At 34.2% G+C, this 107527-nt stretch overlaps 4 protein-coding genes across 7 annotated transcripts; 2 read left to right on the top strand and 2 right to left on the bottom strand.

Moving 5' to 3' along the window:
• Nucleotides 1-16985: 16985 nt before the first annotated feature.
• Nucleotides 16986-20717, top strand: LOC115950514 (vicilin-like seed storage protein At2g18540). The gene is made up of 5 exons (XM_031067703.1): nucleotides 16986-17298; nucleotides 17908-18086; nucleotides 18250-18330; nucleotides 19143-19427; nucleotides 19519-20717. The coding sequence occupies exons 1-5, from the start codon at nucleotides 17019-17021 to the stop codon at nucleotides 20506-20508; spliced, it is 1815 nt and encodes a 604-aa protein (XP_030923563.1). The 5' UTR covers nucleotides 16986-17018; the 3' UTR covers nucleotides 20509-20717.
• Nucleotides 20718-25912: 5195 nt separating this feature from the next.
• On the bottom strand, nucleotides 25913-30739 carry LOC115994804 (probable protein phosphatase 2C 80). 4 transcript variants are annotated; one of them, XM_031119076.1, is made up of 5 exons: nucleotides 30523-30739; nucleotides 29274-29926; nucleotides 28334-28658; nucleotides 27431-27583; nucleotides 25913-26406 (listed from the first exon to the last, which is right to left on the bottom strand). In XM_031119076.1, the coding sequence occupies exons 2-5, from the start codon at nucleotides 29897-29899 to the stop codon at nucleotides 26110-26112; spliced, it is 1401 nt and encodes a 466-aa protein (XP_030974936.1). In that variant the 5' UTR covers nucleotides 29900-29926; nucleotides 30523-30739; the 3' UTR covers nucleotides 25913-26109. The 4 variants fall into 4 exon arrangements, with proteins under 4 accessions (XP_030974936.1, XP_030974935.1, XP_030974934.1 ...); XM_031119075.1 differs by having other exon boundaries at nucleotides 29274-29968; XM_031119074.1 differs by having other exon boundaries at nucleotides 29274-30038.
• Nucleotides 30740-41439: 10700 nt separating this feature from the next.
• On the bottom strand, nucleotides 41440-45183 carry LOC115994762 (zinc finger protein ENHYDROUS-like). Its single transcript, XM_031119012.1, has 4 exons — nucleotides 44270-45183; nucleotides 43784-44180; nucleotides 43334-43671; nucleotides 41440-42841 (listed from the first exon to the last, which is right to left on the bottom strand). The coding sequence occupies exons 1-4, from the start codon at nucleotides 44391-44393 to the stop codon at nucleotides 42066-42068; spliced, it is 1635 nt and encodes a 544-aa protein (XP_030974872.1). The 5' UTR covers nucleotides 44394-45183; the 3' UTR covers nucleotides 41440-42065.
• Nucleotides 45184-72654: 27471 nt separating this feature from the next.
• Nucleotides 72655-97990, top strand: LOC115994907 (DNA-directed RNA polymerase III subunit RPC5). Its single transcript, XM_031119247.1, has 15 exons — nucleotides 72655-73224; nucleotides 73315-73383; nucleotides 73460-73567; nucleotides 74222-74290; nucleotides 78110-78274; nucleotides 78725-78772; nucleotides 83458-83564; nucleotides 84116-84184; nucleotides 86905-86956; nucleotides 87992-88605; nucleotides 90329-90535; nucleotides 91847-91967; nucleotides 96577-96693; nucleotides 97112-97286; nucleotides 97462-97990. Exons 1-13 carry the CDS (start codon nucleotides 72811-72813, stop codon nucleotides 96646-96648), a joined length of 2115 nt encoding a protein of 704 aa, XP_030975107.1. The 5' UTR covers nucleotides 72655-72810; the 3' UTR covers nucleotides 96649-96693; nucleotides 97112-97286; nucleotides 97462-97990.
• The last annotated feature ends 9537 nt before the right edge of the window (nucleotides 97991-107527 follow it).

The following is a 107527-nucleotide window of genomic DNA, read 5'->3' on the forward strand; positions in this document are numbered from 1 at the left end:
TCCAAGAAATGCGCCGGTCTATGAGACAGCTTTTTGATTTCGCGCTTGATGCGCTCTTATCGTTTGGGCATCCCAAAACGTGCTTTTAATGACCACTATTTACGAGACTACTTTAATTCGGCGGTTTGTTTTGATGGGGTGGAGAAACGGAACCGGCATGTTTGTGTTGGCAGATTCCTTTGGATATCTGAACCTATTAAATGTCTCCCGCTCCACCCTCAGTATAAGAAGGAAGGGCGGAGGTTATTATTTTTGTAAAAAATTCCTTCTCATCTTTCTGAGATTTGAAATATTTGGCCTCCCCTAGGGTTCATTTTACCCACTGGTTCACAAACTAAATCGTGATACACTTTATCATAACAACGAGTGATGCAGGAGCCAAACCCCTCCCATAAACGCCATGTTCCAATAAAGCTCATTATGGCTCGATCGGGACAGGGATGGCGAAGACTCAAAATCAACCTCACCCTTCTTTCAGTCAAAATCCGAAGCAGGGACTTGTCACGTCAAACTTTCGGCATGACTGAGTCGAGAACACCCATCATCAGTACCAACCGCTCTCCTATGGGCATACCTAGTATGGCTCCAGTGTGTTGGGAGTCAGGATCGAGGCAGGGACTAAGTGTCTCTACTTCTTCCTCTCTTCCTTCACTGGGGCTATTCTCCGTCTCCCTTTCTTAGTCTTCCCAGCACCAGTTCCATCCTAGTGCTTTCACTTCTCCCTCTTTTGCTCCTTTTTCTTTCTTTTCATCTCTTCTCTCTTCTTCTCCTCCTTCTTTACTCATGTCCTCCATCCTCTTCATTCATCTCCTCCATCTTCTTCATTGATTTCTTCCTTACTATTTCCTTCTCCGCCATTTCTTCCCAAAGAAGGTTCTTATCATAATATGAGCAGTATTGAGGCAAAGATTGGAGAGACTTTGAAGACGAGTTTAAAAGACGCCTGGCAGTCTACTTATCCCATGCTAGCCGAGGAGAAAAACGAAGGCTTGATGTCATGTAAGGAATAACCATTTGAAGATATATCACCCACCAAATGAGCGACCTTCTTATATGACTAAGTGCTGGGGCGTTCCACCCCCTTCCTTACACCTTTATTGGCCTCAACCTTTTATGGTGTTTAAGCCGTGGATGAAGTGACCTGACATTTTTATCAAGTATCCCATCTTACGAGATTCAAACCTTTTCTTATCCAAGTATTTGGTTTCCCCATTGGCTTGGGTCCGAGGACCATACAAGGCCTTGGTTCTGTCCAAAACTTGTAATTTTTATAATCTTTTGTACTTGGTTTCCCCATAGGCTTGAGTCCGAGGACCATACAAGGCCTTGGTTCTGTCCAAAACTTGTAATTTTTATAATTTTTTGTACTTAGTTTCCCCATAGGCTTGAGTCCGAGGACCATACAAGGCCTTGGTTCTGTCCAAAACTTGTAATTTTTATAATTTTTTGTACTTGGTTTCCCCATAGGCTTGAGTCCGAGGACCATACAAGACCATGGTTCTGTCCAAAACTTGTAATTTTTATAATCTTTTTGTAGTTGGTTTCCCCATAGGCCTGAGTCTGAGGACCATACAAGGCATTGGTTCTGTCCCTGGGCCCATATGCTGAACGGGCCTGGGCCGCGAATTTACTGGGCCCACAAATTGAGAGGTATTTCCGTAGTCTTTGATCACGCGGTACTTCTTGGCGTCCCAGTGTTCGAGGTGCGCCTTCTCGAGACTCCTTTAACCTCAGGGTTGCAGACGACGTTGGAAATCGAGCCAGAGACGTTTTGTCTGTAGCGTTCCTTGGGACGCTGCGCGAATTAAATGCCACCGGTTTACTTCTGGGTATAAATGGGATAGGGGATCACTTCACTTGCACATGAACTCTCATGTTCCCTTCGGAACTATATTTCTTCCATATCCGCGATCTTTCTTTCTAGTGCCACTGCCTCAATGCAAGATGTTTGAGGCTTGGATAGGGATGAAAGGTCTCCGCACGCTTCAGAGGCACTGAATCCTCAAGGTGGTATGGTGCGGACAAGGATGGCACAGATTCAAGCCAGTCCTCCGTCTTGACATGAGGAAGATGATATTCCTCCTTCTTTTAATCAAAATCCGAAGCAGGTTCTGGTCATGCCAGATTTCTGGTATGTCAGAAAAAGGAATTTCCGCCATCAGCGCCGTCTGCCTTGTAGCAGGCAAATTTCTGCGGGGGCTTCCCAACTTCCGGCTCCCTGCACCCTTTTTGTAGATGGTGTTAGCCTGAGGTCAGGTTCCCTGCACCTTTTCTTTACCGGTGCAGGCCCCAAGTTGGGTTCTTTTGCTGCCTGAGTTATGGGCGTGCAAAAGCACTGAGGAGGAACAAGGTCTCGAGGCAGTAGCCAACTTCTCCTCTGTGCTACCTCCTCGGCTTTATCTTCACTCTCTTGTATTCTTCGTTACTTACGTAGTTAGCTTCAATGTAGGCTTTGTTTCAGCTTTCCATTGTACACTGTACTGTTCCCTTGTCTTAATAAAATATGTGTCTATTTCTCTATACATATCTTTCTTCTCCGTAACCACTACTTTATGCATGAATATTAAATATGAGCTTGCCCTTAATGATATTCTAGGCAGAGAAATGCCTTAACACAGATTCCTATTAGTTTAGACTTACAAATATTATCAAGCATAACAAGGTTAATCATCAATAAATTAAACTCTTGGAACTAACCGGGATAACGGCTAAGTGTTGCGCGATGCATGCTAGAGCGATGTCCGAGTACGATAAACTCTAAGTAATTCGTCCGAGAGGGTAGCCGAGTAGCGAGGGGCTTTGGTTGTGCTTTTGGATAATATGTTGCGCCGTATCGCATCAACCCCTTTGATATTGGGGGATCAGAGGGTAGACCGAGGAATCCGCGCAATCAAGGTATTAACCCATCTGTTAACGCGGAGCTCTCTTCGGATGGATTTTGAGGTTTATGTGCCCATATTCCAGGTTGGTTTTTAAGGACTATGCAATGCCTTGGTTCTGTCCAAAACCTAGTTTTCCACATCCAGGTAGTTGGTTTCCCCAGAGGCTTGAGTCCGTGGACTATGCAATGCCTTGGTTCTGTCCAAAACCTAGTTTTCCACATCCAGGTAGTTGGTTTCCCCAGAGGCTTGAGTCCGTGGACTATGCAATGCCTTGGTTCTGTCCAAAACCTAGTTTTCCACATCCAGGTAGTTGGTTTCCCCAGAGGCTTGAGTCCGTGGACTATGCAATGCCTTGGTTCTGTCCAAAACCTAGTTTTCCCCATCCAGGTAGTTGGTTTCCCCAGAGGCTTGAGTCCGAGGACTATGCAATGCCTTGGTTCTGTCCAAAACCTAGTTTTCCCCATCCAGGTAGTTGGTTTCCCCAGAGGCTTGAGTCCGGACCATGCAATGCCTTGGTTCTGTCCAAAACCTAGTTTTCCCCATCAGGTAGTTGGTTTCCCCAGAGGCTTGAGTCCGTGGACCATGCAATGCCTTGGTTCTGTCCAAAACCTAGTTTTCCACATCCAGGTAGTTGGTTTCCCCAGAGGCTTGAGTCCGTGGACTATGCAATGCCTTGGTTCTGTCCAAAACCTAGTTTTCACATCCAGGTAGTTGGTTTCCCTAGAGGCTTGATTCCGTGGACTATGCAATGCCTTGGTTCTGTCCAAAACCTAGTTTTCCCCATCCAGGTAGTTGGTTTCCCCAGAGGCTTGAGTCCGAGGACTATGCAATGCCTTGGTTCTGTCCAAAACCTAGTTTTCTCTTTGTGTGGGATCTTGGCTTTAGGGGAGTTAGCTCCTCAGCCAAGCCCCTAGAGTTTATCCATACGGTTAACGTTACCAAGTGCCTAGTTTGCTCTTTACGGGGGACCTTGGCTTTAAGGGAGTTAGCTCCTCAACCAAGCCCCTGGTCAAGAAACGTAGTCCCTAACAGAACTTTATACTAGAACTCTATAACCAACGGTTAGATATAACGAAGAAACTCTATCGACCCACTTCCTATACCAACACACAAGCCTTTCCCACAGACGGCGCCAATTGTAAGGACGCGATTCGTAGCGGACCGTAACAGTGTCGGGTTCGCACGTGAAAAGGCCCCTAACAATATCATTTGTAGAGCGTGGGTTTGGAAGGCTAGGCCTTGATCGACAGGCGGTGGGTTTTTCGCGGTGTTCGTACAAGTTTAAGTTTTCCTTCACCCTTAGAGTCTTTCTCCTGGAGGTGGGCTGGGAGGCTCTGGTTTTTGGCCATTTTTCCCAACCCCCTTTTTTAGGTTACTTGTTTTTCCTTTTTATATTCGCCTGCGTTCATTGTCCTTCGTCCACGTATAGGGTCAACCCTTCCAAAATTGATACTTGTCCCATCAGCCCATATTCAAAGTCGTTGGGGGTGGTTGTAAAAGCCAAAAAATGCGGCTCTGTCAGGTTCAGAGCATTGAATGGCAGTAAGGGCAGCTTTCCCTGGATATTTTAGATCTTTCGTCCTGGTTTCGGTCCTATACCGTTTTTACCCTTCTTTAAGGGGGGGGGGGACTTTGGGGTCTGTCGAGGACTGAGCCGTCCTCGGCGATATCCACAGGCTATTTTGTCGAGCTTGGGCCATAGCCCTCCTCGGCTTGGGCCTTTGGATTTTCCCCGGGTTGATGGGCCTGGCCCATAAATCATTTGGGCCCCACAAGTATAAAAGGGGATAAATAGAAGTTTGTACTCAGTTTTGGATGCATAATAAGAATTACATTCTCATTCCTATCTTCTCTATAATCTCCTCTCTAATTCTTATCTATCTCCTTTATCTTCTTAATTTCCCTTCTCTAATGTTCTATCTCTCTTCTTTGTTACTCTACTCAATCCATTTCTTCACAGGTTACTAAGATCTTACAAAATTGGTATCAGAGCCCATTCTGCTACTATGGCAGAAACTCGATCTTCTTCTTTCTTTAATGAAAAAGTCAATGCTCTGTCATCGACGATCGAGCAACATGATCAAGAATTCTGTATAGTCCATCAGAAATTGGATGCAGTCACAAGTTTGTTGCAAGCTCTATTAGAAACAGTGTAGGGTATTACAGAAGTTGGTAGTGGTTGGCAACAGAGACCTTCGTCATCTCCTCCAAGAACCTCATCTCCAATAGTGACAAACCCACAACAAGATTTTGCTATGATTCCTAAAGCTGTGAGATTGGAGTTTCCGAGGTTTAAGGGTGAGAATCCATCAAGTTGGGTGTACAAAGACAACCAATTTTTTCATTTGTATAATACCTCATTCAACCAAAAGATATTATTAGCATCATATCATATGGAAGATAAGGCCTTGATTTGGTTTCAAGATGCAGAGGAAGCTGGTCTTTTTACTAGTTGGGAGGCTTTTGTTAGAGCATTGCACGTGAGGTTTGGTTCTTCTTCCTATGATGATCCTATGGAAACTCTAACAAAATTGAAGCAAGTGGGGTCTGTATCTGCTTACAAGGGACAGTTTGAAGCTTTGTCCAATCGAATTAACTATCTGAGAAGCATAGACTCAGCTGTTTCCTGAATGGACTGAAGGATGAAATTAGATTACCAATTAGGATGCTGAATCCCCAGAATTTGAATGCAGCTTTTGGTCTTGCCAAAGTACAAGAAGAATATCTTCTTGCGTGCAAGAAGAATGTCAGATCATGGGGTGAAGTGTCTAAGCCTTCAATTTTGGGACCCCCACCAATCAAGAATGATTTAAAGACTACCAAACTACCTGTGTAGAAGCTTACTGCTATGTAGGTTGAAGATCGAAAGAAGAAGGGATTATGCTTCTATTGTGAGAATAAATGGCATGTGGGACATCAATGCAAGACACCAAATATTTTCCTTATGGAAGGGTTTCAACAGCACAACCTAGGAAGTGAGCAAGAGGTTCTTGAGGAAGAAAGAACAGTGGTGAATGATGTTTCCACAGAATTGCAGCAATAGATGGCAGGGTGTGCAGAAATCACTCTCTATGCCTTATTAGGAAGTCCTTCTTCAGGTACAATGAGAGTATGGGGTAGAATTAATCATCAAGATGTGCTTATCTTGATTGACAGTGGTAGTACTCATAATTTCTTGGATGTTTCTTCATGGTCATCCTTGAAATTGCCATTGTCAACTCAAGAAAGCTTCACATTTGAGGTAGATAATGAGGAAGTACTTAGAACACAAGGTGCTTGCCATGAGGTTAATCTCATAATTCAGGGTCAGGAATTGCAGGTTGATTTGAATGTTTTTATCTTTGGGTGACTGTGATGTGGTTCTTGGTACTCAATGGTTATGTACTCTTGGACCTATTAAATGGAATTTCAAGAAATTGGCCATGGAGTTTAGTCTTGGGGGTAAGGAAATTCTGTTTACAGGATTACAACCATCCGGCCTCACTCTTCAAGAAGTTGACCAATTCTTTAAACCAGTCATCAAGAAAGGACTACTGCTGCAAATCATATCCTGTCCTATTCCCTCCACACCAATGCAACAACATGGGGCCATTATTGAGTTGCTAAATGATTTCAACAAGGTCTTTGAAATACCTACTGCATTGCCTCCTATCCGAGGACATGAGCACCAGATAGTCTTGAAGGAGGGCACTGAACCTGTTTGTGAGAGACCCTACAGGTATCCCTTCTATCAAAAAACTGAAATTGAAAAAATTGTTCATGATTTACTGGAAGCAGGCTATATTAGGATTAGTCATAGTCCTTTTTCATCACCTGTGTTGTTAGTAAGGAAGGCTGATGGAAGTTGGAGAATGTGTATTGATTATAGGTCTTTGAATAAGGCTATAGTTAAGGATAAGTATCCTATACCTATTGTAGATGAGCTGCTTGATGAGTTGAGTGGTGCTATGATCTTTTCTAAGCTAGACCTTAGGTCTGGTTACCATCAAATTAGGATGAAAGAGGGGGATATTCATAAGACTGCCTTTAGAACTCATGAAGGCCATTATGAATTCCTAGTTATGGTTAAGGATGTCAAGCTTCATGTCCAATGCTGTGAGGTTTGTCAATGGGTGAAGGTGAGCACTTCCAAGCCTGCTAGTTTATTATAGCCCCTTCCCGTTCCTGACAAACCCTAGCTTGATATAGTATGGATTTTATTGAGGGGTTACCTAAGTCTCATGGTTATGAAGTGATCTTTGTGGTAGTTGACAGATTGACTAAATTTGTCCATTTCATTCCCCTCTCTGATCCTTACACAGCTGCAAAGGTGGTTGCAGTTTTTATGAAAAATGTGTTTAAACTCCATGGTATGCCTAAGACTATTGTGAGTGACAGAGGTTCAGTTTTCACAGCTCATTTTTGGCAAGAGTTATTCAAGTTGCAGGGTACTGAGTTAGCTATGTCTTCAGCTTACCATCCTCAATCTGATGGCCAAACTGAAGTGGTGAATAGAAGCCTAGAACAATACTTAAGGGCCTTTGTTGGTGACAAACCCAGTGCTTGGGTTGATTGACTTCACTTGGCTGAGTATTGGTTTAACACCAATTTCCATACTTCAACTAAGCTGACCCTATTTGAGGCTCTTTATGGCATCCCACCTCCTAGTTTGTTGGATTATATTCCTGGTGCTACCCAAGTGGCTGTTGTGGATCAATTACTGCAGAACAAACAGGACCTCATCTCCTTGCTTAAACAGAATCTACTTTCTGCTCAAGCTAGGATGAAATCTCAGGCTAATTTGCATAGAACTGATACAAGTTTTACTATTGGTGATTGGGTTTATTTGAAGCTCCAGCCTTATAGGCGGCACTCATTGAGGCTAAAAGGTTTCAATAAGCTTTCTCCTAGGTTCTATGGACCCTTCCAAGTTGTGCAGAAGGTTTGTTTAGTGGCATATAAACTTGACTTGCCTACTGATTGTTCTATCCACCCGGTTTTTCATGTATCATGCTTGAAACTTAAGTTGGGATCAAATGTAGTTCCAGTTCCAACTCTTCCTCCTGTTACTTCTGTTGGTGTACTTAATCTTGAACCTGTTGCCATCCTTCAACACAGGACTAAACAGCTTAGGTCTAGAACTATCTCTGAAGTCTTGGTCCAGTGGCATGGTCATTCTCCAGAAGATGCTACTTGGGAGTCACTCTACAACTTGTAGCAGCAGTTCCCTCACCTTGTGGGCAAGGTTTTGTGACCCTTGGGGGGAGGTGGACCTTAGGGCAAGGTCTTTTTAAGGGGAAGGGAATTGATAAGAATTGTAATTAGGAGAATTGTACTAATTGTAATTAGAGGATGAGTGGTGAGTAGTGACAGTTAGTTAGTTGCTGTGTTAGTTACTGTGTGTTGTCATTGGCTATTGTGTTGATGTCATGGAAGTTAGTTAGTTTAGCTGGGAGTTAGTTAAGAATGTGGAACTGTAATAGTATAAAAGGGGATAAACAGAAGGTTGTACTCAGTTTTGGATGCATAATAAGAATTACATTCTCATTCCTATCTTCTCTATAATCTCCTCTCTAATTCTCATCTATCTCCTTTATCTTCTTAATTTCCCTTCTCTAATGTTCTATCTCTCTTCTTTGTTACTCTACTCAATCCATTTCTTCACGGGTTACTAAGATCTTATCATAATCTCACATTGAAAAATGAGTGTGAGTTATAGAGATTTAAAGTCTATGCTGTGTATCTAAGAATTAGGTCTTTTTGAATATACATCACTGTAAGTTTATTTAAAAAATATTCCCCCTCTTCCTGTGTGTGTGTTAAAATACTTAGTATTCTCAAAATATTTTAAATTAATGAGTGTTTGTACAATCATTTAAATATGAGTGGGTCATTAAGTAAATATATATATAGGGGGAGAGGATTTTTTCTTAAAGCCAAGGGTCCGGCACCCTTCCTTTGCTACAGCTACTAACTTTACATGTTGTCTCGTTACTTCGTGTAATATCACTATATCAGATCCATCCATTATGAAATTGTGTCCCCACTCATTTTAAAATCCATGAATTCGATATTTTTTTATTATTAATATTTTTTTTAAAATATTAAAATAATAATAGTTATTATTTTTTAAAATATTAATAAAATATAATTCATGCTTTTCAAAATTAATGACAACAAATGGGTTCCAGTTACCTTAATAGATAAAGTCTATAATGATTGAATGAGCACAATTATAAAAAAATGGACACCATAAATTGAAACTTTATTAAAAAAATTAGTTAAAACAATTTTAATAATTGAACTAACATAAAAATTTCAAGAAACCTAATCTAAAAGGGAAAAACCCCAAAAAAATATTTTTCAAAAAGATAGATATATTGATTTGAGATTTTGATCATGACAAAAATCATTGTTTTGATATATTAGAAAATCCCATATATGTTTTTCCTTTTTTATAAAAAAAAAAAAATAAAGATAAAGAACTATGTTTTTCTCAATAAGAAGAAGGAAGATGCTAAAAGACTTAGGTTATGTTTGGTAATAGTTTTTTTTTTTTTTTTTTTTTTTTTTTCTATTTTCAAAAACTTGTTTTTGGAAATATAAAGAAAAAACAATTTTCTTGTATTTTTGAAATTAAAAAAATTTTTGGTTAGTTAAAATTAAAAAGATAGTTTTTTGAAGAAAAAAATAGAAAATATTAAAATATGTTGTTACTAGGATTTGAACTTTAATGTTAACTCATTAAATAAGACAGATTCATTAAATTAAATGCGTATTTTCATTGACTTTTAAAAATTAGAAATTGAAAACAGCATTTTGCATGTTTTCAGTTTCCTTTACAAATTGAGTTTTGAAAACAGTTTTTGTTTTTTGTCTATTTTGGATTGCCAAACAAGTTTTTCAGTCTCAAAAATAAAAATAAAAATTTTGGAAACAAAAAATAAGGGAAAAAAAATTACCAAACATACCCTTAAAACTTTTCTCCTCTTTCTTTTCTTTACCTTAAAAGAAATGCAAATTCAACACTTTATGTTATCAAACAACCCCTTTAACCAAAATCTAACCCAAGAAACACCACTATCCGTCTATATCCTCATTGGGAAATTATTGTGTACTCTTGGAGTACCATAAATGAATACTCTTTCCTCTCACATAAATGGTGGGTCCCACAAATTAAATTCATGATGGGACTCACCATTCATATGAGATGAGGAAGTACATATTTATAATACTCCGGGAGTTCCTAATAATTTTCCATCCTCATTGACAACAAAAACACCTCATTGATTTGTAAATTCCTACGAATAAAATTGGCTTACTAACAAACAAGCAACATCAATTCTATAAAGATTTAAGCAACATCATTATATATTCACTAAACCAATGATTTAATTATTGTAATTAAGAATTTATTGTAGCGTAAAAGATATTTAATCAATAATAATGCTCAATAGTAAAGTCATCTGGCTGATGCCAAAAAAGAAAAAAATAATATTAGACCATATGGTAGCAATAAGACCCAAATCTCGAAGTTCCAAACTTTTAATTTGAGTTCCAAGCCAACTATCAAGATTTCATACGAAACATATAATTGTAATGCATTTGTCTTCTGAATTTTTTTTCCCGAGCAAAGATTTTTTATGTGATTTGTTTTTGTTCTGTTAGTAAAAAGTTATTTTCATTTTTATTTTGTTTTGGAAGGGGCTATCAACCTCATATATGAGCAATGTGGTCACTTTAAATTTGGGAGGTTTACTTTTCAAGTAGAGGGGGAAGGTAGGGCATGTATGAATTTTTTAATAAAAACTTCCAAAATAATAAATTATTGTATACTAGTAAAAAATAAAATTAAAAATTAAAAAAAAAAAAAAAAAAAGGACCGTGGTCCCCTTGTCTCTACATGATTCCGTCATTGTATATTATTATATATAATTATAAATATATTACGTATATATCAAAGTCTAAAATTCTAATCTCTTTAAGTCGAAAAAAAAATTATTTCTAATCTCTTTATGAAGCCAATGTCCCATCAATTGTAAGCCCATGATTTGGCCTATTTGTCGATTAAAAAAAAAAAAAGTTAAGAATTGAATATATTAATCATAAACTTGATGTCGAAAGAGTTCATTCACACAATCAATCCGAAACTGCTTAGAGTATCATATTAACAACTTTAATTTTTTAGTTGCCATACATTTTAATAGGTACACGTGTCTAGTTTAGAGGTGAACCTTTTATTGTTGGGTTTATGATTTGAACTTTGAAGAGAAAGTTGGGCCAACTACAAAAAGCTGTCTTAGGTCCTCTTATTTACAAGCGGCACTCACGTCTAAATCAAAGCATATACAAGAGTTTCATTTTACCATTTTTTTTTTTTTTTTTTTTTTGGGGTAGTCTTTGCATTATGGTTCACACTGATTCAGCCAAAACAGAAAGGCTCTTTTATAAGGGATCCAATGCAGCTACCTTTTGCGACCTTGCTTTAATCTTATAATAAAGCAAAGGCAATTTGATGTAACGAAATATGGGACCTATTATGCCTAAGTAAAAAACGATGGTTAAGGGGGTAAAATAATGAAAAAGGAAAAAGAAAAAAGATAATAATAAAATTTAATACCTTAAACATGCCCCCCCCAAAAAAAAGAAAAACCTAGATCGACCTTAATGAGTTTTGTTGTACCAGCATTTTTGAGGGACTAGGAAATGACATTAAGTGATTGTTTGGGCTTTAAAAAAAATATTAAGTAAAAGTACACATGAAGTATCTATACAAAGTAAAATTTTAAAAAATTGTAATTAAGCTAAATAAACAAGTACAAGAGCATTCACATCAATTTCCTCAAATATTTAACTAAACTAATCCAAAAAACTCTACTTTTACTAGTTTAGCTATCTATTATTTTCATACATATATATCAATCTCAATACTTTATTAACATTGAAATTTAATATAATGAGGATAGAGGCTTACTATATGTAGAGATGAGACTATGATCTTTAAAAACTTTAGTTAATTTAGTGATGTTGATGCATGCTTGTTTTGGTTGAGTTTAGATAAATTTTTGCTGAAATATTAAATTGGTGAGTTGATGTAAATGCTATAATAAGTAAGAACACTGGTCCATGTTTTCGCAAAATAAAAAAAATAATTAAAATTTAAAAAGAAGAGGAAGAAGAAAGGAACACTGGGCCATGTTTGGATAGATTTGTTGGAGGCTTAAGGGTCATTGTGGGGTACGGTACTCATATAATTTTGGAAAGGGATGCATCAAATGTGTTGGACAATGGACATGTATCCGTTCATCCATGTTAGGTCCATGTATTGTTCCTGTTCGCAAACAGTGTCAAATTGTAATAATTTATTGAGTCAAACTGCAAGTCTTGTGTATCTAGGTGATAAGAAGATTAATACAAAGACTTGAGAATTGCTAGGAAATTGTAGTTTTTGTTAGCTCGTGTGCTCGACTACACTCGACAAATCGAGGTTCACTTAAGCTCTACTACAAGCTTAATACTCAACAGCAGTCAACTGACTGAGCCTCAAGATTTATGAATTCTTGATTTAGGTCGATGATCAAATTTTGGAATTAGCGCCTTACAGGTCTAAAATATAAAAGATAACACTTAAATTGACCACAACAAGAAAAATGAATACAAGGTGTGCTACGATATTGATATATGCCTAGGATTTTGTACCAAGAAATCTTTCTATCACCGAGAAAACCAAAGAATTCTGAAGGATTGGTGATCAGTTTTAAGATGCAACATCTACACAAATATGTGTTATTGTGAGAACCTTCAAGTTAGTACTTGAAATCACGAATTGGGTTGTTTGTGTAAAGAGATCCATAGTAAAAGAGTTAAAGATAGTTGAAATTTCACGGGATCATAATTGTAAGTTTTACTGGATGTGACAAATTAGAATTAGGGTTGACATATTTGTATAACTTCAATTTCACAAGTAGATTCTTTCATTTTAGATAAACAATAAACTCTTTTATAGTTTTTCATGTCAAGGTTTCCCTTCATAATAATATATTCTTGTCTTATTTTTTTGCAATATAAATAGTAAATACTACAATATAGCTATGTGGCTTGTTTAAGCAAATCTAAATCAGAAAGCATAACTGATTAATTAATTGGTTTAGCTTAATTTGGTTATAATCTATCAATCGAGAAATAAATTTCCAACAATCCTCACATTACATCCATAATATATAGCTAATATTCTCTTAGTAAAACTATCCTTCTCATTTTGGAAGGCATCTCATGTGTTGATATTTGCAAACTTCGATCCTTAGCTCATTTTGTAGCTAGTTATATAGTCCTCTTTTTTGTAATTTGAAAGAGAAAATTCTAATCTTCTTAGTCGTATTCAATATTGAAACCTGGGAAGGAGAAAAATAGCTCTCTCTCTCTCTCTCTCTCTCTCTAATATATTTTACCATTACTTCTTTTTTTTAATATAATAAAAAGTACTCGTGAAACACAAAAGAATAGCATGAATATATCAATCATTGGGCGCGAATTGAATCAAGCTCGACGGTGTCATGGCATCTTAGCATCCAAGATCATGTCTCACATATTACATATTACCATTTTTTTTATTGTTCTCTCAAAATATTATTTAATTAATGTAGAAAGGATAAAATAAATATATGTTATAAGAGTAGGAATCCTAACGTGGTTTTCTTTATTATGCTTAACAATATATAATAAATATAACTGCCGTTTGGAATAGAAAAAAAAACAACAACAATATATAATATGTGTGCTAAATACAGGCTAATAAGCATAAAAAAAACGCCGGCGAATACATTACATATATAGATCTTTTGTACCAACTTTTCAAATAATTAGATTCAATATTACATCATACCTTCAATTGTTGATAGTGATTGATATTTGCACTGCTATGAAGCTTGTAATTTAGATTTAATTCCCTCTTCTCCCAATTATTGAATTATCAACAAAGAAAAAAAGGAAGGGGAAAGAGTCGGAAGACTACTATCTGCAACATATATAACAATCAATTAATGGATATCCATTATAGAGCAGCACTAGCTAGAAATTCAAATTCAATCATAATTAACTAAAAAAATGGTATTAAAAAAAAAAAACGAAAAATATGGTTTTCATCAAATCAAATGGTAAATAATAGATATTATCAATTTAAGTATCCCAAAACACGGGATCATTTTAGTAACTCTATGGTAGTTCCTTATTCTACAATATTTTCAAAATTTGCATATTCATAATCATAAACCATTATGTAACATCTTATTATGTTTGAGTTTGGAATATAGTTATCAATACCACTTTTAATTATGTTGTCATGTTCTATTACATTGTGTAAGATATACTAGAGAAAACAAAACGAATAACCAAATTATTCTATTTCAAAGATCTTGTAGGAGTACATGGCTAAAACATTTAATAATGGAATTTCATTTTTAAACTAAGTTTTCTTAATCGCGTGTTTAACGTACCTAACTTTCTTATTTTTTGGAAAAGAATGAACGTACCTAGCTTTGTACAAGTATTAATTCCATTAGGATTTAGGATACCTTGTCAAATACTTAAGAACTAAGTCTCTCTTCTATAGCAAATAGTACACGGGACACACGCGGTGACAAAAAGATCGAGAGGCTTGTAACACACAAAAGATAGACAGAGGGGTTGAGATTCTACTCGCTTTATATCATTCAAATAAAGTTATGGTCTTCATGATCAATTCATTCACCCACTTCTCCTAAAAGAAAAATAGTGGGAACAGTGGAGGTGATTTGGGCATGATGGTGCGGATCTTCTATCCTCTATTTATTGTACAAATAAACCTTAGGGGTCCTTTTACATGAAAGAGGATCTTAAGGATATGTTGGAGTTCCTTTTTTTTTTTTTTTTTTTTAAAAGAAAGAAAAAAAGAAATACCCTTTGATTCAATTATTAGTTCTCTTTAGTCTTTACTACCACCACTTATTTAATACGTGTGATTCCTTCACATGCATTTTTTACGTGGCCTCTCTGTTTGCCTACCTCTCTCTGACTTTTTTTTTTTTTTTTTTTGAGAATCCTCTCTGACCAGTTAACATCACATTTTATGTGGTATTATTGTGAATGATATTTGGTATTTTTGGTGCCCACTTGAACTAATGACACGACCAACTCAGATTTCCCACTTGAATGCAGAATTGTTCAGTGCCAGTCAGAAGTAGATGGATTTTGATCGATGATAGAACAATAAAATTAAAGCTGCTTCATTAAAAGTTAATTTCTCTTAGAGGCAAATAAACCAAAGAAGAAACTTTGATTACTCTTACCACCTTTCAACATGGATATCTTGTGATATGCATAATGGTAGCGTTCTTCTGAGTTTTATTGGAATTTAATTTATGTATTTTTTTCAATGTTTTTCCACAGAAAATAAAAGAATTTGGAGGTCTGAAATCTATACTATCATTGAATCTCTTCATTTTATACAGCATCACTAATAAAATTTAAGCTACCGTCAAATGAAGACATCTATAACAATCTTTCGAACCTTGAATCACCTGATTTAGTGTTGAACTGGATTTGTTTATTTGTTAAAAATAGACCATAGTACAGTTATATTTAGAAAATGTAAGATTTTAAAAATATTATACATAAGTAAATAAATTAAATAAGTTTTGTAAATAAATAAATTTATGATATTCACTCCATGATAATTATTTTTTTTTATTATAAGAGTAAGACGCGGATTGAATTTAGTATAGGTGGGTTGGGTTCGAAGCTAGATCCTTTATTGAAAAAAAAAATCCTTTATGAACTTTTTTTTTTTTAATTACTAAACAAAACCTTTATGAACTTGAACCTACAAAAAAGTGCAAACTATTATTATTATTATTTGGTGTGGACTACAAATCACCTCTACTTGGGCCTTGGGCCTTGGGCCTTGGGCATTGGGCAGATTTTAGCCCAAAATCTCAGCCTGAGATTGATTAAGATAATATGCTACAGCCCATGTATACCATTTCTCACTATGCTCAATTTAATTAAAGGCAACCCAGCCCAGTTCAGATTTGATCACAGACCATGCATGCATCTTCCAAAGCCCATTTCGTGTTGTCAAGAGTCAAACAGGAACATCCCGTAATCCTTGCGAAATTTAAGATCTTGTAATCAGTTAACTTAGAGTGATTTTAGGAATACTACAAATATTATTACTACATATTATTTACAAATTTATGTGTCAAACGGAGTAATGGTATGAACACAAACTATTTTACAATATTTTTACAAAATGTTGATGTGACCAATATCTTATTAGTTTTCATCTAGACTCACAATTAATATCACATTTTTATTTACTAATAATCATTCACTACATTAGCAGTTTGTAAATTTTTTTGTAAAATAATTTGTATCTCTAGCATTATTCGTGTCAAACGAGCTAGTTTTGAGTAATATTAGGGATATTACAAATTTTATTACTACATAATATTTACAAATTGATATGTCAGACTAGTTAAGAGTGATATTAGGATTATAACAACTTTTTTTTTAATAACGGGGATATTACAAATTTTATTACTATATAATATTTACAAATTGATTTTTTATTTAGAGTGATATTAGGGATATAACAAATTTTTTTTTGATAATAGGGATATTACAAATTTTATTACCACATAATATTTACAAGTTGATTTGTCACCAATCATAAAAATAAAATAAAAAAATTAAATTTATTTTTTATATTTTTTAAATGTACCAATTTTATTCATTATGATATGAGTTTGTAAAGATTATATAGTAAAATCTTTAAAGAAATGCTATGTTCATAACATTTTTAAAACATTTTCACAACAAATCTTAACTGAGAAATTGTTATTGGTTGTTATTGTTGAAGTAAAAAAATAATCTTAGTTTTAGATTTAGCATTTTTCGGTAAATAAGACCATGGACCCCCCCATTTCGGATCAACCCTAACTACTTGAACTTATGCGGGAAAGACCTAGACCCAATCACCAGCCACCTGTTCCATGCAAATGTACGTGTCCATAGAGAAAGACACGTACCTCTTTAGCTCCTCATCATCTTCATCTATATTTATAGACCCAGCTCGATCACTCTGAAGCTAAGAGAATTGAACTCTCTCTCTGAAAGGAAATAATGTCTAACAAAGCTTCATTTCTCTCACTCTTTTTTCTTTCTCTTTCTCTATTTTTGCATGTGAATAAGGCTTTTAAGGAGGATGCCTCAGGTTTGGAGCCTGTAGTGAGGAAAGATGAAAGGAGACAACTTGTTGTGACAGAATACGGAGAGGTCTCAGCCATTGAGATCGGTGATGGAGCACGAGGGCAATACCACCTCCAGTTCATCACGTTGGATCCATACTCGCTATTTCTTCCTGTACTCCTCCATGCAGACATGGTCTTTTATGTCCACACAGGTGCTGTGACTTTTAGTTTGCATATATATATATATATAGATTAATTTTATTTTATTTGAAAGTTTGTGCTTGTTTACTTCAAATTGACCCCAAAAAAAGTATAATTATACTTGACAGAACCATTAAAAATTACACAATTTGTTATAACTCGTCATGATTATAAGTTGTGAGTGATGAAGAAAAGTGATGGGAACATATGGGTCAACACTTCCATAATTCATAACTTGTCATGCAGTAAGCTGTAACCACATATACCAACCTTTTTTTTTATCACTCACAATTTTTTAACAAGTTTTGACAAATATTTTGTAATTTTTTTTAATCCAAGCATTTTTATTTATACTTAGAAAATTCAAGCTTTTAAAATGTTGTACATAAACAGTTAATAAACAAATAAGGTCAGAGACTCTAAAAGAAATAGCTAATGCAAACTCACTTAAAATAAACCATTTAATTGCTTCTACTATAAATTGTAATTCACTAATGCCTAAGCGTTGGGGTTTAATTTTCTAATCACAAGTACCATATTCATTATTGTTTTTTATTTCTAAATATTCCCATGTATATATGCATTATATTTTTTGTGGGTGTATATATATATATATATAGGAAGTGGGAGGTTGACTTGGACTGATACTCTTGATGAAATGAGGAGAGTGGATTTACGTCGAGGAGATATCTACAGGCTCAAGTCAGGCTCTATCTTCTATGTGCATAGCAGCTTACAACCGGAGCGACAGAAGCTTAAGATATATGCAATCTTCACCAATACAGATGATGACTTATATGTATGAGCTTCTTTTAATTTGTAATAAGTACCCTGTTATTTTCTATTTAAAAAAAAATTTCTTTCATTCGACTATATCTAGTAGATTTGCTAGAATATAAATAGGATATTTAAGTTGCTTAGTTTTGCTATTTAAAAGTTAGTACTAATTAAAACCAATGCAGGAGCCAACAACTGGGGCATACTCAACTATTGGCAACTTGTTGCGAGGCTTTAATAAGGAAGTCCTCAAAGCAGCTTTCAAGGTATATACTTACGAAGTTCCAATCAGTTTCATTTTTCATTCTAGTACCTGCTCGATGTATAATTAAATACCAAGAATATTCTATTGTCCCTATTATAATTTATAGTAATCTTTAAATTTTCTTATGTAGAAGCATTTCATATTCTTTTAAGAAAAATTATAGAGACGCACCTAAAACGTACCAAATCCACATCATATGTTTGTCACCTTATGATTGGTGCATCTAAATTTACTTTTTGATCATGTATCTATGAGATATACAATATGCTTCAATGTCACCTTGTGATTGGTGGCGCACTTAAATTTACTTTTTCAACAAGTACATATGATGGTCTTCTTTGAAAAGTATTGCAATCCAATCACAAAATCGACACACAGGAACGTTGTGAAAATGGGTATAAATTTGGGTGTCTACGGAGATGGACTGCTTCTTTTAATGCAATAATAATCCTAAAGTTCTTGAGTTTTTCCAAGTAGTTGAATCTCTTTAGGCTAATAGTTTTCGTGTATATATATGTGAGTATTTGGAGACAAGAAAGATCTTATAAACATTGGTTTTATGTCCCAAGTACTAAGTTTTAGTTGCATTTGAAATGAAATGACAGTATCTGCCTTTTACTTTTATCTGAAATAAATTCTTTATTTTGTGATAGTTGTGGGTGACATGAATCTTGGACCCAATGATCCACTTCATCATCATATCTTTCTAGAAAATATGGCTGAAAGATTTTCATGTTGATTACATATATGTGCTTAGTATGTGTAATAGTCTAAGATCTATAATAAATAATGAAAATATTACTATATCTCTAGGTCTCGGAGGATTTGATAAGAGAAATAACAAAAGAAACTCAGCCACCAGGCATAGTGCATGCAGAGCCAACAAAGGAAACAGAATTAGACGCTCTCCTCCTCCAAGTCTTCCGAAGAGGAAGAGGTGGCATGTTACTCAGCGACAATAAGAAGAAACCCTATAATATTTTTAATGAAAAGCCAGATTTTGAGAATAGTAACGGGTGGAGCCTAACAGTAACCAAGAAAAAATTGCATTTGTTGAAGGGTTCCAATATTGGACTTTTCATGGTGAATCTAACAGAGGTTAGTGAATTTTGTTTTTAACAGCTTGCTTCTTGGTCCATTGGAAATCCAACACCTAATTCTAACACTATTTTAACTTGTTTTTTTGAAGGGCTCAATGATGGGGCCACATTGGAATCCATTGGCACCTGAGATATCAGTAGTGTTACGAGGGGAAGGGATGGTTCGGCTGGTTTGTTCTAGCAATGCAAAGAAATCAGAATGCAACAATATGAGGTTCAGGGTGGAGGAAGGAGATGTTTTTGCTGTGCCTAGGTTCCATCCCATGGCCCAGATATCTTTCAACAATGAGTCATTTGTTTTCATGGGATTTAGCACAACAGCAAGGAAAAATAATCCTCAATTTCTGGCAGGAAAGAGTTCAGTTTTTCAAACTTTGGACAAGCGCGTGTTGGCCTTGTCCTTAAATGTCACTAACAGTACTGTGATTGATCAGCTTATGAATCAACAGCCTGAGTCAGTCATAATAGAGTGTTGCAATTGTGCTAAGGAAGAGCAGAGGCTAATGGAGGAAGAGGAAGCTAAGAAGATAGAGGAAGAGATAGAAAGAGAGGAAGAAGAAGCTAGAAAGAGAGAGGAAGAGGAAGCAAAAAAGGAGGAGGAAGAAGAGAAAGAGAGAGAAAAGGAAGCTAGAAAGAAAGAGGAGGAGGAGGGTGGGAAGAGAGAAGAGGAGGAAGCTAGAAAGAGAGAGGAAGATGCAAAGTGGGAACAAGAAGAAGCCAGGAGGGAAGAAGAAGAGGGGAGGAGAAGGGAAGAGGAAAGGGAAGAGAAAGCAAGAGAAGAACCAATGAGGGAAAAAAGGGAAAGAGAGCACAAAGAGGAAGAGACTTGGAGACGAGAACATACTGGAGAGAGAGAAGAGGAAGCAAAAAGAGAACAAGAAGAAGCTAGGAGGAAAGAAGAAGGGAGAAAAGGACAAGAAGAACCAGAAAGAGAGACCACGAGAAAAGAGAGGGAAGAAGTAGAGGAAAAGAAACGGAGACAAGAAGCAGCAGAATGGGAGGAAGAAGAAGCAAGGAGAGAAGAAGAAGAAAGGAGAGAGGCATGGGGAAAGGGAGAAGAACAAGCAATGATGATTTGATTTAATGCCTAGCTAGTTGTCACATCCACTTTGGATTGTGTAGTTTTCATCATCTTAAATATATGCATGTTAATAAGAAAAACAAACATGCATTTTGCTCTATGCAAAATGACGTCCCACTTCGACAATGTTTGTCATTTGGTGCTTTTTGGTATAATAAGTTTTGTGATCCATGCTTATTGTAAAGTTATGAGTGCATTGGTTAAAAAGGTTGAATGATTCCTGCTTAATTAGGTGTAAGGTGGTACTTAATCAAATTATAAGTCATGTTTGTAATTTTTATCAAATAACATGTCATGTTTCAAAGTCAAAATTTAAAAATTGTAGATGTTTAGCAATTTCTAAAATCTAAATCTTGGAATAGGTAAGAAAGCAAATGGTTTATTTTAAATTCTTATCCAGTATAGCAGTGTTTTCCTATCTTAATCAGCTCAGACAATCTCAAAATAGTGTTTATTAGAATGCTTGCTTGAAGGGTTTGCTTCATTCAATTTCGGATCAATTTGGGCAAGAATATTCAGGTATCTCAAATCACTTTCAAACTCTAGGCACACATTTGTTATGGCCAATTTCAGCTGAGGGTACTTCTTGTTCACTGCTACTTTTTTCTTAACTTGGAGGCAGGATTTGCAACTCCGAAGTGGGATTGACTATTGAGTATGTTTTCAACTATTGTTTTGGGTTGAAAGGTTGTAGCTCCATTGTCTCCCATTTAACTATACATGTCTTTTGGGGGAAACAAATTTAGTGGAATGCAGAAAACTTAGAGATCTTTATATCAAGAAGGATGAAGGATGAATGCATAAACAAGTGTTGAGTAATGCAGCTTCCTGCTAGATATTAGAAATGCAACTATGTGACCTCAAATATCTTTGATCTTTTTAGTTTTCTCACGTTAATTATTGAAAAAAGGATTGCATTTAAATTTAAACTAAATGTTATTTATTTGCCAAAAAAAAAAAGTCTCATATAAAGTGTCAATATACACATATTGAAAAGTATCTGGATGAGTGGATGGTACAAATGATAAATACACCAATTTTCTCCCTGCCATGAGGAGATATGTGTACATCCAAGTTGGATGAACTTAAAAAAATTACAGCAACAAGATTTTTATAATGCAATGTTGCTGGTTGTTGTAGATGAAGAATCTTGGAAGCCTGAAGTTTTGATGTTTAGTTTGATTTTATTAGAATTTTTTTTTTAAATACAGGAATAAGATTGTTAGAATAATAATTACTATGATTATTATTGTAATCAGGATTATTGTTATAGCTACTGCACAGTTTGTCTTGGTTTAGTACTATACTTGCAAGATTGGCAGTTGAAGTAGATAAAATTGTAGATGAGGAGGAATCTCGTATTGCACTATGATAGATATGCGTGAAAGTTTGAATGCATTGTTTGATTTGATTAGAGTTAAATTTTAAATTTTCATCTACAACAGCATGGCGTTGGAGGTGCTCCACGGCCGCCTTTAAAATTTGGCAGCTCCAGTGCTCCATGGCTGTCTTCCACCAGGTTCGGGCACAAGAAAAACCCGCCCCAATACCCGAATCCCCTAACTGATGAGGGTAAAACACATATCCGTACTCATTGAGTCAGATCGGAAACTCATCCCAAGCGGGTTTTTGCCATCTCTACATTTAGTGTATGTGTCATTGATCATATAGTTGTTAAAGAGATGATAAGCCTGTTTGGTTTGCCTTATTTCCATCATCCATCACCTATTACTCACTTTTGTTGGGTCTCACACCAATTGCATCTATTTAGCCAAGTTTTCATCCCTAATTCTCATCGCTCATAACTCAAAATATTGAAAATGAATAATGTGAACGAGAACAACTTTTTGGTATTAGTTATAAATTAAGTGACATTTTGGTAATAACACATGATGAGTAGGATCCACACTATATACCAACGGCTCTTTCTTTCTTCTTTCTTTTTTTTTTTTGGCAAAAATGCACTTTTGGTCCCTACATTTTGGGCCTATTCACAATTTGGTCCCTAAATTGATTTAGCTCTTAGGTCAGTCCTTGATTTTTAAAAATCGTTTTTAAAATAGTCCATGCCGTCAACCCAATGACAGAAAATGCTGAGGTAGCAAACGGAATGTACTGTTTGCTGACGTAGCTAATAAAATAATAATAAAAAATATATTTAAAATTTTTTAAATGCTATGTCAGCATTTTCTGAATTTAAAAAAGCCACGACAGTTTAATTAAAAAAATAAAAATAATTTATATTTTTCAATTTCAATTTAATTCAAACTAAATTAAAAAAAAAAAAACTTTTAAATTTGATTTTATTATTATTATTATTGCTTTCATTATTTTTTAGCTAAGAACACAATAACTTGTTCTTCAAAATCCAAGAACAATCAAACCCAGAACAATGCAATATTTCATACAAAATCCCTATCCTCCACCAAAACCTCCAGAACATGAAAAATTTATCAAACCCAAACCAAAACCAACATGAGAAAACCAACCCAAAAAAATCATCAAACCTCCAACCTAGAAACCTCCAACCCAGAACTTCATCAAACAACACTCTGCTGATCAACAACACCAAATCCGCCATCAACAACACCAAATCCGCCGTCAACAAACCCAAATCCACCATCAACTCGCCATCAACAGCACCAAATCCACCTAGTCGAAGCCCAGTCCGAGTCACGGTCCACTAAACAGTACAAAAACGACCACCGATCTCCACCCCGATCAAACCTAGAAAAACCCAGCCCTCTCCAACAAAAACGACCACCCCGACCATCGATCTCCACCCCGACCAAACCCAAAAAAACCCAGACCTCTCCAACAAAAACGACCACCCCGACCACCAATCTCCACCCCGACGAAACCTAGAAAAACCCAGCCCTCTCCAACAAAAACGACCACCCCGACCAAACCCAGAAAAACCCAGCCCTCTCCAACCAAACCCAGCCATCTCCATCTCCAACCAAACCCATAATCCAAGACCCATGGATTACCGATCTCCACCTCCATTACCGACCACTCCACAGAAAACTAGAAAAACTCAAAGATTAGAGAGTCAGGTTTAGAGAGAGAGAGAGAGAGAGAGAGGGATTGAAAGCTTGAACAAAGAAAGATACAAACAAATATACGCACCAAGAGATAGAGAAAGAGAGGATCCGGAAAAAAAAAAAAAAAAAAAAAAAAAAAAAAAAAAAAACACAATCACACAAACACTCACCATATTTATTTATTAAGTTATTTTTATTTTGATTTTTCTTTTTTTAGTTTATCATAAAAGAAAGAAGAAAATGAAATAGATACAAACACAAATACAGACACGCCAGCCTAGAATGAGAATTGAGAAGGGGTGTTAACTTAATGTTTGTTTGTTAAGAAAGTTCAAGAAAAATTGAAACTATAAATTGTTTTCTCAATATTTAAAATTGAAAAAAGGTTTTTTTTTTTTTTTTTGAATTTTTTCAGTTTAATTATTTTTTTTTATTAATTAAAATGCTGACTTGTCATTTTTAAAAGCAAAATAAATTTTTTTAATATTATTTTATTTGCCACGTCAGCGATTAACATGCCACCTCAGCATTTTCTATCACATTTTCTATCACTAGGTTGACGGCAGGAACTATTTTAAAAACGATTTTTAAAAATCAGGAACTGACCTAGGAGCTAAATCAATTTAGGGACTAAATTGTGAATAGACCCAAAATGTAAGAAGAAAAGTGCATTTTCGCCTTTTTTTTTTTTTTTTTCTTAACACCATTTTTTTCTCTCAGCTTCTTTCTTCTCATTCATTTTCTCTTTCTTTCTTTCTCTTTCTTTCTTTCTTCTTCACGCCCATTTCCTTTTCTCTAGGTTCTTCTTCTTTCTTTCTTTTCATTTTTTCTTTCTTTGCCTATTTCTTCTCTTAGCTTCTTTCTTTCTCTTCTTTCTTCCTCTATTTCTTCAAAACGGTGCTTTTCTTCTTCGATCTGAACACAGCAAACACCGGTGCTTTCTCTTCTTCGATCTCACAAATTTCTCATGGCTGTATTTCGAAAATTAGGCCTGAGTTTTCTATTATCTATGGGTTTTGTTTGGTTTATTTGGTTGTGATTTTCGGAATAAATGAGTTGTAATTTATGGGTTTTTATGAGTTATTGAGAATAGAAGAGCTGTGGGTTTTTCTGGGTTCTTATAGTCTTTGATGGGTTTCTTTAGCATGTAATTTTCTGGTGGGTGTGGACTACGGTTTTGGATTGCTGATCTAGGGATTTGTATGTTGATGTGTTCGGATTTTGATGCCTGTATCAGTGTGGTTGTGGTTTGAGGCTTGGATTGTAATGGAGGTGAATTTGTGTGGCCGTTAGTAGCTTTTTCTTTTTGTAGGTGTGGCTGATCATGTGGGTGTTGCTGATCAATGCTTTTTTCTTCTTCGGTTCATGTGGGTGCTGTGTTTGTTTGCAATTTGTGCTCTTTAGGTTTCGTTGCTATGGCAGGTAGCAGTTTCCGATAAAGATCCCACCCCACCAACTGAGTTAAAATCTGTTTTTTGCAAACCAAAAACCTGGGGGATTTCGGGTGCCAAATAGGATGCAGAATGAATTAAGAAAAAAATTGGGAATTATGAGTTATGAGAATGAGTCATGAGTTGTGGGTAATGAGTTACGAGAATTGATATATGAATTATGAGATAGATGAGAACCAAACATGATACCTGAGATAATTATTGTTCTCCACAGTTGGAACCGATTTCAGTATTTAGATAAATAAAAAATAAAAACTGGCTTTTGTTGATCATAGGAAAATAAGCTGAAACACTAGAAAGAAAAACTGCTAGCATACAGACAAGCAAGCATTTCACCTATTATTTATGTAACCTCCTTGAATTATGCCTAACCCAAGGAACAAGGGGTAATTATACAATATTCCAAGAGTATGATAATATCATACTTCCTAATCTCACATAACATTAGGTTCCGCTATTCTTGTAAGAGAAAAGCGAGTGACATTTTTGTACAATCGAGTTATTGTACAATAGTCCAGTAACAAGGGCATATAACCTCCCACATAATCGACTTCAATCAATTAGTTCAAACTTTTAGAAGGCTAAAAAATCATAACAAAACTTTTGGTCCATTAGTTCAAAATTAAAATAGTTAAAAAATCATAACAAGTTCATACAATAGCTCACATATTGAACCAAGATGAAAAAGAAGAAAATTGCATTCACCTTATCACTTGGGCCAGACATTCAAGGAGGTTACATTAATTATACGTGAACTCCTTTGCTCAAGCATCTCATACTTAGTGTTTGTTTATCAACAATTTTTTCTTTTAGTTTTTTAACCATATAAGGGTTTTTAAAGCCTTACTTTTCTATTAAATATAACTATACTTTGCACGAGAATTGAAAGCATATCGAAATGCACAGCTTTCTAATGCTAATGTAGTTCAAATTTCAGATCTTCAAAGGACTAAATGTAACCAATATCAAGTACAACTTCCGCGGTGTTTCATGGCCAAAAATGGAATTAATGGGCTTATCAGCCCACACTGCCCAGTCCACCACCACAACTAAACACGTGACTATACAAGCAAAGTAAGTATATCTATACTAGAAATGAGAAACTCACACATCGGAAGAACTAGTTATATATGACACCACAACTGTGATATCATCAAGCTTGCCTCCATAATAACGGAAACCAGCATCTTGAGCAGCCGTAGAAAATGGTGTCTGTCGGTTCCTATCTTGTGCTCGCTGGCGTGCCAAAGCTGCTATTTTCTGAGCAGTTACTTGTGGTTCCAAGCCAGCTCTTATCGCATGAACAACAACAGCTGTGACCTCATTATTATATAAGTTGTCAAATAACCCATCTGTTCCAGCAATAATGACATCTCCAGCAGTGACAGGAATTGTAAATACCTGGATGCATTTATCCCAAAAAGATAACTGAGTCTAACACACTTGATTACATCTTGTACTGATTAAGCTGCTGATTTAGTTGATAAAACTACCAGTGGGAAAAAAACATAAAATATTCAGGACTCCTTTCTAATCGTACTTGAGAAGTTACTCCTTTCTCATCATTGTAGTAACCTAAGCTGATTTAGTTAACTGTATCTTAGCTCTCAAGGGTTCCAGGATCATGGAAGCCTAAAGCTAAGAAGCATTTCAGACCTCATGAAAGTCCCCACAATGACTTCATTAGGGAGATGCATCCAGCACATGTTTGATGTCTGCGTTGTCATAATACATATTTTCTTATTTAATAAAATTATAAACTCATTACTATTAATCCCTAATTAACAATTTTATATTCCATCACATACGTGGACAGAACAAAGCCAAAACTCTTCCATATGCTAGAAAGATATACAAACTACAGAGTCCCCTCTATTAGCTGTGTTTTTGGGCCCTCTAGTTTGGAGAGAAACCCTTCAAATTTATCATATACTTTTTTATTGAGTGTGAATTTTGAAAATCTAACTGTTGGATTACATGTTCTTATTATATCCTTCATACTTGCAAAATTTCAAGAAAATCAAAAATCAATTGCTATGTCATCAAACAAATGTAAAAATTTCAAGTTTTTGTGATCTAAAATTGTGTATAAAAAATAAGTTTATTAATCAAATAGTATATAACATCTAATTTGAACGAAATTTGATATGCATGTTAAGAACATAAGGAACATGAAATTCAACGGTTAAATTTTCAAAATTCACACCCAAAAAAGAGATATATGATAAGTTTGAAGGGTTTACTTTGTTCCTCTAGGGCTCACGTTGTTTCTCGTCCTGTTTGTATAAAATTCTTTACTGATTCATTAGGGGGGAGGGAAGAACAAGAAGAAGACACATGATTCAAATATGACGACTGAAGCTAATAATTATGTCACAAACATTAACAAATCATACATGATGGTGAGGTATAAGTGCTAACTGACCTGACCAGAACTGGGTAGATCACCCCCACGGCCACTCTCAAGCTGATATGTAAAATTGAAGCCATGCTGCTGCACTGGGGATCGGAAGACAGTGCATCCATCTCTGACCACTATAAATCCACTGTCTCCTAGATTAATAGCATGTAATCCCTGCTGAAAGAAGCAAACATTTGAAACCATATAACAACGGATGGCAAATATTTCTAGTCTTTTTCTCTCTATAAAGCAAATTGTTCGAAGTGGACACAAATGGAGGACCAGAGTGTAAAGGTTTATGGCTGGAAACCTGCATCATGCATTCTGTCCAAGTTTTAATTGTGCTAGTGCATGCTGTCTTCAACCTAAGTTCAAATCTCAAGTATTCCAAACCCATCCATGATTATTTCATATTGTTAGTAGTTGTAATTCGGCAGCCTTCTGTCTTAAAAGGCTTGCAATTTACAGAATGAAATCAAATAGCATTTGGGAGTGTGCAATAATCCCAGGTGTAGAAATTAAGAAACAAAGAAAGTCAGCCCCTACAAATAAAGATAAAAATTTCCACTACACCCAAGAGAAAGGGTTGCCACTTTTTGAAAAAAAAAATTTGTTGAAGGAGAAAATGGCATCAAATCTGCAAATCCAGCAGAGAGCAGCAATATAAAGAAAAGCCTCTATTCAGCCAACTGCTAGGTCATCTTGTGGAGTTCCTTAATTTGTTCTTGTATGAATAAGGTCAAGATGAGGTCTAGAGAAATTGTGTGTATAAGCAGAAAGCAAACATATATTCCTGCTGTCAGACAGAGTGGACAAAATTCCATTTTTTATCATCTAGTTTTACTGTTTAATGTAAACATTCCAAGTTCCAAAATTTTTATACAAGGTACAGGCATTAGGGGCTTGTGAAAATGAAAAACAACAAACCTTGTCCGTAAGGGCAATGATGCATGCTGTTGAGGATCCCTTGGCCTTTATACTCGAGTGGGCCTTCTCTAACACCCTGGCTGGGTCAATGGAACCCTTAGGCTCCTCTTGAATTGCATTCACCGAATAAGACATGAGCTCACGGGCAAATTGTCCTGCATCAACACCAACATCTGCCCAGCCACCTACACCGTCTGCAACACCAATTACTCGTTCATCTTCGCAAATAAAATGAGCATCCTCTCCACCTGTCTCTTCCTTGTCAGGATGTGGCAGGTAACATGATCCAGAAATAAGCTTCAGGGTTCTTTCACCCAGAACAGTTCTGAACACAAACAAGTTATACAATATAAGCAGTGAGAAACGATGAACCCCAATTCATAAGCAAACTTCCTTATAGTATGACAAAAACCCTCCTCTCTGGTGCTGCTAAGCCCATTTTATTAATTTGTAAACAACTAGCAAGAAATGTTTGTTTACTCTTTTGGGGGAGGGCGTCTCCAAAATAACAGTGTGAATGACAATTCATGTGATTAGTGAAGTTTGGTCCAAAGCTACAATCCTAAATTTTATTAGAAATAGTGGGTACATACTATAAAGGACAAATTCAAATTGCAGCATCAACAAATCAACTAAACTAGCCAATAAGTACGACGCTCATGAAAGACACAACATTGACTAGATTTCTTTTATTTAAAAAAAGAGGGTCATGCCTAGTGCACAAAGCTCCCACTTTTGTGGGGTTTGGGAGAGGACATGGTAGGAAACCCTACCACTAATTTTGTTTAGGAAGGCTGATTCTCAGACTTGAACCCATGACCTACTGCTATCGGTGGAAGGCATTTGCCATCACACCAAGGCCTGACCTCCATTGACTATATTAATTAATTCATTAAAATGACTAGGGAAAACAGAGAATGAAGAAAATCAGAGCACATACTCGCCGGACAAAATGGTGGACTCTGCAAGCTGTTCATCACGAGAATTGCCGTCAAATGAAACATCATGAGCAGCCCCACTAGAGTGGCACACAGAAGATGAAGAATGGAAATTCTTCAACCATGGCCCAATAAGTGAATTGGGGTTACAATTCCGCCTCAATCCATCGAAAATAAAATACCCACAAATCAGATGACTGTTGGACCATTCTTTCCTTCTCAAACTCAGGCTAGCATTTTGGTATCTGCCACAACTTCTGTCATTGTAAAAAACGCCAGTAGGTTTTGTGAAGTCTAATGCATTCCCACAACTTGAAATCAAGTCGTCGACATAGACATCTGCTAATACAGCTTTGGAAGTAGAAGCAGCCATAAATTTCCTCTTATTCTCCCGACCTTTAGAAAACTGAAAGGCCTCTGATATCAAAGAAGTTGAATAGGGCAGGGAACGTGACAGTGCTGAATACCGAAACAACAAATTCCCTGGTCGAAGTACCAAATTTAGTGAACTTTGCCACCCACCTTGTCGCTGAACTATTGCACGTCTAAAACCAGAATAGATAGTAGTATTCAGCTTCGATAGAATGCCAGATGGCATCTTAGCCCCGTATATAGAATGCCCTTGCATCAATTACACTCTTGGAGGCTATCCAACCTTGGACATAAAATGTCATTACTCCCAATACATCTATATATTCTATACACACCAATTAAGCTATGAGCAATTCGCACTAAGCCTTCTGAAGTGAAATGTAAGACTTTGAAACCTAATATGGGAAGAGAAATTAAGATGTATTTCAAGGAGTTCACTCCTAAATAAAACACAATCTCAAAGAGAATAAATGGCTGAAATTCCACACTGAAATTCCATTGAATTTGAGAAAATCTAGTAGCAAACAGACATCTTGAAAGTCCTTTTTCTTTTTTCTTCTCATTGGATCCCTCAATAAATAGATATCCACAATGAATATAAATACACTTTAGAAACATAAATATACTTGTGAGTTGGAACCATGTTTGCAAAGAAACAAAAGAAGCCATTTTTCACTCTCTCTCTTCAAAAAATCAGAGAGAAAAAGAGAACCCATTTCAACAAACTACAAAAAATCACCACCCAAACTAATTAAAAACAAAAACCCATATTTCAAAACGATAAAAAAATAAAATAAAATAAGGTTGGAGTTTGACACCCATATCAGAATGAACAAAAAAAGCAAGCAATGAATGTAAAAAAGAAGTAGAAAGTCGCACCTGTCTGTTTCAAATGGATTCACAGGAAAGTCGGCGCTTGAGAAAACTATTGGAAAGCGATCTTTCCCACACAGAAAAGAAAGAAAAGAAAAGAAAAAAGCGAAGAGAAGCTCCGAAGAGTAGAGACTCGATTCTGACCTTTGGAGCTTCCCTCTCTTCTTCACTACTCCAAAAATTCTAAAACCTTCTTTCTCTTCTTTCTTTTGCGTAAGGTCCACAACAACCTAAGCCTAAAAAAAATACCCATGTGGGACCCAAGGTTTTTTTGGACTTAAAAGCCCCTGTGAATGCAGACAGAAACCAGTGTACAGCTACGAACAGAGCCAATATTGGAATCCGGGGTACTTTGGTAATTTTGCATATTTTGTCGAAGTAGCAAGCAAGTGTTATGAGTATGAGGCTCTACGAAAGTGAACTGCTTGGTTGTGAATGAACCAATTAGGTAAGGCCAGCTTTCTGACAGGACTGGGGAGTGTGACGTGTTAAGAGGTGATAGGTCTGTGGTCCATAGAATATGAGGGAGGAATGCATTGTGAAGCACATGTGTACAGTAATGTCTTCTTTGGGATCGACGCTTAGCAATCGGCGGCCCACACACAACTAGGGAAAGGGCTGTTTTACCAAGTTGGGGAGAGAAGTCAGTTTGAGAATCAATTACGAATATCCATAACTATGATCTTTGCAAGGGACAGAAGGGCGAAGGCCCAGTGGGCCTATGGGCCTACAACCCTTTGCACATGATTTTTTTAGAGAAGACAAAGTGTGTGTTTTAAAGTCGTTTGGATACAACTTATTTTACTGAAAACTGAAAATACTGTAGTAAAATAATTTTTAAATGTGTAAATAGTACCTTGAAACCCATTTTTAATATTTTTTTTCCGAATAAAGTGGTTATGGGTCCCGTAAATAGTATGTGAACAATGCATAAACAATTCTCAACAATGTACTTTGTTAGGTAAAAGTTGAAATACTTGTATAAAAATAAATAAATAAATAAAAAATGCAAAACGCCATATTTTGAAACGCAAAACGCCGAATTCAAACACATACTAAAAATAAGCAAAAATATAATTAGTGACTTTGTTCTATCTTTGGGCCTAAGCTAACAATTAATCTATATATATGAGTTATATTCAAGTTATACCTTGTATAATTTTAAGCAACATTACACTACCCAATAACTTGTTATAGAATTCATATTTTGAAAATCTTACCGTTAAAGTCCAATTTTGCGCTGTGTTCTAAATTTTTTATTTTTAGAGAGTTTTATTTCTTAATTTTTGAGCCAAATGTAGGACTACATCATAAATATTCATCCAAGTGAGTTATTGAATACAAAAATCAAAGAGTCTATAATTAATTAACTGAAAAAAATAAAAAAAGAGGAAAAAAAGTGCTTCATAATATCAAAAATTAAGAATTAATAAAAAAATTAAAAAAATATGGAAAATTTACATTTTCTACCTAATAATATTCTTAGAAGATTTTTTAAAGAGTTAACAAAATATAAGAATGAATATATAATAATAGTATTTAAATTATATATATAAATTATAATATGCTTCTTAATGTATATCTTTTAAGTATATCTATGCATATACATGGGATTACAAGCAACTATTTATATAGTTTTTGTTTCATGCTTGAAAGATATTTAGAAATTAGAATCACATAATTTTTACCCTTTTTACAAATTCCTTTTTCTACCTTTACTAATATTTTTTTTTAAAAAAATCATAATTTTTGTCACACCTTTCTTTTTAATGAAAGAAGCAAAAGTGTGAATATTCAAAGTTTGAAAACTAACTTGAAATAAAAGCTTCACTTTTTTTTTTTTTTAATAATCAAAAGATCGACTTGAATATACTTACGAAGAACGTTACGCTTGAAGAATTATCGAGGACAGAATACAATTGGAATTAGGAAGGATTACAATTGAAAGTTTGGAAGAAAAACAAATGAAGATACGTGAAAGTAGGCAAACAAAAGAGTAGGATTGTTCTTGAGCCTTACCGTTTTTCCCTTGGGTCTAAGGTTCCTTTTATATATAGACTTAAAAGTTCACTCGACACTTATGCTGAAAATATTTTCAGTTGAAAAATAATTTCAAGAAAATTTTTCGGGAGTTTGTTTGTGATCCGAAAAACATTTTCATGTATTTGGCTCTACAAAAAAAAATTACCTCTTGAGGATATTACTCAATATTTATCAAATACAAAACACAACTAAAAAATATTTACATGTGTTTTTAGCACTAGCAGTCGGATGATAAATATTTTAAGTGCATTAGTTTTTGATAGGCTCATTTTATAGTGGATTAAGTTAATTTATTTATGTAGCCAACTTGGTATGTTTCTATTTGAATACAACTATAATAAATTTTATACAACAAAAATATCCTATAAAATTATAAATCTCAATAAACTTAGGTTAGAGGACCTCGTTAGAGTGTTTTTTTTAGTAGAGTTACAACACTAGCAAGACCAGAGTATAGGAGTAGAGGGTGGGTGAGGGACATATTTTTTGGGAATACATTATTAAAGTCCTCCATCGAATAATAATGAGGAAAAAAAGTAGTTAATTTAAAATAGTTGGAGCTCAAACTCATAAGCTTAAGCCTTTTGGGTTAGTATTGTCAATCTGTCATTGTATAATATATTAACTACTTAACTAGTCACTATCTCGTATGTTGCACTAGATATTAAAAAAAATGAGTAACTATCCTAAAAATTACATTTATATATTCATAAATTTCATATTTAAAAAAAAAACTTTCACTTAAATTTAGTCAGACTGAAGTAGACTAAAATGTTACATTAATGTGGCTCAATAGGATTATAGTAATAATAAATGTTATGTTTAAGATTTTTGGGATTACAAGTTTGAGGATCTATACACACACACACACACACATATATATATATATATATATATATATATATATAGAATAAGTGCTCTCAAGTCTCAACCCAAACTATATTTTCCCATTATGTAAGTGCACAAAATGGACCGAATTGGACCGAATGAACTGCAATAGACCGAATGACTGAAGTAGATAAAATAGGACCAAATGGAGTAAATAGGAGCAAAGTTGACCGAATATGACCAAATAAGACCAAATTGGACCAAATAGGACCAAATTGGACTGAATAAGATGGAATGGACTGAAGTAGATTTATTTGGACTGAATAAGACCAAAGTGGACAGAATGGACCAAATAAGACCGAATGGACTAAAGTGGACCGAATATGACCGAAGTGGAATGACTAGGACTGAATAAGACCAAAGTGGACAGAATAGGACCAAAGCGGACTGATGGACTGAATAGGACTAAAGTGGACCGAAGTTGATTGAATAAGACCGAATGAGACCAAAATGGGCATAATGGACCTAAGTGGATCGAATAGAACCAAATTTGATTGAATAGGACCATAGTGGACAAAATGGACTATATAGGAGTGACGTGGATCGAAAATACCAAAGTGGACTGAGTAGGACCAATGTGGACCGCATATGACCAAATAGACCAAGGTGAACAGAATAAGACCAAATACGACCGAATGGCTGCCATGGTGTCCCTTAATGTATCCGTCAAGTCTCTTGCTTTTAAGGGTAAATGGTTGCAAGTTTCCTGGCTAGTTCAATTCCCATGGTTAAACTTAAACCATGATTAAGTGATTCACCCAACCAAAATCTAATTTTTTATAAGGACCAGTCAATTTCACAATTTAACCAATTCAAAGCACGTTTGTTCATCATGCATGAATCTTTTAAGTTTTCCTAATTAAATTCAAATTGACAGTACACCTACCTTAATTAGTCCGCAAATGAAGTGCAAGAAATCTGCTACAAAGGCCTCTATCCAAGTTTCCATCACTCTGAACTACCGACCAAGAGCCAAGACCTCAAAATTTTGTACACTTTTGTTTCAATTTCATTACTTTAGTGAAAAAAGATTTTCTTTAATCTTCTAATGAAATGTGAAAAAAGAATATTTTGCTGTGGGCTGGAGTAGAGGGTGGGTGAGGGACATATTTATTGGGAATACACTTGAATAATAATGAAAAGAAAATTGTTAATATAAAATAGTTGTTTTGGGTTAGTGTTGTGCTTTTAATATTATATTAACTATTCAACTAGCCACTATCTTGTGCGTTATAGTGGATATTAAAACAAATGAGTAACTGTCCTAAAAATTAAATTTGTATATTCATAGCCTTTATGTTTAGAAAATCATTTACTTAAATTTAGCCGGACCAAAGTGACTGAAAATTACATTAATATGGCTCAACAGGATTGTAACAATAATAAAGGTTATGCTTAAGATTTTTGAGATTACGAGTTTAAGATGTATATATATATATATATATATATATATGGATTTAGAATAGGTGCTTTCAACCCAAACCAATCTTTTTCATTATATAAGTGCACAAAATGGACCGGATTGAACCAAATGGATCACAATGGACCAACTAACTGAAGTAGACAAAATAGGACCGAATGGAATGAATAGGACCAAAGTTGACCGAATAAGACCAAAGTGGACTGAATAAGACCAAATGAGTAGGATTGAATAAGACCAAAGTGGACAGAATGGACAAAATAAGACCGAATTGACCAAAGTATACCAAATATGACCAAAGTAGAGCGAATAAGACCAAATAATGATAAAAGAAAATTGTTAATATAAAATAGCTGTTTTGGGTTAGTGTTGTCCTTGTATGTTATATTAACTACTCAACTAGTCACCATCTTGTGTGTTGCAGTGGATATTAAAACAAATGAATAACTACCCTAAAGATTAAATTTATATATTCATAGCCTTTATGTTTAGAAAATCTTTTACTTAAATTTAGCTAACCAAAGTTGGCTAAAATGTTGTATTAATATGGCTCAATAGGATTGTAGAAATAATAAAGGCTATGCTTAAGATTTTTGAGATTACGAATTTGAGATCTCTATATATACATACATATATATGTGTGTGTGTGTTTGTGTGGATTTAGAATAGGTGCTTTCAACCCAAACCAATCTTTTCCCATTATATAAGTGCACAAAATGGACCAGATTGAACAAAATGGATCGCAGTAAACCAACTAACCAAAGTAGACAGAATAGGACCAAATGGAGTGAATAGGACCAAAGGTGACTAAATATGACCAAATTTGACCATATAAGACCAAAGTGGATTGAATAAGACCGAATGAACCAAACTAGATTGAGTAGGATTGAATAAGACCAAAGTAGATAGAATGGACCAAATAAAACCGAATGGACCAAAGAAGACCAAATATGACCAAATTAGAGTGAATAGGACCGAATAAGACTAAAGTGGACATAATGGACCGAATAGGACAGAATAGGACCGAATAGGACTAAAGTGGACCGAAGTTGATTGAATAAGACCAAAGTAGACCTAATGGACTAGATAAGACTGAAGTGGATTGAATAGACCGAATAAGACCAAAGTTTATTCAATAGGACCATAGTGGACAGAATAGACCAAATATGACCGAAGTGGACTGATTAGGACCAATGTGGACCGAATAGGACCAAAATGGACCGAGATAGACTGAATAAGACCAAAGTGAACCAAATAGGACCGAATGGCTGCCATGGTGTCCCTTAATTAATCCGTCAAGTCTCTTGCTTTTAAGGGTAAATGGTTGCACACTTCCTGGCTAGTTCAATTTCCATGGTTAAACTTAAACCACGATTAAATGATTCACCCAACCAAAATCTAATTTTTTTTTTTAAAAGGACCAGTCATTTTCACAATTAACCAATCCAAAGCACGTTTGTTCACCATGCATGAATCATTTGAGTTTTGCTAATTAAATTCAAATCGACAGTACACCTACCTTAATTAGTCCGCAAATGAAGTGCAAGAAATCTGCAACAGAGGCCTCTTTCCAAATTTCCATCACTCTGAACTATTGACCAAGAGCCAAGACCTCAAGATTTTGTACACTTTTGTTTCAATTTTATTGCTTTAGTGAAAAAATATTTTCATTTATCTTTTAATGAATCGAAATGTGAAAAAAGAATATTTTGCTGTGTGCACTGTACCAGGTTGACAATTTAGACAAGAAGTGTGAATATTCATTAATCATGAAACTGGTGCTACTAAATTAGTTTATCTAAAAAATCTATCCACAGAGAGAGATGGAGTCCAAGTATGAAGCCATTGACACAGCGACCTGCCAACCGAATAACAATTCGAGAATTTTTTTTTTTTTTAATTTTTAATTTCGATATTCATCCAAAATTTCAATAGTCAACCCATAAATATACTATATACTATTTGCAGATCATATCAATATTCATCCATCTGCTACTCGATGGCGGGTCCACGTCAAATTTCAACTTCGGCACCTTAAAATTACCACCACAATACCTTCTATGCCAAAGCTACCTACAACTGAAACGTTGGAATTCATCAAATGCATGCACTTATCGCTAATCTTCAGCTTTATATATATATATATATATATATATATATATATTTAATCTTTAGCTTGATAAACCTAACACAGTAACACCACAAAACGTAGACTTATCGTATATATACTCCTGGAAGCTCAATAAATAAATATAAATATATATATATATATATACATATATTTATGGACAAAACTCAGGTACAGTGCTTCACCTCTTAAAATTCAGCCATGTGTCTACTAAACTAAAAAATACAATTTCATCCCATGAAAAAAAAATTCACATGGCAAAATTTTAAAATGAGAACCTAAGAAATATAACTTAAGTACTATTCCTAAGTCTTGCACTATATATATGGATCCGGTTAATGTATGCCCTTAGGGGCATATATTAACAAATCCATTTTTTGAAAAGTTTTATTGGGAATTGAAAAAATTGTCAATACTTTTTCAATTCCCGAAATTTTTTTTTTTAAAAAACGATTAATTATTGTGTGCCCTTAGAACATATATTAGCAAAATCCTATATATATATATATATATATATATTGATACAAGATATAAATTCTGCTCTAACCTAATCTAAGTGTATATGTGTATGAAATTCTCTCTTGGAGACTTGAACCCTGGCTTTAATAATAATACCCTTCCACACTTTACAAGAATTTTGTACTTATGGAATGACCATTGTGCCAAGATGGAATGACCGTCGCGCCTAGGGACGGAGCTAGGATTTCAAGTAAGGGGGGGGGGGGTGAGATAAACTCAAACCCAAATGCTTAAAAAATTTGTTATAGCCTAAACCTTCATATCGTAGCTATAGATTAACCCAAAGACAACCATGTTTTTTTTTATTTTTTATTATCCAAGCTACTTATAAAAGAATATATATAAATAAATAAATAAATAAATAAAAAAAATATATATATATATATATAGTGTGTGTGTGTGTTTATTCCAAGCTTCTTTGGGGAACTTCATTAAACACTTAAGCTGCAATTATCCTATGCTAATACTTTAAGATAAATTTCATAAATCATTTAGAACCCAGATAGAAACTCACAAAAAGAATCAAAATTTAATGAAAATTTGAATAAAGAAAGTGTATTTTTTGTGAAAACAGGGAAGTATTGAACAAAAATAGAGCATGAAAATTCAAAACCACATTTTATATATTTTATATTTTGATTTTTTTCATTGGGCCAGGGGGGCCATTGCCCACCCTAGTCCAAGCATAGCTACGTCCTTGGTCGCGCCAAGAGTATGTGCATGGTGGTATAAATTAATTGTACTCCAATTTTGTGTCTAAGTGTCATTTTAATTACACTCCAATTTTATACCAAGTTTCCTTCCAAATTTTCATTTATACTTTAACATTTTTGTGTCAATTAATATATTTATATATAAATTTATGCATCTGAAATTCTAAACTTAGAAAAAAAAATACTAATTTAAATTTATTACTTTTACAATATTATGAATGTATACATTCTTTACTTATTGGGTAGGAACACACACTATATATATTATGTGAGTATGTTTGTATTGTATATGTAATTCGGATTATTCAATTTATTCTAAATTGGATCTGTACATATGCTGATATGCAAGGGTTATAAGTGAATTTATTTTATGGAAAAATGTAGTACATTAGGTTTTTTTATAATTAATTTTAAATACATAATTGCATTGAATTTAATTATCCTTTGTAAGGATAATATTATTTATGCTTTATTGAGCAATACAATCATGTATTTGAATTTAATTGAAAAACTTGATATACAACACCTAAAAAACTGGATCTAAACTTTACCCATAGTTTATTACAAGTTGGGTTCAAGTTACACCTGATGTAACGCTAAGCAATATTATATCACTTAGAATTTTGTTATAGATGCAAATTTTGACAAATCTACAATTGTATTACATTTTTTTCTTGCACTCTCCATATTTAAAAAATTTTATGATGACCAAATATCAATAACTATATCACCTATAAAATATTTGAATTTCAAGTTTTTATATTTTAAAACTATGCATAATAGATGAATTTATGGAATGAATAGTAAACAACATTTGATTAACACGAAATTTGCATGAGTATTAAGATAATAGAGAACATGTAATCAACAATGTTATTTTCAAAATATTAATCCAATAAAAAGTTATATTAAGTGAGTAATATTACTTAGATTTATATCAAATATAACTTGAATCCAACTTTTTCATTCTCTTACATGAATGATGCATCCTATTATAAATTTAATTAACAAGACTCACTAAGTAATAAAAAGAAATATTTACTTCTGATGTACTAAATATTTATGTAAATATTAAGTAAATAGCCTAAAACAAAATTGAAGTGCCCTCTATTATTTTCTGTCACATTTTTTCTTTTTTGATAATTCCATAGTTGAAGGAAAAGGAATTTGAATCCTAGATATCTTCATTAAAAACACTAAGAGGTGCTACAATAAATAGCTGCTGTTAAAATGCATAGTCCGTTGGGCTCTAGGCCCAATCTTATTTTCTTGCATTACGCATATACTTATATTATACACATACTTGTATTGTACTCGTATGTTTTGTGCTATTCTCACATGCTTCTCTTATATATAGGCACTCGTTTATTCTTGTACGGTTTATTATTCAAGAAATACAATTAAGCCTTTTGTATTTCTGACAGTGGCAATATAAGGGAGTTTTAGAAATCCAAGTCCAACGGCATATTCGGAAATTCCCATTTTCCTATTTCGGTCCACTCAAGCCCTTCATCAGACTGATAAAAGAAAGAAATTCCCATTTTTTTTCCAAATCGAGAACAAAATCTTAAAAGAAAGAAAAAAGTAGCAGATGAATCTCAACAAAATAAATAAAAAGAAGAAGTAATAGATATATTAAAGGCATTCATACGTACAAAAGAGATTTTAATTGATAAAGATAGTGTTTGAACCATAAATTTATTATAAAAGTACGAACTCAAAAAATAAATAATAAAAAGGCTGATAATAAAAAATCATGCCAAAGAGTAAAACAAGTACAAAAATACGAAATTCCCATTTTCCTCTTGCGGTCCACTCCAAGCCCTTCATGAGACTGATAAAAGAAAGAAATTCCTTTTTTTTTTTTTCAAATCGAGAACAAAATCTTAAAAGAAAGAAAAAAGTAGTAGCTGAATCTCAAAAAAATAAATAAAAAGAAGAAGAAGTAATAGATGTATTAAAGGCATTCATACGTACAAAAGAGATTTTAATTGATAAAGATAGTGTTTGAACCATAAATTTATTATAAAAGTACGAACTCAAAAAATAAATAATAAAAAGGCTGATAATAAAAAATCATGCCAAAGAGTAAAACAAGTACAAAAATACGAAATATAGTGGGGTATATTGAAGAAAAAAATTGTCCTTGAGAATAATAATCCTATTCCTATCAAGGTTCTCCCATTTTATTGTTTTCTTTCTTTTTTTGGGGGTTACAAATATTTCATAAGTGACACTGTTATTTAACAGGAAAAAATGGAGACAATAAAATCCAATGAAATATTTCTGAAACAAAAGGTTTGGCAGAATATCATTTATGCTAGGATGTCCCAAATTTTAAGCCACATATTATTATTAGGATTGACTAAAAAATCCCATGGTTTTTTTCCTTGCTTTCTTGGTAATTAAAGGCCTTATCTTTCATGATCTTATCATGGTTAACGCAATTTTCTACGAAAGATTCATTATACGAAAGACGGATAGTATTTATGTGAAAGATGTCAAAAGATGTGATGCATGTTCATTATGACTATTAAGACCCCCAAGTTGAAATTTTAATTTATAAACACAATATAAAAATAAAACAGGAATCAAGGAATCAATCAATGGTTTGCTTATGTCCGCAAACTAGGGGCAAGAATCCACTGTAAAAAGACTATCTTAAACTTCAAAAATCTCACCTCAGTTTTTTAATCCGAAAGATTAGTTGACAATTTTTCTTCTTCTTTAATTTTTTTTTTATTTTATTTTATATTATATAAATTTAAGTTAAAAAAGAAGCAGCACATGGTTGAAAACTTCAATATGCAGATAGGCATAGCATCAATGTCAAAGTAACATACTGCCAATTAAGCATTCAAGTGTGAATATTCATAAAAACAGTGCTACAACATGAATAATTTAATCTAGTACAAGACAAACAAAGACTTAAATCAGCTACCATATCCCTATTAATTTATTTTGGTGTTCACCAAAAACCAATCAGCCAACCAATTAACACTTCCTCATCCAAAGTTAGCCACCTTGTCTTCAATAATTTATTAGCCGCTTATTACTACCAATCTGCCAACCAAATAAAAAATCTACTCATCAACAGTGTCTTGAACTGATAATAGAGTACAAGCCTACCAGACAACCATAATGGAAAAGACCGATTGAGATCAAATCCTATGTAAGATAAAAACAGAAAAGGAAAGAAAATTTTCCTCAAATAAGAAAAACATTAACTTCAATTCAATTTTAAAAATAATTACAGGTGATAGAAAGTTGATTAAAGTCCATGAGCCCTAAACTAAACCCAACCCATCATTTACAAGATCACTCCAAAGTCATTGATCTACTGCACAATGGCAGTCTCCCATAATTTCTTCAATTGCTCTGGTTTTTCCAAGCTCTAGCTTGATGAAGCTAACACAATAAATGATGGTTTAGACTTTTGTTCTTCTTTATCTTTTTTTTTTCTTTATCTTTTTCTTTTTTGCTAACCTGCTCTATGTTGTTTTAGCTTGAGAAACCTCAACACATTTCAGTACTTCAAATCAAATATACTGAATCACATATGACCCCATTACACACTGAAGGAAAAAGAAGGGTCCCTGTCTTAGCTCACTAAAAGAGTCTACACCATGCGACAAGATCCTCATTGCCCTGGTCATCAAGGACGGCAGAACAATCAAAAAGTACACAACTGCCTGCGGCCTAATGCTTAACTTCACAAGGGCACTATTTATATATAAAATTATAGCTTATGATGGTTCATCCTGCAACATCAATTGCCCAACATGTGCATCTTTATCCACATCAAACACAGAAATATTTTCTTTTTCTAATAAATGTGTCATGAACTCCTTCCTATGTCTTTCCCAGTGAATTCTCCACCTCCAAAGGATGCAGCTGCTGCGGCTGCCACATCAAGACCACCACCAATTGATGTGATTAGAGCCGATAGGCCACTATTTGTGCTGCCACCAGCAGCCATTCCCAGACCTAGAAAATCAAGGGTGGTTTGCTTTGGACCAAACACAGAAGGAGTTCCCATCATTAATTCCTTCAATCCTGAGCCACCATCACAATGAAGCCCAAGTCCAAGCCCTGCAGGAACTGAAGCATTGTCCGGCTCTACTTGCCGCTGACTCCAATGCAAACCATCTTGCTGCCCAGATGAAGATGAAGATGAAACTATGCCGAATCCACGAAGCAACGATGCATTTGTAGCTGCTGCACCCATTTGTGCAGCTTTCTGCAGTAGTGCAGTGGCAGACATGGCTGGTTGCGGTGGCGGTGCATACTGCCGACGCTCTTGCCCTGCAGTCCCAAAAATTGATGACCCATGATTGGTGGAGAGGCAGAGAGAAATAGGTTCTGTAGAGGGAGGCCGTGCAAGGTCTGTTGGGGGATCAGGACGTGCCGCCATAGCACGGATTAGGTCGCTAAATCCATGAGTTTGAGGAGTTTGCAAGCTTGCTGATGCAGTTGAGGAAGCAAATAAGTTTGCAAATACACTGCAGCTTGTACTGCCATTGCTGCTTGAGCTGGTCGTGCTGCTACAGCTCCCATTTAAGCCAGTTGTGACCGGTGTTTCTTCTACTATTTGTGCTTGATTTTCTGGTAACTCTGTAACAAAAGCCAAAAGAGAAAGAAGGAAAACAATAGTGGTTGATTAAAACACAAAGCGATATGGAAAGTTAGGCTTTTCTTTATGAAGAACTTTAGAAGAAAAAGGAGAAACAATAATGGTTTCCTTTCTCTAAAACCACTTCTCCCCCTTTCTTTTTCCTTTTCCTTTAACTTTTGAATCACTTGGGTTTCTTTATCAAAGATTGTATAAATTGAATCTCTGTAGTTTGGAGGAAATCCCTCAAAAGAAGCCTGTTGTTTTTATTTAGTATTTTATTAGCTACCCAAATCTCAGATGACTTATTCTTCTACTGTGATACATATCCAGATGACAACAAATATCAGTAACAGACAAAAACTACTAAACTCCAAGATCTAAACAGAAAAAGAGACACAACATAGATTTGTTGTTGGTTTAGACAAAATACACATCCGACAAAACCCAAGACATAAAAGATTCAAAATTTTCCAAATTCGTGTTCTATTTACCTGGACTCTTGATTGGCAAAACCGATGATATTACACCACTTGACTGTGGCTGTGGAAGAGCTGGTGGAGCTTGAGCTTGAGCGTGAGCTTGAGCTTGAGCGTGAGCTTGAGCTTGAGCTTGAGCTGGAGCTGGAGCTGGAGCTGTTGCTGGTGCTGGTGCTGGTGCCGGTGCTGTTGCGGGTGCTGGTGCTGGTGCTTGTGTTGGTGGAGATGAATCAACCGCTTGAATTTTGGTGTCTGACTCCGAATTTGGATTCGCTACTGGCTGAGTCTGAGCTCTAGCGCTCTCTTCTGCCAAAGCATCACAGAACGCCCGGTGCGTGATAAAGCTATCCCTCCTTCAAACAACAATCAAAAAAACCCAGAACAACTTCAACAATCCCAAAACCCCACAACAATTGCATTAACGAACGGGAATTTAAATCAAACATCAAAAGCAAAATAAAAAACCTGGAGAACAAAGTCCCACAGTCGCATTTGTACTCCCTAGTGCCACAAATCTTGGAATGGGCTTTCCAATCGGACTGTACCGCGTACTTCTTCGAACACTTGTCACATTTCCACTTCTTCTCACCATGTTTTCTACAGAAATGCTTCTTTATCCCCGTGAGATCGCCCAGAGCTCTTGATGGGTCGTGGTGCACACAAGATTGCTCTGGACACACATACACCCTCTTCTTCACCTCCTTGCTCGACCTCTGCCTTAGCTTCCATGGAAGATTGTGACCTCGCCGATGGAGCTGCAGATTCTGATCCCTCTGAAACCCTTTGTTGCAAATTTCACAAACAAATCGATTCGTCGCCATTAGGGTCTTCGGAGACAGAGCAATCACTTCCGCATCTGGATCTGCCACAACCCCAAAAACAAGTCAAAAACCAAAAAAAACAGTACTAAAACTCATATGGGTGTGTATATATTTTTTTTATTAATTTTACCTGGCATTCCAGGAAGGCTTCGCTTTTTCTTAGCGGTGGGCTTTGGAGGTTGACTCTGATTGCCAGAGGAAGAGACACTAGCTTCCCCTGAAGCTGTAGAGGAATTATCTAAGTCTACCGGCATGGATGCTGAGAAATCTTTGATAGGGTTTGCTTTGGAACTGTAATCTAATATGCAAAAAAGCAAAATCTATCTAGGACATTTATCATAGAATTCCAAAGATAGCTTTTTTTTAACACAATGTTTAGGGTTTCCGTCTCTGCTCTGTCTTGCTTTCTTATCTACCAGTCAATCAAACCCTTTTTTATTTCTTTTCTTTTCTCGCTTCTTTACCCACCTACCAGCTCTGACTGGTCTCTGACCAAAAAACACAGTACCCAAAGGAACCTCAATGATTAACCCCAAAGACTGAAAATAAAAAGGCTTTTCTCTCAGCTCTCAGATGAAATTAAAATGAAACACACACGCACAGAGAAAGAGAGAGAGAACCCCACAACCATCACCGGAAAATTTTTGATCACCGGCAAGTGGAACTGTGATCCAACGGTCAAAAACTGAATAAAAATATTTCAACTTTCTGGTCTAAAAAAACCAAAGAAAGTGAAAAAAAAAAAAAAAAAACGTTTAGGCAAGAATATATATATATTTTTTTGGGTCTTCAACTTTTCGGATCAATCTCAGTAAACAAATCCTAAATTCCAGCGAAACAGAGTTAAGGATCAGACAAGACTCTGTTTTATAAGGCGGCTTAAGGAGAGAGAAACAGAAATAAAAAAGAAGGAGAGAGATCTTGTCTTAAGGCTTGGGAGAGAGAGAGAGAGAGAGAAAGATTTTGCTAAAGCCTTCGTTGGTCTGGGCGCTTCTATCTAACTTTTCAGGGTAAGGAAAATGATTAAAATAATGGAATTAGATTCAGATGAAGTTTTTTTTTTTTTTTTTTTTTTCAAAACTAGTAAAGTGAGTTTTAATTAGTGTTAATAAGAAGGGTTTAGAAGAGAAGCTTCTTCACTAAGTTTCTATTTACGACAGTGGATTTTAATTTTACTACCTTAATGTATTTCCTTATCTTATCTATCTAGTTGACGAGGCCATGGTACTTTGTCGGAGGGTAGAAAGTCTTAGGATACTGTATTTTTTACAACTTCTTATTATAATTATAACATGTTAAATAAAATAAAAAAATCATATAAAAATAATAAATTTATCATATAAAAAAATTATGGTAAAAATAATAGATCCATCTAAAAGTGGTCAACATCTACAGTTTACCTAGTAATATAATTAGTGTAAAAATTGTAACTTGCGGTTGCGGTACGAGAATCCTTTGTCGGAGGCCATTAACTGGTTGGACTTTACTGTTAGGTGTTTTGTCGTGTGGCGGAAGTGTTTTCAGATAGGGGTTCCAAGCCGGTGCCTTAAAGTCATAAAAGTCAAACAACTTTTTTCTTTGATTTAAACTTTTTAGAGTTTTTGGCCATTCTGATTTCGACACGTTTTTTTGCTTCTGCGGTCGAGCATCTTTTATTGGAACTCTCCTTAATTTTCTTGCACTCTTCCTGAACAGTGGTATTGCTACAGATAAAGTTCATGCACACCAAATTTTACTTCTTGTACCACAATTTTTGTCAACAATTTTGACATTTTGAATTGTAAAGAAAGACGTGTGAATATATGCATAAAAGGGTGAATAAAAAATGACTACTATATGATGTATGGTTTACAAGTTGGATCCATCGAAAGCCATGTGACATAATTAACTTTACTCGTTGAGAAAGTCTAAAGGCATAACTTTTTGTATTATAATTTTTATCACAATTCTAATATTATCGATTGTATGTAGTGAGTGTCTATGAAAGCAATTATCCATTGTTTACCTAATCAAATTATGACAAATGTTATAGTCTTACTATGTGTTTGAGTTTTGATTATAATTCAGCTTATTATCTTTTTTCACATGAGTTCTCTACTTATTTCATTTAACTTTTACCTTTGATTTATAGTATTTTTAGCAAAAAACTAAATAAGCAATTCCTAAATAGAAACTAATGTGAATTTGGCAACTGATTGTAAGCTAGGTTTTTGTTTAAATTATCTACTATTTATGTGTCTTATACTACTTTTTGTTTCAACTTTATTTCAAATAATCTAACTTTCAACATTTAGAAATAAACTAGTTTTTAAGTTTTTGTCTTATATTATACAAATAAACTACCAAAAATAAGCAATTCTCAAATGGTAAAAAACCAGCTTATTACTTTTTTTTTCCTATTATTTGCGAGTCTCGTGTAAATTACTTACTTATTTTATTTAGCTTTTAACTTTTATTTTTAGTAGTTTCAATAAAAAATTTCAGTAAAAAATCAAATATAAGTTATTTCTTGTTTCTAAACAAACACTAAAATAACTGTTACCCATAAGCTCCACATATTTTCAGCATGACTTTTGTTAGGGTACCTAAAATTTCACCAAAACTTTCACACCTAACCCCTATAAATTGTCACTCACCCATTTTTCAAAACACAAAATAATAAAGAAATATTGTGAAAATTTTTGTAAACTTTTCGGTGGCTATAGAGTTATTGTTTCAACTTTCAAGGTCCATGAGATAAGATCAATGAAGCCTAACATGAAAGAGATGTTGCTAAAATATAAAGTACTTGGACTTTTAGGCCATATGGCCCAAGAGTATTCTCAGCAACTCTTTTTTTTGCCCCAGGTAAACTTGAGGTGCATCGAGAACCAAATAACAAGTTAAAGATGAAAGAAATCAGGCCCTTCTCTATCATGTGCAATAAGATTTTTTTTTTTTTCTTTAAATGGTAAGAAAGAGATGGGGATCATTCCCTCGTAACTACACAAAATGGCACAACTAGCTACATTATGGACAACAAATTAGCGTCCTTAGTTGTGTGATTTACAAACCACTCAAAGAATGAATTCAAAATTAATAGAAGTGTTACGTCTATAACAATTTTATAATACCTTTATAATAAATCATAAGTGGTTTGTTATTATTGGTTCAAATTTGAATTTACCACTGAGATTATTTTTTTGCCCTAACAATAACAACCAATAAAAACCTATCACTTAGGAATTGTTGTGAAAATGTTGTAAAAATATTGTGAACATAGTATTTCTCCAAAATTAATTTAGTCTCATCAATAAAATGTTTGATCCACCAATAAGAAGAAGATGATTATTTACCTAGTGGAATAATCACATTTAAGGCATCTCCTTTGTTGAGTACTTGTGTCCGTGTTAAAATGGATCAATTCACCTTGCAAAAATAACGAACTCAGTCATTTCATGAGGGCTTGACCGTCTTCTCAAGAGGTAGATCCTCGCATTACAAATTCTATATCATGATACTATCAATTAAAGTACTAATAACATAGAATCTTCTTTCTTTTCTTTTCTTTTTTATGAGGAAAAATATAGCATACAATCTAAATGTTCTTATCTCAACCAAATAAGTATTGTCCAAATTTAGAAATACAAAATTTAAGAAAAATATAAATAAAATGTGACTTTGTTTTTAAGGGGGAAAGTATAATAAATAAATTAATAAAACCTATAGTTTTATCCACGTGACAAATTAAATCTTATACTTTTAAATGTGCAACTTTAATCCCATACTTTCATTATTGTGCCAAACAAAACCCCTCCTATGGTCTTAAGTGTTTCACAATTTTCAAGTGTTTTGCATAATAGTGAAATTTTAAGTGGCAAGTTTGAAAGTATGAGGTTTAATTTATCACAAGGATAAGCCTATAAGTTTTATTTATAGGCAAGATTTAGGTACAGTACTTAAGTGTTGTTCCTTAAATTCCTCTCTTAAAATTTTGTCATGTGACTACTTAACTAAAAAATACACTTCCATCCATGAAAAAAAAAAGCCACATGGCAGAATTTTAACAGGAGAATCTGAGGAACAATACCTAAAGTACTATACATAAATTTTATCCTTTATTTATTTATTTTTGGACTTTCCTATCTTCTTTATTTTGAGAAAAGGGTTGAGGATTTTAGAGTTTTAATGAAGAATTTACTAATAAAACTAATAAAATTAGTTTATTTACTAAATTCTATATTAAACTATTTATACGGTTAAATGCATTCGCATTAAAAATGGGTCAATCCACCTTGCAAAAATAACGAACTCAGTCATTTTGAGTCGATCATGAGTTATATAGGTCAATATGAAATTGACCCATATATTAATCATGATGCTAAGTGGGGCATTTTGCGAATTCGGTGGTGTGAGTTTAGGGGTTGCTTGTGGTTGGTTGTGTTGCAAGGAGAGAGAAAAAAAGAGGGAACGAGAAGAATAACTAAACAAGGGGGAAAAACCAATTTAACTTCTAAGTAACTTTAGTAAAAATTACATTTCTTCTAGTCACGTTTAATTTACAAAAGTGAGATAGAGGGTCAATTTTGTCATTTTTGATAACTCATAGGTCAAACAATAAAAAAAATGGAAGTATCAAAAGTATTTTTGCATTCCCCAATAACTAAACAAGGGGAAAAAATCAATTTAACTTCTAAGTAACTTTAGTAAAAATTATTAAAAATTTCATTTCTTTTAGTCATGTTTAATTTACAAAAGTAAGACAGAGGGTCAATTTTGTCATTTTCGATAACTCATAGGTCAAACAATAAAAAAAAAATGGAAGTATCAAAAGTATTTTGCATTCTTACCCCCCCCCCCCTCCCCCCTCCCCCCTAAAAACTGAGTAAGTCATTGTTAACGCCATGTCATTGCCAACTTATAACAACTTACTTCACTTTCTATATTTTTTTTTAGTTACAATGGAGGGGGGATTTAAACTCTAAATATATTGAAAACATTAAAAGGTATCGACCAATTAAGATATAAGACTTTTGGCACTCATATCACTTTTAAGTTGCAAAGAAGTGAAGCTTTAAAAAATTATATATTTAGGGTACAGGTTAGTGAACTCTTAATATAAATAGAAGACTTTTCTTACACACAAAGTAAGAACAGCTTTGACTTATTACATTGGGCTAATATATATCTGACATATCTTTAACAAACCCGCTTAAAAATAAGTTGGCTAATAAGTGGAACTCTAAATTTTGATAGGTGCGTGCAGCCATACAGTAATCTCGCTTCATTTTTAGAGCACATGATCAAGTACTATAGAAATTCTTCAACATTTTGTAAGCAGTCTAAATAATGATCAAAACACTTTTTTTGGGTTGTAAGAATGATCAAAGCACTTTTACTAACTTAAAAAACTAGCTCTCTTCTTGAAAAAGTCATAACTTTTTTCTTTTTTTTTTTAGAAAGGAAAAAGTCATAACTTATCACGGAAGACATAATTTTTTTTAAAAAAAGATATATATATATATTTTTAAAGCAAAAGTGAAAAAGTAACAATTTAGTATTTACTGATAATAAATTAATTGACTAAAAGCGTGCATGATGGCCTCTTTACCGTTAAATCTTACTTAGTAAATTCATAAGAAAAAAAAGAAAAAAGAAAACGAAAGATTTATGGCATTCGTGAATTGGTACTTCGGCTGTCAATTTGGTGATAATTATATGCAATTACGCAAGAAATAATTTCTGTGTTTGTATAAGAGAAAGATGCAGTTAGACTCAAGTATGACTAGTTTTCTATGAGCAAATAAATAATAATAACAATAAAATAAAATTGTATACTAGTTTTCAAAATAACAAGTTGACTTGAAAAACTTTGCAATCCTATTGTCTACATGCATGTTGTAAGGAAAATTAATTAATAGGTGTTTTTAGTGTAAAATAGTATTTTCTCCTCTCACATTCTTAATAAGTTAATTGTAAATATGCAAGAAAAGAATATTACATCATGGATTCACCGTATTTGAAATACTTAATAATTATTTATCGTGGAATTATGTAATCAGACCACTTGTAAAGGGATTTCCAAACCAAATTCTAATGTTTCCACTTTTTATTTATTTATTTATTATTGAAATCGATGCTATGTACACATTGTGACTTAAAAAAAATAATCCCGATCGCTTTGTTTTGCCAAATGGCGAGTTCTTATACTTCCTGGGTATAGTGCACACATCCTTTAAATAAGAGCTGACCAGAGCATACGTTGAGGTGCACACATCCTTTCCTTTTAGATGGATATAGTGCTTCTTTTAAATGTACTTGAGCAAAATTGTATAGAGTTATTTATAGTAGCTTGTTTAAAATTCAACTAAAAGACGATTAGGTTGAGTTAAAAAAGCAATGGGAATTTGGTATACAACCAAAAAGCCGGCAAGTTATTCTACATATTCCATCATCACTTGCATTGACTTGAGTCCGTTTCTTTTTGTAGTTCAAACTATGCATTATTTTAGGCATGATATGGGACCTTGAAAACTTTATTGCACCTAGTTTAAAGACGGCAAGGACCAATCACTACTATGGTATCAAAATTTTTAGAATAATTAGGTTTGAAGATGGACAGGCTTCTGTGAGCCTACATTTTACAGATTTTCAAACTCATTGCCTAATGAATCAAAGGATAAGCATCATAGATTCACACAGGCATATTAATTTAGTATGAGAATTTAGTTTCGAGCATGGACTTTTATGGCCAAACAACTAGGAGTCTAGGACATCTATTTGATTCACATATGGTCTTAGGGATATTTATACCTCCGGAGCTCTATGGTTATTCATCATCCTCAAGGGGTATTTTCTCAAAATAATATCCAATTTTAAAGGGGTATCTTCGTAAAATCATATCCATTTTTTAATATGTCATCCAAAATGTTAGGGTTGCCCAAAAAATCAACCGATCGCTTTTTAAATGGATCGATTTTTAAACACATTATAGAATAATTGCCAAGCAAACAACAAGATAAGACTAAATAATAATAGCCTAATAAAAATGTTCTTACAAATTTCAATTAATTGCAATTGTCAAGAGTCTTGTATCTTAACTTGTTAATACTTCTTAGTGGGTTCATAACATTTAGGTTCAAATCTCTCATCTCCCATTATAATTATCAAATTATTAAAAAAAATTGTGATATTACAATTATGACGGCAATGTTCCCACATAATGACTCGTGCCCATGCTTTTTTTTTTTTGAGGGAGTAAATGCGAACATATTTGATCACTAATTTAATACCAAATTTGAAGAGTTGAACTTGTGGACATTCGGCTGCATGTGAATCTTGCCCTTTTGATAAACGAAAAAACAAAATTCTGCTACAAATCATATCAAGTAACACTGAGGTGGAATAAAATCATATCAAATAGTAGAAGATCTAAAAGGGATTTTTGCAAAAGGTAAAAAATGTGGAAAGACTCCTCTAACTTTGGGGTCGAAGCCAAACCGACCTATTGTAGTTTTAATTTATATTTTAAAATACTTGAAATATAATTAGGAAAATTAACAAATTGGTAATTCCAAATGTGATTTTGTGTAATTGTAAGACTAAAGATCCAATCAAATACATGATGAGAACCTTTAAGTTTTAATGATCAAAGATTCAAAGGTGGCTTCAAGCGTAAAGATCAAAGCATCGGATTGAGATTTGAGAGGTCATGCAAAATCAAATTTTTGTCGTTGATAGACATCTTTACTATCGAAGTGAATAATTGAATAATGAGAAGTTAGTTATGATTGGCTCTAAAAAGATCCTATTTGTTCAATAAAAATTTAATTTAGGGCACAATAAAATCTCACAATATTTTCACAACAACTTTATTTTGAGTTGGTAGGTCCATCTATAATCTTATTTTATTTTATTCATAACATTTAGGTCCAAATCTCCCATCTCCCGTTATAATTATCAAATTATTAAAAAAAATTGTGATGTTACAATTATGACAGCAATGTTCCCACATAATGACTTGTGCCCATGCAGTTTTTTTTTTTTTTTTGGAGGGAGTAAATGCGAACATATTTGATCACTAATTTAATGCCAAATTTGGAGAGTTGAACTTGTGGACATTCGGCTGCATGTGAATCTTGCCCTTTTGATAAACGAAGAAACAAAATTCTGCTACAAATCATATCAAGTAACACTGAGGTGGAATAAAATCATATCAAGTAGTAGAAGATCTGAAAGGGATTTTTGCAAAAGGTAAAAAATGTGGAAAGACTCCTCTAACTTTGGGGTCGAAGCCAAACCGACCTATTGTAGTTTTAATTTAAATTTTAAAATACTTGAAATATAATTATGAAAATTACCAAATTGGTAATTCCAAATGTGATTTTGTGTCATTGTAAGACTAAAGATCCAATCAAATACATGATGAGAACCTTTAAGTTTTAATGATCAAAGATTCAAAGGTGGCTTCAAGCGTAAAGATCAAAGCATCGGATTGAGAGATCATGCAAAATCGGATTTTTGTAGTTGATAGATATCTTTACAATCAATGTGAATAATAGAATAATGAGAAGTTAATTATGACTGGCTCTAAAAAAATCCTATACGTTCAATAGAAATTCTAGAGCATAAAAAAATCTTACAACATTTTCACAATAATTTTGTTTTGAGTTGTGGTAGGTCCATCTATAATCTTATTTTATTTTATTCATGGGGGATATACATCTTAGTTTGTTGTAAAAATGCTATTAGATTTTGTTGTAATTATAGAAGAACTCTTGATTCAAATCTAAAGAATGAATTATTTTTTATGCATGGAATAAAATTTAATATATAATTGAATATTTTAATTTTCCTAATTAATTAATTATTATTATTTTAAATGGTTTATAAATTGATAACTAGAAAACCTAATCAATCCTATGAAAGATCTACCTTGAAAATGGCTTAAATATGATGATGAACTCACAAGTCATAATTATCCCCTAAAAATATGGTTAAAAAAAATCTTAACTATATCAAAAGATTGAAAAATAAAATAATTGGATAAAAATGAAATAGGCATTATAAGTGTGTGTGTGTTTTGGGGGGGGGGGGGGTTGGGGGGGAGGGAGAGCCCGAACAGAAGGAACCCTTGACAAGATCAACCCAAGAAGTAATTAAGGCCCAGTTGTCTATCAGACCAAGCTTGGTCCAATCAAGACAACCTAAATACTTGACGAACTAGAAAAACTGAGGGTTACGACCTGCCCAAGAAGGCCAAGGAACAATTGCCCCTCGGGAGACAAGAGGAAGGCCGTAAGAACTGTGAGATTGAAAAGCCAAGGAGGACCATGATGACGTACAGACAAAGAGGGAGGAAACTTCCAGATAAAGCATTCATCACCTCCACATTAAATGCTCTCCAACAACTCAATTTGCCACATTAATGGCAGAATGATCCCTGAACAATGTTTTCAAGGCCCGTATCCTACTCTACCATCACCAGCAAGCCAGTAATCGGACAAGCATCCAAAGAAAGATTAGCAGCCTTCCAAGTGGAAGGCTATGATGCAAATTCAAATGGCTATAAAAGGAAGGAATGTCCCACTTAAAAAGGGATCGGAAAAAGTTTAGAGAGAGATAGAGAAAGAAAGAGAGAAAGAGACTAGAGTCATACTAAAAGCTGTATTTTTTCAAGGGCAAGTGATCCTCGGCTAGCCCGAGGAGAGAATTAAATAAGAATCTTTCTCTTCTTGTTTAATTTTTGTCAAGTGTTATCTCTATAGTTAATCCCACTTCTTTAGTCATTAAACAACAGTTTTAAGGAATCAAAGGGTTGGCCTGCACTCTCATCCAAGGGAGTCAATTTCGTATAGGAGGCTGTACTGATTTGACCGGTGGAACAATATATTTCGGTATCGGTCAATATCGGTATACCGTTTCGGGTTTACCGCTATTTTATATATATATATATATATATATATTATAATAAATATAAAAGTTTACCATAAAACATTACCTCAATTCAGAATAAATTATTCATGATTTTAGACTTTAGCAGCAAAAAAAAAAAAAAAAAAAAAAAAAACAGAAAGCCATTGCATACTAAGAAAACAAATAATACTAATAAGTTAATGTAAATAACTTACCATTCTGCCCTTACACAAATTTAAAAATTACAAATTAAAAAAAAAAAACTTTTTTTTTCTTCTGTACCAACCGGTACTCCTGGTACATGGCCGGTTTACTTATAAATGCAATATCCAACTAGTAAACATCTATTGTGGAACTCAACATACGCCCACACTACATACACTTAACAATCCAAACCACTCAAATTTGGGATATCACATTAATATGAGGCCTAAACCCTACATTTAGGTTGATTACTCATTTTTATTTTTATTTTTAATGTTTCCTTGCATCCTATCGCGTGAATTTGCTAACATTAAAAGGGGGATTCCTAATAGGATTCTATCTCCAAGAAATACCCCTCCTCGTTAAAAGGAGAAGAAGTCTACTCGTTTAATGCAATAATGCATCATTTTGGCTAAAAGTTCATGAGAAAACTCATTAGCAAGAACTCTCACTCAAAAGCCACCAAATTTAGAGAGTGAATCCTCATTTCCCCTCATCAAAACACCTTACAAGCCCCATAAAATAATTCTTCATCCATTAATTGCAAACCCTTACCCAAATTTAAACCTAGAAACACTCAACTCCATCAACCCTTATGCGTTTGTTTCACCATGGTTTAATATAAGGACCTCATCACCTAGCATTTGAGCTTAAATTAAGGGTTTTTTTTTAAAGATTATTTATTACTTATCCAATGTAATTTCCCTTTTTTATTTTGTAACTAGGAATTAAGGCGACATAATTTTTCTCTAGTTTGTAACTGTGAAAAGCCATGTAATTTCCATGTTTCATCTTTTATTTAAACTAGTCGCTAACCCGTGCTATGCACGAGAACCTACCTATTTGTGAAGTAAACTAAAATAATTTTATAAAATCTTAAATTGATTAAGAAATTACACAATTGCATGATTTGCTCTTGTATGACTTCAATTTGTGGTACAATTTGATGAAGAAGCTATTGCTTCAACTTTCAATAGCTTACAAAAAATTTGTCAGTTTCAAAAATTCAAATATTAAAACTTCTGAAAGACCAAAAAATATTAAAGGATTAGATGATTCATTGCTTAGAAATTATTGAAACAAAACAAAATATATATTACTGAATAATAGAAAAATATAAGAGAAAGATGGGTTACATTTGAAAGATAATCCATGGCTATAACTATTGAAAGGAATCAAAAGATTTAGAGCCTACAAATTGTAGATAATATACATATGACTACACAAATATAGATGTTAAAACTTTCAAAATGCCAAAAAGTTATATAATTAAAGAAAAAGTTATTGAAACAATTCAAAATATATATGACTATTCAAAAGAGAAATATAAAAAAAGAAAAAAATACATGAACCCATAAAATAATAAGTTTTAAATTTTAACTGGTCTAAACTTTAAACAATGATTCACGCTAAAAAAATGTTGAAATTAACGTACTTACACCATGTTCTCTCCACGTCACAATGATTCTAATTATCATCCAAACAATTTTATATAGCAATCATTAGGTGGAAGGCATCGGAGCTTATCTACTTGGTTGAGTGCCTATACATAGATCATATACATTGCAGATAGGGGCGGAGCCACGTTGCCCCTTGGGGGGGCCGTGGCCCCTAAAAAAAAAAAAAAAAAAAAAAAAAAAGGTCCACCAGCCTATATAGAAATTTTAATTGGGCCCCCCCAATGATGTACATCCGACCCCCCCTCCCATTTCTGTTCAATTCACTCCCAGGCCCCAGCATGCTCTAGCTTCAATTGTAGACCTCTTTTATCTTCTAATAAAACAAAACATGGCCCTCTTATATTTAAATACCCAAAGGCACTACTCAACAAAATAACATTTTATCACCCATTCTCAATCTCAAAATCAAAACCCTTTCTTTTGCTATTCTTTTTAGAGAGGTGCTACGTCTACAAAATTTTTATTGTATTTTTACAAATCATAAGTGGTTAGTTGTTATTGGTTTAAATTTGAATCTAACACTAAGATTACTTTTTTGCTCCAACAATAACAATCAGTAACAACTTGCCACTTAGGATTTGTTTTAAAAATGTTGTGAAAATATTGTAGACATATCATTTCTCTTCTTTTTATTCTCTTATTGTCTTCTGTGTACACGCCACCGCCCACTCCATTGGTACCAGCAACCCCCAAACAAAACGAAACCTCAGCTTAGCCCTCCTTTCAAACTCAGTCCTCACGATCCCAAAAAAAGAAAAAAAAAAACTGACCATTATTTTCTTTTTTCTTGCTTTCTTAAAATAAATCATTCCGAGGGTGAGTTTTCAATTTTCTTTTCTTTCTTCAGCACTACACCTTCATCTCTTTTTTTAGTGTTTTTTTTTTTTTTCCTTCTTCTCAACTATATACGCTTACTTAAATATTTACATGCACTTTAATTTTTCATAAATTTTTAGAGAAATATATGATTGAAGGCATGGGGAGATATGAATAACATCCATATAATTAATAATAGGAATGATGATAGGTTGACTGTTTAAATTACAGTGGAAAATTTTTTTTTTTCTTAAGTACGAATAACATCCATATAATTAAGTAAAAATTTCTAATTAAGAGTTTATTTTTTAAGTTCTTTTCAGGTTAATTTTTGAGTCATATTCTTAAAGCTTAAAGAATTATGAGCAAACGAAAAACAATTGATGCATTCTTTAAGAAAAAAGATGTTAGCAATTCAGAATTTAGGACACCTATGGTTGTAGAAACAAATGTGGCTGTAGAAATAAATGTTGATACTTCAATGCCTAATGAACACCCTTCCAAATGTTCAAGAATTCAATCTGAAGAGATAGATCGTGACCCAGGATCACGTAAACAAATATGTGAATTTCCTATCAACAAACAAGATGAATCTGACAAGTTTATCTCAAAGAAGGTCCATATCAATCTAAAAATATAGACTGTCCATACAACAATGATAATCATCGTCGTCGAAAATCGGCCCCCCCATGTAAAAAATCCTGGCTACGCCCCTGATTGTAGACAATCAATTCTTGTCATGTAATGTGGCCTTTTTCTTTGTCATATTATGAGGGGAAGGGGGGAGACAACACCATTGTTTAAAAACTAAAAATTGGATGCTTCAGTTGAGGGAGGATATCAGATATGTGTAGTTACGTACTCGCAAGCACATTAAACAAACAAAATTGTTATCTTCTCCCTTTATAACTCATAAATTTGGAGATAAATCATATCAACGTTTGAGTTTGAGTTTAAGTTGGACTAATTAAAGAGATAGAGTTTCACTTATTGTTAAGTTTGGACTAAACAAAAATAATTTAGTTAAAAAAAGTAATAATGATGAGTTTGAGTTTAAGTTTGACTTGTCAGAGAGATAGATTGAGTTTCACTCCTTATTAAGTTTGGACTAAACAAAAATAATTTTATTTTAAAAAAATAATAATTATGAGTTTGAGTTTAAGTTGGACTTGTTAGAGAGATAGTGTTTCACTCCTTGTTAAGTTTAGACTAAACAAAAATAATTTTATTTAAATAAAATGATAATTTTATTTAAATATTGTGCCGATCTGAAAAATTGTGAGAATTTCATAAGTTTCGGTTTTATATATATATATATATATATAGATTAAAATATTGTGTTGACGTGGAAAATTGTGAGAACTTCAGAGGCTTCGGTTTTATATAAATACTAGTATTATGCCCGTGCGATGCACGGCTTAATCAAGAATCATGTGTAATCTAAAGAAAATAATAAATATTTTTTTTAATTTAATTAAATTTAAATAATAACATATATTTAAGTAGTAAACTCAATTTAATAGTTAAGAATTATAAACAACCCAAATTACTAAACAAAATAAATAAAAGTAGTGAGATTTACATAAGAATTGAATTTTTGTATTTGAAAGCGATGGAGGAGGCACCAAATTTCAACCTATCAAAACAAATGTGTAAATATAAACTTCAAGAAATATTTTTGAGAAATACTAAGAGTTAAGACCTTGGCAATAAGTTTGCATTGATAATTGAAAATAGCTTCATTAGCATTGAGATATCATAAGAATTAAAAAGTAATACCTTTTTGTGAGGTCTGCACATCCTCCTAGGTTATAACTTCAAGATGTTTAAAACTTTAACGGATCATGCCATATCTTGACCAATACCCTTTCTTAACCCTATACCTTCAATAAATCTCATTTTAGCAATTATTTTCTTATCCAATTCCAGTGTATATTTCAATTGACCCAAACTTTCTAAGCCAACTACACCTTAATTTTTGAGATTTTTATCTCTCTTGAGAATCCTTTGTTGTCATCATATCCCGATAGATTATGGTTGATGAAGATCTAGTTAATTAAGTTCCAAAAATTCAAGCTTATTGTAAATAATCACTTTCAAAATTCTAATAACATGAATACTTCCATTTTTTTTCTCCTTAGAAAATTTAGGTGAAAGAATAAAGAATAAATACCAAAAGCAAAGAGGATTGATCATACTTACCAATTATGGAATAAAAATCTTTATGATACATGAAAATAGCATCCATGACTCCACAAATGAGTACGTGCCTCCCTCCATGGCCAAATAGAGATGGTCAAAATAACTAAGCTTTTCAAAGTTCCCTTCAGCTTTAAAGAGTTCCAATATAGTTAGTTGTAGTATAAATAATATGATGTATTTTATGAACATAATGAAACAAAAAAGGAGAAAAAAAATTACAAGATAGAGTTAAATAACCTTGGAGAGGAAATAGAACCTGTAGCTTTAATTGTAGGCATCCTTAAAATATATACCAAAAAAAAAAAAAACTAACAATACAAAAAATATAACCTTCATGAACAGTCCGAATGAGAAGTTTGAGGGAGGCAGAGCAAAAATATTTATAATTTTTTTTTTCCTAATTGATTTTTATTCCCTATGATCTAATCGCAAGTTTTAGATATACTTGAAGGTAAGCAAAAATTGCAGCAATTTTTTTAGATAGACACAAAATCTTAATTGTTCTTATCAACTTTTCCTCTACTAATCTTTGGATAAATACAAAATTTTACTTTTTCTTATCAACTTTCCTCTATTTAGCTTAATATTGATATCAACATTTTTTTTCCTTAACTTTATGAATAATTGTAACACGGTGGGAAAGATTAATTATTAAGGGTTTGAGTTTGAGACAAAGAGTTTAATTAGAATTAAGGATTTCAATCTTGGTATATCTCCATATAAACCACAACATATAAAGCACTTCAATTATAACATACGGATTCAATGAAACAACACATGTTCATAATTCAAGATTGAAATCTATTCAATCACACGTATACGTCCAGCCAAAAACAAAAACAACTGGCAATGTTATAATAAAGCTTTAATAAAACATCAATTTTACACATCCCTTGATTGGCAATGTTATAGATTTCAATCTATTCTATAATTATGGTTTGACAATGTTGGATTTTTATACACTTAGAAATTATAGTTGAAGAAAACTTATATATATTTTTTCCTTAAAATCTAAAAATCTAAGAAAATTTCTGCAATTTGGTGTCGCCACTTGGCGCAATCACGGCATCTAAACTCAACTTTTATTATATATATAATATAATATGATATATATATATATATATATATTTATATATAGATGATATGATATTTGCATTAATTTAATAAAAGATGGATTTTATTGGGTTTATGGATTTTGTCCCAATAATAATTAAGTAATGACTCTATTGTACATTTAGTGATAAGTATTATAACTTTTTTTTTTTTTTTGGATGGGATAGGCATTATCACTTGTGCATTCATTATGGGACTCATAAATCTAGGAGGGTACCCAAAAATCTTCTCACACCCATTACATGGGAGTGTATTATAACAAATATTTAATAGATAGGTCTTAATATATTTGATTAATTGATAAACAGCAAAACCAGAGAAATAGTAAGAAAATTTGTAATTCAATTAATAATAAAAAAATATATTAGAAAGGTACCTATTGGTCACAATCACATCTTCTAAAATCTGACCATAATATGTGGCATGATAGATGACATGACAACACACGGGTCATGCAATTTTTTTTAATACTTTTTATGTTATGTGACTTTAGTTGAATAATATTGGATAAATAATGGTAGATAAATGTTTTATTTATTTAAATAAATTATTTTAAATTAGATTAGTTTGGTTAGGAACTTAGGATTAGTTAATTTTATCGTTAGATTATCTATTAGTTTGTTTATATAAATTTAGATGTTGACAATAAATAAAGCATAATTATGAATTATTAAGATATAAACTGTTCTCTAATCTAACATGGAGGTTTGGACTCTTTCAAAGTATTATATTTATAAAATTTTGGAAGCCTTGGTTACCTTGAAGCAACCAACAAAAAATTAGGTACATAGCAATTGGTACGAGGGACAAGTTATGGATTAACAAATGAAACAATTGGAGCAAAGAGTTGGCTTCAGGCCAGTTCAACAATTTCGGGGGCCTTAAGCGAAAATTTTAAGTGGATTTTTAAAAAAAACTTTAAAGTTTAAACTTGCATATATAAAAATTAATTTATTAGATGATTCAATAAATTAGTACTATAATACAAATAAGTTGATATACATCAAATGGTTAATTGGTGTGATAATTTATAATAATTGATAAAATAAAAGTTTGTATTAAAAAAAAAAATGTGATAACTTATTCATTGTGGGGTCGGTAGGGGCCAACTTAGCTAAGGTCAATAGCCCTTGTAATGTGTTGGGCCTTGTGGACAAGACTGCACAATGCACCTAATACTGTGCAGTCTTGTCCTATGATGTTATGTGCAGTATTCTGTACTGTGCACGGCTATTGTGTAGTATTTTACATTTTATGATACAATGTGACCTTTTTAATGCATTTTATTTACCAATAAAAGTACTTTTTTTTTGTAATTAAAATATATAGATAAATATTATATTTATAATTTTTTTTATTTACAAATGGGGGCCTTTTTTTATTTGGAGCCTTAGACAATTGTATCAATTGCATCTATAATTCAGCCGGCCCTGGTTGACTTCCTCCTCTATTGTCACCAACAAATGCATTATTTAATACTGTGCAGTCTTGTCCTATCATGTTATGTGCAGTATTCTGTACTGTGCACGACTATTGTGTAGTATTTTACATTTTATGATACAATGTGGCATTTTTAATGCATTTTATTTACCAATAAAAGTACTTTTTTTTTTGTAATTAAAATATATAGATAAATATTATATTTATAATTTTTTTTTATTTACAAATGGGGGCCTTTTTTTATTTGGAGCCTTTGACGATTGTATCAATTGCATCTCTGATTCAGCCGGCCCTGGTTGACTTCCTCCTCTATTGTCACCAACAAATGCATTATTTATTTTTTTGCTGGGTAATTTATTAAGGGGGATCGAACCCCCGAGCTTAACAAGGCTACAAGGCCCGGGTACCACTTAGGCATAAGGCCCGGTGGTACCAACAAATGCATTAGATGATGGAGAAAATGATCCAAGTTATTGAACAAGCTCAACATGTCTATATCACACAAAGGAGAGAACTTACAAGCTCATGCAAGCCAGCAAGGGCTAACCATGAAAGGTACCGGGGCAATGACAATGGAGGCTCACAAAATGCTGGCAACTGGCAATAATTGTTGACCCAAGGAAAAATTTTAGGACCACAAAATTTTTCACAACTTCTTGTTACAGTTGTGACGTGACAAAGTATGATTGGTAAAGAAAAAATAATAAGCTCATATGTAAAAGATGATTAACTACTCATAATTTGTCATATCAGAGTTGTGACAAAAAAATTATGAAAGAATTTGTAGTCATAAAATTACTCATCAGTCTTCACCAAAAGAGTAGTAAAGGTCTAGAAGCCTACGTCATTCACCTGGGACAGCTAAATGCATGTCCATGCAAAAAATAAAAAAGTTCATAGAACACAGGAATGGGAAGCAGATTAAATCCCAGCAAGCAATGTTTAAGACACCAAAATAGAAGAACTTTATGGCTGAAGAAAAAGAATAATAAAGACCCTTAAAAACAATGGTGTTTTTTTAAAGGACCCTGTTAATGAATGCCTTTAAAGTATTTGTTAATAAATCATTTAAAGAAAAGTTTAATACCAATTTTATAATAAATATAAAAAATTGTTAAAAAAATTAATTACTTTTTTCTTTTCTTATAATTTTTTTTTTAACTAATGTTTTTAGGATATCTGTTAATATTTTCATTTTCTAAAAAAGAAGAATGCTAACTATGTGCCTAATTTAATGAATAATAATGGATAAAATTGAGAACACAGCATTTTATTTTATTACAATTCCGTTGGATGCTAAAAGAATACCAATGTGGTAGTAGGATATGTGCATTTGAGTGATCATGGACAAACATGATTACCTTTTTTTCGCTTTTCCTCTACGTGATAAAGTCCCCGATCAGCAAAAGGGAACCCTTTTTTTTCCCTTCTTGCTGAAGTATTTTCAAAAGATAACAATTTAGAAAAAGTCCATCAGGGATATATAATAAATTCCAAGTTTCCAACTATCTGACAATTACCCATTTCTTTCTTTCTTTTATTGGTCCCCTCTCCTGTTCCTTTCATGAACTAGTTTGCCGGGTCAGACGTGTTGTCTAATGTGAACCTATATATCAACCATTCGATCACTGTCCACTCAAATTTTTTTTTTTTTTCTCACTTCAACAGAGATGGGAATGAAGTATCCACTCAACCCAAAATTAACATGAGAAGGGATAATGTTGATCTTCTTTTCCTTTTTAAATAAGCCAGATATCAACCTAGGACTAGGGAGAGAAGTGACATGCCAATAGATCAAAAACTCACTCAAAAATTATGGTAACTTTGAAGAGATAGTAAGATGTCAAGTTAAAAAATGCAAACCAGTGTCTTCGTCAATTTAGTTAAAAGTTATCTAAATTTTGTGTTTGGGACCTTATGTGCATGTCTTTGTTTGAAGCCAGTGTCTTCGTCAATTAAACCTCGTGGTGGTGACTAAAGATCAACAGCAGAGACAAAAAAATGGAATGGTTAAGAAAACTTGAATAACATCTAGAATGTCAATCATGGTTGACAAAACATCCAATAGAAAAGGTTTCCAGTTAACCACGCAATGCGCCGAGGACACCAGCCAGAAAATCCTCACGATTGAATGGTTCAAATTCTTCTCTATACTTATCAATCATGTTAAAATATCGTATCAATAATATAGGAAATTAGTGATTCAGAGTCATGTAGTACTCCGGAAATTTTCACTTTACACCTCAACCAGAACAGCGATTTGAGAGGAATATATAGGTGCATTCATCTGGCCAAAGCACAAAGGGTCAAGCTTGTTATGATTATGCAATTGACTTCATTGCTACAAGGCATTTGGTTCCAAGAGTGAACTTGAATTTAATACTCAAATATGCATATTTCTGATCTCGTGATTAGCTTTTTTCGGTAAATAATTATCTTTCTTTGATTTTCTAAAGTCAAATTTACATGGTTTTCCATAAGCAACTAGCTCAAGAGTTGTGAGTAAATGGTGGCGTGTGCACAAGTCCTTGGAAGGGGGCAATTCTTACATGGTCTTGGAGGCTAGAGTAGTGCTCTAGGCTTAGGATTGCAATTTTGCCTCAACCCACTTGACCTGCCCCTCCCCATTTCGCCCCAAGCAAGTTTTTCCTACCCCACAAAGGTGATGGGGTAAGGATGAGGCAAGATTTTAGCCCCGCACCACGGGGCGGGATGGGATGGGTTTAGACTTTTTAGACCCAACCCACCCGCCTCGCCCCACATTAATAAGAGTTAAATTGTAAAATTTTCATACCTTAAAACCATACTATTTAAACAAACATATCATCAGCTTATTTTATTCTACCCAACAAGGATTTCTACCATTTTTTTTTTCTAACAAAGTTGAAAATAAGGTACCAATTTTAACATTTTCTTTCGTCTTTGTTATAAATAAATTTATATACTATTGAATCATTGGTTTTGTATTATGAGATTTTTGTTTTTGTTGCGATATTGTCTTATTAAACACTTTAATAATATTATTCAATTTTTGCTAAAAATTAGTTTGATTTGATTTGATAAATTTATTTTTAATTTCAAGTATATTTTTATTAACGAAATAGGTTTTATTAAAAACAATTGCAATAGTTGTGGGCAGATTAACAAGTAGAGTTTTACAAGATGGCACGGGGTCCCAAGGGACGGGGATGGGGTAAGAAAATTTTCCACGTCATGTGGGACGGAGATGAAGTGAGAAAAAACCGTGCGGGGTAGAGGCGAAGACCCCATCTTTCAGACCTGTCCCATCCCATTATCATCCCTCGCCTCTCACAAAAAGGACGGACACTACTCTGGGACAATGTAAGTTTTTTACCTCTTTTTTTTTTTTTTTTTTTTTTGGGAAGGACCTTGATCATGAACCACCAAAAGGTTTTGATAATGTTTTCTTAGTACGAGTATCAATGTTGATATTTTATTCTCCCTTTTTACCCTTTCATGAATAAAATAAAGGCATTTTAATAACATGCAATGCTCAAAGAAACAGATACCTTGTACTCTCCTAGGGGGGTTCACGTGGGTGTGTGTGATGGAAAGATAGTAGTGCGTATGAGTCGCACGATAAAAGCAATATTGCTAAACTACATTTCAGTGACACTATTAAATTCAATGACAAAGAGATTATAGTTAATTTTGGCAGCAACAATGAGTCATTATTTCATACTTTTGCAGGTCTATTCACCACAAGTTTCTAATTGGCTACATATGATTCAGCCAATTATGCTACACTGGTCACATTGCTAGGCAACGTGCCCATTCCAGAATTTTCTTCCAGAGAAATTGCATTAGACAATTGATTATGGCAAAGCTTGTACTGTAGTTGTACAGGTGATTTAAGAAATGATCTTCAAACTGACCCTAGTAGTCTAGAGTTGGCCAGGCATTTTGACAAAATTCCTCATTTATCAAAGTAAAGTCCTATGCCCACGGTTCTCTCAGCCAAGCATAAGCACCTAACCTCTTAGCAAAGAAAATAGCATTTGTTACCTACAAGTTGCATAATTTTTTATTATAAACATCTGGTTTTATGTTAATAGGTGAAACAATAGGAGGATTTGTGTCATAGTAATTAATAAGATGATTGTTTGTGTCACAGTGCCAGTGTCGGCCTGTTTGGTAAGCATACTCAAACACATGTTTTCAGTTTTTAAATAACATTACACGTATTTTCATACACTTTTTTATCCACATGTATATCAAAAAAATATAAACAACATTACTCAAACTCCTCTACCAAACAGGTAAACATAACATGTCCAATTACAGGTAGAACCAACATCCTCTTCAGTTGCTTCACTCTTTTACAAAAAAAGGACCCCCCCCCCCAAAAAAAAAAAATTAAGAAAAAAGGTACGCTTAGTTAAGTTCAGTTTTGTGAAGAATTCAATACGATGCTTTAAAATTTGGAAAAATACTAGTAAACACACTATTCTACACATTCTTAGTTTCTTACACACTCATAAAATGCACAAAAATTTGTGACTTCACACTCTTAAAGTCATGATTTATGTGCATTTTAAGAATGTGTAGAATGGGTGTGTATAATAAACACTACCCAATCTATAATAGAATTGGACGCTTGTACAAAGTAATTTAGTAATTTAGCCTTTCTCAAATTCATTATATTATAAATATAAATGTACTTAAAAATTCGTTCTCAGATATACAAAACTCCAATATAAGATTGTGCTCGAAGTATTAGCCAAAAAAACAAAACAAAACAAAAGTGTTCATGATATTGTAAATGATATTTATTTAACTTTCTATATTATTGTAGGGTTAAGATAACTTGAACTCAATTAATTAATTCAATTACCCAAGTTGATTAATTAGGTTAAATTGCATGCAAATCGTGAAAGCACCAACAAATCACCAATTAAACTAAATGCAGTGAAAATTAAATTGACACGATGATTTGTTGACAAATGAGAAAAACCTCTCGCAAGGCAAAAACCTCATCGAGTGATTTTAAAATCATCACTCCCAAGAATTCACTAATCAATAATCAAGCGGTTACAAGTATAAAGAATTTTACCATCATCCTAGCCTATCCCAAAATATCAACCTATAGTTGAACCTTTACTTTAATACCCAATTGAACTTAATCTTGTAGTAGTTTTCTTTCCCTTGATGCACAAATCTCCAATTTGTGATTAACCCTCTTGCACAAATCCCAGTACGTGGCTAACTCCAGCAACTTGAATGAATGTTGTTAGCTGCAAAGTTATTCACTTCATCAATAATGAAAATCAGGAAGCACTTTGTTACAAAACCCTATAGCATACAAACGTAGTAGCTTTTCACAGAGAAATAAAACTCTTGGTCTCTGTATCCATGTGTGACGGCTCTTAAAGTAAGCCTTATATGTATCTATAGTTATGAGAAAATGAACCCTAAACAAATACATAAACTTGGGCCGAATTTCAGATATGGAAAACTAAAAATCGTTATTCTCGATAGATCGAGCTTCTCATTTAGTCTCGATAGCAGTATCTGTTGAGACTTAATGAAACAGTTTTTCTTCATTTGTTTCTTGGATCAATTTTCATGTCTTTAATACAAACACTTGATATGCTTGAACAATATGTTTCTTGATGTATTAAAACCAACTTAGATCTACCCAATCACAAGTAAAATGTATTTTGTCAAAGGATTAACCAATTACATAAAATTATAACCTTAACAATTATTATCTGTTTGTTGAGGGGAAAATTTTGATGTTCCCAAATAGAATATGGGGTAGCCAAGCCGAAACTTAACGATGGGCTCTTGAAATAAAGTCCAAAGGCTATCGATGTGGTGTAAGTCCGCCGAAGCAAGAGATAGAGGCTACACCCTAACAAGAAGACAACAATAAAGCATAATAAACACGTTAGCGTTGTTAGTTTGTTATATTATTAATCTTTTTATAGCATCATAGTTCAAATCAGTCCTCCAATGGTAAGGGTAAAATTACACTTAGTCCAGAAAAAACAGATCAGTCCAATGGTCAATGATTAAATAAGTTTAGGAATGTGTTAACTCCTGGGGGTCCTTGCATGTCTCGGTTAAGGGAGTTCATTATACTTTCAGCCATCATTACATCAATGTGAGGGAAAAGTTCAATCGTTACATATACATTATATCCTTCAACCGTAAAATAAAAAGTAAAAATTAAAGGTTCCATGGGAAGAGATAATTTCCAAAACATTATGACTTTCATCATAATAATACTAAACAATGATTAAAGGCTTCATAGTTACAAATAAAAGAGGAAAAAAATGATGGAATGAAGGGAGAGAAAGATCTCCAGCTCAGTACAGCAAGTATTAAGCTAAGATTTTGGTTGGTATGTGTTTATAAGACGTGAACGAGGTGAATGTGGACTGTTTTGAGTGAGTGGGATAAAATTAATACTGAGATTGAAGTTTTTTGTGAGTAATAGGCTGTTTGTGTCTAGTTGGAGGACATTTTTGAGTTGTGGTTGTGTAAAGGGGTGAAAAGAATATCTGGGATTAGATGAGTGTAGGCTGAAGATGATAAGTGGTGAGTTTAAGGAAAGCTAAACCACGAGCAAAATAGTAAACAAACCAAGGGTTTCAGAGGGAATGACTGTCTTGGTTAGTTATGGGAAGTTTATGGAGTAGGAAGGTGTAAGTAAGGTGGTGACTATTGGTGTTATGGTGACTATAGGTTGAGAAAGGTTGTGAGTGAGCTCAAGAGAGCTTAGGGAAGCTTAAAGAAAGCAAATAGGGATTGAATTTCTGCGGAGTGTAGTCAATGACAGAAATTTTTAGAGAGGCCTCTTCCCCCTTGTGAGTTGAGGTGTGTATATTTTTATAATGGAGCTTGAGGGAAGCATTAATTGACAAGAATCCAAAAAACGTATGACTACTCAAAGGTGATGAATCAAGGTTAAGCTTCTTGAGAATTTTTGGTTAGAAGCAAGAGATTCACTTTAGGGGCTGCCTTGCTTTTTTGGGAAATGATGGGATTTTAGAGTGCTTTGCATTTAATGCCATGATTTCTGGGGCTGAGCTGAATCAATATGATTATGGCGTATATCAAGAACGAATTCTAATGCTGTAAACTGAGATTTGGTCCCCCAAGAAGTAAGATTCAACACCCCAAGCCAGGTGTCAAACTCTAAGTCCACTTCAGGGGATTCCGCTGAAGATCCTATTATGCCCTCCAAACCACATGTTCCCAACTTTTCCCCTTTAGGATTCATGGGCTTGGTACATGAATCATGTCTTGAGCGTTTTTAACATTTATAGCATCAATTTGTTGAAATTTGGATAATTTGGTTTTAGCTCCTCTTTCGCTGGAGGTGCAATCTTGAGGAAGATGATGGAGTTTCATCACTCTTTAGACTTCAGCTGATATGACAGCCCTTGGGCATTGTTCACGTCAGGCAGAGGGTGGCAGAAAGCTGACGGGATAGCTCCTAGTTCATTCTCAAAGACTTCGTTCTCTTGTAGGAGTTTCTAGTTGTTTTTTGGTTAGGAATGAACAAGGGCTGGTTGCCCACTTTCAAGCCTCTTGCTAAGGACCTTTTTGGGCTCGAACTCTTCTCCATTTCAATACTTTTAGTTGGGTCACATGGCCCTTTCTTTGCTTGGGCTTATTTCCTACTTCATGAGATTCTTGGGCCTACCAAATGGGCATTAAAGACATGCTTTGCCATGAGTTTTTTACTTCTCGTGGGTTTTAGTTGTTAGTAGAAATAAAATGAATCCATGAGCTTTTATGAAATATTTATGATAGATTTTGGGTATTAATTTTCATGGGTTTTAAATAACAACTTGTATAGTTTCTCATAATTTTTGCCATGGATAATTTTGTAAATGATATTTTCTTTGGGGCCTTTTGAATAATGACCTCGGTCCTCCGATATTTTTTTTGAGAATAATATTTACCATGAGTTTTAAATAAATATGTTAACAAACACTATAATGGAATAATGTGATGTTCTCATGAGTTACTCTATAGATAATCATAATGGACATATAGAATGAATAATTACCATGAGTTTTGGTAATAAATATTATGAATGTTGTGATGTAAGATAGATAGTGAACATGAGTTTATAATATGAAATAAATGTCATGGGTCTAATAATCATAACTTTTCATGAGCTTTTATAAGATGATTGTCATGGGTTTTGAGAATAAATTCCATGAGCTTGTAATATTATAGTAATAGGTTTAAGAATCTAAAGTATTGTTCATTATTGGACTTTTAAGTGAAATAACTATGATATAGTATTTTGCCAAGTATTAATAATCTTGGGCTTTTGATAAAATAGTGTCAAGTCGTTAGCTTGGGCTTTTAATAGTGCCAACATAAGTTGGGCTTTTGATATTGCCATTGAGAATTGGGCTTTAATATGAATTGGGCTTTAAATATTACCAGTGAGAACTAGGCTTTAATATTGCCAATGAAAATTGAGTTTTGATGTTGCCAATGAGAGATTGGGCTTTGGATAAATAAATTGCCATGGGTTTAAATCATGGGTTTTGATTATGAATTTGAATTCCATTGATAAAATTGTTTTGCCATGAACTTGAATCATGGGCTTTTCAACTATTGCCAAGCATAAGTATTTTTGGGCTTTAACTATAATAGAATGTGTTTATTGGGTTCATAGGGCCGATTTTGGGCTTAGCTAAATAATGATAATAAAATTGGATAAAATATGAGTTTTTGGGCTTTTTTGTGATATTTTATATCATAACCCAATTTAAATGATGAGATATGAAACATTTGTAATTAACATAATAATAGAGCAAAAAATATTTGAGAAAACCCAATAACTTATTAGCGGTATAAATAGGTGGTACTCAAATAAAATTAGGTGTAAAAAAAGTACCCTAATAATGTTTAAAGCCCAATCTCTTTTACAAATTACAATTTATTATAACTAATCCACTTAATCACTACACTCATAACAATTTTCTTTTGGTGAAACAATTTAGGTGTTTTAATTTGATTGGATTTTTATTGGCCCAATATTTTGGGAGAAAAAAAAAATGCAAAATCCACTTACATTCTTTTCTTTCAAAACATATTAATTATCATCATACAACAAACATTTTATATAATTTTAAGTGATTTTTTAATAGGGTGTCTTTGGGAGCATTTTATAAAAATTTTGGGACAAATCGAGCTTTAGGCCTAGACCAACCGCTGCATTGAGTAAGAAGATTGTCATTATTATGTAACACAAGTATGCATAAAAATTAAAATGTTATAGCATATATGAAAGTGCATATATCATAAACAAAAAACTAATCAAAAGTCCATATAAAAAAAAAAAAAAAATCAAAAGTCTTGAAATTCAATAGTATTATTATCTTATTCTCCCAATAAGAAAAATTTGAATTCAAATGCCCTCTCCTCCCACTTGATATACCACTTGGAAGTGCTTGAAACCAAAAATCTTCCATATTGTAGGCACAAAAAAAAAAAAATTCATATTAAAACACAATTAAACATCCTAACAAAATGTGAGTTCCAGATAGTTCAACTGATAAAGTCTTTGATGGTTGTATAAGAAATCTGGGATTCAATCCCTGCCTACACTAAAAACCGATTGATCTCTTGATCTGATAATAAATAGTCATCTCATCAAGAGTGGACATTCTCAAATTAATCGGTGTGCATGAATTTAAAATAAATAAATAAATAACCCGAGCTCCATCACATCTCCTTATCATTCCAATAAATTAAGACTTGTGATACAACCAAATGGCATAAGATTTCTGTTTATTACTATGCAAACTTGGGAATATAATCCAATCAAATAAAAATTATCATTTTATAGAAGATTTATTGAGAAGACGATGATGGTTATTGATTTTCTAAAAGCACATCAAACAAATTGTGATTTTCTAGAAGATAGTGATTAACATAGATTTGGTAGGGGGAATATTTTGTGATTGTTAACTTCATAAGATATTTTACACTCAAATCTCACATTTGTTTTGGGACACAAACAAATACACACACAAGGTAGAGAGAAAATGGTTCTAATATAAAAACACACTACAAACTCTACTCAAAAGCCATGATCAGTCGAATCTCACATGATTTAAAGGATTTGAGAAGCCATAATTGTTTCTCTAAAACGAGAAGAAGTCAAAATTATTCTTAGAAAATAGGCCAAAATTAATTTTTCTAACAATAAATTTTAAGCATGTCGAGAAATAAAAATCTGGTATGGCCATTCAATAATGATTTAAAATATCCTTTAAAATATAATGATTTAAAATAACTCATAAAATGAATTCCATTTGTTATTAATAAATATAAATATTAAATAGATAACTAATGGAAATTTTGATATTAATTTGTGCATCCATTCATTTGATAGAGAAGTCTACATCTAATGAATAATTTTAAGGGTCTTGGTGAATTGTGTGTATCAAAACACATTTAGATCATAATCTAATGAATAATTTCTTTAAGACATTCTCTCATTTTCCCGTGTGTGTTTTAAAAATATTTAGTATTCTAAAAAAAAATAAAAAAAAATCTGAATCAAGTTTGGGATAGTAAATTCCAATTAATTCAATTGGTAGAATATCCTTAAATAATGAGCTTGAAATTGAATCTCACTCTTATAGTTTCATGGCTTGACCATAAAGAACAAACAGAATCAAACCAATGTCATAAATTCAAAATTTATCATATATACTAAAAAATAAGAAGATAGTTTTGTATATATTTTTATTTTTATTTCTATTTCATTTTCATTTTCTTTGTTCTTGAATGATTGAATTCGTTTACATTAAAAAAGAAAGAAAGAAAGTTTAATTATTTAAATTGGGAGTGTTTTGAAATTATTTGGGGATTTAGTGTTTTTTTTATTTATTAGATGGTGTTTTATTTGAATGGTTAAAATTGTGTCTTCTTCCAAATAAGATTTTAATTATTAAAATTCTAACACAAATTTTTTTTTTGAGAGAGTTTCAATTTATAGTGTCTGCTTTTGATAATTGCTTTTTATTATCAGACCAAGATACTAATCAGTTTTTGGTATTGGTGGAGATTGAACCCTAACTTTTTTATACAACCATCCAAGACTTTACTAGTTGAGCTAACTGGAACCTACAAAACTTAAGTCCATTTAATAATGTTGTTTATATTTTTTTAAAATACGTGTGAGTAAAAAAATATATAAAAATACGTGTAATATTATTTAAAAATTGAAAAATATTGATTAAAATGCTATACCGAATGACTCTTAAATATCGTAATAACTAAAAAAAGAGAGAGAAAGAAAAAAAAAGAAAAGAAAGCGCCGATATATATATATATATATATATATATATATATATCAGCTGTGTGAGAGGTGAGCAGAAAAAGGAAAAAGTAGAGCAAAATCAGGGTCCCCTTAGTTATAGTAAAACCCCAGCGCGCAAAACCTTGCAGCCCTTTCTTTCCTTACTCTTTTTTTCGCTTTTGAACCTCACCAGTTACCGTAGCGACTGTTTCACGTACATAGAGATTTCGAGCGAGCATGGACCTGGACGACATAGACGGACCGAGCCAAGTTCCGTCTCGGACCTCAAGATTTGCGCCGAAATCCTCCAAGCTGAAACCGAAACCGAAATCCGAACCCATATCGAAACCGGAGCCCCAAGAATCCGTGCCAAAACCAGAACCACAGGAACTCGATGCCACCGCTCCGAATAAAAAAGAAGAACAAGAAGCGATTGCGGCAAATGCAAATGCAAACGCAAAGGCCGAGGCATCGACTTCGGATGGCGCTGTGAAAATGGACATCGACGGCAAGTCGGGCGGCGGCGGAGAATCAAAGGAAAACGATGCAATGGATGATGAAGACGGGGACGGTGGCGACGACGGCGGCGAAGACGTAGTTGTTCGCGAAATTGACGTCTTCTTCAATCCTGCCATGGATGACGGCACTAAGGTCTGTGTAGTAGTATTTCAATTTTCTCCTAAATCTTAGCTCCTTTTATATTTGAGAATACCTTATTTATGTGTTTGATATTTATCTCAGCTATATGTTATGCAATATCCATTGCGGCCGTGTTGGAGGCCCTATGAATTGGATGATCGATGTGAAGAGGTGCGTAATTTCATATAATTTCTATCACATTGGTGCTTAATGTTATGTATTTTCAATTTTGCGCTTGTTTTTGTAGGTTAGGGTGAAACCTGTGAGTGCACAAATGGAAGTAGATTTGAAAATTGATGTTGATTCCAAGAATTACGACAAAGATTTTGGCGAACGGCTGGATATGACCAAGCAGGTCTGTTTCTACTTGTACTTTTCAAATGAGGATCTATTTTGCTTACATAGTAGAAAAGAAAGCAGGGTTTCTTGTAGTCTTAACATTTCAATTGATAGTGTGTGATTAATTTGTGAATTTGGTTTGTTTGTATGTGTAATAAATTGTGGAAGATTATGGAAACTAACAACCTTGGTATGAGTGCATCGCACAAAAATTAACGAGTAGTCGAGTACTATTACTATTGAATAATACTAGTCGAGGTAGCATAGTCTTTTTATTTTTCCTGGAGGATGGATTGAGTTTGGCTAGCCTCCCTTATTATTATTTTTTGATAAGTAGCTACTAGCAGGGTCCCTCACAGTGTTCCGCTTTTGCAATGAAGTTCTCATTTAGTTAGTGGTATCCCAAGTATTTAGGTAATCACCAATCATGAAATAGTCCGTGGCCTCTTTTAACTTTGACCAGTAGTCCACTACTTTTTAGTTCAATTGGGACTTCTGTTAGGTCATAATTCTCATTATTTCTTGATTTTTGCCGTTGGGTTTTATGAATTTTTTATTTATGGAAAACCACATTTATTGAGGCTGTTATGTCCTTGTAACCTGGCTTTTTTGCTGTCAAACTTTTTTTTTTTGTGCACACTGTAATATATATTTTCTGGTTTCTTTTTAGACTTTGTTGTCATCGTGGAAGGTGCCACTCAATACTGGCTATGCTGTTGGTGTCCTGATGGGTAATAAGGTACGTATTTATTGTTTTGTGATGTTTATCCTACTATATTTATGCTCTTGAGTGTTGCTGAAATTACATGAACTATGATTGGTAGATATTCTGGTATGTTTCAGAAGGCAGTCATTTGTGTGTTTTTAGGCTAATCAGCTGCTTTCCAAGATTTGCATGACTAGCAATGGTGCCATGTCATTTAGGTGCTTTCTCATGGAATATTAATCTTAGAAGGTCTAGTCAGCTTGCAGGCTTATTTTTTTGTTTAAATTGATTAGGGTAAATTATACCAACCTTTCTTTAGGTTCAAGGAAATGACACTCCTCAAACCTTTGCAGAAATTTAGCAAAGCACATGTATTTTTTATCACATGAAAGTAAATTCTTTGATTTGCAGCACATATAATAGTTTCTTAGTTCCCTATTTATCACAGAGTTGAGTTATTATCTAGCTTCAGCATCTCCTATTTATTCCACTCAATGTTAGTTCGGGGATTAGGGGTTTGATGATCTTCAATCAAGTACTGTTAGGGAAATGGTTGTGGTGTTTTGTGGTGGGGACACTTTATGTGGGATGGGCTGATTGCCACTAAGTATGGGCTTTCATTGGGTGGATGGTGCACTGCTCTTGTGAGAGAGCCTTAAAGGTGTGAGTCTGTGGAAAGTGGAAACATATTAGTAAGGGATGGGCCATGTTTACAAACTTTGTGAAATATGACATTGGAACAGGGGACTGAGTTCAGTTTTGGGGAATGAGCTTTTTAAGGATCGTTATCTGGAAAATTTTCAAATTGATAGAGATTAAGAGGTAAAGGTGGCTGATTGTTTGACTGTGTCAGGTGGTATCCCTTATTGGCACCCAGTTTTTATTCATGCTGTGCATGTTTAGGAGTTGAAATCATTGGATTCATTTTCGGATGACTTGTACTCTGTTCAGTTATGCCAGCATTAGGAGGGTAGGATGATTTGGAGTTTGTATAAGGCTCAGGCTTTAATGTTAGAACTTTTTACCCTGCTTTGCGAACAGTTGGGGGTTCCTCCTTTTTATTTGGAGACTTAAATCTCCACCTTGGGTTGGCTTTTTTATTCAGGTGATGGTGAAAGCAAGTTCTTAACAACATATAATTTAAAGAGATGGGGCATGGTTATTCTTGATTGGTGTAGCATGTGTATGTTGGACGGGGAGACAATTGATAATTTATTTCACATTGTTAGGTGGCTAGAGATCTATGGGGTTTCATGTGGTGTCTACTGGGTGATGCCTAGACGAGTGCAGTATTTGCTGCAGTGCTAGGCTAGTCTTCCTGTTAAAAAGGACAAATTGGCAATTTGGGTGTGATTCCATCTTGTTTGATGTTGACTCTTTGGAGAGAAGGAATTCTTGTGTTTTTCAAGACAAAGCTTGCAATTAATGAGCAACTTATTTGCACAGAACCAGGTTTTCTCTCCTTCCCTTCCCTGTGGTTTTGATTTGTAGTCTTGTCTAGTTTCTATGTTGACCTTCTCTCTCCTCTTTTTTTTTTTTTTTTTTTTTTCTTCTCCCTGTTTGAGTCCTCCGTACTATACTTCGTGTACTTTGGCCTCACTTTTTTTAACTTCCGTTTAATGAAGTTTTTACTTCTTTACTAATAAAAAAGAAATGTTAGTTTGGTTTATTTATATCCTAGGATGCATAGATATGCCAAAAATGGCAAAGTACCTGTGTCCAACACTGTACGGGTTGGATATGGGAACAAATACTATACGTACGCAGCCAAGATTTTTATTTTTTTTATTATGGGTACAGCTAGCACAAGGCAGCAACATGGTCTCGGTGGAAAAAAAAAAAAAAATGAAAAAAGAAAAGAAAAGAAGGGGATTTTGGCCAGAAAATAAAAAATAAAAAATAAAAATCGCACCAATGTGTTCCATGTTGTAGATTGCAGCCACCACGCCAGAAGCCCACTTGTCGCCACATTGTCATCATCCTTTTGCTCCTTCTTCTTCTTCTCTCTCTCTCTCTCTCTGGTTTGTCCGCCATTGCCACCTAGCATTTTTATCATTTCTTAGGTTACTTTGGGGCTGTTTGGTAACGTTGTTTGTATTTTTTGGAAATACGTGTGAGTGAAAAAGTGTGTGAAAATGCGTGTAATGTTGTTTAAAAAATGAAAACATGTGTTTAAACACATGTACCTAACGGGCCCTTTATTTCTTGTGCATCAACCACGTGAACTCTTCAGTTCACTTTATTTAAATGTCATTACTTAAAAAAAATCTTAATACTTTCTCATGCCTGTCAATTGTTTTATTTCTTTCTTTTTTTGTTTTTTATGAACATAATGAACTTTTTTTTTCTTAGAATATGATGGGCTTTTATCTAAGTAGGTGCTGCTCTGCTATTATTTTTTGATAAGCTAATTATGTTTATCAATGTGTTTATAAATTGGGTTAGGAACTAGCATATAAAGTTATTGTTGTTACTGAAAAATCTAAAATAAATATAAGTTATATCTATTGCCTTGATTTGATGAGGAGTTATGGAAAAAGAAAGGACAAGTGGAAAGGAAAGTTCCCACTTCTTGTTTGGATATGGAAAGGAAGCAGAGACGGGAGAGCTCCTCTCCTTCATTGGCCCACTTTTATAATTCTCCTAAAAGTGGAAGGGATTCGGAGTGGCAAGTAAAGTGATTTGAATTTTATTGTATTGACCAACTTACCCTGGCATTTTTTATATTGGTTAGTTTCACGCATTTTTAATAGGTCTTTAACTTATGATCTCATCCTCTATCTCCCTTTTAGAAGGAAGGGAGATGCCATTTGAGCTAAAAAGTATCTAGTGAATCATGAGTTCAATACATCCTGTTTAGTAGAAAGACAAATATTTCCTACTCATTATCAAATAATTACTTATTCACAAACCTCATGTGAGGCTAATAGTTTTCATCTCCCATCTTGTGGAAAACCTTTTTTTCGCTTTGCTTAGCCCTATCCCTCCTCTAGGGGTATTTTTGTGATTGGTTCTATAGGAACTAGGCAATCCTATTTGGTCAAATACCCTAGGATGCATGGACACGAGTACAGGTATAGGTATGGGTACGATACAGCGACACACAATTTTTAAAAAATTATAACATGATACAGCAAATTGGACACCATTACAACATAGGTACGACATGGGTACGGCACCTCAAATGAAATGTCCCTGCATCCTAGCAAATACCTAGCGGAAAACTCCTATATTCCTTTCATTATTATATTTTTGAACAAGTTCTTGGATAACAAGCCTAAGGGGTTTCTTATTGATGATAGTGATGATATTGACCATGACCTTTGAAAGCTCGGATTTGTGCTAAAACACAAGAGCTTGTTCAGACCCTAAAAAAAAAAAATTACGGCTAGATTTTTTACTCTACTTAGACTAAGTGCAGAACAATAGTAAATAAGCGCAATGAACCGATAACACTACCTTAAGCCATATTCATCCATCATCAACAATAAAATGAAAGCTTACACAACTTTACAACCTTGATACAGAGTTGGAGCTTCTAACTGTGAAAAATGCACTAACTATGGATATGATGCCAAAAATAGACCGATTTTATATCATCCTTCAATTCGAATTAGCAAAAGCAATGTCTCTTTGCATAATATGGAGTCCAACCAATTGACCCTTTCATTGATTAAAGAAGAGATAATGGTATCATTTGTTTTAAGTTTCTAATGATAGAGAAAATCCCTAACCATTCCTCTTCTCTCCCTTCTATAACAATGGAATTTTGCTATTTTTCCCTTTCTCTGCACAGCTCCCAATAGTAGTATAACCATTTTCAGAAGTTTTGTCTTCTTTGTCTTCATGCAGTTACACCTGAATTCAATTCATGCGGTTGTGCAGTTCCGACCGTCATTGAAACATCCAAGGGCTGGTGGCTCAAAAAGGAAGAACAATGTTGCAGGTGATGCAGAAGTTTCTGTTGAATTGGAAGAATCTGCTGAAGAAAAATCTGTTGGTCCATCTAAGAAGCAGGTATATATATTTATTCGATGCAGCCATCTAGTGCAGAAGAATATCTTTGCACGGATTTGGTGTTCATATTAGTTTTGAATGAAATATGTAATGACATCATATAGTCCATTATTCATCAAAAGTTTCAGGTTTTTCCCCTTCTAGTTAGAGATGAAATGTAAATTATTTTAGCCTACAGTCGTTGATATGGGATTAGAATTAGCATTAAGCATCAGTGCTTTAGAATATTCTAGCCCCCAGTAGTTGTATTGCTGTATAATGTATTATTAAGATCTTTTTTTCTTGGGAGGTGGGGGGGGGGGGGGTTCGTACTTGATGCTCTGAAGTCTGAATCCATTTCATTGAAGCCAATTTTGTTGCCTATTGGGTTCTATTTATGCATATTTACCCCTTTCTCTTGATATTTAACTATTTTTCAGTTCATTTATCAATTTGTTTTCATTGGCTTAGAACAAGCGGATGGAGCCTTCAACTGAGAAGAAAACTGATGATGAAGAGGTATGTTGATTGAACAAGAAATATCACAATTAATTTTTGATGCATTATATTCAGCTTAGAATAAAAATTATTTATCTAGTTATTTTTCTCCCCTTTTTTTGTGTGTTTTTTTTTGGGGGGGGGGGGTGTTAACTTTAGCGTGTTTTTTTTTTTTTTTTTTTCCCTTCTTTTGAAACCTTTAACAAAAAGAAAATGTGTCCATGTTTAGTATGAACAGCCAAAGTTTTCTAATTACTTGCATGAAAGAATATGTATGCAGTGTTTTAGGAATAGGGTAGACCTTTTTCTTTGAATGTTATTCTCACTCTTCTCCCCCCTCTCCCCTAAATCAAATGATAACTTGAAAAATCAATGCATGTATAAGTTGATCAAAAGTTTGTATGGATCGTGGACCAGTGATAGTGTTGGTAAAAGTGTCTAGTGCACTTAACCGCATAGACCTCTTGGAGCCTAGGCTTGAAGTGCAATGTGTAAGTCTGTCCCTTATTGAAGTAAATCACACATTTTTTAAATACAATATATAATAACTTTAAATAAATATGTAAAAAAATTAATTAATTAATATAGTAATATATTTTGCCTATTAGATAAAATAAATAGTACAATTACACAAAGTTTATAAGTTCAAATTTTACAAAGTTTTTTCAATTTTATAAAATTTTATATAGTAATTTGAAAAATAATTACCAATGGACAATAAGATGATAATCTAGTTATAGAAAATTTAAATATAACATTTTATATAGTGAACGTTTGGATAGCGCAAACGTCCAGTGTTTTGCACGTGGGTCCCGTGCACTATTCACGGGACCCACAAACCTCTTTTTTCAGCCAAACTTTCATTAAAAATGAGTCTCACGGCACTATTCATACCTTTAAAAATTATTTTGCTACAGTATTTTCAGTTTTCAGTTTTCAACAATAAGTGGTATCCAAATAGACCCATAATCCTATTGTGCTTATAAAAATCATATTTGTGATAGCTATGATCAAAAGAAATATATTCAATCAAAATATATCCAAAAGCAAGGTAGGGCCAGGGGGGCAATATTAGTTATTAGTTATTACAATTTGCAAGTCTTCCCTACATATAAATGTTATTAGATATTTTTCTTTGGTGAATATTCTTTATGCCTTCCTTTTTGGTATAACTAATAAACTATTCTCATTTATGTGTCTGTGAATGTTTAAAATTTATAAAAGGAATACATTGGTAGGAAAAAAATAAAGAAGCAAAGTTTTAATCAAAGAGAAAAAAATATAAGAACATTAGTGTTATCTTTTCAAAGGTGATAAGAAATAACGATAATAAGATATCAAATTATTTGTGTAATAATTATCATGGTTTGTGTCAATTGATATGTAATATATTTTTTTGGGGTGTAATATAGCACCTTAAGAATAGTGCTTTTATAAGAAATCAATCGTCCATGTTATTTCCTTCAAGATCGAGCAATAAATTTTAATGATTTATATATTTTTAACAAAAAAGAAAAAAAGAAAAGAAAAGAAAGCACGCCTTAGTGTGCTTTGTGCTTTGTCAAAAAGTGCCAAAATAGCATGCTTGAGACATACTTCATTAAATGAGTTTTGCTTCAACCAAGTGAAGCACTTTGACCTCGGGGCTTTGAGCTTTGAGCTTTAAGTGCAATTAAGCACTCCTTTAACAATACTGTTGTGGACCAAATCTGGGCTTTAGTTATACACGAGATTACTAAAGCACATAGTGGCAATTTGATAAGTGCTGAGAGCCTAAGATTTAGGTCCAAACTTTGACTCATAAAAAAATGTATTGTGTACTGGTTGGCACCTCCTGGTGTATGCAATGGGGACATCCATGGTTCGAATCCCCCCACCCCTAACTATTGATTATCAAAAAGGAGAATGTATCTCATGAGACCTCTTTCTCAGAACATGTGAGACCCACACATGTGAGCGAGATATCATAAGACAATCTCACAAGATAATTTTCTCTTATCAAGAGTTCATTTGTCATGAACATTTGGCTGTATGTGGATACTAGTTGATTGTATTTGGTTGTGCTGATATCTAGCAGTTACCGGCTTTCCAAAGTCTGTCAAGTAATTTTTAGCAGTTGATGGGTTTATTAATATATTGATAATGTATTTATATGGACACTCACAATAGTAATTTAAGATGTGCTATTGAGGTTTTGAAGTCGGGCAAATTTGTTTACGGTTTCTAGGGATGTGCTATACTAATAGTACATTGGCTTATTTTGGTTTTTTTTTTAGTTATTTATTTTGGGCTTAGTGGTAAAAGCCCCAAGAGTTCAACTCTTATTAAATTTTCAAACCACTAGGTTTAGGTATTAGTTTTCTATCTATATAAAGCTAATGATTTTTATTCAAGAGGAAAAGATTAAATTATCTAAATTTTCAGAAGCTACGAAGTTTTAATAACATTCTTGAGGTGTGATGCCTTTATTTTTTTCCCATCTTTGTTCTTAAAGTTCCAGCAGCTTGAAATCTAGTAACCACTCATCGATTTGTCACATTTAAAACTCTTAAATTCAAAACTTCAAATCCTTCAACCCATCAAATAGCCCTAGATAACCCACAAACAGCCAGAGTACTGTTCACGGGTTATTGTTCACAATCTTGGAAAAACAACCCAATTCTTTAGATTTTCCCTTTTGTTTCATTCCCAAATTCTACTACTCCTTTTCACCTTTGAAAACCCTTTATTGCATAATATTTACTGGCCTTTTTCCACCAAACCCTAACCCAAATTCTTCAAAATCCTAACTCATCTGTCCAGGAATTCCAAATCTAATTTGATTTCTTTTCCTGTTCTATGTGAACTTGGACTCTTATTGCTCTCTCTCTCTCTCTCTCTCACTCTCTCTCTCTCTCATGTACTAGGTAAGGTTAATGAATTTCTAGTTCAAGTCCTGCAACAACTCAATGGAATTGGCAGTTTTCCTACGTGACAAAAGTACTCCTTACTCTTTACAAACATTTTAGGGAAATGAATAATGTCCTCTGTAAGCACAAACAAATCATAAGATTGACCTGCCTGGCAGTGAGCATTTTTGTCAGTTTATGTCAATTGCTTAAATGTGTATGTATTCTGCCTCTCCTACTTGGAGCTTCATATTTGTTCTTGAAAAGCTGGAAGAAGCTGTACCTATCAAATTGAGGTAGATTAACACTAATGAAGAGCACTCTCTCCAGCTTGCCAACGTATGTTCTCTCCTTATTTCCTATTCCCCCCATCTATTGCAGCTTGAATTGAAAAATTGCAAAAGGACTTTTTGTGGGGTGGGATGGGAGATGATTTTAAATTCCATCTTGTTAAGTGGCAGCAGTTCTGTAACCAATTCAGGTAGGTGGTCTTGGCGTGCGGAATTTAGTGCTCTTTAATTAGTCTTTGCTGCGTAAATGGCTTTGGGGGTTTGCCATTGAGAAGGATGCTCTTTGGAGGAGAGTGGTGGCTATAAGGTATGGTAGTGATTGGGGAGGGGGCTGGTGCTCTAAAATTGTGACAGGAGCTCATGGTTCTTGCCTCTGGAAGCTTATCATGAAGGGCTGGGAGTAATTTTCTGGTTTCATCAGATATGAGGTTGGTTTTGGAACTACGGTTTGATATTGGCATGATTGGTGGAGTGGAGAGCGAGCCCTGAAAGAGAAATTTTCTAGATTATATAGGCTGGCTGACAAGAAAGATGCTGCTGTAGCTGATTTGTTGAGTTGGAGGGGGGCTCAGTTTCAATGGAATATCCCTTAAAGTATATGTCCTGTGTACTGTTTGGTGTTTTTTCGCATTCAAGTTTAATAAAAAGATTTAGTTATTTATAAAAAAAAATAATTAAAAAAAATCTTATGTGCTTATCTGCCTGAAAATAAAGCTTTTGTAGGAACAATCCCTGTCTGGATGTTTATACATTGTGTTCTGAGTAGCCATTTTATGTGGTTTGATCTGTTGATCCAATGGAAGTTAAAATGATTTAAAGGGTCTGAATAGTAGAGTAATATTGTAATCGATTCTGTATGTATAATGGATACATGTTATATTTGAGACAGGAGCACAGGTAACATAATAGATCAATGTTATATTATGTTTGAGACTGTTTATGTTAGAATGTTGATAGCCTAAATTTCCATCAAATTGTTTTTGCTTTGACCTTATAAGTTATCTTTTTGACATGTGAATAGAAGTATTTCCGGCTGGATTATATTTTTATTTAGTTTCTTGCTTATCACATGATACAATTTTATTTTCTGATTTGTTTATTGTGACTAATATGTTTTATTCTAGATATTGAAATTTGATTACGTATGTGTGTTGGATGGAATCAGATGTTTGTTTTGTCGTGTAGTAGAACTCTGACAACTTATTTTATTTTTGTTAATACTTGTTGCACATCAGTGTGTACGGGTGCACAGGTGTGCAACAACTTGAAATCGTGTCTTCAACTCATGTTTTCAGTTGTTTGCACACCTGTGTGTCCATACACACTGATGTGCAACAATCACTGCTCTTTTATTTTATTCCATCAGTCTGGGATATTTCAAGGACTTGTCATCTTTCCCTTGATATATTTATGGTCATACAGCTGCCTACATTATTGGATGCTTTTATTCTTATGGTTACGTCTTTGCGGCAAATTGAGAACTAATTAGTCACCACTTGAATATTTTGTTCTTTCTTTTGTTTTTCAGCCTTGGGTTGCTCTCAAGTACCATGGCTCAAAGACTGATTTCTCTGCCAGATATTTACAAAGAATGGTAGCACAAGAAGGCTCTCCTATACAATTTACAATGAACCCGTATGGCTTTTATTTAGTTATTGATACATATTATCTTTTCTTTTTCTTTTTCTTTTTTGGGTCCATTGTGCATATGGGTTACATAACGAGAGGCAGTCCTCTCATTTCCTCTAAACCCGTATTCTTTCTCAATGGGATTTGAACTTTACTAATGGAATTTGAGCTAGCTAACATCCACAATATATACTCCCTATGTCCCATATAAGTGATATGCTTTTCTCTTTGGGCTGTTTCAAAATAAATAACACTTTTCAAAAGTAGAAATTCAATTCCTTATATTACCCTTGACTTTTTTTCCCAAAAACAAAAGATGATTCTTATTAAGGCTGTGCCACCTCTAATATAAAGCAAAGGTTATTTTAGGAAGATCAGTATATCTTTACCTTTTCATTAATAGTTGTGCTGCTTCAAATGTTGCACTTATATAGGGATAGAAAGAACATCATCTTTGTCGCAATTACTTCACCCAATGTCTTGCAAGTGTTTTAAACTTATTCTATTTAAAGCAATTATGCCAATCATATTGTCTAAATTTTAATCGTTGATTGAAGGTCTGACTATGTTGACTCCTTGTGTCCTGGGGCAGGCAACAACATTAAGCCCAAAGGTCCTTCAACAAGGTATAGTTGTCCTTATCGTTCAGTTCCTGGATACTATTAGTAATGTTAAGAGCATTGTAGGCGTATGTATCATAATTTTGATATGTTAGCTCTTTTTTTTATGTTCTGCTAAATGTTGCAGCTATTAAATGCAAGTGTATATCTTACAAATTTCTATATATTGAGTTCCTCTTGAGTGGGCTTTAGTGAATATTGCAGAATGCAATTATATATTGCTTGATGAATGGTTTTGATGCTGGAAAATTAAGAGAAAATTAAAAGATAAACCCTAAGAATTAGCACCTCGGGTTGCCTAGAATTAGCACCAAGCAAGAAACTTAGGCAACAACACCTAAGGTGTTAGGAATCAGCGCCTAACTTATTGGAAAATCTCCAATTTGAATTTCATTAATCAATTGTCTATCCTAATACAAATAAACCGAGAGCTTATATAGAGCTAGAGCTTCCAAGAAATAAAGAGATAAGATAACAACTAATCCTATTTGAACTCAAGTACTAATCCCTATTTAATCTCAAATCTAATCCCTACATGAATAAGTCTCCTATGAGATAAATACAAAAATTTGAAATTATAAGTTCTAAAATAATTTTGGTCTTGCTACAGCATCAGATATGGTAGCTTTTATGATCTATATATTCATGCAAGTATTTTTTTTTTTTTTATAAGTAATAAGGATTTATTGAAATAAAAAAGAGAGAGACACCTAAGTACACAAGGAGTATACAGGGGTGAACATATCAAAAGCAAACATTACATAAATCAAGTAAATCCAAAATAGAAGAAAAAGGTTGGTTTCTCCACATAGAGAACTAGTCCAATAAGGTTCTGAAGAATAGAAGCTTGAGATCAGGCATGGAACGCTCATTGTCTTCAAAACATCTACTATTTCTCTCCTTCCAAATACACCACATCAAACAATGAGGAACAACCTTCCATATATCTCCATTACGATGGCGACCAAATCGACCTTGCCAGCAAGCAAATAGCCCAACAACAGACATTGGCATAACCCAATAAACTACAAATAAACCAAAAACCATATCCCACAACTCCAAAGCAACCGGGCAATGAAAGAATTGATGGTCAACAGATTCGCTATTACTCTTGCACATATAACACCAATCCAAAATGCAAACCTTTCTTTTCCTTAAATTGTCAATTGTCAGACATTTCCCTAAGGCAGCGGTCCATACAAAGAAAGCCACTCTAGAGGGGATCTTCTGCTTTCAAATGCTTTTTCAAGGGAAAAACTGCTCACCATGGCCAACTAGAAGATGGTAGTACGCACTAACTGTGAACCCCTTACTCTTACAAAGCAGCCAACATCTCTTATCCTTCCCAATCCCCCTTACAGGAGTGTTATAAATGGTATTTATGAAACTCTTGAAAGCTTCCAATTCCCGATTATGCACATCCCTACAAAAAAGAATCTCCCAATGGAGGACTCCATTGGTTTACCTCATTAGATCCGCCACACTTGCCTCTTTGATACGACAAATCCTATATAATTTAGGACAACAATTTGCAAGGGAAGATGTTCCACACCAGTGATCTAGCCAAAATTGCACTTTTGATCCATCTCCAATTTCATACAGAATAAACCTAGATAAAGAGGGCCACCCCCTTCTAATATTTTTCTACAAATTTACTCCATATGAACCAGAGACAGAGCTAGAACACCAACCACCCCAATCACAACCATACTTCACCTCTATCACTTAATGCCATAGAGCATTCCTTTCTTGCCCAAATCTCTATAACCACTTCCCTAATAAAGCTACATTGAAAGTTCTCAGGTTCCTAATCCCCAAACCACCTAAAGAAAGCGGAGTACACACTGTAGACCAATCAACCAGATGAAATTTGGGCTCATCCCCTAGGCCATCCCACAGAAAGTCCCGCTGAAGTCTTGCAATTCGGTTGGCCACAGAAATAGGAATAGGGAATAAAGAAAGAAAATAAGTAGGAAGATTTGAGAGAGTGCTTTTAATTAAAGTGACTCTACCTCCCTTGGGTAAATATAATTTTTTCCAACCTGCTAATTTTCTTTCCATCTTCTCTAGAATTGGATTCCATATTGACTTGTCCTTAAATTTTGCCCCCAAAGGAAGACCCAAATATTTCATTGGGAGAGACCCTTGCTTACAGCCTAAGACAGCCACCAAAAGATCAATGTTATGAACTGCCCCCACAGCCACCAATTCAGACTTACCCAAATTTACCTTCATACCCGACACAACCTCAAACCAAATGAGCACCATACGGAGAATCAGCATTTGATCAATATTAGCATCACAAAAAATTAGAGTATCATCAGCAAAAAGGAGATGGGAAACCACCAAAGATATTAATGGATAAGCTAGCATACAGTCAAATAAAGTTATAGTACCTTCACCTCATTCTGTTCTTGTGAAGTTCAGCATTTTCCGTTCAGTTACATTTCTGACATGTAACCGCTACTACATTAATTATATCAATTCTATTGAGCATTTGAGCTACTTTCCAAAAAAAAAGAAAAACAATTTTGTTGAGGTACCTGCTGTTTGTTGATAAGAATTTTATGAGCCCTTTGGTCTTTGCTGCCCCCAGCCTCTGTAATTATAATACAGAAACTGTTTATTTATGTGCTTATTGCCTAGCTATGTGAATGGAGACTGAAACACTTCAAGTAGCCGCTTTGCATGTTGAATTTAAAATTTTTTAATGGATAATATTTCAGGCTTTTGCTTTCACTTCCTCTGGGAGAACGTATCAAGAAACTGCTCTGTGAGGTTTGTTGCTACTACTTAACACTACTAGCATGAATTTTGTAATGATAATGTATTGGTACTTGAAAAGGAATGGGCACTTGTGTGTGTGTAATGATAATGTTGGACCTTTCAAGTAAGTCAGTATTCAAAATAAAATTTTGAATCTTTTTATCTTTCAAAATCCTTGGTTTAGCTATCCAATAAATGGTTATGTAACCAAATTTAAGATTATATGTCATCTGCTATATAAGACCAAATTTAACTGTGCAATAGATACGGTCAGCCAGATTTAAGCTTTTATGATCTTGACCGGAATAACTAATGCTATCAAATCAAGTATGATGTTCTTGGTCCCTTTATAAATAATTGCCTTGTCTGTGATGTAAGGGTTTTTGCTTTTCTTACTGACGTTTGGTTCACAATATATAGTTCATTCCTGGGATACAAATATGTAAAGCAAGAGGAAGTGCAAGAGAGTAATGGTTTTGAAATTATCTTAGGGTTGAGAGCATGGAAAGCATCTATATGTTTATATTATAAGTAGTTTTTCACTTTATTTTTTTACAATAGAATGAAATAAATAAATCTATGTATCTAACTTATCAAAAGAAATAAAGTAGCTCAATGGCAATAAGTCCAATTCTCTAGTCCATTAGTTTGTATTCCAACCCTGATACCGCATTGTAGAATCTTTTTATTGCTTTTTAAATGTAAGATGACTAAGTAATCAAATTTGCTGTTTAAGTTGGTCGAAATTCATGAATTGGACTGCATTCCGTGTGAATGCTGTGCACATTCCAGAGCAATTTGCCACCTATGTGAGCAAATTCTGCATCCTAGGTTCACACAGCACAGGGTACATTTTTTATGTAGTCATTAATCTAAACTTCAGATCATTTTCTTATTTCATCAGTGTTACTTTCAAATGAAATTTTTAACCTTTTTTTTTATTCACACATTCTATATAAAGAATCTTGACTGTGCTTTCAAACCCGTTTTTCAAAAAAAAAAATTCTTGATTTTCTGTATTATTAATTTATCTGCTTTTCTTAATAGGGGCCTCCAGTTCAACGATTCAAATTTCTGAAACACTTTGCTCCAGATTACTCCAATGAAGAATTTTTGCTAGTCCTTCAGGAGCATGCTCTACTAATCCATGGAGTTTGGACTCCAAAAAGTATATTGCTAAACCAAGAGGGCAGTGAATCATACATTTTTAGGAATTACACCCTTCTGTTATTTAGGGAAAAATTAACAATTTCAGAATCAGATTTCCCATTGAGATTTATAAAAAAACTTCAACCCTTCCTGGAAGCTTTCGCTGTCAATAGATCTTCCTTTAAATCTAATGATTGGAAATTCAAAAGGCCTACTGATGATGCATCTATAAAACCCTCCCCAGAAATTCTTAAGGCCCAAAATGATTTTTGGGCCCAAATGGAGAAAGATGTTTATAATGCTATTGGAATAAAAAAAGATAGGGCTCATGAAAATAATGCTGTCTCAAAGCCTATCATGACTCGTCTGCCACGAAAAACTGTGAACTCTGATGAAGATTTGGCCAAAAATGCAAGTGTAGTATCCAGTGGGAGGAAGACTATGTCAGAAGAAGCCCGAGTAGCTCTCCCAAAGGTCCTCCCAAAAGTTTTTCAAACTCACAAGGTTTGCAGGTAGGGTTTTGGACCTTATATTTTTTTTCACATTTTACTGTAGTATAAACCCTTGATTGTCCATGGGCAAAAAAGAAAAAGCCTTGGTTGTCATTTTTAATTACCTCTATATTGATTTTTAACACCAAGCAGTCTTTATACTGTAAAAAATCCATGATAGTTGTCTGGTATGTGTATATAATGAACTTAATCTTGAATGAACAACCAAAGATTAGACAAATCCTTTCCATATATGCATACTGCTTTTTGCTTGCATCTATCTGGATTCAATTAATTGTTTGACACAGCCAGAAGAACGTATCAGTGTTGGCAAGTAAAGTATCTTAGAAGAGCGTATCAGTTTTGGCAAGTAAAGTAGGTTATAATTATTTTGTTTCTCTAAGGATCACGTGTGATTTTATTTAAGGCAAGACACTCATATGGCTCTGAAGGTCCTCTTACAAGTATTTTAGGGTGGAAAAATAAAAGATAACCAATGGTTTTAATGCTTTACAATTTTTGAAAATTCTGTTTAGTGTTAGAACTGTTTTCTTGAATTTTATGTGTGTTGGGTTTTACTAGGACAGGAAGGATATTGTGGCAGTTTTGGTGTTAGGTCTATTGTAGTGGCATTTTAAGTGTTCTTCTTGTAGGTAATTTGGTGCTGGTGGTATATTCATTCTATTGTAGATTTCTTTGATTCTCTCTCTTTTCATTTGTAGTTTCCATTATCTTTATTTCTTTAGGCTACCTCATGCATGCTTCCTGTGTACATGATCTAGTTCCCCTTCATCGATAAAATGATTACTTATCAAAAAATATATTTTAATAGTTTCAAAACAGAATGTAAATTCCGCTTTTGAGACTGGTAAACTCACGAAGGTTGGAGTCCTTCAGATTTTTTTTCCCACTTGGTTATTATTATTTATCATGTTTTAGGTCATGTTATCATTCAATGTTACCCATGTAGCATTTTCTTCCATTCATATTTATATCATTCTGCAACTAGAGTTGAGAATTTCCCATGGAAAAGCATTTGGAAGCCTAAAGTCTTAAAAAAGTGGCATTATTTATCTGGGTTGGTTCTTTGGGGAAAATCCTTACAGTGGATAACGTAAGGAAGTGAAATGTTGTTTTGATGAGCTAGTGTTGTATGTGCAAGGGGGATGGGCGGATAGTGGATTACTTGTTGTTGCATTGTCTCATTGCAAGGGAGTTGTGGGATATGTTTTTGCTCTTTTTGGGGTTCAGTTGGTGATACTTGGAAGAGTTGTCAACATACTAGCTTGCTGGCAAGGCCGTAGCGGGAGACATTGGAACAGTGAGATATGGAATGCCACCCATGATTGCATGATGTAATGCATCTGGATGGAAAGGAATGCAAGAAACTTTGAAGGGTGTGAGAGGAAAAATATATATCTAAAACTACACTTTCTAAGAACTTTGTTCGAATGGGTGTTGGCATCAGCAACTTTCTCCTTCTCAAACTTATTAATGTTTATTGATAATCCTACTTTTAGAGCTTAGCTGCGATGTACATCTAGTATAATTCCTGTGTAGTTGGTGCATTCTAGCATTTTCTAAACAAACTTATTACTAATAAAACAAAAGGTAAGCATTCTGCATGTTATGCAATTTTTTAACCTATTAATTTCCTAATCATTGATTAAAGAATGTCAATTTTTTTTTCTTGAAACTTGCTGCAATAATGGATTGTAGAATGATATTGTTAATTGCCTGGCAGCTTTCAACAGATATGCCAAGGTCTGCGTGATTTGGCACTTTCCCAATCTACACTTCCAAAGGCAGATGCTAGAAGGGTAGTTGATGCTGCATCTGGCGTTGATGCTCCAGAAGAGTTGAAGGAATTCATAAACCAAGTTGCAACAGAGATTCATGGTCGTTATGTCTTAAAGTCATCTGCAGAACACCCAGAATATGATCCATTGAGGTTATTTTAAATTCAAAGAATTGAGTTTCCTTTCATCTAAACTATAACTTAAAAAGAAATTTAGTTACGTCCTTGACTGCCCAATTTTAATGTCTAAATGAAGTTTTAATTTGAACAATCAAGTTCTTGAATTTTAATGCACCAATATAACAGCTATTTGATGGACCTTGATGATGTGTTGTGTACTTGTATTCTTTCTCATATGGGTTGATAAATATATAACATGGCATGCATATGAGAGAGATGAATACTTCATTGGCAATCCAGATGTTCAACTCAATGGGCCAATGGACTCGGCCATTGTTGGTTTTCCAAATCTAAAGGGGACATTTCTATATGCTTTTTATAGGCAACTGCCTTTCTAATTCTTTATTTTTTTTCTTGGGTCAAGTAAAAAAGATATTATGAGAAATAAAAAGAACAAATACAAAAGGGGCAAACAAGTAAATGTGTTTCTAAATGTAATTTTAGATATTCAAATGATTTAAGCAGCTATCAACCAATTCCATCACAGCATCACTAATGAAATTGTCTAGTTGAAACTAACTGATAGTTGAAAGGGTTGGTTAGCTATGTATGATGGAGGGCAGAAAGCTGATTAGTTTCAAGTTGGTGCAGTGGTGTGTCATCACTTATCAGTAGTTTCATGATGGCCTCAAGGTTGCCATGGTGTGAGATGAAGGCTGTAGTGGTGGTCAGGGTTTGTTTCTTGTGACTCTGAGCTTTGAGTTGACTATGGGTTGTGCACCTGTTGCAAAACATATTTTTGGGTGGTTTGAGGTAGTTTATAGATGTCAATTTGGGTTGTCAGATTAATAGTAAAGATAAGATATCTATTTATCTTTTTTTTTTTTTTTTTTTTATGATAATGGTTTGCCTTTCTCCAAATTTTCCCAAATATCATATTAAAGAATGGTTGCATGTGCAAATCATGTGGTCAACCTCTCCATCTCCATCTCATATCCTGGCCATTGTTGATGGGCCCACATGGCTGAGAATTTGAAACATAATCAAATTATGCCACATAGCACTAAGCCACTAAGGTCTGTCAAATTTATAATAATTACTTGCTTAATAAAATTTAAGGATTTGATTGTTTGAATGGGAACCTTAGGGACATGATTGAAATGTTTGTGAAACTGAAAGCAATGGTGTTGATGCTCCTCTAATGGAGCCTTATTAATTTGAAAAAAAGTTTGTGGTATTATTTCATGCTCCTCTAAGAGAGCCTTATAGTATGTTCGTATGAAATGTGGTGCATTGAGGTTATTTGAAATTTTCCTTCTTCTCAATTATGTGTTTCTCTTGCAGGAAAGTTGTAATTAACCTTCTACGTGGAGGAGGACCTGATGTGAAGCTTAGAAGGGCTGAGGTCTCTGAAGCTGCCAAGATGGCTCTTAAGAGGGATATCACTAATATTGAATATACTAAGGTCATTCATTTTTGCTTTTGATCTTCTTCCACATAAAAATAAACAATGATCCCTCTGTCCCAATTTAATTGTCATGTTTTTTTTCCAAAAGAAAGTGCAAGTTGTTACTTCTCTGATTTCCTTTTCTACACTCACCTTTTTTTTTCAAAAAAAGAAAAAAAAAAATCTTATTAAAAATCATGCCACTTATAATATTAATTAAAGGGAATTTTCAGTAAAACCAATACATTTTTAAGTTTTTAATAATAATCATGCTATTTCAAACTAGAACATCTATTACAAAATAAAGAGTGTAGTAGTTGTGGTAGTAATAATAACAACGTAAAGAAGAAAAGGAATTTGTTGTCTTTATAAGTAGTTGGTATCACAAAATTCTAGAGAATAGTTCTTTGATAGGATGGATCTGGATCCTCTCATGATCATGTGTACAACATATGAATCATGTTTGCAGCATTTTGGCTATATGTGATTTAATGAATGGCCATCTTGCTATACCACAACAGGATTCGTTTGCCTACATGATGGGGACTTATTTATATTTGTATGATCACTTTACTGATATAACATTGTATGGTTGAGAGTTCACCAATAAAAATCATGCTTCTTGTCATGAACATAAGAGGATTTTGATCCTTAAAGAGTATTACACTTCCAAATTTAACAAAAGTGATCTTCAAGGTGTGTAATGAGTAATGACCCAAAGATTTGGAAAATTTTGGCACACAAGGTGATTTCATCAGTTATTTGGTAGAAGAAAGTGTTTAGGGTTTTGATAGATAAAATAAATGTCTCGATTTTGGATTGTAGGGAAGAAAGAAAATAGAGAATTTATGGTGTTTGGGGACTATGAATAGTTCCCATGAATGGTACCACATGAAAGAGAAGAAGAAAATGGGGAAGAGAGTGGGAGAAAAGAACACATGAAGGTCAACATTCTTTAATACTCAATGTTAAAGATATTGATATAATGGCCCAAGAGGCCTGAATATGTTGTATGCCCATATAGGGCTAACCCTAGCTTCTAGTCTCTATATATACGCTATTAAGGGTTCACTGTAATAGTTGACTTTATTATATAGTAAAGATATAGCTGTTAGGGCTTTCTCTTGTGGATGTAAGCCATCAAGCTAAACCACATAATTCCTTGTGTTATTCTCTCTTTTTTGCTTCCGCTTCTCTGTATTATTTTATTCTTGTCTTTAACATGGTATGAAAGCCAAGTTTGTTTGTAGTTGTTTGCTTGTGCAACCTACATATTTTTAACACTCAAAAAGCTTAATATTTTAATAAATCAATTGTATCTATTTATTGAGTACATTGAACGCGCACGCACGCACATATATTTGGAGCCCTCTATCAAATTATTTGGAGCCCTGTATTGGAAAAAAATTGGAGAAGAGGCTTGTAGGTTGGTAGAAAATTTATTTGTCTAAAGGAGGAAGGCACACCCTGATTAAGAGTACTCGCTCTAGTTTGCCAAATTATTTTCTCTCTCTCTATTCCCTATTCTATCTAGCATTGCTAGGCATATTGAGAAGAAGCAGAGGGATTTTCTTGAATATTAGGAATTTATCTTCTTTTCAGATCTATACCCTACAAAACATTATCTTTAATTTGTCGATGCATGCATTGGATCTCTTCTGGTATAACTTTGGTACTCTTAGATGTTGCTTCTTCTGCTTTCACAGAAGAATGATTTGTTAGTATAACATCATATGCTGCTAAGAATTGAGATTATATTATGAAGCATCTATGATGCTATGGAGAATAGAATGTTTCATCTGTTCCTCATTTCTCATTAAATCCATTAGATACAAGTATATAACTTCTCTTTCTTTTTCTTTTTAATGATACGAAACATTAATATATTTTTTACTTATCAGAAAAATATGATATGAAACATGTGTTTGTTGCTCAGCTATTAAGAATTTGAAATTTTATCTCTTTTTTTCTGTATAAATTTATCAAGTATAGCTTCCCATTCTTAGTATTGTATGCCTTGAAGCATGTAGATTTAGAAAGCCATACTTCATCATCATTATCATTTGCTTCCAATTCCATTTCTGTACCCGTAAAAGTTATTATGTACCTGGCTGCCTACTATTTTTAATGAATTCTTTACTTGTAGTTGTTTATGGTACAGAGCCTTTAATTACTTTTCATTGCATCTAGGCACCAACATTGCATGTTGCCTCTAGCAATGCCTTGCTCATATTTTGGAATCGAAGTTGATAAAAGATCTAAAATTACAGGTTTAATGATATTTACTTGTTGCAACCTTTATCTGTGCCCTGGAATAATCCTGTAAATGGTGAAACATTAAAGCATGACAATTACAAAAAAATTGTTTATAAGTTTCCTTTGATAACATCCTATGGTGGTTTAGGAGAGGAGTTCAAACATTGTTTGGTTGGATGGGAGAAGGTGTGTACTCCTTTGGCTAGCAGAAGGTTGGGGATTCGGAAACTTACTACTCTCAAACAGCATTTGTTGGATAAGTGGTAATGGTGGTTTGGGTTTGAGGAAAACTGATTGTGGAGATGGGTAATTACTATGAAGTATGGGGAGGAGTGGGGTGCATGGTGTTCGAAACTTGTTTGAGACACTCATGGTTGTAGGTAGTGGAAGAGTACTAGAATGAGCGGAGATCATTCTTTAGAGTGCATTCGGTTTGATGTGTGCACTGGTAGCTAAATCCAATTTTGGCATGACTGTTGATTTGGTCTCGGAAGCACGGATACCCCAGTTTTGCTCATGTACCTATATCTGATACAATATCCGTACCGCATACCTCTAGGATAAAGTGCCAATATGTCTGGGATACGCCCATGATACGATCATAACCCAACCTCCTGATAGTGAGAGATAGACCAAACTTGTGAAGATTTTGATTTATGTTATCTATATATTGATTTCAATTTTGAACACTTATCTAGTTATCTTGTATTTACTATTTTTTATCTTGATTTGTATTCTAAACGTCATTTAAAGGCCATAGATTCACTTTATTATCCATTATTGCTCTTAAATTAATATATGCTTAACAATATATAAAAATATATAAATAAAAATATCTTTAATAGTTAATTAATACATTTATCCTTGCCGTATTGTATCCTAGTTTTTCTAGAATTGTTGTATTGCCATATCCCGTATTGTACTGTTCCAGTACCTGTACTGGTTCTTTTTTAGTTGTTGGTGTGGAGATCAGCCTTTGAAGATGATGTATCTTGTACTGTTTGAAACTGCCATGGACAGAGTTGCTTCTGTGGAGTCATTGTTGGAGAGATTGGATGAGGGTTGGAGGAGGAGTTGGGGTGTGGGGTTCTTGAGAAATTTTAATGGTTGGGAGATCGAGGGGGTGGGTTCATTCTTCCAACTGTTAGAATCTCATGTTCCCACTAGGGAGGGGGGAGATAGGATGAGATGGAAGCTAAAAAGAAGTGGAGAATTCACTATGCATGAGACATTATGGGGCCCATCCCTTCTATTATTCCCTTGGAAAGCCATATGGAGGGTCTAGGCTCCTCTAAGAGTTTCCTTCTTTTTGGTGTGGCTTTGGAGTTGTGGAGTTCTGTATTTAGGTCGTTTGGGATTCAGTGGGTATTACTAGATAAGGTCTTTGATCTATTATGTGGGTTGCAAAATGGGGTAGCTAATCATTCTTTAGATATCTGGAATCTTGTTCCTTATGTTTGTTTGTAGGCTATATGCAGGGAGTGAAATTGATGTGATTTTGAAGATGTGGAATGCGTGACAACTCAATTGCTAGCAACATTCACTAGTTCTAATGGTTTTTTGTTTTGGGTCTTACGGATAGTAATTATGTTCAATCTTTCATAGGGTCATTACATATGTAGATAATTCTTCATTTTGTAATTCTTTAGGCTACTTCGTGTCTTTTACACATGAAGTTGTCTATTTTCAATGAAATTTCTATAAAAGATCTTTAAAATCTGATAATTTAAGAGATTATTGCTGCAATTGATGAATTTTTTTTTTGTTTTAGATAGGTATGAATGTTATTATCCCAAATCTCATTGTCAGTGTCAAATGGGGTTTTAAAGATTGTATCCTCTTCATCTCATTTCCACTTCTAGTGTTTTTTGTCCATGTAAATTTATCCCATATGACAATCATCAGAATCTACTCTCATTCTTATTCCTTTAGCCCAAATTCGTGGGGTTATTCTATCACCCAGGCATAAAATACTTTATGATTGATTTTCTGCATTCTGCCACTTGAACATGCTACAGAGGTACTTACTAGAACTACTATTTAGACCCTGTTGATGATAGTTTAAATTCAGCTTACATGAAATGAGTGGTTTAGGTAGATTCATCATCTTAATATTCAGTAACACTATATAACTATTTTTGTACGTCTGGGTGAAATGTCTTCCATTGCTTGTCTCAAATATTAACACACAGAATCCTAGGATAATTTCCATCTGCAGATTCACGACGTCAACCACCTTCCCAGATTTCTGCACTCCTCTTTTACTCGTTATTTATGTTCTTAACTAAAGTTTTCTTCTTTAAATTTTTATGCACACATATTGCTATGTCAATTACAGCTCATCCCAATAATAATAATGGTCTTTGTGCAGGTTATGAGTGATATTTGTGTCTCCAAAGGCTCCGCATGGGTCTTGAAAAGTAGTGATGGAAATTCAAAATGACCCTATACTGTTCATTGGATTAATGACAAAAAAAACTATTACAAGGTACAGAGAAAAACAAGTTATCAGAGGATTTTCAAATTTTGATTTATTATATTGAAGTATTTGATACCAAGTTATGAAAATGTTCATGCACTCCCATTTCCCTGCCTGAAAATATTCTAAGATATTATTGGTGCATGCCAGTTGAGAACCTAAATAATTGTGGATAATTTGGGTGTTTCCAGTGAATTGATCTTTTTAGATGATTTCTCAAAATAAAAAGAAGTACCAAATAAAATAACATACATTACCTTGATCTTTCTAAGACAAAATATATAGCTTTTGGAAATTATAATAGTTTGGGATTATGATAAGATGGAAGTTTGGTATATGTTTCATGTTATGATTGAAGCATCCGGTGGCTGCAGTCATTTCTGTTCTTGAATTCTTAAGATTGTTAACAATAAGTTTCCTTTTGCAGTTGTTTGCTAGCCTTTTGAAGGATCCGAAGATTGGCTGCTAATGTAATAGATAACTGTGTCTACATATCCTTTTCTCCATTAAGCAGTGTAATTGGAAATGGAATTTCACTTGTAGAGCAGTTACGCCTCACCACATGTAGACAGTTTGCTGCGTCAAATTTTCATGGTTTTCTTGTGAGTTCCTTTTCTTTTCTTTTCTTTTTTGGCATCATTTCCCTCTTGCACAAAACTCAAGTTATGAATAGATATATCTTACGAAACTACTATTCATTGCTGCTAGATTATGATATTATTTGGATGCTTGGTTTCTGTCATAATAATCAGTTTATTAACATGTCATTCCATGCAGGTATGCTGTTGTCTACCAAGTGTACTCAAAGACCTGGTAGTTTGGAGTACTTGTTAACAAGAAACTGGAATTGGTAGAAAGGTTGGTGGTGAAGCGCCTCGCTAGGTCCTTAAAAGGGCAATGCGTCGCATTTTGTTAGCACTTGCACTGAGCTTGCCGTCCCCATTTAGCTCTAATGAGATATCTATATTGCTATTTAGTACATCAAACAAGGTCCTATCATCAATTTATGTCTCTTGTACCATATATAACTTGGATTTTGATATAGTCGCATATTTTCAGAAAATCAAGTTTAAATATTCTTCTATGGCTTTTTTTTTTCCCCCATAGATCACCCACTAGAGACATCAAAAATGTGATTTTTTTTATTTTTTATTTTTTTATAGAGAATTTCAACCTATAGCGTTTACTTTTAATGATAACTCTTTATTATTAGACCAAAATACCAGTTGGTTTTTTGTATAGGCGGGAATTGAACCTCAAATTTCTTATTCAATCATCAGAAACTTTACCAATTGAACTAATAGAACCCACAAATATGATTTAAACTAAAGTAGTTCATTTTATGCTTCAGTCAATAATTATCCATATTCATTACATATCAACGTGAAGCTCTTCAAATATGAAAAGTGGAATTAATTCTTAACTTCTTAATGCAACAAACAAACTGCTAATGTATCCTCTTTATATATATATATATATATATCTCCCTTCTAGCATATATCTATTTGGCGGAAGGAGGCTCAAGCAAAATGGCGTGGCGTCCAATATATGCAGCTTGTTCAAAGTCGTCACTTAACTGTGGCATTCAAAAACCCGGTTGGAAGAAAGTATTGCAGCTATTGCTCAATATTATTGCTAAAGCCTTGTCAGGTTCTGATGTTACGTGTCTGTTTGGGAAGTGTTCTGTGTCTGTGTTTGTGTATTTTGCTGAAAAAATGTGGGTCTTACGGTACTGTTTACGGATCCACAAAATCATTCAAACACAGATTTTAATATAAATTTGGACTTTACAGCACTATTCATATATATAAAAATTATTTTGCGACAATATTTTTAGTAATAAGTTTTTAATTTTCAGCAAATAAACTGTATTCAAATACACCTTATCTTTTAAATATTTTCCATCAAGAAGAAGAAGAAGATGTTACTTCTAAATCGCGGGCTGGTATGGATTGGACATGGTTATTTGCAAGCGTTTGGATAAAAAAGAAAGCATTCTTGAAAGGTGCTTTCAAAAACCAAAACTACTCGTTGTTTATGCAAACTTGAGGATTTGTTCCCCCCACCCCCCCCCCCCCAAAAAAAAAAAAACTCTAGCATTGACTTAGTAGTAGTCTGATACAATACAATGGCCTTCATTATATTCTAGTTGCGGATAATACTTATATATTAATAAAAAAAATTATTATTAAAAAAATCTTCACTCAATAATTTAAAAAAAGAAGCAAAACTCGAGTAATTGACCAAAAGTAGTTATAGCGACGCTACTGACCAAAAGTAGTTATAGTGATGCTACGCGGCGTGCATCCAACTTAACAAACCCAGCGAGTTGATGTGTGGGGATTTTTATGCTAGAGAAATGTTATGTCTATAATATTGTTACAACAAATTTTAAATGGTTAGTTGTTGTTAGTTGTTATGGGTGGGAAAAAATATAATTTAAGTTGTAGATTCAAATTAGAACCAATAACAATTAACCACATATAATTGTTGTGAAAGTATCGTGAAAAATATTGTGGACGTAGCATATTTTTTTATTTAATACTTGGCTCAAGTTGAGATTTTGTGGAATGTAATTCTTTTGAACCTATTTATAAAATTATACAATTAAATTTCAAGTCTATGTATGTATATTTGTAGACAAGTATACGTATAAAAATACAATGTTTTGTATAGTTAAATTGAATATCTTGTCACGAGTTTATTCACGAACACATTATTATGTTTGAACTTAACTTGTTAATAATAAAGCCTAAACTTGGGCTTGAGCTTGAGTTTAACCTTGGCTTGTTCGATAAACTAATGAACATAAATAAGTTTTTTCACAGGTGGAGTTCGAGATGTTTATAAATAATTTGGTTCATTTGCAGTTCTAGATAATTCTTCTTCAATTGATAATAAAAGGCTTATGGCCAAAATATACTATTGGTCTCTGAAATTCACTTAGTGAGCGCATTTAGTCCCTAGAATTTCAAATAAACACTATTAATCCCTCAAGTAAGTTGTTACTCATTTTGTTAATTGTTGTTGGTTTCATTGCTTACATAGCTAATGGAGTAATAACGTGGTATTTTTTTAAAATGATGTGACATTTGTTATTAAAAAAATTATAAAATTTATTTGACCCATTAGAGACCCATGAATATCAAATACTTGACCTGGTTCCTAGCAAGTAATACCAAATCAAATCTGAAATCCTCAGTTTTTCAAACTGAAACGAATGAGAAAATGTAGCAAATTAATACTCTCACAACTTCACAAGCCTATAGCTTTGATTATGTATTATTAGTTAGGAATTAGGTTAAATATTTGGTAATTATGGGTTTCTGACGAGTCAAATAACTTTTATAATTTTTTAATGAGAAAAAATGTCACATCATTTAAAAAAATGTCACATCACTACTTTGTTAGTCATGTAAGCAATGACACTAACAACGCTTAATATGATGACTAATAATGCCCATTTTTAAAAACTTGAATGATTTATAACGCTCACTTAAAACTTGATGGATCAATTACACTCACTAAGTAAACTCCATGAACCAATAGTATATTTTGGTGAATGATTATTTAGCACACAAAAAAAAGTGGTGTATGTGATAGTAACAAGCCAATTTCAAGCCTATCATAAAGATCCAAAGTTTTGGAATCTAACTGTCCAATTTCAAACCCAAAGTCTAACCAGATGTCATACTCAATATCCAAATAGACTTCAGGGTCCTCCTCCCCTACCAGGCTACCCCAGGGATTAATTATGGTCTTCTTCTTATTCTTCTTCTTATTCTTCTTTTTTTTTTTACTAGTCATATTCTTTTTTCCTTCTTATTTTGATGAAATTGAAATAGACAATGTTACAGTTAAAATGTAATTTCAACAAATCTAAAAGAGCCTATGGTGTTACTCATTTAAAATGCCATTTTATAAATAAGGGATGATAATTGTTATTAACTAATTGAAAAAATGACATCATACGCATTTAAATTGTGAAATTAAAAATTCATTGTAAAAAATTAGAGAAACCAATATATCATCACCTATAATATTATAATTGAGTGTTCCTATTTGGTATCTACTAGGAATGGCAATAAGTTGAGGTTGATGGTTTCCAACCCAATTCGACTCTAAGAGTCCATTTGGTTGGGAGAGTGAAAAAGTGGGAGGATAGAAAATAAAGAGATGATAGAAAAGTGAAAGGATATAAAAGATTTAGTTTTCTTTCATATGTGTTTGGTTGGAAGGGTAGAAAAGTGGAGGGATGGAAAACTCTTTTATTTGGTTGGGAAGAAAAGTGAGAAGATAGAAAATAAAGTTTGTATAAAGTTACCATTATATCCAATTTAGGTAAAACAAAAATAATACATTATATTTTTATTAAAAAAATATGTATGAATGATTTCTTCATTAAAATAATAAAATAAAAAAGAGGATAAGAAGTTCAAGAATCCAATACCTTTTTTTTTCCAAAAAAAAAAACCAAAACAATTGAAAAAAGAAAGTGTGTTTTACCAACACAAAAGAAAAGAATTAAAAAAAAAAAAAAAGGAAGAAAAGACTAGGAGTCAAGGACCTGACTCACAAGTCACAAGCATGCAAGTTCCCATAATAAAATAATAAAATAAAAAAGGGAAAAAACTTACATACAACGCATTAACTGGGTGGGGTAAATATGTAATTCAAGTGTTAAACTCCAATTTTCTCTCTTTTCTTCTCAGTTTTCCTCTCAAATTTGGGAGAATAAAAATTTGTGGGCCCAAGTGGATTTTTTTCTCCAATATTTTCCATCATTTATGTTTTCTCTCCTGAACTAGATAAGGGAAAACATCATTTTCTCTCCTGTTTTACCCCCTACAAGTTGATGTATTATATGTAAGTTTTTTTTTTCCCTTTTTTATTTTATTATGGGAACTTGCGTGCTTGTGACTTGTGAGTCAAGTCCTTGACTCCTTGCCTTTTCTTCATTTTTTTCCTTTTTTTTTTAGTACTTTTCTTTTGTGTTCGTAAAACACCCTTTCTTTTTTCAATTGTTTTGGTTTTTTGTTTTTTTTTTTTTTTGTTTTTTAGGTTTTGGGTTCTTGAACTTCTTATCCTCTTTTTTTTTATTTTTTTTTTATTTTTAATGAAAAAATCATTCATACATATTTTTTTAATAAAAATATAAGGTATTATTTCTGTTTTACCTAAATTGGATATAATGGTAACGTTATACAAACTTTATTTTCTATCCTCTCACTGTTCTTCTCAACGAAACAAAAGAGTTTTCCATCCCTCAACTTTTTTACCCACTCAACCAAACACATACGAGAGAAAACTAAATCTTTTCTATCCTTTTACTTTTCTATTCTTCTACTTTCCCACTTCTCCAACCAAATGGACCCCAATATAAAGGGTTCGTGATTTCTAAATGGGTTTGGTGTGAGTTTGGGTTCCCCTTTTTTTTTTTTTGATACAAGATAGAATTTCTACTCTAATCTAATATAAGTGTATATGTATGTGAAACTCCCTTCTGGAGACTTGAACCCTGTCCCTTCCCCCCACCCCCTCACACCTCACAAGCATTTATACTTGTGGAGTGACCACCGCACCAAGAGTGCGCGGTGGGTTCACCTTTTTAAACCCACTCAAATTCGGTTTTTAATTTTAAGTATCCGAATTTGACCCAATTATGTATTAATTTTTGAAATGTCTTTATTATTAACTTTATTTACACAAAAACTTATGATTTCTATGATATAAAAACTATAGAGGGCTTTTAAACAATTAGGCCAATCATTTCCGATATTAAAAAGGGAAAAAAGAAGTGAAAATGTCATAAATAGGTTGTTGTTTGACAACTCTATTCAGTTAATTTATTTAAAAAAAAATAAAAAAATGATATAAATAAGAAATCGACATCGTATGTTTTTCCAGGTCGTTTTTGTTAGCTAATACATTTTCAGGGGGGAAAAAAATCAAAATAGCAACGTTTGTAAACTTATTTAGCAAAACAGTTTTTTTTTTTTTTGGTATATGAGTACCATTACTAAACTCATCTCTCCAATATACAAATTCCACATCCACCTCTATACTAGACATCGTGTCAAAATGGAAATCATCTTTTGAAATGACTAGTTCCATGTTACGACTTACGAATGCTATTTAACAAATAATTTTTTTTGTGAACCAAAAAAACATAGGAGAAGAAGGTAGCAACTCCTCTGCATTCGTTATAGTTATTGAACCATGGGTTATTGGTTCCCAAATCGTACATATTCGACTTACAATAGTCATTAGTGTCATTACCAAAAGCTTCAATCACATTAACATTGCTTGTTGTAGCACTATTAGTGAAGCCATTGTTGTTGTCCTTAACAAAAAATTTGTCTCTTAAATAAAAGGTTTTGTCATTGATTTATGAGTGTTTCAAAGTGTCGCCTGTTTGATGCATGTTTTTGGTGACGAATGTTTGGCTGAAAGTTATGATTGTAAAAAGAGTATTCCAATCGGTAAAATAAATATTTCAATGTTGATAAGATGAATCCATTGACAGTTGGTCCTTGAGAGAGAGAGAGAGAGAGAGAGAGAGAGAGAGAGAGAGAGAGAGAGAGAGAGAGAGAGAGAGAGAGAGAGAGAGAGAGAGAGAGAGAGAGAGAGTATTGACTTTTGGGTAAGGAATAACTATTTCTCAATTTAGCATAATAACTATTACTTATGAATGGCTAGCTATTCAAGATAATGAAAGTGTAACTGTGGGGCCAGAGAATTTGTGATCCCAGCCCACTTTACATTAGGGCCCAAGGCCCACGCCGAGGAGAGACGTTGTCGAGGACATACAATGAAAGTCCAAATGGCCTAGAGATATAGCCGATGACGATCTTGTCCTCGGCATCCCAAAACCAAGAAGGAAGGAACGGCACGCCATCAAAGGCAGCCCCCAAAGCACTCCCAGAAGAAAGGGCGAGTATAGTAGGACGCGCACGGGGGTACAGTGTAGGAGCAGTTCAAGGAAAAGCTGTCACCTCCGCATTGAATGCGTCAACAAACGTCCTGGCCGCATTAATGGGGAAAGGACCCCTGAACAGTGTGGCGACAAAGAATAAGGGAAAGACTGCTATTATTGCAATTAAGTACTCTGTGCCTGATAGAGCCATACTTTTCAGCTTTTACAACTGCCCCTAACCACTTTGGGTATGGGTTGATGGGACAAGTATCATCCCTATAAAGCTGAACCTACACGTGGACGTTCGAAGGAGGGGAAAAGCTAGTATAAAAGGAGGAGGAAGTAGTCCAGAAAAAAGACTGGGACCAGGGCCAAGAACCGGAGCTACCTAGGCCGTGCCGAGGAGAAAGTCTTCTCGAATAAGCACAGTTCACCTCTGTGTGATCATCTTGAACACCATGACTAACGGCTGTCTGTTCACCAAGGCCTAACATTTTTAGCCCACTCTTTACAAATTCATTGTATTGGGCCCACTGGTCCAATATCCCACCCACCGTGTGGTATTGGGCTGAAAAACGAGACCCTACAATAGGCGCCGTCTGTGGGAAAGGCTTGTGTGTTGGCGCAGGCGGCGGTTAGTCATGGAAGGATCAAGCCCCTGTCAACAAGGGTCCCTCGAAAGAAATAATTTTGGTAGTGGTGCAAGCTATGCGAAAGCCACTCCATCATTTCCAGCAACACGCGGTTGTTGCCCTAACTCAGCTTCCACTTAGGGCTACACTTCGAAGTGCCAGTGGCACGGGCAGATCTAGGGGCTTCTAACATTAAGTCTATGCCCCACACATTTGCCAAGGGGCTAATCCCCGCGAGTCCAGTAGCCCGATTCACCGAATTCCTATAAATGTTAGACAGAACCAAGGTCTTGCATAGTCCTCGGACTCAAATCTATGGGGAAACCAACTACTTCAAAGAAATATAAGTGTTGGACAGAATCAAGGTCTTGCATGGTCCTCGGACTCAAACCTATGGGGAAACCAACTATTTCAAATAAATATAAGTGTTGGACAGAACCAAGGTCTTGCATAGTCCTCAGACTCAAACCTATGGGGAAACCAACTACTTCAAAGAAATATAAGTGTTGGACAGAACCAAGATCTTGCATGGTCCTCGGACTCAAACCTATGAAGAAACCAACTACTTCAAAGAAATATAAGTGTTGGACAGAACCAAGGTCTTGCATGGTCCTCAGACTCAAACCTTTGGGGAAACCAACTACTTCAAAAAAATATAAGTGTTGGACAGAACCAAGATCTTGCATGGTCCTCGGACTCAAACCTGTGAGGAAACCAGCTACTTCAAGAAGAAAGTTCTAGACAGAACCAAGGTCTTGCGTGGTTCTCGGACTCAAACCTATAGGGAAACTAGTCACTAGAAAATATAAGTGTTAGACAGAACTAAGGTCTTGCATAGTCCTCGGACTCAAACTTATGGGGAAACTAGTCACTATAAAATATAAGTGTTAGACAGAACCAAGGTCTTGCATGGTCCTCGGACTCAAACCTAGGGAAAACTAACTATATCAAGAAAGGCTTAAAGTCCTAGACAGAATGGAAATCTCGCATGGTCCTTGGACCCCCAGCTCTAAGGAAACTAACACAACCGAGTGTTTAGAATCCGGTACAGTCATGCCTTGGTCCTCGGACCGGATGCCTAAAACAAGTGAAGGCTATGAATATTGTCTGAAACGTGGCAAAGCACCCTAGTGCCCGACGACCCCCTCGGACAGTTCATTCTAGGTTACACGTCCTCGGGTGTTCGCCCCATACGTAATACAGAACATTCAACTATTATCCCGGTTAGTCTCATATGGTTAACCTACTTGAAGTCGGCATTCTTGTGCCCGTCAGTTTTAATAAGTTCAAAGTAATAACTCTTTACTAACAAAGGCATCGGCCCTAAGTATTGTTCGAAAGAAAAGCACACCAGCACATCCATTCATAAAATAATTATTGCAGAAAAGAAAGAACACTCAAAATGGGATAAAATAATATTTTATTAGACAAAGAAGTAGTACAGCATAAAAAAAAAAGGGCTTAGACAAGCCTATACCAGAAGCTAACTACAGAAAAAGAAAAAAAAAAGGGATACATGGAAACAATGGATCCTTCAATTTTGCTTTAGCAGCGACTAAGCAAGTCTGGGTGGCACCAGTGATGGAAGAGAAGAAGAAGCAGAGGTACCTGGTCCACAACCTTACTCTAGTAGTGACTAAATACGTTTGGATGACACCAATGATGGAAGAGAAGAAGAAGCAGAGGCACCTGGTCCACAACCTTGCTCTAGCAGCGACTAAGCAAGTCTGGATGGCACCAGTGATGGAAGAGAGGAAGAAGCGGGGATGCCAAATCCCCGTACCAGCTCTGACAGCAATCGAGCAAGTATCATATTAGCAGCAATTGAGCGAGAATGGATGGTACCGGCGATGGGAAATCTCAGTGCTGTCGCACCAAAAATCTGATGCGACCTCCACCTACTTCGGATTTTGGCTGAAGGAAGAAAATGCCTCTTTCTTGCCTTATTGAGGAGAATAAATGTCTTGAGTCTTTGTCTCCCTTGCCCTGACCGGGCCATCTTGGCTCTTGAAGATACCCATGGCTTATGAAGAGGGTGTGGTCCCTTCACCCTCATCCTGGTCTTGACCATGTCACTCCCTAAGGCTCAATCACACTGGTAATGGGGACTTTGGGCATAATTGGAGGGTTAGGGATTTGAAAAGCTTAAAGGGAATGACCTCCCATCGTGCTTCTTATATGGGGGGCAAGCCTGGCGGCATTTAATATGTACAAATCTCCAAGAAAAACTACAAATGAGATAAATCCTGCCCAATTCCCAAAGCAGTCTTCAACCGTTGGATTTGCGTCGTCTCGTAAAGAGACCTTATTAAAGGCGAGCCTCGTGAACCGAAACGGTAGGAACGCGGCGTGGGTAAACTAAAAGAATGTCTCACAACTAGGAGCGCGTCCCAGGCAAACGAAAAGGCTCCTACATTGATGAAGGACAAAACTTGGCAAGCCATGCCCGACGTCACCAAAACCCTCCTCTCCGTCCGAGGAGCCGGACAACAGGATTTTGAAGGGCTATTGTGGGGTCAGAGAATTTGTGATCCTGACCCACTTTACATTAGGGCCCAAGGCTCGCGCCAAGGAGAGACGTTGCTGAGGACATACAATGAAAGTCCAAATGGCCTATAGATATAGTCCTCGGCATCCCAAAACCAAGAAGGAAGGAATGGCACGCCATCAAAGGCAGCCCCCAAAGCACTCCCAGAAGAAATGGCGAGTATAGTAGGATGCGCACGGGGGTACAGTGTAGGAGCGATTCAAGGAAAAGCTGTCACCTCCGCATTGAATGCGCCAACAAACGTCCTGGCTGCATTAATGGGGAAATGACCCCTGAACAGTGTAGTGACAAAGAATAAGGGAAAGACTGCCATTACTGCAATTAAGTACTCTGCGCCTGACAGAGTCATACTTTTAAGCTTTTATAACCGCCCCCAACCACTTTGGGTATGGGCTGATGGGACAAGTATCAGCCCTATAAAACTGAACCTACACATGGACGTTCGAGGGAGGGGAAAAACTAGTATAAAAGGAGGAGGAAGCAGTCCAGAAAGAAGACTGGGACCAGGGCCAAGAATCGGAGCCACCTAAGCCGTGCCGAGGAGAAAGTCTTCTCAAATAAGCACAGTTCACCTCTGTGCGATCATCTTGAACACTATGACTAACGGCTGTCTGTTCATCAAGGCCTAGCCTTTTTAGCACACTCTCTACAAATTCATTGTATTGGGCCCACTGGTTCAAGCTCCCACCCACTGTGTGGTATTGGGCTGAAAAACGAGACCCTACAGTAACTATTAGCTATAATTTG

This window comes from Quercus lobata, chromosome 6 (assembly GCF_001633185.2).
Source record: "Quercus lobata isolate SW786 chromosome 6, ValleyOak3.0 Primary Assembly, whole genome shotgun sequence".
Lineage (NCBI taxonomy): Eukaryota > Viridiplantae > Streptophyta > Magnoliopsida > Fagales > Fagaceae > Quercus > Quercus lobata.

Bases quoted from the DNA above. Each gene is read 5' to 3' on its own strand.
- LOC115950514 (XM_031067703.1), top strand. From the start codon at position 17,019: ATGTCTAACAAAGCTTCATTTCTCTCACTCTTTTTTCTTTCTCTTTCT. The intron at 17,299-17,907 runs GTGCTGTGACTT...ATATATATATAG, and splicing joins GGTCTTTTATGTCCACACAG to GAAGTGGGAGGTTGACTTGG. The intron at 18,087-18,249 runs GTATGAGCTTCT...AAACCAATGCAG, and splicing joins ATACAGATGATGACTTATAT to GAGCCAACAACTGGGGCATA.
- LOC115994804 (XM_031119076.1), bottom strand. From the start codon at position 29,899: ATGCAAGGGCATTCTATATACGGGGCTAAGATGCCATCTGGCATTCTA. The intron at 28,659-29,273 runs GTATGTGCTCTG...GTTTGTGTTCAG, and splicing joins TCCACCATTTTGTCCGGCGA to AACTGTTCTGGGTGAAAGAA. The intron at 26,407-27,430 runs GTCAGTTAGCAC...AAATGCATCCAG, and splicing joins ATCTACCCAGTTCTGGTCAG to GTATTTACAATTCCTGTCAC.
- LOC115994762 (XM_031119012.1), bottom strand. From the start codon at position 44,393: ATGCCGGTAGACTTAGATAATTCCTCTACAGCTTCAGGGGAAGCTAGT. The intron at 43,672-43,783 runs GTTTTTTATTTT...TGTTGTTTGAAG, and splicing joins TGTGGGACTTTGTTCTCCAG to GAGGGATAGCTTTATCACGC. The intron at 42,842-43,333 runs GTAAATAGAACA...CTTTTGTTACAG, and splicing joins TTTGCCAATCAAGAGTCCAG to AGTTACCAGAAAATCAAGCA.
- LOC115994907 (XM_031119247.1), top strand. From the start codon at position 72,811: ATGGACCTGGACGACATAGACGGACCGAGCCAAGTTCCGTCTCGGACC. The intron at 73,568-74,221 runs GTCTGTTTCTAC...GTTTCTTTTTAG, and splicing joins GGCTGGATATGACCAAGCAG to ACTTTGTTGTCATCGTGGAA. The intron at 83,565-84,115 runs GTATGGCTTTTA...CGTTGATTGAAG, and splicing joins ATACAATTTACAATGAACCC to GTCTGACTATGTTGACTCCT.